Source organism: Carassius auratus, unplaced genomic scaffold (assembly GCF_003368295.1).
Source record: "Carassius auratus strain Wakin unplaced genomic scaffold, ASM336829v1 scaf_tig00012264, whole genome shotgun sequence".
In the NCBI taxonomy this organism is placed as follows: domain Eukaryota; kingdom Metazoa; phylum Chordata; class Actinopteri; order Cypriniformes; family Cyprinidae; genus Carassius; species Carassius auratus.
The window spans coordinates 1-143777 of NW_020524277.1; the positions used below are offsets into that span (position 1 = coordinate 1).

General features: G+C 37.3%; 8 protein-coding genes and 1 long non-coding RNA gene across 13 annotated transcripts; 6 read left to right on the forward strand and 3 right to left on the reverse strand.

Annotated features, from left to right (window-relative positions):
- Window positions 1-469: 469 nt before the first annotated feature.
- LOC113073479 (uncharacterized) lies at window positions 470-2015 on the reverse strand. Its single transcript, XR_003280502.1, has 3 exons — window positions 1934-2015; window positions 789-829; window positions 470-697 (listed from the first exon to the last, which is right to left on the reverse strand). It is a non-coding gene; the product is annotated as an uncharacterized LOC113073479 (long non-coding RNA).
- A 6376-nt stretch (window positions 2016-8391) lies between these two features.
- Window positions 8392-12432, reverse strand: LOC113073481 (serine/threonine-protein kinase Nek1). The gene is made up of 4 exons (XM_026246376.1): window positions 11805-12432; window positions 10450-11667; window positions 10062-10265; window positions 8392-9731 (listed from the first exon to the last, which is right to left on the reverse strand). The coding sequence occupies exons 2-4, from the start codon at window positions 11549-11551 to the stop codon at window positions 9574-9576; spliced, it is 1464 nt and encodes a 487-aa protein (XP_026102161.1). The 5' UTR covers window positions 11552-11667; window positions 11805-12432; the 3' UTR covers window positions 8392-9573.
- A 75-nt stretch (window positions 12433-12507) lies between these two features.
- On the forward strand, window positions 12508-17882 carry LOC113073482 (peptidyl-prolyl cis-trans isomerase NIMA-interacting 4). The gene is made up of 4 exons (XM_026246377.1): window positions 12508-12663; window positions 13070-13140; window positions 13731-13850; window positions 17601-17882. Exons 1-4 carry the CDS (start codon window positions 12627-12629, stop codon window positions 17757-17759), a joined length of 387 nt encoding a protein of 128 aa, XP_026102162.1. The 5' UTR covers window positions 12508-12626; the 3' UTR covers window positions 17760-17882.
- A 368-nt stretch (window positions 17883-18250) lies between these two features.
- On the forward strand, window positions 18251-29809 carry LOC113073480 (long-chain-fatty-acid--CoA ligase 4-like). The gene is made up of 15 exons (XM_026246375.1): window positions 18251-18392; window positions 21138-21632; window positions 22360-22537; window positions 22724-22833; window positions 23443-23581; window positions 23762-23912; window positions 24558-24681; window positions 24800-24871; window positions 24948-25087; window positions 25181-25350; window positions 25484-25558; window positions 26633-26824; window positions 26923-27037; window positions 27158-27315; window positions 28518-29809. Exons 2-15 carry the CDS (start codon window positions 21294-21296, stop codon window positions 28673-28675), a joined length of 2121 nt encoding a protein of 706 aa, XP_026102160.1. The 5' UTR covers window positions 18251-18392; window positions 21138-21293; the 3' UTR covers window positions 28676-29809.
- Window positions 29810-35790: 5981 nt separating this feature from the next.
- LOC113073484 (26S proteasome non-ATPase regulatory subunit 10-like) lies at window positions 35791-40848 on the forward strand. Of its 2 annotated transcripts, XM_026246378.1 has the most exons (7): window positions 35791-35961; window positions 36095-36193; window positions 36455-36601; window positions 38507-38673; window positions 38780-39931; window positions 40041-40207; window positions 40314-40848. In XM_026246378.1, the coding sequence occupies exons 1-5, from the start codon at window positions 35848-35850 to the stop codon at window positions 38931-38933; spliced, it is 681 nt and encodes a 226-aa protein (XP_026102163.1). In that variant the 5' UTR covers window positions 35791-35847; the 3' UTR covers window positions 38934-39931; window positions 40041-40207; window positions 40314-40848. The 2 variants fall into 2 exon arrangements, with proteins under 2 accessions (XP_026102163.1, XP_026102164.1); XM_026246379.1 differs by lacking the exons at window positions 38507-38673; window positions 38780-39931 and having other exon boundaries at window positions 35792-35961.
- A 2889-nt stretch (window positions 40849-43737) lies between these two features.
- Window positions 43738-51968, forward strand: LOC113073486 (baculoviral IAP repeat-containing protein 8-like). Of its 2 annotated transcripts, XM_026246383.1 has the most exons (7): window positions 43738-43888; window positions 46781-47551; window positions 48298-48397; window positions 49426-49504; window positions 50296-50332; window positions 50468-50653; window positions 51074-51968. In XM_026246383.1, the coding sequence occupies exons 2-7, from the start codon at window positions 46786-46788 to the stop codon at window positions 51262-51264; spliced, it is 1359 nt and encodes a 452-aa protein (XP_026102168.1). In that variant the 5' UTR covers window positions 43738-43888; window positions 46781-46785; the 3' UTR covers window positions 51265-51968. The 2 variants fall into 2 exon arrangements, with proteins under 2 accessions (XP_026102168.1, XP_026102169.1); XM_026246384.1 differs by lacking the exon at window positions 50468-50653.
- A 540-nt stretch (window positions 51969-52508) lies between these two features.
- Window positions 52509-85565, forward strand: LOC113073485 (cohesin subunit SA-2). Of its 2 annotated transcripts, XM_026246381.1 has the most exons (34): window positions 52509-52711; window positions 69748-69880; window positions 69984-70062; window positions 71022-71165; window positions 71358-71454; window positions 72661-72737; window positions 72854-73058; window positions 73135-73286; window positions 74248-74321; window positions 74440-74563; window positions 74678-74776; window positions 74949-75028; window positions 75499-75606; window positions 75813-75924; window positions 76337-76454; window positions 76565-76668; window positions 76775-76867; window positions 76963-77052; window positions 77163-77366; window positions 77972-78042; window positions 78708-78795; window positions 79272-79352; window positions 79445-79537; window positions 79616-79790; window positions 80160-80299; window positions 80391-80492; window positions 80581-80729; window positions 80817-80945; window positions 81062-81267; window positions 81846-82077; window positions 82536-82649; window positions 82736-82862; window positions 84315-84392; window positions 84664-85565. In XM_026246381.1, the coding sequence occupies exons 2-34, from the start codon at window positions 69837-69839 to the stop codon at window positions 84685-84687; spliced, it is 3813 nt and encodes a 1270-aa protein (XP_026102166.1). In that variant the 5' UTR covers window positions 52509-52711; window positions 69748-69836; the 3' UTR covers window positions 84688-85565. The 2 variants fall into 2 exon arrangements, with proteins under 2 accessions (XP_026102166.1, XP_026102165.1); XM_026246380.1 differs by having other exon boundaries at window positions 84315-85565.
- A 1412-nt stretch (window positions 85566-86977) lies between these two features.
- On the forward strand, window positions 86978-96128 carry LOC113073487 (hyaluronan mediated motility receptor-like). 2 transcript variants are annotated; one of them, XM_026246385.1, is made up of 20 exons: window positions 86979-87176; window positions 87521-87619; window positions 87710-87786; window positions 88481-88558; window positions 88676-88864; window positions 88946-89032; window positions 89116-89227; window positions 90001-90066; window positions 90153-90226; window positions 90361-90431; window positions 90515-90882; window positions 90981-91129; window positions 91793-92007; window positions 92091-92207; window positions 92981-93139; window positions 93958-94344; window positions 94486-94558; window positions 95336-95512; window positions 95592-95742; window positions 95824-96128. In XM_026246385.1, exons 1-20 carry the CDS (start codon window positions 87131-87133, stop codon window positions 95835-95837), a joined length of 2709 nt encoding a protein of 902 aa, XP_026102170.1. In that variant the 5' UTR covers window positions 86979-87130; the 3' UTR covers window positions 95838-96128. The 2 variants fall into 2 exon arrangements, with proteins under 2 accessions (XP_026102171.1, XP_026102170.1); XM_026246386.1 differs by lacking the exon at window positions 95824-96128 and having other exon boundaries at window positions 86978-87176; window positions 95592-95750.
- A 428-nt stretch (window positions 96129-96556) lies between these two features.
- Window positions 96557-97964, reverse strand: LOC113073488 (insulin-like). Its single transcript, XM_026246387.1, has 2 exons — window positions 97163-97964; window positions 96557-97132 (listed from the first exon to the last, which is right to left on the reverse strand). Exons 1-2 carry the CDS (start codon window positions 97391-97393, stop codon window positions 96929-96931), a joined length of 435 nt encoding a protein of 144 aa, XP_026102172.1. The 5' UTR covers window positions 97394-97964; the 3' UTR covers window positions 96557-96928.
- Window positions 97965-143777: the final 45813 nt, after the last annotated feature.

The following is a 143777-nucleotide window of genomic DNA, read 5'->3' on the forward strand; positions in this document are numbered from 1 at the left end:
TGTAACTGTGTGTGTGATGATGCGTGTGAGAGTGCGTGTATGAGTGAGGAAACGTTTCTGAGAGTGTGTGTATCTGAGAGTATGTAAGTGTGAGGATGAGTTTGAGAGAGTGAGTGTGTGTGTGTGTGTGTGTGTGTGTGTGTGTGTGTGTGAGGATGCATGTGTGCAAATGTGGACGTGAGTGTGCGAGTGTGAAGATGCATTTGTGAGTGTGTGTATGTGAGAGTGTGTGAGTTTGAGGATGTGTGTGTGACAGTGTGTATATGTGAGAGTGTGAGGATGCATATGTGACATTGAGTGTGTGTGTGAGAATGCATGTGAGAGAATGTGTATGTGAGTGTGAGGATGTGTGTGTGACTGCGTGTATGTGAGTGTCTGTGTGTGTGAGAGTGTGTGAGTAGGCAAGTGTGACTGTGTGTGGGTGCGTGTGTGACTATGTGTGTGAGAGTGTGTGTGTGTTAGAGTGAGTGTATGTAAGGATGTGTTCAGTGTGTGTTGAAAAAGTGTGAGTGTGTGTGAGAACACACGTGTGAGTGTGATACGTGTGAGAGTGAGTGTATGAGTGTGTGCTTTTACCTTTGCACAATCTCTTGCGTTTCTCCTTGGTTTCCTGGGTATGAAATGTTCAAGCAGTAGTATGAAGCAAACATCAGCTTCAGAGCGTCGCAGAAGATGGTGATGTGGTCATTAACTATGACTTGGTCAACAGAAAACATAAAGTTCATAAACATAAACACCACAACTATTACAAGTGTAATATGTGAACATCTTTGCATTGTGCAACTCACCCTTTCATGTTGACCATGGTTTTAGCACTCACTGAACTTATCTGTAAGGAGAAAAAAAACATGTAAATGTGAAATTTTAAGGAAATCTACAGAAATACAAAGAAATATATTAATAAATGTATTATATCTATAGTTCTGAACCTTATCTGCGCCACCTGTTCATCCCTATCAGTGAGTCTATCAATAATCCCTATAAGCTATAACAGTCTTTAATTATAGAAGGTTGATTAAAACTGTCATGAAACATAGGTTGTGAAACTTTTTTCCCTAGGCGTAGATTACAAGGTTATATGAATTCTCAGATGACACACTGCAGACATTGTTTTTTCATTCACAATTTTAACTGGTCAATGGTTTTAGTCACCAGCTTTTTGAAACACTTTTAATATTTTAAATATTTGCTTAACCGATAGACAGATATAAAGAGTAACCAACATAAATAATTTATTAAAAAGTGATTAAATACTGACTGTAACGATATTTCAGACCCTCAATAAGACTATATCTGGAAGTAAAAGAGTAAAACATGCAGACAAATTAAAGTAGTTAAGTGAATTTCATTATACAAGCGTAATAACCAGTGCTTGAAGAGGGAGAAATGCAGACGAACATAACGTTTCAAATCGCGCGTCACTTTAAGCGCTGGTCCTAATGAGTCTGCTTCTAAATTCAGAGTTTCTAAATTCAGAATTTTCATCCAATCTCGCCTCGAAAAATATTATTTTTTTTTAGCTTTTAGACTACGCCTACGATTATGTATATCAAAACTGATTAAAAACACTGCATTATGCGTCGAAGTTCGGTAAAGTTGGCAACATATCTACATATTCGAACTTAACGTTAACTGAGCTAACTGTTAAATTCATGAGTTCTTAAACCACAAATGATAATAATATTTAATAACAGTATCGTAGACAACCAGCTAACGACTTTCCTTAAAGTAAGCCTGTTTTTCCCTCAGGGACAAAATAACATTAGAAGTTAACGTTAAGTTACCCACACTTAACGACTAACGGCACTGGTCAGCGCCGAAGTTTGAAATACTGGTTTAACGATTCAAAAAGGTAAACATTCTAAATTTTAGATCTCATATATAGTATAAATAGCATTTAGTAATGACCAAAATTAGAAAACATGAACTTTACCTGCTTATTTTCGCCTCAGATTGAAGATTGACCGTGAAACTGAAGGTCGAGTGATTCCTTCTGCGCGCGCAGCCGCTCCACTGCGTGCTTGGAGGAGAATGTGTCCTTGCGCTAGGGCGGGAATTCCTTCAGTTCGAATATTAAAATTTTTATTTTTTGTAATTTAAATATCAGCATATTATTCTGATACTGTTATCAAATTATGAAACGGTACTATGAGAATAAATCCGTAATAAAACACCAAACTGAGCAGAACTATTTTGACAAGCGGAAGAAGATGTGGTCAGTTGACAGTACCTTGGAAATACGATTCTTTCGGGAAGGATTTTTCAACAAACCTGTTCAAAAACGGATTAACCTGCTCTTTTATGCAAACACGCAATGTAGGCTACATATACAACATATTATATCAATAGTAATAATAATAATAATAATAATAATAATAATAATAATAATGAACGTTAACTTTTGTACAGTTGTTATTTATATTTTTAATCTATTAAAAAATACGGCATTATATTATTAATGCCTTATATTTTTAATCTATTAAAAAATATGGCATTATATTATTAATGCCACACACACACACACACACACACACACACACACACACATACACACACACACATACTGCACATACTACATATAAACATACATATAGCGCATTATGTGAAATAAATCTTCAAAAATATTTTTGGGACGTTATGCACATGTTTTTCATGTGATTTTACATAGGATATGTAAATTTACAGTCTCTTTCTGTAATTTTACAATTTTAAACTGTATTTCAAAATTACGTGGAAAAAACTGTAAAATAAAACAGTAAAATTCTGTAAAATTACAGTTTTTTTTTTACAGTGTATTTTCACTCTCAATATTGCATCTCCTTTAGATGTTCATACCAAGCCATCATTCTTCCTTAACCCCATTTGAAATCTCCTTATCCACTGTGATTCATCTCCTTCCTGTGGCAATGGAAAGATAAAAGACTATTTGAAGGAGAAAGAGTGGTGGAAACGAGGCTGACGTGACCTCGAGCCCTGGAGGTGACTTGTTTTTTTTACCAAACGAGGGCAGCTTATTTCCCAGCCTCCTGCTGTCGGCCTCCGCTCTCCTGAAAAGGACAAGAACCCTTCACGCATTCACAATTAGCCGAAGCAAACAACTCTCCAACTGACAAGCTTCCACCATAAGGAGCAAGACATGCAGACTTGGGTCTGAGTAGTCAAGATATTTGACTAATTAGATCATTTGCACCACAGATCGCATCACACTATTGCAGGCTGGGTAAATCACAGACAGTCATACTGAGAGAGCATCTGAAGCATATTTTGCTTCAACTGAAATGGCTTTTAAAGGAGTTTAGATTAAGGATGTTGAGATTAAAAAGTATAAAGATGCTTGCATGGGTGACAGGTAATTTGTTAAAAGTGTCTATCTGCCTTCCCCTTGGGCATAATTATGAAAAAAGGGCTGAAAAGATTATGAGCATTCACTCTCTGGCACACTGAAGATGTTTGCCATCATTACTCTTTTATTTTTGATAATGGCAAATTAAACTGGAAGTAATGAATTTTATTTAGCTTTTTTCTGTAATGTTATGTACTATAAATCCCAGCTAACATGTGACATTCTCAGAACTTTGGCTAACGTTCTAGTAAGGCTCTTCATAATGTTCAACTCGTAACAATTTTTTTAGTATTATAAGCTATAGCTTAAAGTTATGTGGTCTTATCTGGTTATTGGGTCTTGGTTCAATCTTGTTTGATATCTATTCATGGGACAATTTTCTGAAACATCTTTGGGTACATTTACACAACAGTGATGTACTAAACAGAAAAGTTTGTCCTTTGCATTTTTTTAAAGTTCCATGTAGAGACGACAATGGTGTCAAAATGCATGCCAGGCCAGTAGATGGCGATGTCACTTTGTAAAGAAACAATACACGCTACACCTATAGACTGAGCACGTAATGTGCATGCAGACGTTTTCACTGTTTTTCACAATTTTGCGGTTTTGTAGTTTACACAATTATAATAATGGTATAATTTTCAAAAGTTTGTGTTTCCAGGCCCTCAAAATGCCACGGTTGTGTAAATGGCCAGAATGCATAAAAAGTTTTCCTTTTTTAGTTGAAAACAGTGTTGTGTAAATACAGTTTGATGTGTTTTTTAAACATTACCACTTTCAGTTGGTTCTGAGAAAGGTTATAAGTAATGTTCCCATAATATTAGCAAATTTTATGCAATTCAATATTTGCAAAATGTTCACAAACCAAATAAATAAATACATTTTTGAACAATCTGAGGAGATTCAAACACAACATTATCATAACTTAGTGGGAACGTTAGCAAAACATCCTTAGAACATAGTTTAGTTAGCTGGAAGCATATTCTTACAAATGTTCATGAAAAAAAGTATTCATGTATTGCTGGTTTCTGCTCATGTTCCAGTCGTTGGTGAATGCACAGCACATTCCTAGATAGAAATCTTAGAAAGGAAAGCACAGTTGTTCATCAAGGTCCTTGTACAGATCTTCCATTTAGACAAGACTTATCTTCAATTTCTCTGCTGTCTCCACGCGTCCGGGATTCCCCCAGTGAGAACGCTTCCAAAGACCTCCACCACCCACTGAGAAAAAAAGTGGGTTTTCATACCGCTGTAAAATGAAATGTAAAGTGGCCTGTGGAGAATATGGTTTAGGACTTGAAGAATATGCCACTGGAAGGACAAAATTTGTCTTTAGATCTGCTTGCCTTTGTCCAATATTAAATATAACAAGCACTTTGGCTTAAGCTTCAGCTGAAAACTGGAGATCACATGTTAATAACAACATGGTGTATCCAAATTTTGTTTAATTAATACTATATAGAACATTTAATGGTGTCTAAGTACGTTCTTATAGTACTTAGTAAGTATGCAATTTCAGATGCATCTAGTTTATTTTCTAAATTAATTGATTCAGTGATTGATTATTTCATAAAGGCAATATTTGCATTTGAAATCAATTAGCTGTAAAACAAACTTTGCAGATGTTTAAAGAAGTATGTTCCATATCTATGAATGTGTAGTGTGAATAAAAAAATAAAATAAAAATCGCCACCTACTGGCTTCAAATGTCAGCGAGCTTATGAATTATGAGTGAATCAAAAACAAACACCAAGGAGATCCTAATGTTGACGAGGTGCCTGAGGGATCACAAAACCGCTTTAGGCCTATTACTGTTCCAGCACATCAAACACTCCTCTTTTGAGTGGTCCAAATTGTCTGCACCATTTATTGTAAGATAAGGAAGATTACAGACCAGCAACAACAATAGCAGAATGGGACCAATCCCCTTTAATATCACAATATTGTGCTTAGTGTTACTGGACCTCCAATAAACTGGATTAAAGGATCTGATGGGAAAAATTGATCTTGCTGTCCGTTGCATCCTGTAATTTTAACTAGCCTTTAAAGACTTTCTCTTTGAGATAACTGTCACTCAAGGACAAAATACTATCAGTGAGACCAGAAAATGCCTGTCCATGCATGACTTAAAATAACAAATTTCTGTGATAATATCCACAGAATCCATCATGTGGTAAAGGTGTCACTCTCAGAGCTTTGCACTCTAAATTCAGTTTATAAAGTTGGAAATTATATTCTGCCAGTTTCGGCTAACGTCTGAAGGGCGTAAAGACCCCGTCACCTCTCATCATGGGATAATCCGCTCAGGAGCACACTACAAACTACATAAAGTGCCCTCTGTTGACACTGATCGTTTACAAGAACATCTACAATAGCTCTTCTTAAAGTGCCCCACCGCAACCCTAAGACTGAGCGGAGATCGAACAAAGACTCACACCTCAAGGTCTCCTTTATGTCTGGTAATAAAGTGAAATTATGTTCCTTGACACCTCTTTCTAACATGTAATTGCTTTCGACCTGGTCTCATCATTTGTGTCATACAGGGTGAGGGGAAACGTGAGCACTGTTCTCTAGTCACTTTTTACAGTACTTATTACAGTAAAATTCCCACTTTACATTCTGATAATGTGAAACAAGGTGCATTATTTAAAGAGTCACATTTTGTGGTGCTTTCTATGAAAGCCTGTTTCTGTGTCAGAGAAAAAACCTAAGGTTAGCCTAGATAAAGTATAAGATCAATTAGTTTTAAATTCAAAATTATAAGAAACAAAGTCACAGTTGTGAAATTGCTTTGCAATATTCCAGCCTAATGTCATCTAGAGAAAATGTTAAAGTCATATACTGAGTTATAATGTCCCATTTCTGACATTTAAAAAGATATTGTGGAGATATAAAATCACAACTGGGAGACAGAAAGTCATACTGCAAGTCACTTTGTGAGTTATAAAATCTATGTTATAAGAAAAAATGTCACAATTGCAAGATTTAAAGTTATATTGTGGAGATATGAAGTCATAAATAAAGGCACATTATTAGTTATAAAAACTCAAGTATGAGAAACATTCTAATTTAATTGTTTAAACTTTGAAATGAAATACTTTAATGTCAAATTGTGATATAAGATCACATTTGAGAGATATAAAATTGTAAATTATAAATTATAATTGAAAGATATAAACTCACATAATGAGTTCTAAAATATAAAGTCATATTGTGCCATGCAAAGTCACATTGTGAGTTATAAAGTCACAGTTATGAGAATAAACATAAACAAGTTCAAAATTTAAGGCCACACTGTAAGATAAAATCACACATAGGAAATAAAAAATTCCTTGTGTGAGTTAAGTCGCAATTATATGAAACAAAGTCAGATGTTTGAAATTTAAAATCAAATTGTGGAGAACAAAAATTCATATTTTAACGTCATAACAAGTCTTAAAATAACTGACACAACTGCATATCTTTTTCATTTCTAGAAATCTAAGGCCTAAACTAAACAGGCTTCTGTTGTAATGAGCTGATATTTTCTAAATAACTTACTAACATTTATTTGGAGCATATGGTTATTCAAAGTAGTAACACCTATAAGCTCATATATTTAACAGCTGAACTGTAGTATGAATCTCTGCTGCACAGTTTCATAGTTTCATGGTTTGATTCATGTTGTACAATCCTGACATAAGCCGCTCAGACAGCTGTTGTCCTAGTTATTTTTATCCTAGCGTCAGCTCAAGATGGTGAGATCAGGTAAAGTGCCATCAACCTTTCCTGTACATATGGCTTTTACTCTCCCGCTGGATAAAGCAATTTGCTTTCATACACAGTCGTAGCTGATGAGTTAGATGTCATTTTCAGTGCTGCTTTTAGTCCCTGTGGTCTTTGGTTAGAATAGGGCTGTTTTTCACAGGGAGATGGGGTTTGTGATGCTGTCTCTGGAGATGCATCCGGAGCAGGGTAGAGTGCAGGCTACTGTCACCATCTTCCACCTCACTTCTCTAATACTCACTGGTCTCCAGTGAGGCTGTATCACTGGAAACAATGGCACATCAATATTTTCATGCTCTGCCAAAAATCAGTCATCCTGGAGGTTATTATTGTTTGTAGTATTCTGCTGCTTGGAAGAGGGACAAAACTTTGATGCTGTTAGCTTCACTATCTATCATGCATGTTTCTTTACTTCCTTCCTATGGTCTTGAATGAATCTAGCCAAGTGGGTTTGATTTACAGTACTGGAGGAACAAATGTTTTCCAATTAAAATATTTACTGATAAGAAAATTAGGAATTTATACATCCAGCTTTCAATGGAACTCATCTGTGAGGAGCAGTATGCTAATCTATTCTATCTAGCAGAGAAATCTCACACCGATGTAGGCCAGACATGTGCTGTCTATTAAAGGTCAGGGGAAACATGTTTGCCTGAGTTTCCTCTCATCCTCTCTGGAGCACTTCCTTTCTCTTTGGAATATCATGACTGTTAAAGATGACTTTTCTGAATGTTTGCCAAAGAATGGGGCAGTCCTCCAGACAAAAATCCTTGCCTATAAGAAGAAAGATTACTTGCTTTTTTTCAGCAATAAGAGGCAAACAAAGCCAATTGCATATTAAAACCTGACATTTACATGTATATATATATATATATATATACCATGTAAAGAGATTGCCGCAAATTGTACAGTGTACATATTACAGTAAAATACTGTTTAAATTACAGAAATCTGTTTTATTGTAATTTGAAAAAAATACTATTTTCTATTCCCATTAAATATTTATATATACAATTTATTCTAATAATTTTTTGAACCCTTTAAAACAATAAAAACAATAGTCTATAAATCCTCTCCAAATATTAATTTAGACCACTGCAACCATGGCAGCAACATGTACAAATTTAATTTGAAAATAAACACTACATTTTAATTCAACCAAGTTGTTAAATTCATAATTGAAGTAAAATATAATTAGGACACACCAAGGAAAACATCAAGACAGCAAGTGAATAAAGATCAGCTTATCATTTTTCTAAATTTGTATTTATTTTTACTAATGGTGCATGTCAAAAACTCCGACTCAAACACAAATGAAGTCTCTTAATTAGGACCCTAGCTTCATTTTTGAATAATTTGCAAACAAAAAAGCAAGAATAAAGCACATTTGAGCTGAAGGGTGGAGCACTCACACAGCAATCAATCAGTAATGCATCAAACTATAGTACGAAGCCCTGAAGATACAAGTTAAAAGGTTAAGTTTGTAAGTTGGATCTTACTTCTACATCTGTTCATTCCACTCCAATCTATAAAAACACACTCGTTTTGACATCAGCATGGCCTTGTTTTTTGATGAACAAGGATCTACAGCCAAAACCACATTATATGTGAGGACATCTATGTCATTTTATACTGGCAAAAAAGAAAATTTGATGCAGCTTTCACATGTTAATGCTGGCTTGATAACACACTTTCGTCTAGAGGAAGATCGTGAACATTCTGAAATGATATATAATGCAGGCTCATTCATACAGTTACACATGGCAGTTTATCTGTCTCTAATTCTCTGTTGGAATAATCTGGACAAGTTTAAGGGAAAACGCCTTAAGTGGAAAACAACTGCAGCTGTGGCCCATCAATTTACAAATTCAGCTAATGTCTTCTGTTTTACATTGCAATAGTGGAGTGAAATCACAGCAGGAAATGTTCACATGATGTTCCTCACGGCTTTCACATTTACAAGCATCGTTTAACGGCTGTGTTAAAAGATCATTTCTCAGCTTTAGGCAGAAAAATGGTTTGATTCGCTTGAAAAAGTAGTCGACTGGGTGCCACTGATATAATTAATTTTAATGTTTATAATATAGTACATTTAAAAGGCAGCCGTTTTATACTTCAGTCCTTGTGATGTTACTGTAAGTGTTGATATGGGAGACTGATGTGCTCATTTTCTGGACTGGTATTTTAACACCACACATTTTCTTACTATAGAGTGCCACCTTCTGGTTATACAAGGTAACACTTTCAAAGGAGTTTCAAACGTCCCATTTTCTTGATGTCAAATATATATAAGTCCTCACTATTTCAAAATATTCATTATAATTCATATATGATTACATATATTACAAAATTCTGTATTTAAAATACACAGTATGCTTCATACAATTCCATACTTTTCTGGGGTTCATCATTAAAGAGTGACTCATCATTAGAGAATGACTTTCTCTAAATTGAACAGACATGATTCAGCATGTGGTCTCTTGGTCAAGGTTGAAAATGAGGTAGCAGGTCTCCAGATGGTCTGTCCCGATCATGTGCTGGAATTGTGGCAGCAGGTCTTCTGGCGTGAGGCCATTTAGAAAGTGCCCACTGATTTCCTCATAAACTGTGGCTCCAACATCCTCTATAAACCCAGAAAGCAGAGAAGCATTTACTGAGACACTCAGAGAACCAGATGTGTTGGCAAACGGTGTTTGCAGATGTACTAGATGATTCAATACAAAGTCTATGTATGTGTATGTGTGTGTGTGTGTGTGTGTGTGTATATATATATTTAAAATGCTCTAAAACAGTAATGACAGAAATCATATTCTCCAAATCACCACACCATTGCAACCTTGTAAATTTAACACTAAATTTGAAGCACATTGTTAAATTCATCATATGGGACCAACATATCAAGTGAAAAAAGTAAAATAGTAATAGTAGTAAAATGTTACATTTGCATGTTTACCCATGTATCTCTCTTTTAACATTTTCATTGTGACCGAGAAACCGTCTTCATCCTTGAGCTCCAGTTCCACATCAAACAGGTCATTCTCTGAAACACAGTTCATGGCATCTCTGGCGAAGCTGACCACCTCAGCCAGGTCATCGTCATCATCAGCTTCTTCAAAGTCATCTGGATAGTCAGAGATGTCTTCGTCTTCAAACACAACTGTCAAAAGTCAAGAAAAACACATGTAGAGATTTCTCAAAGACGTTGAAAAAGGCAGGAAACATATGAAATCACTCTTAGATCACCATCAGCCTACGCCCGTTGCCCTGGAGTTACAACTAATAATAATAATAATATTGATAAAACAATGGAAAATGTTATTACGGTTGCATCACACTCTTACCATTAGATTCCTCAAATGCCTCTTCAACCACATTGGCAAGACTGGAGGACACGTCTGCCCTCGAAGCATCCTCTGAGGATGCACAGCTATCATGTTCGTCAAAGTCCTCTGAATAATCAGACTCTGCTCCTTCGAGGGCCACTTCCTCCTCAGCACTGCATGATGTCTCTGCTTGCAGCGTCTTGTCGCTATCTGTTCTGCTTTCCACCGATGCCATTTCTAGATTAAGATCTTCTTTTGTTTGAGGTCTGGATTCAGCAATCACCTTTGTAAGTTCTTTCTCCTGATGCGTGATGAAGTTTCCCAGATGTTCTTGCATATATGTCAGGCTAAGTATGCTGGTCGCACTCGGTCTATTCTCGGGAACCAAGGACAGCATTTTCTCGGTTAATGTATGAATGTCTTCTGAATACCTCTCTGGGATCTTGACATACTCTCCTTTAATGATCTTGTAAAACAGACTCAGGAGATTTTTAGCTTCAAATGCTGGTTTGAGGGCACAGAGCTCATACAGCAGGCAGCCAACAGCCCACATGTCAGATTTGGTGCTGTACGGGACGTCCTGGCAGAGTTCAGGACTCAGATAACTGGGGGTTCCCACACAGGTGGAGGCCATATCGAGCGTGTGGTTCATAATCTTTGATATTCCAAAATCCCCGAGCTTTATCACACCTCTCTTGGTCAACAGCACATTGGAAGGCTTGATATCTCTGTGAAGGATCTTTTCAGAGTGGATATAACTGACGGCCATGACTACTTGCACAAACCAGTCCATAATTTTGCATTCTGCAAAGTATTCCCCGCTCTTCTGCTCTTTAATGTGGTCATCCAGCGTCCCACCATCACAATAATCCATAACAATGTAAATATGCTCATTAGCCGTGTCAAAGAAAGTGTCAATCCATGTTATAATATGAGGATGCTTCAAGCTCTTGAGAATATCTGCCTCTTGCAACACAGCATCTTTGCTCTTTGTTTTTCGGGAACTGTCCACATGGATTCTCTTGACTGCACATAATTTCTTTGTCTCGACATGTTTCATTAACATCACCACACCTGCTCCTCCTCTGCCAAGAGTCAGGACTTTATCATATTTCTCCATGACACTATCAAATCACCAAACATGTTCCCTTGATGCTGGCAGAAATATTTCATTCGTCCCATTAAGAGCTGGATATGATTATGGCCAACTTATCTTCTGGATAAGAAATGGTCTGTCTAAAGGAAACACCATATATGTAAACAAAGAGTTATTATATGAGCCTTCAATAAATCAACTTCTAAACTGTTTGTCATGCAGGTGAAACAAACTTTTTGGAAAGTAACGTTAAACATGTTAAAAAAATATTTGTTACCTGTAGGTCATCATGCCTTATTGACCAAAACGAGTTTAAATAAGGCCTTTTTTAAGATAATGCGTCGTTGCCACTCGATGTGTCACGAGCAGAAGGCGGCGGCTGTGTTGTCTTTATGTTACTATGGTAACAGCTGCTTCTCAGCCAACGGAAATCTGATTCGTTCCGAGCATTAGCTGCTTAAAGACGAATTAATTACTTAATTCAAATGAGTCATGCGTAATTTAAAACAAAAATGCGTAAAACCGACAACTTGAGGAACATTTTAATGATTTTAAATGTGATAAGATCGACGCTCCTTCCACAAAAGCAGGTGGTCATGGGTCTGCGGTGTTGTGTTGTTCACGAGCATCATTGCTGGGCACATTTGCGCAAACATTTATACATTTTTAATTAATTGTAATTAAATTAATTTGTTGTAATTAAATTACATTAACCCATATATTGTCCATCACCATAAATAAATAATTAACAAATCGATTGTTACTCGAGCGAAAACTAAAATTCTTCATGCCTCTTCAATGAATGTACTTAAGAGCGTCCTTTCTTGTCATATATGCGCAAAGTTGTTTCAACAAAGTGTAGTCAAAGACAAAGATAGTTTCTTTGCATTGGTTAAATAGTTGCATTGCGTGCATCCTTTAGCACATAACACAGCCTAAAATAACGTATACTGTAAAACTATAGGCAAAAAAAAAAAAAAAAAAAAAAAACCTGCTGTGTAATTTTCAGTCTAACCGCGTGGAGATCTGTTGCTAACGTTAGCTCTTCTGTGCTAGAAGAAGCTTCAGTGGAAACACGTCCGACACGAGGAGATAGAAAATGCCTCCAAAAGGAAAAGGTGGCAAAGGTGCTAAAGGTAAACAACAAATAAATGACGCTTCATGAACAAAATCTAACAAATGACACCATATCGAAGTTTTATAGCATATCATTTGACAGCTGCATTAATATTTATGCTGACATGCTAGCTAGCTTGTTGGCTAACATATTGTAAACAGTTACATTATGCTGTATTTCTGTTGATTTGGTCTTGTTTTAGTATAAGACAATATAGAGCTAATTAAATATTTAATGATATTATATCTTTACTAAATGTTTTAAAGTATGAAATGAGGGAGTAATGTGGCCAAATGTGTCTTTCGTTTAATATGGTTATTTCAAAAAGCTTAATAGTACAAGTGCACATACAAATGGTTAGGTATTATCTTAGTTGCACAGCTGTACTTTTAAGATAATAATATACATTTGTTTTACTTGGACAGGGGCAGCTGCTTCGGGCAGTGGAGACAGTGATAAGAAGGAGAAGACTCAGAAAGGAGGAACAGCTGTAAAGGTAAACATCTGCATACTGTATATGCTGTATATTTTTTATATACTGTACTGTATATAAAAAAAAACAAATATAACAACAGCAACACTTTATAAAATGACTAAAACTAAAAACATATATATATATATATATATATATATATATATATATATATATATATATATATATATATATATATATATATGAGTAGTTACCAAATGACAGTAAAATGGCATGCAGTTAATTTCAGATGTTTCCAGAAAGACCAATTTTAGTATGTAACATTTTTTGAATGACAGCTGTTTCATTGAATCTAAGTTCCTATTAATATACATTAAAATGATAATATGAATATTAAATTCTTGCATGCATATGTAAATGTACTTCAGAAATGTTAAATTATAAATATTACATAATATTACAAAAAATACACAATATATACATAATATGTATGCATACATATAGGTATTAATGTATGACATTATATGAACTTTTTCACATTTTCCATCTGTTGTGTGTGTTTTTGTTTTTATATGTATAGTGCCATTCAAACAAATGACAGTTCTATTGATTATTTATCTTTTTATAAAAATTTGTTTTCTATTTTCTGATAGGTTCGGCATATTCTGTGTGAAAAGCATGGCAAGTGTATGGAAGCAATGGAGAAACTCAAGTCTGGTATGCGCTTCAGTGAGGTGGCAGCACAATACAGTGAGGACAAAGCCAGACAAGGAGTAAGACATTTTCCATTTATATAAACAGTTGATTTGTAGCAGTAGCCAGCTATGAGGTCACCGATGTCCAGACCTCTGTAAATTTTTCATGTTCGAAAATAAAATTTGTTCTCTGATTGACTAATTTGCTGCTAAACTCCTCATATGAATGTTTGCATGTATAATTCAGAATGTTTAGTGTCCATGTTATGTAACTAACACTAACACTGTAACACTTTAGAAAGTTAATAAAGTAGAATGTTGCGGTTTAGGGTCAGCGGTAACCTAATTATCTAATTTCCAAAATATTTGAAATAATTCTGGTTTATTTAGTTTATTTATAGGTTTCTATTTATTTTAATAGCAACATCTGGCAACATTGCATCGCCGGCATTAGTCTGCCAGTAATCAAAAAAGGCAGCGGCTATTTACACTAAGTGCAAATAGCAGTATTTTTTTTTGTGATATGCTATTTACACTAAGTGCAAATATATATAGATTCTATTTATACTTATGTTAAAATAGCAGCATTTTCTGCTATTTATACTACTTACTGCAAATATTGGCAATTGTTTGCACCTTTGTATTGTAGTACATTATAAAACAGAATGCAATAATAACTCACTGCATCTAATTTAATGGATGCCACCTTATTGGGACAGTAAAGCCCTCCCCACGCCTACCCTTAACTTTTTATTATTTACTTAATCTTAATTGAAAAGAAATGTTTTTCTGATGTGATTTGAAATTTGAAAAGGGAGAAAAATTTTCGCCAAAGGGCGGATTCGAACCAGAGTCGATCACGTCAAAAAAAGTATGACATACGCTTTTTCAGGTGTTGTCTTTTATAATCTTGACTATCCAAAAATAATATATTTCTGATATATATATATATAGGTTATGATTTTAAAAATGAGCATCCCTCCAAAACATCTACATTTCTGTCTCTTTTCAAGTGTTCGAGTTAGGGATGTCAAATTTCGATTATTTCCATGATCGATCGTCGTTTAAATTAACGATCAATTAATCGATTAATCGTTAACCATAATACTGCAAAATGCGTCTATTGCAGGCACGCAGTCAGCGGTATGACAGGATGTGCAAAAGCCACACACACACACAAAACGCTTTCTCACTTGAATTAAAGAGGTTTTAGTCTGAATAAAATGCTAGTAGCAGGATTATAAAATGAATAGATGCGATTATGATCATTTGATAAAATGAAGAGAGCGCGCCATACTTTTGAGGTCATTTTACTTTGTTGACAGTTTCCAATCCCGCACGGAGAACGCTGAACGCGCCTCTTTAAATGGTTTTGTGGTGCTCGTTGTTGTATTTTAAAGCACAATTGCAATGTTTTCAACTGACATTATTGTATAAAATTATCCGAAATGTGGAGCGCGTGTGACTGCGCTGCACATTAAGTGAACTACATCGGCGCTGCTGCACCAAAACACAGTTGCTTACATTAATTTAATCCTGCTGGATTCTGTCCTAGAAAATGTCAGATTTTTAAAAATCCGGCATACAGCGCATTAGATCGTGACAGTGCATGCGTGCAGTCGAGGATGAGCGAGCGCGGCTTTGGCTAGATTTATTTGGAGGTTATTGCTCATGTCTCATTCGGCACAAATCGAAATGTTTCCATATTCGCAATGTATTTGAATGTTAAACTATTATTTATAATGTAAACTAGGCTTGTACTTAACACGCATTCGCATATAGACGGAAAAGATGATCCTCTTCATATGAGCAAAAACGCTCCCACACTTCTGTTTTAAATCCGTTAATCTTAATTAGCCTATTTAAGTCGGATATATTTCGCATAGCCGATTTAAAAAAAAAAAAAAAAAAACATGAAAACAAATTGTTATTTTTATTCTGGCCCTATTACTTAGTAGGCTATACATTTTCCTTAAAGCATCCCATTTTGTCCCAGGGCTTAGAACCTGTGCCCTAGTCAGGTCCATGCAGAAACTTGTGAACGATGCTCGGCGTCACCGTTTAGTGACAGCAGTGAATGCTCCAGGAATGTGTCGGTCACAGCGCCTATTAATCGCTGTTTTGAATCCAGCAATTATTTATTTAGAAATGATAAGATCTGATTATGACAAGTGTGGTATAAAAGCTTTGTTTATTAGAGGAATAATAGGTTAACTGGAAAATGTTACATCGCGACCATGCTTTTGGACCCCATAGTCTTCATTTACGCGGCTTTGTTCTGGTTTGCCGGTTGGTCACGAATTTCCACAAATTCAGTAGGCTATATTTAGGCATTGTTTCTTTTCCTAAATCTTCATAGTCTAACCCTCTAATTTCCCAGGTTTATTTTATTATCTTTCGCTTTTAATAACTGTTTTCGCATCTCTTACTGTGGTAAACATGGGAAGGGAAATTAAAGATTTCATGAATTAAGAATTCGTTCGATTTATTAATTTGTTCCCTTATTTCACTTAAATCATGGGTTATTATAGGGAACAAAAAATTAATGAAACATGGACAATTGCCACATTAATAATTCGTAGGAATGAATTAACAAGTTGTAGGAATGAATAGACTATCTGTCCTGTCACTGTGTCCCGCAGCCCTGCAAAGCGCACGATATAAAACAGTTATCTGATGAAATGATTAGTAACTACATTTCTATTGCATTTAATGTTGAAGAACTTTTATGTTGTTTCTATTTTAATGTACTTTAAAGTTTAAATCACATTAAAAGCTTAATTTGTACATTGTGAATGAATGATGATGCTTTTATATATCGTCACCGTCAGTCACAGCCGCTCGCACGTGTTGAGTGCGCATGAGCCGCACGCAGCCCAACATTGAATCGGTTAACCGACCATCGATAGCCTTAATCGATTGCATCTCTTATCGACAATTAATCGATCATCGATTAATCATTGACATCCCTAGTTCGAGTATATAATAAGTTCTATTTATAGGGGTTATTATAGCACAATTCTGTAATAAGGGGTTATTATAGAAACCCCCTGGAACTCACTAATTTTCAAAGCCTGGCTACGGCCATGCTTGCATACACTTGCATTATGTGGAAAGTGGGAACTACTTGTTTTTTTTACCGGCAGATGGCATTTAATGGACTATCCATGTTTGAAAATTGTTCAAAATCTAATTTGCATAGAATGCTAAACACATTATTCTTATTATTATTAAAACACTAGTGTACAGCCTTTCTGTATCATTCTTCATCAATCTGTTTAAAATAAGTTATATAAAAGAATATGTTGCATAAAACAGCTTTCCCGAATCCCATTAATCAAAGAGCTCAGGCTGAAATTGTGTTTCATTTATTAAAACGAGCTGTTTCCACGGTGATGGACTGAAAATCCTCGAACCGAGATGGCATTTTGAACATCATGTGATCATGCCCAAAATATATGCAAATATATTTGATATATCTAAGAGGCAGGTTTTGAGCCATAGTTTTTATTATCTAATGTTATTAGATAAAGTCCCCCTTTATTAATGTTTTCTGATATTTCTAACTTTATCATAATTATAAAAAGTGTTTATCAGTACTGTATTAACATTTGAACTGTGAATCAAGGTAGAAAACTAATTCATCTGGAAAAAGCTGGTGCTTAGTACCTTTAGAAATTCATATACCTTTATTTTTAAAATTTTAATCAAAGTATGTTTTAGTACTACTCAGTGATTTGTTATTTGAATTATTTTTTTTAAGAGTATCTTGTTGTAAGACAACCTTAACGACGGTTTGTATGGTTTAAATCTTTGATTTGAATACAGGGTGACCTTGGCTGGATGACAAGAGGGTCAATGGTGGGACCATTTCAGGACGCAGCATTTGCTCTAGCCATCAGCACTATGGACAAACCTGTATACACCGATCCTCCCGTGAAAACCAAGTTTGGTTACCATATCATCATGGTGGAAGGCAAAAAGTAAATGGACTGAACAGCTTTTGCATTTGATTAATCTACAACACAGGATTTCACAGTCATGGAAAATTGGATTTTGTTTTTATATATGACCATGTAAATAGCAGCCAATAAAAACTGATCTCAATAAGCAAAGTGTTTTGATTATTATTATTTTTCTTTGTTTTACACAAATCTTGTTGTAACATCATATTTCCAATAAGTCTCACTGATGCTGTACTGCATGAGTGTATATGTAACTACAGAACAAGAATATTATATTAATATCACACCCTGAATTATATCTCCCTGAAATACTTGCTCCTACTTCACAGTCCAGACTCTAAATTTGAAATTTACAATTAGCTTTTTACCGTTATTTGCTTATTATTTATTTGTTTATTAAACTAAAGAACAAAAGACGTGTGTCTTAAGTCTATTATTACTAATATTATCACTAGAACTTTTATTGTCGTGACCTGAAGTGCACTAGCAGTAACCGGAAGTCGCTTTCGCTTCATTGTCCAGAATACTATTGGCTGAAAAAAATGGAGTCAGATGACGCAATGTTTCCGGGTGTGACAGCACGCGCTGGAGGTAACTGTCGGTCATTGCGCTCGGCGGCGAGAGACACGAGCGAGCATCCGATCCGGGAGTCAAGGTAAGACACTAAAAGCCGGCATCGTTTTATATGCCAGCTACTGCTACATTACTGTAATCTCACACCGCAGTGTTGCCTCGCGAGGGGATTGTTTTTTTTTTCTTGTTTGCTGCGACAACTTTATAGATGGCTGAAAAAGATAAAGGGAACGCCAGTTAGCTAACAGCAGTCTGTTTCATCACACGTCATTACTGGGTCTGAATGAAGCTTTACGGGTGTAAATATTGTTTTAATATATGATTATTTAAGGTAATGGAAAATCAGGTCTTGCCTGTCGATGATGATGATGATGACGCGTTAGACGTTTCGCATCCGATACGAAGAGCCCCATCATCATCTTCATCACATTCAAATAATCAGACTAGGCGGAATAAAACAGCTTCAACAGATTCCATTAATCAAAGAGATCTGGGTGAAATCGAGCGTGATTGGTTTAATAAAATGAGCCGTTTCCACGGTGATGCAGTGAACACGTGTAGCTACGTCTGCAGTCATAGAACCGAGAAGGCGTTTTGAACATCACGCGATCATATTTTATACAATGTAGTTTTTATTAAATATCGAAAATTATTAGATAAAGTCCCCTTTATTAATATTTTCCATTATGTTTAACTTTTATCTGACCTTGAAATTGTTTAAAAATACATGTTACAGAAAGTTATATTTTCTAAAGTGGAACTGACCTGACCACATCATCAGTGGGTTATGTTAATATTTGTATAAGAACTGTAATCACAGCCACTCAGTAGTATTGATGTGTACTTTAAAAGTGTACATTAAGGTCAACCTGACACAAGGTGTCCTTCTTGTAAACAGAGGTCGGTTTGTAAAAGATGATAGCAAATGCCTCAAAGATAATAGGATCTGATCCAGGATCCAATCAGTCTGTTCCAGTCCGCAGTGTGTCCACCTGCTGAAGATCTGACCGTGAGTGGGGTGAGCCGGAGGGATGGATATCATTGGCTGTCTTCTCACTGACCACTCTCACCAGGCTTTAGGGTTCACATTGAGTATAAACTTTGTATATGGCAGATTAAAAAAAATTCCACCAGTCAGCATCTGCATTTGTTGCTTCGTAAGTTAATTTGTTATTAATGCAATTATTTTTGGACGAGCAAGGGTAGAGCTATAATTAGTTTGATATTCCTAGAGTAAAGGTATGTTAATGAAAAGTACATGATACTTCATTGTAGATACTTGTTTTTTCCTGTTTTTACATTTTGATTAACTAACTATCATATTAGCGTTAGATGATGGCATGTGGCAATGGTTTTTAATTAGGTTAAATGCAAATTTGAGCAAATACATATTTAGCTTATTAATTTATAGCATTTAAAATTTTAGTTGATTTAAGTTTTTATAAAAAAGAAACAATTTATTGATTATTTACCGTAACATAAAAATTATTATAGGCTTATTGCCTGAGTTTTAATAATGGTAGATCCATAATATAAATTATATATTTGTAACTGCTTTGTCCAGTAAACTTGGTGGTCTTTCTTTCACTTTTTAATAATTTAATAACAGTGTTAAATTGCAAAATGTCAACCCTTATAATCGTGATTTCTACATTCACTTCTAGCATTTAAAAGCTGTTGTTTCTAGTGTTTTTATTCAGACAAAAAAGTTCTGAAATTAAATATTGATCAGTTGTCATTTATCAGGACTGGGGTCTAAAAAAGCAGTAGTCAGCCAGTAGGTTGTCTGTCTTATATTAGTATTACAGACCTTTGTTTTGCCTAATCCATGATCTGCATATCAGGATGTGGAGTGTGTCAACATCACATGCCATTTCGCCAGAGCTGGTCATGACTTGAACTCTGTACTAAACTATTGTCAGCATTAACAAACAAGAGAGAGATTACTAACTGCAATAGTAAGAAGCTTTGGTAATCTGCAGTTGATATCTGAGTCAGTGGACTATGCCTTACTTTAACCATCTGTCTTTAGCTACATACTCTTACAACTGACCCCTGCAGTTGTTCACACTCATCATCACCGTCATTAAGGACTCGTGTTTAGAGGGATCCAGTTTCATAGACAATGCACAGCTTGGCAGCACAGTAACAGGCAATGCAAACATATGTAAATTGTGTACTGGTTATAACAGTAGCGTTAAGGTGATTCTGTTGTATCTATTTATGAGCAAATCATTTCTACTTCCTTAATCTGACACCAGTCATGTGATCGAGATGACCTCGTCTTCATGACTCTTGAAATGACGTTATCTTAAGCCAGAGGCCATTTACGTGACTAATAATGATGGAGATAAAGTGTTTCTGCTAAACTCAATGAAACCGATTTCTGTTCATTATTTTGAGTGTTTCCTTGAAATCTAACCCATAGCCTTGGCATTGCAGCAACAGGAACACTAAATAAAACAAGTGTATCGTGTTTATTCTGTAACATGTAATAGGTGTGTGGTAATATCATGTGATCGTTTTGTTCATCAGTCCACCCTGTCTTTAGGGTAGGGCAGCCCTCACAGGATGTGTGTGACTTCATACTAGTCTTTAAATGAGAACCAGAGAGACACTGTTCACTGGCCTGGAATGTGTCTTTTCTGTAGCTCATGTGACCATCCTTTAATAAGCCTCGTTTGTCTCATTAAAGCAGCTGAATGAATGCAGACTGTTCCACTTGAAACCTCAAACTTGTTTTTCTCATAGAAATGTCTCATAGGTTTGTGTTTTAGATGAGTGCACTTGAATAACATGCATTTCCTTTGATTGTGATGTTCATCAGGTTGCACATATTGGAATCTTTCCTTATCTTTCTGAACTTCGATCCCGGGATCATCAGTTGGGCAGAGGGCAACACTAAACTTGCTCTGTTTCAGGCTAGGCCTGATCCCTTCATCTTTCAGTCCCCTTCAGCTTCTCAGCAGACGTGATTCTGAACATGGACCCGAGTACACTTCTCTTGTTCCCAGTACATGCAGTAGTATGGCTCTACTCACTCTTGAGCTTTCTCCCATGGTACTTCCTGACTGGAGCCCAGGAAAAGAAATCCTTGGCAAAGAGGCTCAAATCCAGGTCAACGACGGGTCAGGCTGAAGGACCGTATCGATCCGTGGATCGCTTCGACTCCCTGGTCACGGAGGACTTTCCTGGGAAAGACACCCTTGATAAGCTGTTTGACTATGCGGTGGAGCGCTTCGGTAAAGCTGACTGCCTGGGAACCAGAGAAGTTCTGAGCGAAGAAAATGAGACTCAGCCGAGTGGGAAGGTCTTCAAAAAGGTACGTCCTCCTCTGATATATTCTGTACAGCTGTGATTCTCGGTGCAAGCCAAAGTGTCTAAATCAAATTTTCTATTTAATCCAATTCATTTAGTGAGGTTGTTCACATGACCTTTTTAATTTGGCTTATATCATTCGCTGGTCCAAACAAGTGACTCTCTAAAAAATGGCCTGTGTGCATAAATTATGATAATAGTTACATCTTAAACCTATTTTATTTGTATATGTGCTCAACTCTTTTAAGATGTGGGGTCGTAAGATTTTATTTATTTTTTTCTTAAAAGAAGTCTCTTATGCTAACCAAGGCAGCATTTATTGAATAAAAAATACAGTAAAACTGATGTGACGCTTCAGAAATCATTCTAATATGCTGATTTGCTGCTCAAGAATGGATTTTCTTTTTTGTTTAAAATGGAAATCTTTTGTAATGTCAAATAATGTAAAAGTCTTTATTGTGATGTTTGATCAATTTAATGCAGTAGTCATTTCTTTCTAAATGAACCTTACGGACCCCAAACTTTTAAAAGCTAGTGTAAATATTCCTTTGAAGAAGATTTTATTTTGAACATTATATTTATAGATATTCATACATTTATAGATGACATTTGGGTCACATTCAAATGCAATGTATGTTGCCAAAATTACCATTAGTTGAGAAGAGAAGAAAGACTGCAGGATGAAGAAGTATTTTTTAATATAAAGGTGTTTAATGGTTTTGTCTTGGCAGTTGATTCTTGGTGATTATAAATGGATATCCTATGAGGAGATGGACGTTCAGATCAGTCAGTTTGGGAGCGGACTGGCAGCACTAGGCCAACAGCCAAAAAGCACCATCGCTATTTTCTGTGAGACAAGGGCAGAGTGGATGATCACGGCTCAGACCTGCTTTAGACACAATTTCCCATGTAAGGATTATTTTTACTCTTATTGACCACACTTTTTTTTTTCCCCTAAGGAAATTTATTTTTCAAATGAGTCATATGTTTTATCCCTTAATGCTTTAGATGCACTGTGCCATCACAAGATTGAATGGATGTTTTCATCTTTATCTTCTTTTTTTTTTTTAAATCTGTTTCATGTGGTTTTTGTAGTGGTCACCTTTTATGCAACTCTGGGAGAAGAGGCAGTGGCTTTCGGATTGAATGAGTGTGGAGTTACACACCTGGTCACCAGTGTCGAACTGCTGGAAACTAAACTGAAGGTAAGCCAAAGACAGCAATGCAATGGTGATGTGTTTCCTGCACTACTAATACTACAGATTCACAGCAAAAGAATATATATTACTATAAATTAGTTTTGACTGGCTACCAAGAATCATTGCCAAATTAGCATGTTCCATTGTTATTTGCTTGCTGCTCTCAAAAATCAGTGTAGTCCAAATCACAAACAATCAAATGACCAATGCTTTTAAACGGTTACAAAACAGGGCTATTATTATTTTGACTCACAGAATAAACCATTACCAAATTAACCTCTGACTCACTCAAACCTTATATTCAGTCATGTTTGACTCAGTTAATAACTTCAGTTAGAAAGGTTATTAAGAAAAGTTTAACAGGAACTTGACATAAAATCTGACGAAAGCTGGTGTTGATATTTAATTGGTTTTAAGGTGTGGTATAAAGTAACCAAAATGAATGCTAACAACATATTAACTTTGGCATAATGATAGCAAACATCTGTCTGATATGAGGTTTTGATGTCCATCCAGTTTTTCATTTTTTAAACCCAAAACTTGCCCAGCCGCTTGAAATATTTCGATTTTTTAATTAAATGTTCTATTTCCATAACAATTTGTTTTTCCATACAGGATGTTCTTTCTCAAATCCCCAATCTGAGGCACATCATCTATGTGGACAGGAAGAGCATCAGCACAGCGGGGTATCCACAGGGCGTCCACATCCACAGCATGCACTCTGTGCAAGAGCTGGGAGCCAAGCCAGAAAACTGTAAGAAAGGGCAACAACTTTACAATTGACATTTTATTTATATGCTAATGAACCTTTTCAGTGAAAGGCTGTAGTTTACCCACAGTTCACCCATACAACATTGATTTGAATGGAGATTTGCACTGTAATAGATGAATCTCCATCACTAGAGGAGAAAACAATGTGCGCTTTGTGTTGCAGTGAGAAGACCCGTAGTGAAGCCCGTCCCATCAGACCTCGCTGTTATCATGTACACCAGCGGCTCCACCGGTAGACCTAAAGGGGTGATGATTGTTCACAGTAACCTGATCGGGGGCATGGCAGGCCAGTGCGAGAGGATACCTGGATTGGGGTGTGTATACATTTCAATAGAAAGCCCCAGTGGCCACCCACTTTTTTCAGCTGCCTTAGTTCCGGAAGTATTTTTCCCCATTTATTTATTTAGTTTTTTCAAATATTGATTTTGAAATCGTCTTTGTTATAGAGTTATAAGCCACGAACAAAACTAACAAAATATGCGGCGAATCACTTTGATTTGAAGCAAAACAGTATTTGAAAACCATCCAAAAAGATAAAGATTAAAGCTGTGTATTTAACAGCTTTACTAAGGGAAAGAACTACAATCCCATAAAGCATTTCCAATCCTATTATATATACTGTGTGTGTGTGTGTTTGGATCACTGTGTTTATTTTTGATTTTCTGATTGGTGGAGCTTCTCTGCAGAATCATGGGTAATGTAGTTTTTCACCAGGAAATTCACATTTCAACACGGTTATTAAAAATGAACTTAAAAATAATGTGCAAAAGCATATTCTATTGATTAACAATCTTGTAGTTCACAGAAGGTCTGTGTTTGATGGTTTTAAAGTTATTGGTAAAAATCTGTTCCCAGGGGATTTTTACTTCTGGAACCTGATTGTTGCACTCCATTAAAACAACAGTGCCTGACTGAAATGCATATTAGTTTTGCTTTAATATGCATGTATGCTTCCACAGCTCAAAGGACACATATATTGCCTATCTGCCTCTTGCTCATGTGCTGGAAATGACGGCTGAGATCTCTTGTGTGACGTACGGCTGCAGAATCGGCTATTCCTCACCACAAACACTGTCTGATCAGGTACAGCAATTCAATTTGTTCCTGGATCAGATAAATGTAGTCATAGATTTGCACAGAGATTTGTGAGCTTTTTAACTACGGTAAATGAATTGATGAATGGTTTGTTTTTGCTTTGCAGTCCACCAAAATTAAGAAAGGAAGTAAAGGTGACTGCACCGTGCTCAAACCTTCTCTAATGGCGGCCGTACCCGTAAGTCAAGACTCCTTGAAACATTTTCATCCTGCCTCATTCACATCAGTCATGTTAACATCTCACACTCTGTCAGGAAATAATGGACCGGATCAATAAGAACGTCATGAGTAAAGTGCAGGAGATGAACTGCGTGCAGAGAACCCTGTTCAAACTGGCCTACGACTACAAGCTCGAGCAGATCAAGAGGGGTTATGATGCACCTCTGTGCAACATGTAAGATGAGATTGAAACAGGCCTTCGGTTAATCACATTTGCTCTTGTTAATGAGTCTGGAGTTTAATCGTCTTTGTTCCCTCATGTGTTCAGTTTGTTTAAGAAAGTCAGATCTCTGCTGGGTGGAAACGTGCGGATGATGCTGTCCGGAGGAGCCCCTCTGTCTCCTGCCACTCAGCGCTTCATGAACATCTGCTTCTGCTGTCCTGTTGGTCAGGGATACGGTCTTACTGAGACCTGCGGAGCGGGAACTATAACCGAGGGTGAGGAATCCTGCTACATCTGAGCATCTTTTCCAGCCCATCTTGCACTATTTTAATATTTCTTGTAGAGTCTGAGCTTTGTCCCAGAGCTTCAAACTGTGAAGTAATGATGACGTCTTCCTGTTTTGTGCAGTTGCTGACTATAGCACAGGACGAGTAGGAGCTCCTCTGATCTGCTGTGAGATCAAACTCAAAGACTGGGCAGAAGGTTTGTCAATAGTACCAGTTTCTTTCTCCATATTCGAAATCTTAAAGGAGTAATCCACTAAACATGGTATTCTGCCATTATAAACTCACTTTCATGTTATTACAAACCATAATACTGTTATTTTGTTTTGTGGATCACAAATTAGACATTTCTGAAGAACTGTTATGCATAAAACAACAGTACATTTTGACCACAATGCCTGTCGTGCTCCAAAAAGTACAAAAATGAACACCGAAGACGTAAGCGATTTACCAAGTTTGCTAAACTTGTGCAAAAGCATGCTTTTAGGAACAGGCTTTCTTCATCTTTACCAATACTTCAGCATTCCTGTAGCTTAAACAATAGTGCATGTGCAAACAACACAAAGGTCATGGGTTCAATTCCCAGAGAATACGTGAACTGATAATGTGTCTTAAATGCATTATAAGATTTTGATAAAAGCATCTCAAAAATGCGTAAATGTAATCCGAAGAAATATAGTAAAAAAAAAAAAAAACATTGACATCGGTGACACCAAAAGCATTGTGTTTGGTGAATGTGAGCTCCGGGGAAGCAGTGTTGGTATTTTAACTAAAACTATAAAAAAAATTTAGAACATAAAATAAAACATTTTAGATGAAAGACTACATTGTAGAAATGTTGCCTTTGACAACTTACTGAAATAAAATGTTTAAGCTGAAGTTATAAGATTACTACAACTGAAACTGAACAACAGCTAAATAGAATATTAAATAATAATAATCAAAATGAAAATATAAAAATAAAAGCTAGTTGAAAATATTAATTAATACTATAATAGCATATAAATAATACTAAAATAACACTGCTGGTAAGATTATTATTGAATAATGGCTTAAATCACAATCTGTTTCTCACACAAAGCTACGAAGGATTGTTGCAATTCGTTTATTACATCTGCTTTTGTCTTCTGTGAAGAAAAAAAAAAAGTGTCCACATACAGATTTGAAATGGTGTGAGGTTGAGTAAGAAGTGTCGTTTTCGGAGGAACTATTCCTTTGACTTGAAAAAAAAACTCAAGCAGTTAAAGCTGTTGTGATTCTCCTTTTCCTTCAGGAGGCTATACGAAGCATGACAAGCCCCATCCGCGTGGTGAGATCCTCATCGGAGGTCCTAACGTGACCATGGGCTACTACAGGAGTGAAGGCTGTATCAACGAGGACTTCTTTGTGGATGAGAACGGCCAGCAGTGGTTCTGCACTGGTGATATCGGAGAAATGCACCCTGACGGCTGTCTTCAGATTGTTGGTATGTTTAGATTCAGCATCATAATGAAGTCTTGTTACTTGTTTTAGTTAAAATCATACTTTTTGGAGATAACTGTCTGTTTTATTATATCTATGTAGATCGCAAGAAGGACCTTGTGAAACTCCAAGCTGGAGACTACGTCTCTTTAGGAAAAGTTGAGTCCGCTCTGAAGAACTGCTCTCTCGTTGACAACATCTGTGCTTACGCAAACAGGTTCGTGTGCTCGGCTTTGTCCGATGCATATGGGATGTTACTGACCCTAACAAAGGGTCCTCTCTGTAGAACAGCAGACGCACTGTATACAGACCTCTTTTCTCTCTCTCTGCCCACCAGTGACCAGAACTACGTTATCAGCTTCATTGTTCCTAATCAGAAGAAGCTGACCGCTCTTGCCAGGCAGAAGGGCATTGAAGGCACGTGGGAAGAGATCTGCAACCACCCGGTTATGGAAAGGGAAGTTCTGAGAGAAATTAAAGAAGTTGCAATTTCAAGTGAGTATAACTTACAGTATTTATAGCAGCAAGGTTTGTTGGTGAAAAAGTGAGGACACTAAATTTGGACACGGTATCAAGAAATTAAATGATCTAATTAAGGCCTGCTTAACAAAACAGTTGAATTTTTGGCAAGAAAAACGTGCTAAATTTTTACTCTCATTCAGAGGCTATTTTTTAATTTGTATATTATTTTAAAAAATAATTCGGAGACCATGATACAAATAAAAAACATGCATTTTTTATTATTATTTGTAGTTTGGTCAATCAGAACATGTACACACTTGACATTGACTTCACTCAACTTCATCAGAAATACTTTTTAGTAAAAAACATGAAATTATCAAAAGTAACAGAAAAGATATATTATATATATATATATATATATATATACTGTTATAAAATTATTATTTTATAATATTTATTAATATTATTTATATTTATGCAATTCCATTTTTCATTTTACTCATGCATCAGTTATTTTAGTTCATTTTTATATTTAGAAATGTTGCCTTGGCAAATAGCTGAAATAAAAAATTCAAAATTCAAAAAAATCTTTTTTTTTGCATCAAAAATATTATGCAGCACAGCTATTTTCAACCTTGTTAAAAATAAATTCTTCCTGAGCAGCAAATCAGCATATTAGAAAGATTTGTGAAGGATCACGACACTGTAGACTGGAGAAATTATACTGGAAATTTAGCTGTGCATAACAGAAATAAGTTACATTTGATATGATATATATCGTATTTGGTCGCATTTATTTAGAACCAAGAACCAAGAGAAAACATTACCGTCTACAGCCGCGAGAGGGCGCTCTATGCTCCTCAGTGGTAGACTAGAGGAGCATTGAGCAGCATCTCTGGCAGCATAGAGCATCCTCTAGCGGCTGTAGATGGTAATGTTTTCTCTTGGTTAATTTCTCTTGGTTCATGTCAAAATAAATTTTGATAAGTCGCACCTGACTATAAGTCGCAGGACCAGCCAGACTATGAAAAAAGTATGGTAAATAGAAGACAGGTCTTTTTACATTGTAATATTTCAAATTATTACAGCGTTACTGAATTTTTCATCAAATACATCCAGCCTTGCTGAACATAAGAGACTTTAAAAACTTTTGAATATTAATGTACATAATATAAAGTTGTATAAAATCTTGTAGACTCAGAACATGTCCTCTTATTGCCTTTCCATCATTCTAGTTAAACTCCAGCGCTTTGAAATACCAGTTATGGTCCACCTGAGTCCGGAGCCTTGGACCCCTGAAACGGGTCTGGTGACGGACGCATTCAAACTCAAGAGGAAGGAGCTCAAGAACCACTATCTCAACGACATCGAAAGAATGTATGGCCACAAGTAGGACCAAAGAAATCTTCATCAGCCCCTCACCGTGAAACATTACTTTTTATCAATAAATGTTAAATACAACTGTTCACCATGACTGCCCATTGCGTAGTGATGCGTACACATTTTCAAAGACGAACAATGTTGATAAGCTATTGATCTGTGTGTTTTTATTCCTGGGCTTTGTGAAGCTCTGTAGTCTCTCTGCTGTGAAATAGTTTACAAGTAAGTCGTAGCTGATTAGCTTGAGAACTGTTGGGTAAAGGACAATATTTATCTTATCCAGCATTAAGTATCCACTAATTTATCATTTTAGCATTCAAAAGGAGTCTCTCCTTTAAAAAAAAAAAAAAAAAAAAAGTTCATCCATACAACAGCGATACACTGCCATCACATTGTGCTATCTGTTTTTAAATGTTTTTAACGTTTCTTTGTTAAATTGTTCACTTAATTGGTTTAATAGAATTTTAAATAACACAAACTGCTAGCTGAGGTGAAGTCATTGCACTGCGGAGCTCCGCCTCCTTGTAGAGGCAAGTCATATATACAGTGATGTTTCTGTGCCTTCTGATTGGTTACTATGTATATGTTGATACCCTATTGGCTGAAAATTAGAATTAGATTCCTGTGCTTCATTCATGTTAGTGACTTTATAATGGTTACAAACCATGTTCTTGAATTTACTTTTTGTTTTGTTTATTGGGGTGCAGTGCTTAAGGAATAAGTGTCTTTTATAATGATTACAAACAATGTTTTTTAATTTACTTGAGATTATTTTATATTTTTTGGTTGTAGAAAGGCGTCACTGAATCACAATGTTTTGAGTACTAATTGACACATATAGATATGTTCATGGATTGACTCAAGACAAGTTGAGATGACTAGCAAGTTGTTTATTGCTCATTTGTGCGGTTCATTACACTTAACTGAAATGAAGGGAACATTTTAGGAAGTTTTTAACCTCTTAAGCAAGAGGTAAAATTTATAGTACATCTGTATTGTATTTTCACGTCTGATTTTTCTCAAACCACTCATTTTACTGTTGTGTCTGATTGTCTCTTGTCTGTCACAAATTCCACTTCTGCAGGCTTTTAGTATATTTGGTAATATGTCATTTAACAGTTTTCAATACTTAATGTAAAAAGCTGAAGAAAAAAAACAGAATATTAATTTCATGGTTGAGGAACCTTGTTATTATTGTATTCTGTATTTTAATTTATTTGGTCAAAACTGTACATTTTATTTTAGCCATTTTATTTTTTTTAAGTGTGATCTGTACAGGCACTGTAATTTATCTCTTGAGTTACCAAATGTCTTTTTGTAGAGTGTGTATTTTATTTATAATTATTTTGTCATTTGCACTAGTCTTTTTGTCTGGGATTTTTAGCCATTGTTAAACAACTCGCCATTAAGCAAACAAAATCAGCAGTTATTTTCCCCATGACCCTCAGGTTTCCGATCACCACAAGCAAGGCCACACAGCAGTCAATGTTTGTATTGAGAAATTGTGAATTTGCTTGTAGAATGTTCTATGATGCTTATTTATTTTTGTGGTTCACTGTATGTAATATTTGCTGAGAACAAGTAAAATTGTTTTCTACTCAAATTGTGTGGTATTCCTTATTAGAAACGGTTCAGTTGTGAATGTTCATATTTACAGATGCACTTAAATTGGAATAAAAAAAATGATACTAAAAAAGCTATACAAAAGATTTGTAGCTACAATTCAGTTGGCCCAGTCTTGAAAATGAAAACAGTCACTTGCAATCTTCCACACCGGCTGGTCACTGTTAGAAGAGGCTTGGGCAGTTAACAAGAAATTCTGGTTGAACAATCTCTGTTTCTATCAAATTTCACTGTAAAATCGTAACACGATTAATAAAAAAAGAAATATTCAACTCAAATAAACACTTGTATGATGCAGTATTAGAATTAGAATTTAATTTGGGGTCCTGAAATACCCTGAACACTGCACAGCGGTTAAGATGACCATTGCTACTAAAAAAAAATTGAAACTCGTCCTATTTTGTTTTAATTTTCCCTTACTAAATTATACAGTCACTGATGCTATGGATTGTGGGATTCCTAACAGGCTATTTACAAAAATCTGTCTCTAAACCTCTTTTCTCTTTATTAAAAGTTGATCTAGACAAGTAATCAAATGTTTTGCAAACTCCGAAGCCCCGATCGATTCGCGAAACGCGCTTCGGAGTCCCGATCTGAATCAAATGTTTTGCGAACTCGCTCCGAAGCCCCGATAAAATGATTCACGAAACGCGCTTCGGAGTCCCGATCAGAATCAAATGTTTTGCAAACTCCGAAGCCCCGATCAAATGATTCACGAAACGCGATTCGGAGTCCCGATCTGAATCAAATGTTTTTCGAACTCGCTCCGAAGCCCCGATAAAATGATTCACGAAACGCGCTTCGGAGTCCCGATCTGAATCAAATGTTTTGCAAACTCCGAAGCCCCGATCAAATGATTCGCGAAACGCGATTCGGAGTCCCGATCTGAATCAAATGTTTTGCAAACTCCGAAGCCTCGATCAAATGATTCACGAAACGCGATTCGGAGTCCCGATCTGAATCAAATGTTTTGCAAACTCCGAAGCCCCGATCAAATGATTGGCGAAACGCGCTTAGGAGTCCCGATCTGAATCAAATGTTTTGCAAACTCCGAAGCCCCGATCAAATATTCGCGAAACGCGCTTCGGAGTCCCGATCTGAATCAAATGTTTTGTGCCTTCCAGGTTTGCTTGGAAAAGTTGCGGAGACGTTAAATCACGCGTCAAAACGGGATGTTTGTGGTGCAGAGCAGTAAATGTCGAGATGGTGACTTATTAAAAACAATAACTTATATTAAAAGCTTATCGGCAACTAGACCTAATCAAATATGTTTTATTTGTATTGTTAGATGTATCATCAAATGTTATACATTAAACATTTAATGTAGCACATGGTAGCAGTTATGCTAACAGTCAAGCAGGTTAGTGAAGCAGTGTTTTAAACCTATTTCTCTTTATTAAAACTTGATCTAGTAGCCTACAGAGATCATCATGACGTATTCCCAGTGTTGAACGCAAAGCATTTTGGGAATCCGCGGCACAAACATTAGGCGCCAGACTTATTTGCATGGAGGGAGGACGCAGTGTTCAAGATCCAGTCTACTTGCTGTGCTATAAACTGCAATAGTCGTTCTCACGATAGAAGTGGCATAAAGCTTAAGAACGGAATATCTTTTTATCGTTTTCCAGCGTGGAAAAGTAATAGTACAAGCCATGTTTCAGAGGTGACAAAAAGGCGACGAATGGCATGGATAGCAGCGGAAAGGAGGCCAAGATTACCTTCGAAAACACTCCACCACACATGATTTTGTGTTCAAAGCATTTTCACAAAGGTAAGTTACAATTACTCTCTGTAAATTTTAACTAGCATGACATGGCAAGATAATGATCTTAAGTTACCAGTGTATTAAAGCGTAACGTTAATCAGTTTTAAATGTACAATCTAGGCTACATTGCAATTTATTTGGTGACTGTGTTTGCAGGCAAACCTGCCTATGAAATGTTGGAGTGTGATCCTGCTTTGATTACAGGAATAAAATAGTTTAAAATATATTAAAATAGAAAAGTCATTTTAAATTGTCATAATATTTCACAATATTACTGTTTTTATTATTTTTATCAAAGAAATGCAGTCTTGGTGAGCAGAAGATGCTTCTTTCAAAAACATTTAAAAAATCTCGCTGACCCCAAACTTTTGAACGGCAATGTATGTTGTGTGTATCCCATATATAGCTAATCTGGATTCCTTAGGAATAGAGGTTGTGATATGACACAATTTCTTTATATTGTTATTGTCAGACACTACACCTGCACCTGAGACGGACGGTCCTGTGAATCCACCCCCATTGCCAGGCACTGTCCACACCGGTCATGAGACTGAGCTGAAGACTTTGCTGGATAAAATTGTGGTTGCGTGCTGTGCTTTGACCAATATGTGATTTTGTAATGTTTCTTCTCACATCTAATTTTTTTTAGCCATGTCTGTAAATAAAATACACAAAGATTGAATGAAATTCTGCCTCCTTTATCTGTAATAAGGAAGAATTGTGCAAAATCAGTGTTCTTTGGTTGCAAACACAATTGCAAAACTTAAATAGTAGTAACAACCAACTTAATTTCAGTTCCTTTACATATTTAACATGTAAATACATTTACATTTATAAAGAGTCCATATAAATGATGAGAAACTGAACATGTATGAGGTAGGTTGTGGGTGATGAGTCACAGACACATGACTTTTCTGGCTGGTGTGCTGCTGAGTCCCACGCAGTCTAAATGAACGGTAGTGTATGTTGTATAGGACAGTTCTGATTATCGCAAGCAAACATGTCATCAAGCTCTTCAGACTGTCTGCAAAAGCACCACAACACAGCCTTTTCACATGCCCTTCTTTTGGGCTGGAGTGTGTTACCTTGACCAGTCGCCAGGGTTTTAACAAACATTATACATATAATCTTTCACATACTTCTCAGTGTGCTTTTTTTGCTGAATTTAATGCTTAGATTTTAGGGGGGAAATTTAAGTCAGATTTTTTTTATAAAAATCTAACGCTTTACTTTTACTTATGATCTGCAGTATCGTTTCAGATTCTGAACACATCAGAAATCACCAACCCCTCCTGACATATCTTTCCAGTTTGGGGTAGGTATGTTGCAACAATATAACATAAATAACAATAAAATATAATTAATTGAAGCATGACTTATTGGGGTAATTGTTTTTTCTTGTAATAGAACACTATAGAACTACATTCACTATAGAACAGGAACATCATTTGTTGGTAAATTTTTCATGCCTATTTTCTTCCTAGCAAAAAATTAATGTATATGCCAAAGTAGAATTCAACAACTTTAGCTGTGATCTCTGTGATCAGCTCATCATCTCTCCATACCCTCTCCACATGGAAGTCCCCTCTTGTACTTGTCACAAGATCACACCAGGTTAACTAAGCCAGTAACCATCAGCTGACCGTGGAATGCCAATGTGTGTTTCTTTCTCAGTTTTGCATGGTCCCCAATAAACTCAATGTGGGATGCCTCTCCCCTTTCTTTCACATCAGGGCACTTAACCTCTACCAGGCCACAGAGAGGTTCTTCATTTGGGTCCACCAGTTTGCCATCTGCACCAAGGTGTGGATCATTAGGGTGGAGGATGAGACCAGATAGAAGAACGTTAACGTCAAAGGTCTCCTCATAGCGGTGAAGAACCTCTGGCTCAAGTTTTAATCCTCTCTAGAGACCCCGACAGATGTTTACTGTTTAATGCAAGATATAAATGCATTTAACCTGCAATTACAAATGCATAATGTTTTGATGTTTTAATCCCAAAATGTTGAATACTGATATTTGCATTGATAAAAGAAAGTGCTTTAAGAGGTGAAATTAAAAACACCAATATCTAGACAATCATGAATTGTAACATCACTTCCTTTAATGTTTTTACTATACAGTTGATATGGAATGTGTATAAATGTTACATTTTTGAAAAAAAAGTATTACATGTTTATATGAAATGCTTATACAAAATAAATATGTAGTTAACTTTAAAGTATATCTACATTTCTTGCTTTCATACATGGTCGTATATTAATTTGCCGTACTTAAGTGGTAGATTTCTGCCATTTACTGGAAAACATTTAAAATTACAATTTTAAACAAAAGAACTATATGAGCATTCTGAGTGATTTTATTACACTAATATACAATCAGACATCCCAATTTCTGTTTTGGTAAAGTCATTAAGTGTCATGTCATTTAGATGAATTAGAATTTAATTTAGGGTCCTGAAATACCCTGAACACTGCACAGAGGTTAAGATGACCATTGCTACATAAATAAAATAAAAATTGAAACTCATACTATTTCGTTTTAATTTTCCCTTAATAAATTATACAGTTAGTGATGCTATGGACTGTGGGATAACTAACAGGCTATGAACAAAAATTTGTCTCTAAACCTCTTTTCCTTTATTAAAACTCTATCTAGTAGCCGACATGATAGAATCAAATGCTTTGCAAATCCGCTCGAAAGACCTGATCTCAAATGATTCGCGAAACGCGATTCGGAGTCCCGATCTGAATCAAATGTTTTGCGAACTCCCGAACTGCTCCGAACTCCCGAACTGACTCAAATGATTCGCGAACCCGCTCCGAACTCTCGAACTGATTCAATTGTTCTGCGAAGCCCCTCCGAACTCCCAAATTGACTCAAATGATTTGCAAACAGCAAACTGACTCAAATGACCTGTTATGTTATGGTATTATTCATATTATACATATAATTTTATGCTATTATAAATCTATTATATCGTATGTTATTGTACCATTGTACTCGCTTTTCATATTATTCACTTTACTTTAAGTTGTACTACATATACTTTTGAATATAAAATATCACTTTACTATATTTCTACTGTGCACTGTATCAGTGCATATTTTCATTTTCACTGGATCCATAGCCTCATCAGTTACATGTTATTATTTGTTGTGGAGTTCATCTGTCTATAGTGCAATCAAAATGAAAAGCAGACTACAAGTGTCACTTTTTGATTTGTATTTACTTGTTTTATTAAATTTTCTAAACGATAGCAAATTAGTGTTTAAAGATGTATTATTTAGATTGTATCCCAGTATTTCAAAGTGAATGAGCTGTGTTTTGACCTGAGACACAAGAAAGAGAGAAACAAAAAGAAAGAAAAATGTTGGGATTGAACACAGAGAAAGCAATAAAACAACTACATATCATGTAATGTACATTCAAATTACATTACATGAATATGTTACAGTTATACTAAATTAACAGATTTGTAAACCGAAAAAAATCAACGAAATCAACAAGTGAGACAATTGTGAGCTTTCAATTAATAATTTTCCAAACCTAACTAAATAACTGGAGCAAAGTTTTTTAACTGCACGTGGATCACAAACCTCTGAAATCGGTTGATGAATGTGAACGTTATCGTGTTTTTATTCAGTAAAAACCGCTTGCCCCCGTTTACTTTCATTTGTTTTAAGGCAGTCTTGCCCTCACTAACATGGCGGACGCGTTGACGTATCGCGGCAACGGCTCAAAGCGGCCAATGAGGCGTCTAGGTATTTCTATGCTTGTGCTCCCCAAAGTCTGAGATGGAGGGAAGAGTCTCAAATGTAGAAATCTGTAATTTAGCTTATACTGGAAAGTTTGAAGAACTTAAAAAATGCGTGTTTTCTGACAGCTCACTAGCGACCAAAACAGACCAGGTAATGTTCAGTGGGAAGTGTCGTTGCGCGCACACAGCGGTTAGCATAATGCTATACTGAAGTCTCCATTGATGCGGAGATAGCGGTCTGTCACGAGTTTAACATGCTCTGAACGAATGCTTCCTTCTTACAGGACAGCAGGACTGCTCTGCATTGGGCTTGTTCAGCTGGACATGTGGCTGTCGTGAAGTTTCTGCTGGATCTTGGAGTAGATGTGGATCTCAAAGATGATGTGAGTCAGCAGTGTGTCCTGCTACAGTACAGAACCTCACACTGCATCACTTAACGCTCTTGTATTTAAATAAAATAAAAAATAAAAATTAAAAAAAAAAACTTTCCTCTCAGCGTTATTGCTGATCTCCAATTGATTTAGATATGGAATTATAACATGACTTTTTTTTTTTTAACATGTCCAGATAGTAGCACTATTGACACTTTGTCATTCACTACAGATCCTCTTGGTGGAGTTCTTTACACTTGTATATCATTTCAGGCATGTTGGACTCCACTTCATATAGCAGCATCTGCTGGGAGAGAAGAAATTGTCAGATCTTTAATATCCAAAGGAGCTCAGCTGAACGCTGTGAACCAGAATGGTTGCACCCCACTGCACTACGCAGCATCCAAAAACCTATATGAGGTAGCTTCAACAAATTATTATTATTTTGGACTAACCTTTGTTTGGGGTAAAATAAGTTTCATTTAAGGGGTGTTGGGAAGGTTACTTTGGAAACATAATAGGTTACAGATTACAAGTTAGCCTATTTAAGATGTTATAAGTAGTATAACTAATTCAATTACTTTGTTAATGTAACTGATTACATTTGATTATGTTTTGATTACTTTTCAATTGTTAATTATTTTCAAATATTTAAACCAGGCAGGGTTAACCTTACTGACAGTTTTTCAAAACCTTTCATCACTTGAAATAAGATTATAATAATTTAATTTTAAATCTACAAAAACTACAAAATCAGAATTCAGCACATCTTTTAAATTGGTTGAGGTTAAATGCAGATTTAAAATCATGAGAAATAGTTTAATAGCCTAAATAAAAGATAAAGTATATACATATACCCAAATAGGAATAAAACAGTTATCGAATAAGCATGTGCAGGTATGGTAAACAACTCAAAATAAGATGTGGCTCAGTATTTGATCGCTGTAGATTTATTATATAGTGATTTGCATTAAACTTTCGGAAGCCCTCACACCACAAATAGAAGAAAATCATATATGGAAATGTAATCTTGTGGCAGCTGGTTGATACCCAGCCACTTTGTATGAATTAAGTTTGATCACTTGCATCGTTGTTCAGCATCTCTAATAGTAAGGAATCTTTATCCAATCCATCCAAAACAAATATGGTGCTGCGTGACAAGGTGTACAGTAAAACGCAGAACTATGTTTTTATAACCTGTCAACCCCCCACAAAACAAGCATTTAAAGACACAAAAGTGGACTGCAATGTACACTGAGAAATACACACTGGCAGGAAACATATTACATATTAATTTATTATTTTTAACCATGTCAAAGGATTATTTCACCACCTTATGTGAACCTGAGAGGAGGAGATATATTGAGAAACTAATTTTAATTGGTCTAAATCCGTGCTCCTTTTCCTTTCCTTTTGTTGGAGAAATTATCCAACTGAATGGGGAAATGTGAAATACCCTGACATCTATAACTATCTGATCGAATCACCAGGTGACCACGTCATTTAATAAGGGTGACTATATTTTAAGTTTCCAAAAAGAGGACAGTGTGGGCGAGAGGCGGGGTTGTGGTGTGGTTGGTCGGTGGTTAAAGTAGTGCCTAAAGTAGCACGCAAAGTAGCACAATGGCCATGTCCCAAATATCACAACTCAACATACATCATTTCCATACCTAAAATACATAGTTTATAGTAACTGTTAATCATAAACACAGCTAAAGAGTTTCCTACCAGTGGCCCTCCTTCACAAAACTTAACAGCACAGTTTTATCAAATGTAGAATGCAAAATGAAATTATGAAACATTTTCAGAGGAAAGGCCAGAGGAGAACTGCCCCCCCCGACTGAGCCTGGTTTCTCCCAAGGGTTTTTCTCCGTTTCTGCCACCAGTGGAGTTTTGGTTCCTTGTCGCAGTCCCCTTTGGCTTTCTTAGTTAGCGCCGCTTGACTGATTGCACAGGGACTATTGAAAGAGAGCTGAACTGGAAGGATATCACTGAATCATTGATTAACTAACTTGAAATACTTTATTTTGCTAGCACTTTTTCCCAAGTTCAGTTAAGGGCACAGTGCTCTCAACCATTTAGATTAAATGTGTTAATATAACAGACACTTCATTGAGAAACTCTGAAGAAATGAGGAACACAGCTGATTGATGGTGATGATCTAACACTTCCATTATCATGAATTCCACTTCGGATTGCCCCTAAGTTTCAACGAAAGTGAATATATTTCTGGAAGCTTTTGTTAATTTAATAATATATTAAATCTTCATCATAATTATATTCAAGTATTTTTTTTTTTTTTAATTTTTGTTGTTGTCGTAACAGATAGCCCAGATTTTGCTGGAAAATGGAGCAGATCCTAATGCAACCGATAAACTGAAATCCACACCTCTACACAGAGCATCTGCCAAGGGCAACTACAGACTCATTCAGCTTCTTTTAAAAGAGAGTGCTTCTACCAACATTCAGGACTCCGAAGGAAACACACCACTGTAAGTAGAACCGCTGTGTAGCAGTGTTATTGTTCTTGTCGGCTCATAATTATGTAGAAATGCTTCCTCAGAGCAGTCCTGCATGAGCTTTTCATTGGTTTTACAGTCATCTTGCATGTGACGAGGAGCGAACAGAGGCTGCAAAACTCCTTGTGGAACATGGTGCCAGCATCTACATTGAGAACAAGGAAACGATGACGCCTCTACAAGTGGCTAAAGGTGGCTTGGGATCGGTGTTGAAACGGATCGTAGAGGGTTGAAACAAGTGTTTAATTGAGCTGCTCTTCAAGTATGATGAATACTTGTTTGTGACTGTATTTGAAAGAAAGAAGCTTTAAAAATGATTGCTGGGGAGAAGAATTATGTTGCGGTCAACGTTCACTTTTTGAAAATTTAAAATCTCGTGACTTGATAAGTTGGACATTTTCAGTGCATTTTATTGTAGACTCATAGATGACATTCTGATTATTATTTGTCTACTTCAGCCATTAATGCTTTATTTCTGTCAAACCTAAAGCAGATTTTGATATTTGTTAGCCACTTAAAATGTAATTTCTAGTTTTGTATCCCTGTGTGAAAATCATGATACCATATGTACCATAATTGAATAAAATTTACTGTTGCAGTCATAAATTATAAGTGTTGTCTTAAAAGGTAAATGTAGACTCAAATGAAAACAGAAATGAGCCCATCATGTACACTGACATCCAAAAGTTTGGAATCACAAAGATTTTCAAAAGAAGTTACTCATTTTAATCTGCAAGGATGCATTAAATGAATCAATTGATATTGAAAGGTAACAGTAAATACATTTATAATGTTCACAAAAGATTTCTATTTCAAATAGATGCTGTTTTTTTTTTTTTATCAAGGAATCTGAACTGAGCCTGGTTTCTCCCAAGGGTTTTTCTCCGTTTCTGCCACCAGTGGAGTTTTGGTTCCTTGTCGCAGTCCCCTTTGGCTTTCTTAGTTAGCGCCGCTGGACTGATTGCACAGGGACTATTGAAAGAGAGCTGAACTGGAAGGACATCACTGAATCATCGATTAACTAACTTGAAATACTTTATTTTGCTAGCACTTTTTCCCAAGTTCAGTTAAGGGCACAGTGCTCTCAACCATTTAGATTAAATGTGTTAATATAACAGACACTTCATTCAGAAACTCTGAAGAAATGAGGAACACAGCTGATTGATGGTGATGATCTAACACTTCCATTATCATGAATTCCACTTCGGATTGCCCCTAAGTTTCAACGAAAGTGAATATATTTCAGGAAGCTTTTGTTAATTTAATAATATATTAAATCTTCATCATAATTATATTCAAGTATTTTTTTTTTTTTACATTTTTTGTTGTTGTCGTAACAGATAGCCCAGATTTTGCTGGAAAATGGAGCAGATCCTAATGCAACAGATAAACTGAAATCCACACCTCTACACAGAGCATCTGCCAAGGGCAACTACAGACTCATTCAGCTTCTTTTAAAAGAGAGTGCTTCTACCAACATTCAGGACTCCGAAGGAAACACACCACTGTAAGTAGAACTGCTGTGTAGCAGTGTTATTGTTCTTGTTGGCTCATAATTATGTAGAAATGCTTCCTCAGAGCAGTCCTGCATGAGCTTTTCATTGGTTTTACAGTCATCTTGCATGTGACGAGGAGCGAACAGAGGCTGCAAAACTCCTTGTGGAACATGGTGCCAGCATCTACATTGAGAACAAGGAAACGATGACGCCTCTACAAGTGGCTAAAGGTGGCTTGGGATCGGTGTTGAAACGGATCGTAGAGGGTTGAAACAAGTGTTTAATTGAGCTGCTCTTCAAGTATGATGAATACTTGTTTGTGACTGTATTTGAAAGAAAGAAGCTTTAAAAATGATTGCTGAGGAGAAGAATTATGTTGCGGTCAACGTTCACTTTTTGACAGTTTAAAATCTCATGACTTGATAAGTTGGACATTTTCAGTGCATTTTATTGTAGACTCATAGATGACATTCTGATTATTATTTGTCTACTTCAGCCATTAATGCTTTATTTCTGTCAAACCTAAAGCAGATTTTGATATTTGTTAGCCACTTAAAATGTAATTTCTAGTTTTGTATCCCTGTGTGAAAATCATGATACCGTAGTACCATATGTACCATAATTGAATAAAATTTACTGTTGCAGTCATAAATTATAAGTGTTGTCTTAAAAGGTAAATGTAGACTCAAATGAAAACAGAAATGAGCCCATCATGTACACTGACATCCAAAAGTTTGGAATCACAAAGATTTTCAAAAGAAGTTACTCATTTTAATCTGCAAGGATGCATTAAATGAATCAATTGATATTGAAAGGTAACAGTAAATACATTTATAATGTTCACAAAAGATTTCTATTTCAAATAGATGCTGTTTTTTTTTTTTATCAAGGAATCTGAAAAATATGTATCATGGCTTCAACAAAATTACTGAGCAGCAGTAGCAAATCAGTATATTAGAAAGATTTCTGAAGCATCATGTGACACTGAAGACTGGATTCATGGCTGGTGACAATACAGCCTTGCTGTCACATTAATAAATTACATTTTTAAATATATTAAAATGCAAAACGATGTAAATTATTAATTAAACATTATTAAATTGTCCATTTTAGTGTGTTTCTGTTTTCACTGTGTTTTTGATCAAATCAATGCAGCCTTGATGAGCATATAGAGGCCTTAAAGTTTTAAAAACTGACCATAACTTTTGAACAGTAGTGTATATTATACAATTATAAGATGCACTTGTATTCTTTTATTCTTTCTCATTCAGCTAGTAGTTATATGTTTTTAATGCTCAATAGGCTACTAGAGCTTCTGGCCATTCGATACAGTATATGTATTTAGGCAGACGTCTTACACCTGCTGTTAAATATTCTAGCTCTAGGTTACTAACGAGGGAAATGCTGACCACACAAAAAAAAAAAAAATCATATGAATGTGTAGTGCCGCTAGCTTGTCAGCAAAAGTTTCACAGTTTAAATAGGGTAGTGGTAAAGATAACTTCCTCAGACACTAAACTACAGTTTGCCACGATTCCCCATGACGGTATCTTATAACACTGAACATGGAAATACCTCATCTCATGCCATTCTTACATTTTGGGAAGTGGTCCGCCTCCGCCAGGTGGTATGCCTCTCTATGTTCAAATCCTGTATCAACCAGTCTCAGGGTGTAGTTATGAGGAACCAGTGTTCTCCACCATTTATTTATTAATATAACAGACACTTCATTAAGAATCTCACAAATGAGGAACACAGGTGATAGATTGTGAGGATCCAACATTTCCATTCTCATGGATTCCACTTGTGACCATCGCTAAGTTTAGATGAAAATGTTTTTTTTCTAGTAGTATTTCTAGAATCTTGCTTGCAGTCACATTTGTTACATATAGCTGATTATATTCAGAACAGGTTCAGTCAGTTTTTAAAAAAATCACATAAAATGTATGCGCCACATATGGATACACGTGTGACCCTTCACATGTGTAACCCAGATATGCAAAACCATTAGTTTACCTGGTTTCAGGTTGCACGAATGCTCAGACTATAATATTGATCAAATAATCAAGATACATGTATAATACAGTTTTTAAATGTGGAAATGTAGCTGGGTGCAAGTTTCTAGTTACATTACATTATACATTTAGCAGACACTTTTGTCCAAAGGGACTTTTTTGCACACAGAGCCTCAAGAACAGTAGTAGTAATACGAAAATGAAACGGGATGTGAACCACAAAAGTTAAATGTGAATGGCTATGACAAAAATATGGGCTTCTGTTATCAGCTTACATGTATTAATTCCGCAAATAGTGCCATTTAAATTTACAATTTACAATTTCATACTAAAGTAATGTTGTCACAGTACCAATATTTCAGTAGTTGGCACCAATAACAGTAAAACTGCTCAGTTCTTGGTACCATAGCAAAAACTATTGAAACTATTTAACTATTTTAGCTATTTGAAATATATATATATATATATATATATATATATATATATATATATATATATATATATATATATATATATATATATTAATGCTAATAATAATACAGTAAATAACACAATAAACAGCATGTAGCTGTCAAATATTTTTCAGTTAGATAAATATTGCTTAAAAAGATTAGTAATAAAATGAAAATAAAGTAAGTAATTATATGAAATATTACAGTCCATGGTCTATTTTGAGATCAGTTTTTTTTTTTGGTGCCATCCTTTGCTGTGGTAATCAATGTGACAGACTGTAGAGCTGTTGAAAAACTGAATCAATCTGATACTCAGTACCTCCAGTCCTACAGAATGGCTGGTATCATTGCATTTTTTACAATTTCAGTACTTACTAACACTACTACAAAGAAGTCTGATTGAAGAAGAGAGAATTTTAATGTTTGTTTTAGTTTATCTTAATCTGAATTTATAAGACACAAGCCCACATTTTTGTTTCTTCAATTATAAAACAAAACTATTTTCATGAATGGAATGAGACTTTATCTGCCAAGCACATGGCAATTATAAAAACATTCATAATTCTACTCTACTGAAAATATAGGATTATGTTTGATATGAATCATGAAATTCATGAAAATACTCTGCTTGTAGGAGAAAATTTATTTTTCTACATTTTATATTTTATAAAACAAAACGGGGTCAACAATATTCTGGAAACAATATTTTGGATTGTCTGTTTTCTTTTATCCACACTTTTCTATGTCTGGAAAATAAGTTCATACTGCGTAGGAACCGTCTTAACATATATGATATTTAGGGTATAATGAAAAATGTTCTGGTTGGCTTTCTTGTAACGATAGAAAAATATATGTAAGCTGGTACACAAAGCGAAATAAAAAAATGTTTTTTTTTTTATTTTATTATTCCAACCCACTTTCCAAATGCCATGAAACTACAAATCTTACTAATGCAAAGGTGGTTAACTCATGTGACATTTGAATTGGGAATTGTACTGGAGAGTCCCATTTAATTAATATTCATGAGATAAACAGCAGCCAATCATCAATCAATTCCTACATCGGGTCCGCCTCCATTGTAAACTGACGTATTTACATTGTATTCCACCCTCTGCTTCGCCTGGAATGCATTAATTTACTTCGACCAAGGGAAGAACTGAGTGAAGATTTACATATTTCAAGTACTGGAGTTGATTCGAGTTAATAACGCGTTTCTTGACCTAAGGTAAGCAGACGATAAGGTTTATGGCATCGCGGAATGCTAGCTCATGCTAACGCTAGTGCGCTGTAGTTAATCTTAGCCTGATTGTCGAGTTAAGGTCAAAGCCCGACCGTGCTCTTCGACGCGGCCTCCTTTTAAATGTTTTCCCTGCCTTGATCGCAAATGAAGGAAAGTGAAAGCTTTTCAGTCCATTCTGTACCACAAGGACTGTCAAACCGAAAACATTTGAACCTGACGCATTACCGTTTTGAGCAATGAGGTCCATAAGCAGATCTCTGTTGTTAGTAAACCTTTTGTAGCATACTTGTTTTCAAGTTTAAGACCATTGTTGTGCTTTGGAACCAGCTGGAACTTGGAATTAGATGGATATGCGCGTGTGTGTGGATGTAGATGCATATAACTTTACATGCATGCAATGCATTTGTTTTCCTTGATTATATTTTTACAGAGTATTAACAGGGCAGGTGAAATTTCTTTATAATTACAAAACGGTATTTGTATTTATTAGTTAAGTAAAACATTAAATTTAAGCATTCTATAATTTGAAATTAGTCGTAATTCAGGATGGAAAGTTATTTCAGTGCTTTTCAAGTGTAATTTTCTTTCATTTCAAATGCTAAGATCTAAAATGAAAGTAGCAGAAAAAAAGTCCTCCAAGTTTCTAGGAATTTTCTGATACTTATGTTTTGGGCAGGACATCTTTTGACTCTTGCAGTGGCATGGTGTGATGTGTAGAAAGGTGTGATAATGTTACTGATTGTCATGACCATGTCAAGATGTGTGGACATAGGGTGCAGTCATTCCACTCGATTACAAAAAGATGTTGCATAAGATATTTGAATTGTAATGTACATGATGTACAACCACATGATGCAAGATCATGATTAAGCTATGTCCATGTAAGTGTAGTCGGGATAGATTAAACAGTCCTTAAATGTTCTTGAGCAATTAGAATCGGGGTGGATGTTATATCACCTTTCACATGCTTGAGACGTGACTGACAACGCCTCTTTATCTTAAAGTGACAGGAACTCAGAAAAACTCTCACGGCTAAAATTTTTTGGATTCTTTTAAATCATTCATGGCTTTGCAATCCTTGTTCAAAGACTAGATATCCATTGAGTGTGTGTCATTGGTGGATGTGAGTCATGCATAAACAATGTAAACCCATTACACACAGGGGGTTTCATGGAAGCTATGGAATGTTCTGATCAGCCCTTCAGGTTCACTATGTTCTGGTGACTCAATTTGATTTCGGACCGTTGTTGTGGAAATGACATATGACCTCCTTCGTAACAGCATTTCTGAACAAGATAAAGGTTTTTAAAACTTTGCAATAATTACACAAAAGCAAGAATCACTATTATTGATCATTCTTGCCTGATTGTATTGATCTGAGCAACCACATATCAGCAACCTAGCAACCAGACTTGACTATTTAAAAACATTGCTTTAGAAAATGTAAAAATATACTAATTCAATTATTTTTGGTATTTTGTTGTTAGCATTGTTTTCTTCAGAACTTATTGAGTAAAAATAATAATAATATATGTATATTTTATTCTTGTGAAAAAAAAGCATTTTTTTTAGCATCCTTCAGTCTTTAGCATCACATGATCCTTCAGAAATCATTCTAATATGCTGCTTAAAAAAAACATTTCTTATCAATATACAATTGTGCTGCTTAATATTTTAATGGAAACCATGATACACTACCATTCAAAAGTTTGAGGTAAGATTTAAAGCTGCAGTAGGTAACTTATATTAAATATATTTTTTTACATATTTGTTAAACCTGTCATTATGTCCTGACAGTAGAATATGAGACAGATAATCTGTGAAAAAATCAAGCTCCTCTGGCTCCTCCCAGTGCTCCTATTGCCATTTGCAGAAAGTCATCCGCTCCCGGTAAAAAACAACCAATCAGAGCTGCGGTCCGTAACTTTGTTTGTGTTCAAAATGTAGAAAAATGTATATAATAAGCGAGTACACCATGAATCTATTTTCCAAACCGGGTTTTTAGCTTGTCCTGAATCACTAGGGTGCACCTATAATAAGTGTTTATATTCGGACTATTTTAGATTGCTTCGGGGGTACCACGGCGGAGTAACCCAGTGCCTTTGTGATTCTTCATAGACATAAACAGAGTGAAGTAGTTCCGGCTACGATGTTCTTCCGCAAGACGCAAGCAGTTCTGTTTAATAACTGCTAGAGCGTCAAAAGTTACCCACCGCAGCTTTAATATTAATAATAATAATAATTTTATTTGGAGAGGATGAATTCATGACAGTAGAAGAAGACATTTATAATGTTACGCAAGATTGCAAATAAATTGTTTTCATTGAACTTGAAGGTATCATGGTTTTCACAAAAATGTTCAGCAGAAATTATTACATTGATGAGAATAATTTATATTTGATTTATATCGTTTGTCGTCATGTTTCGAGGTGTGGAAATGTCGCTACAAAAACAGACAGGTGGGGAAAAACTCTCAGACGTGTTTTAAAGATTCTATGCCTCGAACTTTTAATATTTCACATACTTGTGAAACTCCATTGTTTACTTGATCCTGATAAGTGCTCTTCATCACAGTTGTAAACACTACGGCATTCTTCTTTCATGAGGGGGTTTGGTGCCATGGCATCTTTGTTTCCAGCAGAACGTTAAAGAATGCTACACATGCGTCTCCCGGAAATCCTGTAGAATTAAATGATGACTTTGACATTCCTGAAGTGTTTGCACTTTTGCATGCCATATGCGTCAGATGTTCAGCCAACGGTCCGTGGGTGTGAAGTCAGAGGCTGAAACCACAAACTTATAGTCTTGTTGAGCATAAGTGACTCCTTTCTTAATTTGTATTTAATTGACAGAATGTTCTTTTTTTTTTGGTTACAGCAATAATGGCCCAGTCAAGTCAAGATGGAGAAATTGTTGCTGATGATGGATGGTCATCCATGAATAATCGTGTGAATTCCTTCCAGCGCTTCCCCCATTCTGATGAATTTTCAGCCGAGCGGCTGGCCAGGGCAGGCTTTTATTTTACAGGTCAGGCGGACAGGGTGTGCTGTTTCAGCTGCCATGCGACAGTGGAGGACTGGAACCAAGGGGACACCCCACTGAACAGACATCAGCAAGCATCTCCCAACTGCACGTTCCTCAGCTGTGCTCATGGCTTGAGAGTCTCCAACTTCATTCAAAGCCCTGATTACGATGAAGAGGCCGAAGCCAGGGAGTTCCAGCTCCGCACGGGAGAGGTGCTGGATCAGACCATTTATCCCAGTAAGCCATACATGAAGAGTGAGGAAGCTCGGCTGAATACTTTCGGTAACTGGCCTGCAAGCGCTCCAGTCCAGCCTGAAGACCTGGCAGCAGCAGGAATGTATTACTTGGGCACAGAAGACATTGTGGAGTGCTTCTGTTGTGGGCAGAAGCTGGCAGGATGGGAGCCAGGTGACGATGCCTGGGGTGAACATGCAAAGCACTACCCAAACTGCTTCTTTATCTTGGGCCACGATGTGGGCAATGTTCCGCTGCAAACACCTAGACCCAGGCTGAATGGGCAAAGAACCTCTGTGGAGACTTTTGAGGGGCGTCTTGAAAGCTTCAGAGACAGACAACATCCCATAGACCCTGAGAGACTGGCAAGAGCCGGTTTCTACAGCACAGGTAACTACTGCAATCATTTTCCAAGCTTATTCAGTTATTTATACAAATAGCTTTTAGAGAAATTTGTTTGAGATGTGTATATATGGAGAATAGAGCACAATGATGTATGTATGTAGATTTATACATCATATGCAAGCTGAATAAATAAGCTTTCCATTGATGTATTGTTTATTATGATAGGACAATCTGGAAACTGAGGGTGCAAAAAAAATCTAAAATTTGAGAAAATCGCTTTTTTTTTTTTTTTTTTTTTTTTTTTTTTTTTTAGTTGTCCAAATGAAGTTCTTAGCAATGCACGTTACTAATCAAAAATTAAAGTTTTGATATAATTACGTTAGTAAATTTACTAAATATCTTCATGGAACATGATCTTTACTTAATATCCTAATGATTTTTGGCATAAAAGAAAGATCAAGAATTATGACCCATACCATGTTTTTATGGCTATTGCTAAAAATATACCCCATGGACTTAAGACATGGTTTTGTGGTCCAGGGTTACACATAGGCTTAACTGGAAGTTAGCATCACCCTAGTTCCCAAAACAAAAACCCAATAGGATTATTGCAGAAAAAAAACTGTCACCAACAAAAGTTCCTGATTCTTAAAAGTTTTGTTCATCATGATGGTCTTCACAAATAAACCCAACTTACTAGGTTTCAGGGTTTTGGCCTGTAAAAATGTGTCATCCTTGCAGGACTCTGCTGGAAGCCAGTGAACAAACTGTTGTGATGTTTGATCTTATAGGAGAACAGGACCAGGTGCTCTGCTTTCGATGTGGAGGAGGACTGAAGACCTGGAGGCCTGAAGAAGACCCTTGGGAGGAGCATGCCAGGCACTATCCAGGGTGAATACTTTCTCTTATATTGATGAGACACTGTGGTGCATTTGCATCTTCACCAGAAAATTTGACTTGACATCCAGGCTGTTCTTCTGCATATAGTGAATGTATATGGTAACTGCTGCTGGCAAGCTCTAAAAGCAACAAAAGAAGTAGGAAAGCACCACTATTACAATTCTGGCTGATGCCAAAAATAGTTTTATTAAGGCTAAATAAGTAGAATATAATAATTCTGTAGTATTTTATATTTTAAAAATTATAATAATAATTTGAGAAAAAAACTGTAAAAAAAATGAAATCGGTCATTTAGATGTGAATTTGGGAGTCACAATATTGTAATCTACCATTATTATTTTCATATAATTTATATAGTATTAATAGTTATTGTTAGTGTTTTAAATTATATTTTTATATTTTCTGTTTTCACTTTAACATAAATTATTTAGTGTGTTTTTGTGAATTATTATATATATTTTAAGTTTGTGTGTGTGTGTGTATATGTATATATACGTGTATTTTTATTTTTATTTTAAGTTTCATTTTTGTGTCAAGTAACATTTGTTTTTATTTTTAGTTAATGGTATTATCCATTTTCATACTGTACATTTATAGGGTTATTGGTTTCAAGATTCACTAGATAACATTTTAAGTGTCGATAAGTTATTTGTTTAAATTAACTTTAAGTGTACTGTACATCATACGATGGCTAAATGCATAAATATATCCAATATTAACTGAAACAGCCAAATTATAGTCTCTTATATTATCTGATATATTGTGTATACCTGAAGAAAATGAGTCCTTATGACTCCATATGGACCAAAGTTAACGTCATTCTGTAAAAATCATACTTTACAAATCTTGACTTTTATGTTTGATTGAATTGTTTTTAATAATTTCTAAAACTTGATTCTAAACACACACTTTAAATAGTATTTATCAGTATATTTTAGATGTATATCATATGAGGCAAGCATAAACCATGATGGAAAAAAATGGGGTCTAATTGTGAAATTATTCTAATTGACCCCCAGCTGCAGTTTCCTTCAGGAAGAAAAAGGAGAAGAATATGTCAACAGTGTGCAGCTGAGATATCCAAAAGGAGACCATTCAGTGAGTCATTAACTGTACTTTACACAATCATGTGTACTCCGGGGATTGTGCTGAATGTAGGGCTGTCGCTAATGATTATTTTGACAATAAATCGAGTAATCTGATCATTTTTTTTATGGTATAAAAAAAGACTTTAACAAAACAATTACTTAAAATACCTATGTAATAGCATTGAAGCAATAATAATGGGTTATCAAAAGTGAGTAATCATGGTTTTATTGAACAAAACAGTAAAAATACATAATGTAATAATAATCACAACTTATGTACATTATGTTTTATATCAAATACCGGCAGAGGGTGCCAATGACCTGTGTTTATTTTAAATAGTTTTTACACTTTACAGTGCAAACTAATCCTTGTTTAATATTGACTAAAATATTAGCATTTACTGTGAACGGAGCTTCTTTGAGATGCCCGTAATCTACATGCATATAAATTAAAATTACATTTATGCATTTAGCAGATGCTTTTATCCAAACAGTGCATTCCGGCTATCAATTTTTACCTATAAATTAAGCTCATGTTAAATCCACAGCGCAAATATTGAACTGAAACGCAGCCTTTGTGAATTCACAATAGCACTATGCTCTATGATTTTTAAATGGTTTAAACTTTTTGTGCAGTGTTAGAAAATGGTCTTATAATGCGTCTGTGGAATGTGCCACTTCCAGTATTTTGTCAGTTAATCAAAAATCGATTTCAGAATGAAAACAGTCAATGAACTTTTATTCTGAGATATATAGTGTGCTTTATGAGTAGTCTAACATGCTTGTAATTTTCCCTCACAGAGATCAAGTCAGAATGGCTTTACAAGTGATGAGCATAGTAAGTATTTCTGAGTTTAATTTACTTTCAAATCCAATGAATCAATAAGCATAGTTTTTATAACTGCTGTCTGCAGTATCACTGGAAACATCCTGTCTTCACCAGATATTTATTTGATTTCTACTTTGTGTTCAGTTGCTCAGAAAGTCCCGCAGTCAGAGATTGCAGAAAAAGCTGTAGAAATGGGTTTTGATCGAACCATAGTGGATCTCACAATTCTGCAGAAATTACGTCAGAACACCAATGGTTATACTTCAGTAGAAGCACTTATTGAAGACATCAGTGCACAGGAAAGTGTCTGTACCATGCCTGAGAAATCTGGCAAGTGCTTGTTTTCTTTTTCTTTTCTTTTTTTTCTTTGAAAGTCTGCTTTGTATGCAAGGAACTTTTAAATTAAGTGAATTCCAACTTAGTTTTCCAAAAAATAAGGGCATGCTTTGCTTTAGGTTTTTGCTTAAAAAAAACTAAAGAAAAAGAAAATGAATTTTTTTTTTAAACATCGAAATGCTTCAAGTGTATTGTAGCATAAAATGAAGTTTAATCATATATTTAAAATATAACATACCACACATTGTGCAGATTGACAGCTTTTGAACATCTCGAAATATTAATAATAAAATAAATATAATAAAATAAAAAAGCAGCGAACCACTTGTTGTTGTTCAAATTTATTACGGTGAGTTATTTCATTCTGTTATTGCCGTTTTAACGATGCGTTTGTTTCTTTCATCTTTTCTACAGAGGACCCCATGACGAAACTTGAGAAACTCCAGAGGGAGAAGCTGTGTAAAGTCTGCATGGACAGTGACATTGACATTGTCTTCATTCCCTGTGGACACCTGGTCACCTGTCAGAAGTGTTCAAAATCCCTGAACAAGTGTCCCATCTGTTGTGCCGCCATCACGCAGAAGATAAAGACATACAATGCCTGAAAGACAGCACTCCAAAAGAAACACTGATGTTTATTCAAAGTGGCAGAATGTAATCATTCCTATAGTTGGACATAGATGTGTAAAATTTAAGCTTTGTTTATATACATGTAGATGTGCTAACTTTTATAAAATTACATTGCATTTTATTTTTTGTGAAGAACTCAAAATAATGAGCTGTATGAAGCCAGGGATACACTACATAATTTAACTTGGAATATATTGCAGGGAAAAGCATCTTTATTATATATACTTCTTCATACCTCTCAGATTGATGTAGATTACCCTAGTGCCTTTATGTAGACTACTTTTTATGAACCTTGCCATTGTTGTTAATAATTTGGCAATCATGTTTTACAGTGTACCTTATATTTGATCTTTTATTTATTTCTTATAAAACATTAATTGCTTGACACTTTTAATCATGTTCAAAGTTGATTAAACTACACCAGCCAACCTCATTTGTCTTCTAGTGTTCATGCGGCTCAAGTGGTACAGCATTGCATTAGCAGCGCAAGGTTGTGGGTTTGATTCCCAGGGAACACATGTTAGGTAAAAAATGTTAGCCTGAATGCACTGTAAATCGCTTTGGATAAAAGTGTCTGCTAAATGCATAAATTTAATTCTGATGCCTTTCTGTTGTCATAATTCCTTTAATAATGACTCAATCATCCATCATAATGACAATAAAAGTGGAATTCATGGTGGATCTTTTCTCATCTCTTTGATCTGTAAGTTTTATAATTCATGAACTGGAAAGTGAGGCGAAAAGCCGTTATGTTTAGAATAATATTTAGAATGATTTCCACCTGTTTACCAATTAGTGTAGTTCACTTTATATATGTAATTATATGTATTTAGTAATTGCTTTTCCAAACACTTAGCAGATTTTATATATTTTTAATAATTAAAAAATGTATGTAAGTGTATCAGTGTTAAAATAGTTTGTGCATTTAAATACTTTTGCATTATTTTTATCATTATTATTATTATTATTTACAATCAACAGCTCAAAGTGTTCTGATAAGAAAACAACTTAAATGTATTTAACAAATGTACAGATAGATATAATAACCTTATAAAATGCCCCAGAAATACTAATCTAATGGAAAATATTACCTATTAATAATAAAATGGTTCATTTCTGACTGTCTACTGCACTATGCATTTTCCACGTAAGGGCCTCGACCTCTAAACGTCAGTCTCGAGCTCACTGCAATCCCTCCACTGTCCAGCAGGTGGCGGCTCTATACCGGCGGTTTCTCTGAGTGATCGGAACAACAAACCGAACGGAGCAAGCGGGGTAAGAGCGTGTCCAAAACCGCCTCTGACCGCCACTTTCAAACTACATCCATGAAATAGCAGCGAATGCGCACTTTTAAGCCACTGGAGTCCATCTAGCTCTTCGAGAAGTCCTTATAAACAATCCGGAACCGACCCTGACGATCCGGTAAGTGGTAAAATGGCGGAGAGATTTATAGAAATTAGTGGCTTTAGGGTTATTTGGATGATGTGTTAGCCGCGCTAGCCTGGTAAGCGAGGGACAGGATACGAGACGAGCCGCCGTGCTTCCGTTGCCGTGTTTAAATAATAAAAAACACCTCTCCGTGCTCATTGGGAATTTTAACAAGCATGTTATGGTTTCACGAGCGAATGTAGTTTGTGTGTTTTGTGGCGTTTCATTGGTAAACAGTTAGCTAAGCGGGCTAACCTTACCCTGCACAGTCAGGAACACAAATCGAGAGGCAAGATGGAGGACGAGAACGCGATGTTTTCCCCCCCTTTTCCGATACGGAAAGCCTGATGTCGCACCTATTTTGCTAATTTCGTCATATTGTCAATTTTAAACACACTCGCTGTTAATTTTACTCTTTATATGTAAACATGTGGTCGGTGCGTGTGCGTAATAACTGGAAACGAGCGGAGCCAAAATGGAGAATCCCGAAAACAGCTGTGTTGGATCGACTTCAAGATGGAGATTTTTTTTTTCTCGCCCATTCTGATCGTGTTTTGGTCGTTCTGTCAAATTGTAGCGCGATTTTGCGACTGTAATCTGCATTTGCGCTAGCAGGCTCGTCGTTTAACGGTGATAATTGTGCGTTGGAAGTAAAACACCGCGAGTAATGAAATACTATCGTGGGAAGACGTGCAACGAGGAGGAGTTCGCGAGCGTCTGATCTCAGCACTCAGCTTCACATACTAACATAGCTCCATACATTAACAGATCCCATTATATCTGACTTCTCTGGACCAGTGGGTCGTGACCCGAAAATGGGTCTCGCTTCTGTTTTGACAGGTTGCTAAAACAATTCTTAATGAAACTGTGTAACGTTAATGGAGCTTATGTAGGACAGAAAATGAAATGTGCCGATCAACTTTTAAACGGTGGAAGATACACTTCCCATGTCTTTTGTTGTTGACGTCAGATGATGTGCGTCCAATCAAACTTAACGGTATTTTGGCGCAAATTCATGTTACTTGGTAAACTGTATATTACCGATACACCATTTGTTGTATGTTGTTATTAAGTTTGGGAAAGTATAAATAGGATATGACACTAACATGCTATTCGCAGGATCTGTGCAGTTATTTGCCGTATACAAAAATATGATTTTGTTTACTTGCCTTAGTGTACAAAGTGAAACCCAGTTCTTTCATTATATGATAAGAGGAAGCGGATGTTATAGACTGATTTTTTTATATATATGGAGGCCACGTCCGGTTTACAATTACTATGTGTTTGACAGATTATATACACAACTGATCCGTTCACACGTTGGTAGCGAACATGAACTGGAAAGCACGAGATAAATAATGATGCGGTGTTAGATTTGAGCTAAGCTGTCATTCTCGTGTGTGTGTCTCACAATGGCTGTGGATAGAAGCGCCATTTGCCGCCACTTTTTCTTCGAACGCATTGTCGATGATGATGCCATGGCTTTTAAATAACGTTACCCGCCAACTATATAACACTGCGCTTTAGCGAGTCTGTGCACCGCATTTAAATGCTGCTTATTGTTACTTGCAGGGTATTATATAACTGTTTATATCACGTTCTCCGCACATGCTTTACCGTGCATTTTGTGCAGTGATGAACATCATATTCGTCATCTTTTTTTTTCGAGAATGATAATGTACTCTGTGATTATGCTATTTAAATCATTTCACACACATTGGTGTGCTGAAAGCCGCACCTCTTTATGCAATTAATTCGAAGTGTTGCGGGTAATATAGAGCACTTGTTTTCTTTGGAATATTTTTAACAGTGCATTAATTCAGAATATTAGTATAATATTCATTTAACAAACTAAATGATCCGTTTGAAACAACAGGCAGTGTCTTAATGCGTCATTTTTACAGCGGTGGCCCGGTTCCTTCCTTGCTTTTCTCTCTCTGTTCATGTTTACGTCCACAAATGTCACTGGCGGGCTCTGATTGGATGAGGGGGGAAGGAGGACGGACGTGTTACTTCCTTATATGGGCACAGAGGAAGACCCGAAGCGCAGGTTCTCGGGGATGTTTCCTGGAAACTGTGGAATCTGGATAGCCAATCAGCAAGGACGCCGCGCTATATTAATGACTCAGTGAACCGCGCCCACTTGTTTTCATTCTGAACTGCGGGCACATCTTCAGCGCACGGCCCAGAACAGCCTGCATCACATTCATGGCACTCTTTATCACATTCTGCGTGTCATCAGTGCGACTCCGGTCTTTATGTAAAGGAATTTCCGCCTGCATGATTGTCAATCGACAGACGCCAGTTTTGTGAAGAAAATGCAACTTAGTTGGACTTTGCAATAAGCATCTATAATTAAACTGTTTATTTATACTGATGCACTACCATGTATGTCATGAGATTACTGAATAGCATCTTGCTGCTCAGGAATAATCGGACTTATTTTAAATCTTATTTTTAATGCTTTATTCTCGCTTTATATATATATATGGTGATTAACCTGCTGGTTTTGTGTAATGCTAATTCAATCATTGCACTCAATCACGAAGGATATGACTTAAGATGGTCAGTCTAGTTATTTTTTTATTGAGGATTGTATTGCAAAGTAAATGCATGAAAAATGTGAGAATTATTGTTAAATACAGAAAAACGTTTCCCCAAACCTTTAATTTAATAATCCAAAATGGGTGTAATTAACATTTTAAGATTTGGCAGAAATGCTCTTTTGCGTGATGTGCTTTGTCTTTTCTTGCAGTTCTGTAATAAATAAGGCGGTCAGACTCTGAAGTATTTTGCATACACACACATTAAGCTTGCACGCTCTCCTTTTAAGTCTCAAAATATACATTGGAATGTCATGAAACCATTTTCCTTGGTTTCACAATACTCTGTTAGAATATCAGTGTTAAATGTTATATTAATAATAAAGTAATAAATAATAATAATAATAAGTAATCACAACAATCCCGTGCTGTGGGCACAACGGTTGAGACAGGGGTGCAGATGATGTACATTTACTCTACTATATGAAACTTATGCTTTTCGAATGTGGAAGTGTGATAAAAGCCTATTCTCCGTACTCGTGCTGTTGTTTTGATTTAGTGGTATTTTTAAGAGTTATTTTGCAATGTGTGTTATTTCCACAATGCTGTGAGGTGAGGAAGTGAGTGCCTCTATAATAAAAGCTAAACCTGCTAAATCGTTGATGAAAATGTTTGTGACGGCACAAATGTTATCTGCTCTTTAGTGTTCTGTTGCACTGCCTTGATCTCGTAAGAGGGGAAGTAGTATTTTTCCTTTATAGTTTTAAATTCAGTGAGGGGTAAACTTTATTCATTCAGTCATTTAGGTACTCTGAGCATGGAGTAATAAGAGGAAAAACTTGTACTTCTGTTTTTATATTCGGATTCCTGCTACCACATGTTAATGGAATTGCAGTATTTTTTTGTATTTTATTGTAAACATACACATTTAACAAACATAAAACAAGCAAAAATGCTTATATAACTAGAAAATTTAAATGCAACAAACAAACACCTACTATTACTGTTGGTTTTCACTGACACAGTTTACCCCAGTGCTTCTGAAACACTTTACTTACAACACAATGCCATTTTGGTTGTGAGGGGGGATCTTAATTTTATAATTTATAATAGTATATGCTAGGGATGGGCATGATTAATCGACGATCGATAATTGATCGTTAAGATTTTCCTCGATCATGTTAATTAGTTATCGATTAATCTAAAGCATTTTTTTTTAATCTAATGCAGGTTGCGTTGCGTAGTGTGAGTCTTGAAGCAATTAAATGAATTTCACTGTGTGGCAGCAATTAAATATTTTACCACCAGGGTGCAATATTTGACACCCTACTCGGTTATTTGTGATCTTCCGTTTTGATTTCAAAGAATAATCATGAAGATGTAACGTGTGGCGTGGGACCATTTTGATTTAAAAAGCGAACTAGTTAACTGCAAACATTGTGATGGGGTGTTTAAGTACAACTCGGCCACGACTCAAATGATGTACCTGTGCATCCCAGCAACGTCAGTTCCCTTAGAGTGGGTGTTTTCGGCGGCTGGACTGACGGTCACCATGGTTGCGGTCGCGTCTGACACCAGATCATGTCAACATGCGGTATTTCTCAGCAAAAATTCGTAGACTCGTGCAGAAGTTGTATGCTAGTTATTAAAGTTAGTTATTTTTCATGAGGCTTTAAGGAGCATAATTTGTTACGTTAGCGTAATTGTTAGGAAGGCTAATATCTGGCCTTTTCTTCTGGCTTGGATAGTTTTGAGTTACATTTTAACAAAATCTGTCAGATCTAAGTATTATAATGGTTTTTTTTAATGTTATTGTTTAACATGATTCTTTTATCATTATTATTATTTTGGAACAAATGAGGTCTCTGTTTAAGAACGCCTGCTAGCAGCTGCAGGTTCCGCTGCTTTAGAGCACTGCATATGCACGCGCATATATGTTCGGTTTGCCTGAACGTAGTTTAACTGTCTGCCACAAGTTGATCTTGTAATAAAGGTCTCACCGAGGAAAAACACGCTGTATTTTTGTATTCATTGCATTTTTTTATTATAAAAAATAAATAATTATATTATAAAAATATTAATGATTAATCGATAGTCGATCATTATTTCTCCCGACGATCGACTAAGAAAATTTAATCGAATGCCCATCCCTAGTATATGCAGCAAATAGTGTATCTGTATTAGCTATTTTATTCCTTGTTCCTGACTCCTGACACAGTTTACCCCACATTAGTAAAATAATGTCCAGCCCTCTACATTGCGAGTTAATCACTCGCATATGCGACTAAATCTTCACTCTAATACTAGACAGTGGCTAAAAAATTCTCTGATTTTACTCGCCAGTGTGTGAGTTGGAGGCTAAGTATAAGTTTAGCCCAGATATATGTTCACTCGCCGAACACTCTCTGACTGAGAGTTTCTCTCTCTGTCATGCGATCTATGATACTTCTGTTTAGGGCTGTAGCTATTGAATATTTTAGTAATCGAGTATTCTACCAAAAATTCCATCGAGTAATCGGATAAAATGTGTTTTTGCTTAATTAAAGTGCAATATTAATTATGCAAGAGAAAATAAGACTCCTGGGTCTCTTAAAATGAACAACTAACTTTCCCTTTTTTAGAAATGTATTTATTTATTTTTTAAATGCATAGAATGTAATGCATACATCAAAAATAAACAATTCAATTCAAGTTTATTTGTATAGCTCTTTTTACAATACAACTCATTACAAAGCAACTTTACAGAAAATTATGTTTCTATAATATTTAGTAGTAGCTTATAAGTGGTGACTCAGTTTGTGCACGTATGACAGGATTTTTAGAAAAATTAATGCAAGATGTAGTCAGCCAGACGATGAACATTATTAATATTATTAATAATGAATAATTATTATATGATGCAGTCACACTTGTGGCAATATTTGTTAGTTCTGTTTGTTGATTCAGGGTTAGCATCATCTGGGGCATCATTAGCATAACGTTTAATTAGTATCCATTGTTTCTCTGTCTGTACTTGTAATGTGAACAAGGACAAAGTTGACAGATGAATTAAGTGCATTTAAGTGCCATTCAGTTGGGGTTTTAAATAAAGCATTTACTGAGATGCACCTTAAACATTAAACACATAAAACATTAATTTAATTTATCTTTTAATTATTGAAAATTAAGCAAACTTAACTTTTTGGTAAACAAAGGGGATTTACTATAAAAAAAAAGCATGACAGAAATGTTGTGTGATTTAAACCTTAAAAAAAAATAATGTTTTTTTTTTTTTTTTTTTGTAGTAGGCTATGTACATTCTGCTGACTAATAGTAATACACATCTGGCAAATACACTAAACCGGACTTTTATTTTGACGGTTTGACGTACCTTTACAGTTCTGTGTATGTGATGTGAGGCTAGTTTTACTCAAATCAAACGGTAAAATGCTCATGAAGTGACTGTCAGAGCAGTCCTGGAGATGTTGTTCATGTGTTCACGTCTTTATTTATTGAGACAGAAGACGCTGAAATCACAGCGAGTTAGGGCTGCACGATATTGGGGAAAAATTACATTGCGATATTTTATTTTCTGCGATATATATTGCGATATGAAATCTAATCTAATTTTTTCTTACAAACAAAAATGGCGTGAGCACACTTACATTTCTCATTTTAAATGATTTAAACATCAGAGTATTATTTAAATTAGAGTAAATTATTTGTTTGTAACTTTAGGATATAGTTTGAATTGTTAACATAAACTAACATGAACTTACTATAGTCTAAATGTTGAAATTAACAATGTTGTAGAAGTTCAGTTTAGTAATAGTCAATGTTAAATAATGTAGTTCAATAGTTTAATAAATAGAACATTATTGTAAAGCGTTACAGATTTTTTTAAATACACCAATTCAAGACGTCTCATGAGTTCAGTGTTTGACAGGTCAGTTGTTTAAGCCATTCATTAAATTGAATTGGTTCAAAGGAATCATTAGTTCGCGAATCAGACGTGTACAGCATCCGTTGTGTAATTGTCTCTGCAGTTTAGGATATCGCACAAGATTTGACAACACAGAAAACATGTCATCACAGAATTATAATTTTTTTTCGACACCATCGTGTCAATTGATTTTGATTAATATGCACGAGGGAGAGAGCAAGACAGCGCTTGTGTTGTTTGAAGATGGTGAAGTTGAGCGTGTGCGCGCAGCTGGGGCTCTCTCTATCTCTCTCTCTCTCACGCTCTCTCGCTCTTGCGCACGCTCTCTCTCGTGCTCCACTGCTCTCTCTCTCTCTCTGCTCGTTCTTATATGCCCTCTGTTGAACTGACAGGACTTAAACTGTTCAATTAATCCGCAAATCATATTCGTCAAGGGCCGGGGAGCAGCTGCCCGTACAGTTAATGAATAACGGATCAACTACGACAGCCTACATCGCACATCCCGCGATGTGGCAATCGCGAATTCGTACATCGCGATATCGATGCTTAAACGACACATTGTGCAGCCCTACCGCGAGTGTCACGTGTGCTGTGTGCGTGATAAAGGAAGACGCGCTTCTGCTCCATTAACAGAGACTCGCAGAACATGCAGGATTCATATTTAAATAGACTTTTCCGGCTTAATATTTACAGATATTAGTCCTAGAGCTGTAATTGGGCCTTAAAAGTTAGGCCCGACAGGACCCAAGCCCGACAGGTTTCGGCCCTAGCCCGACAAGTACATTTTGATTGACAGCTTTTTTAAAGCCCGAACCCGTTTACAGCCCGACATTATTCAAATGTGCGCACGCACACAGCTCTTTTGCCTTTCGTCAACAATGAGTAATTTATTCATGTTTTAACATAATTTACTTATAACTAACGTAGACTAGACCACTTGGAAGTTGGAATAAAGAAATAAAATAAGTCCTCTGTGACATCGTAACATCTCAGCATAGATTTAGACTTAGGCTTATTTAACCTATAAATAGATCAACGCACCAATAAAAATGAGTCATTTAAAAAAAAAAAATTAAGATAAATTTTAAATTAAGATGGGTATTTGGCAAAAACAAAACTAAGATAAAGGCTCTGCCAGATTTGCTTTATTTAATAAAAGAATAATGCCAAAATTAGCGTAAATACTCTGTCAACATTATGCATTTAAGACTCAATGAATATTTAGTTATCATTTGAAAAACCTTTACTCACAGAGATTAGGCTAGGTCTACATGTTTTTGTGGAGGAAAATGATTGAATCCACTGTAGATGTCTTCAGCGTGTTCCTGCGCTCACTGATGGTGCGTCATTATTCACTCATTATTCTCATTATAAGCATGGTCAAAACTTTTCCACACCTCAGACTTTCCTTTAGTTGCTGGTGCAACCAAAACGTAATCACCAGAGGCAAGCCTCCATTACTCCTGCTCAGCGTTACACTTTCTCGCGCTAATCGAAACACATCACATGACCGCTCGTTTACCTCGCAAACCGGAGCGCAAGCCCGAGCCCGCGTAAGATGATAGAAATTAAGCCCGAACCCGACGGGTCCCATCGGGTTCGGGCGAAGATCTTCAGCTCTAATTAGTCCATATCGTGATTTGAAGTAAGTGCAATGACCTATTTTTGATTAATTCATTCAAAATTTGGCGAATTCCGTGCCATTCCGCGTTAAACTGTAAATTCCGTTTTTATGACTGGATTCCGCGATTCCCTCCGCGTTTTCTGCATGGCGGAAATCATAGGGCCCTATTTGTGTTATGCCAGCTCTATCTTGCAATGGACACATGCCATAACGTTCTCTTTAGGTTTGCCCGCGCCCCCAAATCAAAACACTGCTGACTCCTTGCAGTATGCGATTTCGGACACAGCGATTGTGTCTCCTTTCGCTTTGTGGGTGACGTAAACGCTTTGTGTCACATTAAAAAAATCATTGCGAAAGAACCTGACGTGAGATTTTAGGCTTCAAGGCAGAGGAATTTGCCTCGATCATTTTTTGTAATCGAGTTACTCGAGGAATCGTTTCAGCCCTACTTCTGTTAATCTCAATGGATGCAGAGCGTACCTGTGTTTGACATACCGTAAACTCTACTGTAAAGGCGCACCACTCGGCGTCGCTTCGGTGAGAGCGAGAGACTCTTTCATACATGCAGAATTGATGCGCTACATGTAAACGATATACTTTGTTGTATTTTCCTATCAAAATAATTGAGTTCCTATTATGTTGTTTTTTGTAACATTGTAAAAACTGTCAGGTTTTTGGGTAGTCGGCGAAGCTAATGTGCAACGACAATCTCATTGGCTGGTGCTCAACTATTATCGTTCCCATATTGATTTCAGCAAATCATTTCGAGTGAACACACACAACCTGATTAATATTCATGAATCCAGTAGCTCGCTAATCCTTAGTGTGTTTTATGTGTTTAGAAATGGTATTATTATTTTTATCATCTTATAAGTATTATTGTAAGGCCCCCCCCCCTTTTTTTTTTTACAGAATCACTGAATGACCAACAAAGCTCCACCACCAGTCCAGTTCAAATTAGGGCTGGGCGATATGGCCTTTTGTAAATACCGCAATATTTTTAGGCCATGTCACGATACGCGATATATATCTCGATATTTTGCCTTAGCCTTGAATTAAAACTTTGATGCATACAATCACACCAGTATGATGATTTTATAGGTCTACATTAAAACATTCTTGTTCATACTGCATTAATATATGCTAATTTTAAACTTTCATGCAAAAAAGGGGATATCACAACTAAGTCAAAGTTAACATAATTGTATTTATTAAGCAGTGAGTGGCACAAACATAAAATTGTCAACAGAAAGTAGGGCTGGGCGATATATATAAAAAAAATTATATCTCGATATTGTCAACATTTTTACGATATTCGATATATATCTCGATATGTTTGCATTTGCATTTAAATAATAAAAAAACATGATTTTCTTTTGCCCATTAAAAAAAAAAAGCACATAGCTATTTCTTATATATAAATAAATATAAATGAATACCAAATACTTTTGCATTCTCTCTGTCTATATTATGGAAACATATCAGTGAAATTCCCCAATAGTAATTCCAAATGGCCATAGCCTATGTTTCTCTATTCAAACATCAGCGGTCGAGTAAGTGCATTTATTTTGCGATCACAAATGCAAACAATACAGTTGAGATCTCACGACAGAACACAGACCGGCTGAACGACGCTTTCATTAGATCGCTCAATTCCAGTTTGTTAGTGTTTTCAGATTATCGTCGGCGGCTTTTCCGCAATGAGGAGTGAGCACGTGTGCATGGTTGCCAGATTGCTTAAAATAAGCAAACACCGGGCATAAAATGTATCCTTGTAACAGTGGAGCTCTGATTCAGAGATTTAAACTCTTGTTATCTGGCAACCGCTATCATTAAGCTCTCGTAGTAGAGGGGCGCAGAGCAGTCAGCAGTTACAGGTTCCTTTTTTGGACATTCGGCGCGTTCTTTTGGGAAAGTATGCTTGATTCGATATTCCCGATATATTCAAATTTTACATCGTCGTCAAAATTATACCGATACTATCGCTAATATTCGATATATCGCCCAGCCCTAGTTCAAATGTTCATTTAAAATATCTATGCATTCGTACGTTATCCAAGTTTTAATTCTAATTAATAAAGTTATTTCATTAAATAATACTTGATTATCATATAATGCTTCACTGACCGATGTTAAGAGTGTACTTTCAGATATTTAAAAAGCAGTGCAGGTTTTTTTTTTTTTTTTTTTAAGCAGTGCGTAAAAGTGCGTAAAGTGCAGTGACTCTGAAACATCTCAGCCAAAGGTGTGGGACTGTGTGTTTGTCTGAGCGGTGGCAGATTAACAGGACTGTACAGTGAACATGAGCTCATTCTGTGCTTATGCTTTAAGCTGTTTTTGTTCACCGATTTGATCTTTGAAATGTTAATTTTCCATTTCTCTAATACCGCATGTGTATGTCACTGATGTAAATACCCAACAGCATTTAGTTCACAAGTATGCTATTTGATATGTGCTGGCCCAGTGTCCTCTTTCAGTGTGAATCATGGTAGTGTTATATGATATTATTTATTACAGTGTGTTGTTGTCATGAACAGGCGGTTTTGACATCAGGTATATTTCACTGCAGAGCTATGGTCCACTCATGGACTGATATCACATTGCTGTAATATCTTCCTCCTCGGCTGTACGTGTTAAAGAGATGGTGTAAAAAACAGTTGTAGTTCACAGAGAAATGATCATTTCTGTCCTTTTAGGCCATCCTTAAAAATATTCTTGTTTGCCGTAACCCGACCGACCCTGTCAATTTAGGACCGACTCAATTATTATTATTATTTTTTTTATTTTAGTCCGAACGACTTGCCGATTGTAAATCTGCGTTAAGACAGACCAATTTTTTTGTTTTTACTCTTCAAACTACTAATACAAAAGCGATAAAATAATATTAATTATATTTAAGTAAGTATTGTAAATATATACATTTTCTAGGCCTACATACAAACGAAGGCTATCTTCCTTAATTAAAAAAAACCTGTGACGTCTATAACGGATGTCACACTATTCCTGCGTTTCATCTCATATTCTCATTTAGGGCTGGGCGATATATAAAAAAAAATGAAATCTCGATATTGTCAACATTTTTACGATATTCGATATGTCTCTATATATGTTTGCATTTGCATTTAAATAATAAAAAAAAACATGATTTTCTTTTGCCCATTTAAAAAAAAATAAAAAATAAAAAAAATAAAAAACTATTTAGATTAAACAGCTAATTTAAGCAGTTTAAAAAAATCTACACCAAGAGATCACTTACTGCTTTTTATTAAATGAATACATGTAGGCCTATATGTAACTGAAGCAGTGCAAATTAAGTACAGTCTCTGTTCTCTCTGTCTATGCAGGGCTCCAGACTGCGACCAAATGGTCGCATTTTGCGACCAAATTTTGAGAGTGTGCGACTGAATTTTACATCCAGTCGCACATGTGCGACCAGTAGATTTGCACACGCACTCAAACACACACACACTTGCACACATACGTGCAATCATCTCATTGAGTGATGATTGCACACATCATCACTCAATGAGACGCATACAACGCGTCTCATTGAGTGATGCCTGTCTGTGAGGCGGCAAATGCGTGTAAGAAGAATAGGGAATGGCCACTGTAAGTGGCTAAAATGTGTGGAGGGGGAGGGGCCTAGAGATAATTGAGCGCGCGTAAACATCTGTGGGAAGGAAACCGTGACAAATATCATCACAACCTGATATGTGCGTGCGTCTGAGCTATGAGCAAGCGAACTATTGATTCGTTCTTCCGACCTGCGGCTAGTGTACCAGTGCCAGAGTCTAGTGTCACCGTCAGATGATGATTCAGAGTCAGAGGTTGGTGTGGCGAAAAAAGTCCGCACCAGGGCCGGCCCGCTGTATAGGCAAATGCTAAGGGCGCCACTCATCCATAGGGGCACCAGAATGAGTGAACGAGTGAATATTTTTTTTTTTTTTGCATATTTTTTTTTATAATAGGCTACTATTTAAAAACCATTAATTCGAAACACTTCCAAATAAAGCAAAAAAAAAAAAAAAAAGTCTGGCTCTTCGATCTTCCCCCGCCCATCGAGTGCTTGAAGTGCGTCAGAAACAGAGCGCGCGCACGATCAGTTGTTGGTAATCTGTTGTGTAGCATGCCCGACGCCGCATCCAATGTAGACAGCACTGCTTTTGTTAACACACAGCTCGTATAAACGGGCCTGGCAGCTCACGCCAGTTCTAGACACGGTGAAAGTTTCCTGATTGTGACGGAAGGCCGAATTTACATGACACATTATAAATGAGCACAGTCTGCGATAGATACAGTGCCAAAAAGAGGAGAACAGGATAAAGACAGAGGTAAAGAGATGTAGTGAAAGAACAATTTATTGCATAGGAGTAAGATACTATAATTTCATGGCAGTTATTTTTACCTTAAACTTAATGTTAGCAGTTGTTCTGAGTTCTGAGTCCCCAGACTGTGATTTTGTACAATCATGTCAGTTTTAAGACGCATTTTTTTTTATCACTTTTTTTATTAATGTTTTACTCTACAGTTGTGCAGTTTTGGGGGATACAGTACAGGCCAAAAGTTTGGAAACATTACTATTTTTTATGTTTTTGAAAGAAGTTTCTTCTGCTCATCAAGCCTGCCTTTATTTGATCAAAAAATACAGAAAAAATTTAATATTGTGATATATTATTACAATTTAAAATAATTTGTTTTCAATTTATTATACTTTAAATTATCATTTATTTCTGTGATGCAAAGCTGAATTTTCAGCATCATTACTCCATTCTTCAGTGTCACATGTGACATCCAGTCTATCACATGATCCTTTAGAAATCATTCTAATATGATGATTTATAATGAGTGTTGGAAACAGTTCTGCTGTAATGTGTGTGTGTGTGTGTGTGTGTGTATGTATATATATATATATATGCGCTAAAGCATGAACACAATGACAGGGTGAAATGGGCTGTGATGCATGGGGCGCCAGGTAAAATCTTGCCTAGGGCAGCAAATTGGTCAGGGCCGGCCCTGGTCCACACTCACCATTTCGAGAAGACTGGCTGTAAGAATTCAGATGGCTGAGGTACTATAAGCATTAGAACTACCTTTCACCAAATACAAAAGCCAGCTCAACCTTCAAAGGAAGAACGGCTTAAAACTTAACGAAACATACAACAACGATACAGCATGCACACAAACTTTTTTACTATGCACATTTTTTATTCTGAGTGTATGGAATTTTGTTTACTATTTGTACTGTCATGACAGCGATGGTGCTGTCAGTTTACCTTGTTGTTGCATCTTCAAAAGTGCAGAATAAAATGTGACACTGAATTTGAAACAGCACATTGTAATTTCTGCATCTATTAAAGTATTTATTAGCAATACAGTGGAAATTAGTAGATTTGGTTAGCATGTTGATTTATGGTGTGCACCCCTAAATTTTCTGGTTGTGCCCCTAAAATTTCAGTTGGGGGCCACTGTGCTCCTAGTGAAAAAAGTTAGTCTGGAGCCCTGCTATATTATGGAAACTGGTAAACATATCAGTGAAATTCCCCAATAGTAATTCCAAATGGCCAAAAAAAAAAAAGCACATAGCTATTTCTTATATATAAATAAATATAAATGAATACCAAATACTTTTGCATTCTCTCTGTCTATATTATGGAAACATATCAGTGAAATTCCCCAATAGTAATTCCAAATGGCCATAGCCTATGTTTCTCTATTCAAACATCAGCGGTCGAGTAAGTGCATTTATTTTGCGATCACAAATGCAAACAGTACAGTTGAGATCTCACAACAGAACACAGACTGGCTGAACGACGCTTTCATTAGATCGCTCAATTCCAGCTTGTTAGTGTTTTCAGATTATCGTCGGCGGCTTTTCCGCAATGAGGAGTGAGCACGTGTGCATGGTTGCCAGATTGCTTAAAATAAGCAAACACCGGGCATAAAATGTATCCTTGTAACAGTGGAGCTCTGATTCGGAGATTTAAACTCTTGTTATCTGGCAACCGCTATCATTAAGCTCTCGTAGTAGAGGGGCGCAGAGCAGTCAGCAGTTACAGGTTCCTTTTTTGGACATTGGGCGCGTTCTTTTGGGAAAGTATGCTTGAATTTGAAATATTCGATATATCGCCCAGCCCTATTCTCATTCTCATTCAAGTCAATGGTTCGCGCTTGGTAATGATGGCTGCAACTGAAGTAAACAAAATGTTCGCGGTCACTGTTCTAAGTCATACGGGTTTGGGCACCATAATACATCTAAAAATGCATTAAAAAAGCTTGACACCGCTTTAACTTGGCACGAAGTTCTGGAAAAAGATCTGCCCAGATCTTTTCCCATCCCTTCTCCCATCTAGTCTAAAACCATGTCCGTGTCGACTGTCACTATGTTCAAAAATCTATTGCATGAATCGATTGGACCAACCAACACAAGTTTTGAAAATTAAAATAGGAAATTGTTTTTAACGACCTTCTCTCGGAGCGCGTCCAGGTTTTTTTTTTTTTTTTTTTACACGCGTCACATAGCAACTGCAGCTTCGGACACACGCATAACAGCAAATAATACTTCTGCACACTTTCTCTCTTTTTACAACAGAAATGTGAATTTATTCAGACAGTCTCATGCATACAGGTACAGATTCGGGCTAGAATCGCCTAGGGCTGTCAAAATAGCTGAAAAACTAAATTCGAATCGAATCGATTTTTTTTTACTTAAATATTATCAAAATTCGAATTGTATTCGAATTTAAAAAGCAAAGCTTTTAGCTTCTTTTCTGAGGCCTTAAGATAGCGCATCGAGCAAAATATTACTGCACGTTTATTCAAAGCATTAGAATACATGACTGAAAAAAACAACATAATATTTAAAATAATTTTTATGAACAATTATTATTAATTAAGTTGCTTAAAGAACTATAAAAAACAGCGTCATGTATACATGCATTGTTAAATAAATAAAAAGGGTGGAAAACCAGTCACACAGAATAATTTATTTTCATTTAAAAACATGAGATGCAGTGGGATGAGGAACAAAATCCCAACATAAAGTCTCAATATTTTTAGAAAATGTAATTAAATACATCAATTTTACATGTCTTTCTAAACATGCGGCTCTCTTGTGCGAGACGTGAGTCCAACGGCTTCTCTTTAGAAAATTGATTTTACAATCGATTCAAAGAACACTTGTCACTCAAATCAAACAGGATTTTTTTTCACAAAAGTAACAACCCAAGAAAGCAATGTAAACGGTCTCTCATTTGTAGGTTGCATTGACACCTAGCGTTGGATGCAAGTAAAACAGGATAACAGTACCTCATTTTTTTCTTCTCCCCGGAAATTCATGCAATAAATAAATTTGTTTGTGGTCTATATAGCCTGCATCAAAATGAGGTTTGCAATTATGCGCCCAAAGGCACGAGTTGAAAATAGGGGTGCTCCGATCACGATCGGCCGATCGTTATGCGCATCTCGTCAGTAAAGCCGGTTTTCTAATCAGCGGTTAATTCTATCAGGTGCGTGATTTCACATAGAGCAGCTGTTACTACACAGAGCCATTGTTAATAGAGAAGATGCGCAAATCACGTTAATTTTCACCATCTTCTCAGTTAACAATGGCTCTGTGTAGTAACAGCTGCTCTATGTGAAATCACGCACCTGATGGAATTAACCGCCGATTAGAAAACCGGCTTTACTGACGAGATGCGCATAACGATCGGCCGATCGTGATCGGAGCACCCCTAGTTGAAAACCCAGTCAGTGACGTCACGATATGCTAATTTGTTTAAATTCATACCCACATTATCACCATCACCAAAATTTTCCTTTTTTTTTTTACATTAAAACTTGAAAAAAAAAATATAGACCGACCTACCGACCCTTTTTTTAAATTACTGTTCTGCAAACCAAAATATTTTTAAGGATGGCCTTATTTATAAGCAAATTTAAAGAGATACTTACAAATAAAACATACTCAGCTATTGACTTAAAACACATACTTTTAATAACATAATTGTATGTTCCACAAAACGAAAAAGAAATAAATCCGTACAGGTTTAAAATGAAACAATGGAGATCAAATGATTATTATTATTATTATTATTATTTTTTATTTTTTATTTTGGGTGAACTGTCCTTTTAACAGAATTGTCAGAATGCTGTGTTCTGGTCTGAACCCCTCTGTTGGAAGGTAGTCTTTTGTGTAAAATATGGTCTATAACTTTTAGTGTAAGTAGGCTTTTAAATATTCTTAAGAAATGAAGAAATAATTCTGAAAATGATGTCCCATTAAATATCATTGTTGTTTTAAATGGTGCTATTACTAGAAATAAGATGTGCACCTGCAGCTTTCACTGGAGTTCCTTCAGTCTGACTGAAAGAGTCTCTGTCTGAGTGATCAGCTCAGGAGCGGGGAAATAGAGACATACTGCCCCACTGTGGCTACAGTTTAACTGCCTTTATTCACCTATCCATAATGACAGACTGATCGAAGTTGTAGACATAAAACAACCAAACTGTTTGTTTTGGAGGCATTTTAATTTGAATAGCCCACATATACTGCTGCATTTTTTGTATAAGAAGCATAAATGTGAGAACACATTAATAACATGGCTTGACCATTAGAATTCAGTAACAAGTATACACAAGTGTGTCAGAAAGGTTTTTAATTTTGTGACTGGTTACTATTTAACTTTTGATGAGACCTTGCAAACTGTGTTTGTGTCAACACTGTACACCGTGACATTCAGACTGTATTAAGATGCACCTCTCGTCGCTTGAGAACATGAAAAACTGACAGCTGATGCATATGAATATAAGCCAGCAATTAAAAGCCAGGGTTGATTTATAATATTAAGCTGGCTTCATAGGCTTCTGATGTACGTGTGCTTGATTTTAACCTCTTAACACATAAGGATAATGTTTTTGCCCATTTTGTGTTTGAATGTTTTAGGTTTATGAGACAAAAGTACCTGCTGTTGCCCTGTGTGTATGAAGACAACGCCCTTGATTAGTTGAAGTGGACCAGAAGATGTTAAAGAAATGATAGCTGCATCGGAATTACAAACAGAGTATCATTTCGCTCAGTGAGTGCACAGACACACAGGAGTAATGAATACAGATTGTGTGCATGCATGCGTTCACACATTCTCCTGCACTCTGATAATATTGATCTATTTGTGTGAACAGGGACACTGACACCCGATTCTCATCAGACACTGATTTCGATGATCCTGATGGGAGGAATGCCGTCATCGGGAAAGGGAAGGTATGAGTGGACTCTGACATTTTTGATTATCAGAAAGACTTTACAAGATTTCACAAGGTTCCTATAAATGGCCTTTTACTCCTCTTCCATGGAAATGGTTCTGGAGCTAATTATTGACCTTTCATGACTTAAGATTGTGACTTAAAAGGAATAGTTCACTTAAAAATGAAAGTTAACTCACCCTCAAGCCTTCTGAGATGTAAAGTTTGTTTCTTCATCTGAAAAGATTTGGAGAAAGGCAGCATTGCATGGATCCTCCAAATGATCCTCTGCAGTGAATGGGTGCCGTCAGAGAGAGAGTCCAAGCAGCTAATGAAACCATCACAGTAATCCACGCGACAGTTTGTAATGCATACAACTTCAAAATATTGCTTATATTTGTCCTCTACCCATAATATCGCTTTCTTCAGTGAAAAAGTCATAATTTAGGAGAGAAATATGCACAGATGAAGCACGGTTTAAAAGAGAAAACAGTAAAAAAAAAAAAAATATCTGACAAATTTCTGTGATATTAAATTTTTTTCACTGAAGGAAGTGATATTTTGAATAATTGACTCTCATTCAGTGGACACTCATTCAGTACAGAGGATTCATTGGTGAGTAAGTGAAGTAATGGTAATTTTCTCCAAATCTGTTCCTATGAAGAAACTAATCCATCCATATCTTGAATGACCTGAGCGTGAGTTTATTTTCAGCAAACTTATTACGATACGAATAACGAATGTTAAGGCAACCATGTTTCTGTATAACCTGCCAACAAGCAAATTAGTTTATAGAACATTTTTTTACCTAAATTAATTTAAATCAATACCTTTGTACAAAACTCTTTGCAACCAATTTGCACATGATATTTGGGAACTTATTTGGTGTGGCCGTTATACCGTTATACCAATTGCTGATTTTATCACTTTTTCACTTGTGGAGGGATTGATTCATTTCATTATTTCATTATGCTTCAGGCGAAGAAAGGAAAGAAGGGCCCTGGAGAGAAGGGGAAAGGAGCGGGGAAAGGAGCTGGACGCATGAACGGTCACCACCAGGAGAACGGCATGGAAAATGTCATGCTTTTTGAAGTGGTCAGGCTGGGAAAGAGTGCCATGCAGGTCAGTAAGCATATGACCGGCTTTTACACTGCCTTCTGTCTCGCTCTGGCATTCACATCTTAAATTCCCTCGTGTGGGTTTGTGGCTTCTGGAGGGATTTGAGTGTTGGCAGGAGAATATGCAGACAGATGTACCGCTGTGAAGTCGAGCAGATTTTGACCTTTGCAAGATTTCTGCTATCCTCTTTTGCAGTCAGTCGTTGATGACTGGATTGAGTCCTACAAACATGACAGAGACGTGGCACTTCTCGACTTGATCAATTTCTTCATCCAGTGCTCTGGCTGCAAAGGTTTGAATGTCATTCTTCAAGTGATCTGGTTTGAGCTTGTAGATAATAAATGCTACATGACAGACATGATAGTTCTCCCAAAATTAAAATTCTTTCTTTTTTTATTTAGAATTATTTAATTCCAGTCTGCATTATTTTTTGTGAAACAAAAAAATAACATATTTTGAAGAATGTTTGCACTGCTGCCTTAAATACAATGAATGGGGACTGGGGTTATTGAGCTCCTAAAAGGACATTAAACCATGATAAAAGTGGTTCTCGTATTATATTCAAAACTATCTTAATCCATGTGTGAGCTTTGTGTGTGGAACAGACTAAAATCATGGACTAAGCCCGAATCATTACTTGTTCAAAAACAATTTGATATTTTTTGGTGTTGATTCTAGTATAGTTAGCTTAGATATCATCAGTTGTCAGAATAGTTATAATTCTCCTTGTGAAGTTTCATTATATGGAAAAAAATAATTTAGCTTTCTGCTAAATATTTCTGTTCCATGAATAAAGTAAATAATCACAGAATTTTCATTTCTGGATGAATGTTTCTTTTTACATTTTTCTTTTTCGTTTATTTAAAAAAAAAACTTGGTACACCTTTAAAGCTGCAGTAGGTAACTTTTGTAAAAATATATTTTTTACATATTTGTTAAACCTGTCATTATGTCCTGACAGTAGAATATGAGACAGATAATCTGTGAAAAAATCAAGCTCCTCTGGCTCCTCCCAGTGGTCCTATTGCCATTTGCAGAAATTCATCCGCTCCCGGTAAGAAACAACCAATCAGAGCTGCGGTCCGTAACTTTGTTTGTGTTTAAAATGAAGAAAAACGTATATAATACGCGAGTACACCATGAATCCATTTTCCAAACCGTGTTTTCAGCTTGTCCTGAATCACTAGGGTGCACCTATAATAAGTGTTTATATTCGGACTATTTTAGATTGCTTCGGGTGTACCGCGGCGGAGTAACCCAGTACCTTTGTGATTCTTCATAGACATAAACATAGAGAAGTAGATCCGGCTACAATGTTCTTCTGCAAGACGCAAGCAGTTCTGTTTATTAACCGCTAGAGCGTCAAAAGTTCCCTATACCGCAGCTTTAAGTCTTGAGCTAAACATAAACTTATTCTATCATCTGTTTTGTTTCTTAAAGTTATTAATTTTTCAAACGTACCAAACTTTCAGTCTTATTTTAAGTGTTATCTTTACAGGTGTTGTCACAGGTGAGATGTTCCGCAACATGCAAAACTCTGAGATCATCAGGAAGATGACAGAAGAGTTTGACGAGGTAAACTTCACGCTTCAGCCCTGAAAAATGGCTTTCCTGAAGAACGTGTTTCATCACCACTAGTGTGTATTCTATGTATAATTTGTGCTAACCAGTGAGAGTTGATATTATTGCAGGACAGCGGTGATTACCCGCTCACCATGGCCGGGCCGCAGTGGAAGAAGTTCAAGTCTAGTTTCTGTGAGTTTATTGGCGTGTTGGTACGGCAGTGTCAGTACAGCATCATCTATGACGAGTACATGATGGACACGGTCATCTCACTGCTCACCGGTCTCTCTGACTCTCAAGTCCGAGCCTTCAGACACACCAGCACACTGGCAGGTCAGTATCTCTGCTGCTTTGTAAATCTGAACTTTGTTTTGATTAGTCCAAACAAGATGCATTTTTTTCCCCATAGCTATGAAGTTGATGACGGCCCTCGTGAATGTAGCTCTGAACCTCAGCATCAACATGGACAACACTCAGCGGCAGTACGAAGCAGAGAGGAACAAGATGATTGGCAAGAGGGCCAATGACAGACTAGAGCTTCTACTTCAAAAACGCAAGGAGGTGAGTGCTGTCTGAGACAGAGATGGTGAATATGTCTGAATAAACTCTGCATGCTGACGTTGTCTTTGAGCAACCGTGAAAGCTGAAAAGGGAAGAGTGGATAAGTGAAGCTTTCAGAGGAACGGGTTTCATTGCGCTTTTCCCTGTGGAGACTTACTTCCCTTTGCGTGAGGCTGCCAGGCCACTGCAGCGTTTGCTGCTTTCCTTCCAAACACCTACGCCTCTGTTGGCCAACAGCCACAAAAGCACACGACCACCCAAACACTCAGCACATTTCATCTGTACACTTTCCCCCTCATTTAAAGCTGAGTAAACATGGTTAAAGTAAATTAAAAAAAGAATCTATTCTAATGAGAAAGTGTTACTGTGAGGTCTCTCGGGTCAACCACAGAGCTCGTTCTGTCAGCATCCATGAGGCTAGAGCTTGCCTGAGTACGAAAGCTGTTTACTGGCGCTGTAAATGAACTGGGTTATGTAATAACAGGCCCTGCTGTTGCTGTGTGTGTGAGTGAGAGGTTTTATTGATGTCTTGATAGTATTGCATTAAACCACGTGGACACACAGAGAGGTTTAGTTGTATAGAGGATTATGACAGCATCTGTAGAATGCTCTCGATTGATATATGTACAGAAAAACACTTACAGGTCAAGTCAGCGGAGCAAGCATACAGCACTCGCACCATAGATTGTTTTATTGCTTTATTTTATACAAACTGAATTGTTTTCTGTATAGTAGCAGATTGTATGTTTTATCAAATATAACTTATTTGACTATTGACTATTAGAATAGTAGGTTTCCTCAGTATAATGGCTGTAATGAGGTTTTTTTTTTTTTTTACATTTTTAGTTTAATAGCAATAAGATATACTTTAGATTTTTAGATGCAAACTTTTGATTAGTAATGCAGGTTGCCATTTACTGCCTACAGCAATGATTATAGTGCATTGTTATTTTCTTTACAGTTGCAAGAAAATCAAGATGAGATTGAGAACATGATGAATGCCATTTTCAAGGGTGTCTTTGTTCACCGATATCGGTACGCACTCTCATAAATGTTGATTTTCTACCAGCACAAGCTTAAATCACCAATTAATACTTCAGTAAATACTCTGTGATACTCTGTGGGCTTAAGTACTTCTGTTATTCCTCCTCAGTGATGCGATAGCAGAGATCCGGGCGATCTGCATCGAGGAGATTGGCGTGTGGATGAAAATGTACAGTGATGCATTTCTTAACGACAGCTATCTGAAGTACGTGGGCTGGACGATGCACGACAAGGTGAGGATTCAATCTTTTTTCTTTAATCCCTAAATATAGAGTCAGATGGAGTTAGTCACGACACAATCCTGGAGTTGGAACGAAACCATTACACTCTTCCTTTCTCCCTCTCAGCAAGGTGAGGTGCGTCTGAAGTGTCTCACGGCTCTGCAGGGGCTGTACCATAACCGCGAGCTCAATGCCAGGCTGGAGCTCTTCACCAGCCGCTTCAAGGTGAGAGAACCATCTGGAGATGCTTCTCATCCAAAATAGAGCAAACACAGAAATTAGTCATGAGAATACTCCTTTGTGAAATTATTAAGAGATTAATTTAATGACTTTGTCAGTTTTTATGGATCTTTTCAATATTTTAACATAAAATGGGTTGTCTGTTTGTCTCCATCAGGACCGCATTGTGTCCATGACGTTGGACAAGGAGTATGACGTTGCAGTGCAAGCAATAAAACTGCTCACATTGGTGTTACAGTACGTGTAAAACATACTTCTATAGCAGTTTCTTGCATCTATATTTTGCATTTATATTTTATTTGACTTAGAAGTTGGTTATGAGTTAGAAAGAACACAAAACAATTGTCAAGACAACACATCGTTCATTTTTTTGTTGTTTAAAGAGTTTTTTTTTCACCAATGAAGCAATTACTGATTAAAAGTGGTAGAAAGATTTTTAACATGATATTTAACATATGTATTCATCAAAAATGTATAAAAAATGCATCACTATCGAATATTAAGCAGCACAACAGTTTTTTCGCATTGATGATAATATGAAATGTTGCAGCAAATCAGCTAAATCTTTCAGAGTGGTTATAACATCAAAATAAACCACTGTTCACTAAGTGAAAAAAAGTGAAATGTGCAGGCAACACTGTAGACACAACCAGCTTTGATAATCAGCATGACAGGATGCTCATGTGCTGTTGTTGTTTGGTTTACAGTAGCAGTGATGAGGTTCTGACTGCAGAAGACTGTGAGAGTGTGTACCATCTTGTGTATTCAGCCCACCGGCCCGTCGCTGTGGCAGCAGGAGAGTTCCTCTTTAAGAAGTGAGTTTCACTCATCCTCACTCACTCATTCATGTCCCATGAAGCTGTACAGGAATCATCACATTTCTGCTTTTCTATAAACCCAGTCTCCGACCTACTCAAATTCATTAAAAGAATTGTGGAGATGTGTATGAACAGACATGGTGATGAGACAACACTAGCTTAAGGTAAATTAAATAGCTTTACATTTTCATCTTTGTTCGCAGACTGTTCAGTCATCGAGACCCTGAAGATGACAGCATGCCCAAGAGACGAGGCAGACAGAGTGTGAATGCCAACCTCATCAAAACCGCTGTCTTTTTCTTCTTGGAGAGTGAGGTGAGATAACATCAACAGCATCATTGTGAATCAAGTGTCAGTCAATCAAGTCCGTGCTGTTCATATGATGAAGTTGAAGGGTGCAATTTTAGTTCAACCAGTGCTGTTAAACAGAATGGCAAAAATTATGATTTTTAAATGGTTTTCACAGAAAGCCTCCTGCATACAATGTTAGCTGTGGTGTTTCAGTTTTCTTCCATTGTAGACAGTTTAAGGGAAATACAATTCAATATTGAAGCATTGGAAGTCCTGAAAGTCTCTATTTTAAAACCCAAAATGGCAGATCTGTATAATTATTTTCTAATTTAAATCATTCCACACTGTATTTAAACAAACTTATTTTGACATGAAAATAGCTCCAGCTACTGGCATGTCATAAAAAAATTTACTACCTACCTATATATATCCTCAGCTTCACGAGCATGCAGCCTACCTAGTGGACAGTATGTGGGACTGTGCAGCAGAGATCCTGAAGGACTGGGAGTGCATGATCAGCTTACTACTGGATGAGCCACTGCCTGGAGAGGAAGGTACGACCCAGTGACACACCACCAGAACACACAGGGTTGACTTTTACCTGCTCTAAAGGAAGTGGGAGATTAATTACCTTTGTGTGTGTGTGTGTGTGTGTGTGTTCCAGCTCTGACGGACAGACAGGAGACGGCTCTGATAGAGATCATGCTGTGCACCATCCGTCAGGCTGCAGAATGCCATCCTCCTGTGGGCAGAGGCACAGGCAAGAGGGTAAGACCTGATGCCACGCGCATCGGCCAGCCCTTGAAGACAGATCCCTGCTTTCACACATTAACTGTTACATGCTGTTCTCAATACTCACTTGATCTTGTTTCAGGTTCTGACAGCGAAGGAGAAGAAGACTCAGCTTGATGACCGGACGAGAATGACGGAGATCTTTGCTATAGCATTGCCAGCATTACTTGCAAAGGTTAAAGCCTGTTGAAATCTAAAGCAACATCAACTGGTATTTACAGACCATTGAAACTGATAGATGTTTTTTTTTCTGTCTCTCCTTTCTTACAGTACTCTGTGGATGCAGAGAAAGTGACAAATCTGCTGCAGCTGCCCCAGTTTTTTGATCTGGAGATCTATACCACAGGGCGTTTGGAAAAGGTCTGAATTGCATATCGTTCAAACAGAATAAATGCGCTGAATGAACAGATTATTTACAATAGGCTGATTGTGCAGCATACAAATGAAAGCAATTTTTTTTTCTTACACAGCACCTGGATTCATTGTTAAGACAAATCAGAGAGATTGTGGAGAAGCACACAGACACAGATGTACTCGAGGCTTGCTCTAAAACCTACCATGCCCTGTGCAACGAGGAGTTCACTATCTTTAACCGGGTGGATATCGCCCGTAGCCAGCTCTTGGATGAGCAAGTGGACAAGTTCAACAGGCTACTGGAGGACTTCCTGCAGGAGGTGAGGACAGCGGGTGGCTCAGGGTGGAGCGTCAGGAGCACTTTGATGTTTGGCAAGAGTATATTTATATATTGTATAGATGAGCCTGATTAGTTCTCCATCTCTAACTTAACTACTTAATTTAGTAAAAAAAAATATTATTGTGTTGTGTTCTAACATAAATCCAAGTGAAATCTAACAATTTGTTAGACAATGGCAGTCAGTAAGTAATTAAAAAAATAACAGTAGCATCTGTGTGCGTGCGTGCGTGTGTGTGTGTGTGTGTGTATGTGTGTGTGCGTGTGTTTGTTTATATTTGTATAGGAAATGTTCAAATATTTCAGATTCCGTTAAAAAAAATCACAAACACAAGACTGCATATTTTGTGAACAACCCTAAAAGAATGCATATGATTACGTTCTTATGTACTTGACCCTAATATAGCCTTTATTATTCAGAGCATTTTTTAAGACAGGCCAGTAGACTTATCTTACTAGTCAGTCAGTAGTAAATTTAACTTCCCTTGTACTCAATTCAAACTACTTATTTCTTAATGTTGCCACAATCCAACAGAAGCTGAGAAAGTTGCAGATGTCTTTATATATAACTTGTTTTTTTTCCCACAGGGTGAAGACCCAGATGAAGATGATGCTTATCAAGTTCTGTCCACACTGAAGAGGATCACAGCTTTCCACAAGTAAGGCTTCCCTGTCTCACCTCCCTGAGTATTAAGCCCCTTTCACACTGCGATTCTGGCAAATACACGGGTAATGTGTCCCTGCAATTGTTCCCGGGTCGCTAGAGTTTGCACTTTCACACTGCCAGTGATTACCTGGAATATGTGAGTGCTTTCACACAGAACCCGTTAAGGTCCCGTAACCACAAGTGACATCAGTGTGTGACGTGGAATGCACGAGTCGAAAACATTAGACACATTATACTTTCACTGAAGCTAGCGAACGATCTCAGCTTCAGCACGGAAAGTGAGGAACTAACTGATCTCTGCTTCATTACAGTTTGCTCATATTTTTTTGTCACAAACTATGATCTTCCTTCAAAACACCTGGTAAAAGAGTCGGGCAATAATGTGCGTCATCAATTCAACACGGCATTAGATCTGGCTTTTGTTCACACAGGGATCGTCCCGGGACTGAACCCGGCAATGTTACTAGGTCCCCAACTCGGAATCAATCCCGGGACGTGTTTGCTTTCACACAGAATGCGACCCGGCAATGTTCCGGCAATTTGCCGGGTCTGGCATGCAGTGTGAAAGGGGCTTTAGCAATTGTTTACCTTTCACTTTAGGTGAAGGCTGTAATTTACTTTTCTAACACCCATTCCAATCCTTTTTTTTGTGTTTAGTGCTCATGACCTTTCCAAATGGGACCTCTTCACCAGCAATTACAAGTTACTGAACACTGGTATTGAAAACGGAGACATGCCTGAGCAGGTATTGATGTGCATATGAAGAATTATTGAGGTAGTGCCTGACTGGGCCAGACTTAATGACACTTTTCACAATTGTTACTTTATATGAATTGTCTTTCTCATTTAATAGTAAATTCATGTGTCACAATTGAGGCTTCTGCTTTCACGATTGTGATTATTTCTCATAATTGCAACTTAAGATTCATCGTTCTCATAATTGTGATCAATTTATATATAATTGACTAATTTATGTGATTGTGCCTTTTTTAGAACTCTATTTCTCAGAATTGCATCTTGAAGCCTCACAATTGATTTTGTTCACACAGTGATTTTGTTTCGTATTTTTTTTACTTTATCTCACAATTACCTGTTTTTCTGTATTTTGTTTTTACTCCGAGACAACCAAGCATATGTAGAAATAACAGCTCGAAATCAGCTGAAACTTTGCTTTTGCGTCATGATTGTTGGGTAACATCACTGTCTCTCTGGACGTTTCAGATTGTCATTCACGCACTGCAGTGCACACATTACGTCATTCTTTGGAGTTTAGCCAAGGTCTCTGAGGGCACTTCTAAAAAGGTAGCTCCCATTCATATGATTCGTATGCATTCATCCTTTCGCCTTATTTGCTGTGGTTTGTTGGATGTCAACAAAGCATTTGGTCTCTGTAGGAGGACATGTTGACTCTGAGGAAGCAGATGAGGGCATTTTGTCTAATGTGCCAGCGTTACCTAACCAGCGTTAACACCGCCGTCAAAGAGCAGGTCTGTATCAGTGGTCACAACACGTCACTATCCCTCATTCCTCAAACAGCCTGTACCTGAGTGTATGTTCTCCCTCAGGCCTTCACCATCCTCTGTGACCTGCTGCTGATCTTCAGCCATCAGATCGTCTCAGGTGGGAGGGAAGCTCTCGAGCCCTTAGTATACAACCCCGAGGCATCCCTGCAGTCCGATCTTCTCAATTTCATCCTGGACCACGTCTTCATTGACCAGGATGAAGACAGCAACAGCACAGGTCTATCACTGCTAATGGCATAATGACTTTCAGTTAGAACCAACAGGCTTTGCTGAATGGATTTAGTTCCCCTGGCTGTTGAACGCGAACACTAAGACAACACAAAGGAAATTGGCTTTAGAAGCGTTTAATTGATTTAGAGATTAGAGACTCTAGCAACACTTAATCCTGTTGTGCACATAGCTTTAGCTGAAGTAGACAGACTAGTTTAAAAGGAGAGTTGTTGGACAAATATCAATTTGTCATGCTTCATTTGTTGTCAGGTAGCAGCGTTTAAAAGGTGGCCACTAGAGGGCAGCAGTTTTCCTTCTAGTACAAGCTGTTTCATGAGCAGTATTTGAAGGTCTTTTTCCCTTTGTTTTCGAACAGATGGGCAGCAAGATGATGAAGCCAGTAAAATCGAAGCTTTGCACAAGAGGCGAAACCTGCTGGCCGCATACTGCAAACTCATTATTTACAATGTTGTTGAGATGAACACTGGTGCAGATATTTTCAAGCAATACATGAGGGTAAGTCTGCTTATTCTTTGAATATGCATTGTCAGATCATTGCTACACTTTATTATTCACTTAAATGCAAGTTTCTCCGTTTCCTGTCCAGTATTACAATGACTACGGTGACATAATCAAGGAAACTATGAGCAAGACGAGACAGATCGACAAAATCCAGTGTGCAAAGACACTCATTCTGAGCTTACAGCAGGTCAGTGACTATAAGGTTTGATATCTGCCATCAAAACGGGTTTTACTCGCAGGTCCTTGACATGTCTTTCTCCCTGTGCTGAGAGCAGCTATTCAATGAGATGCTGTCAGATCTAGGACCCAGCTTTGACCGTTCATCCTCAGCTTTCTGTGGCATTAAAGAGCTCGCTCGACGCTTCTCTCTGACATTTGGTCTGGATCAGGTCAAAACCAGAGAGGCCATCGCTATGTTACACAAGTAAGCTTCCATTCATTTCCTCTTGGCAGAAAAACCAGTTGTGTGTCGAGTTGCATGTTTACACCCCATCTTTCTTTCTCTTTAAAGGGACGGTATTGAGTTTGCCTTCAAAGAGCCCAATCCTCAAGGGGAGGGACATCCTCCCCTCAACTTGGCTTTTCTTGACATTCTCAGTGAGTTCTCATCCAAACTCATGCGTCAGGACAAGCGGACTGTGTAAGAAACCATTTATTGATCTCAGCAGGGGTGTTTATAGTTGTGTAAGGGCACTTTGTGGATCATTCATTAGCAGTTGAATCTAATGTTGGTCCTCTCTCTCTCTTTTCCCAAAGGCACATGTATTTGGAGCGCTTCATGACATTTCAGATGGCCCTGCAGAGAGAAGACTGCTGGCTGCCGCTCATCTCTTACAGGAACTCACTGCAGGCAGGCGGTGATGATGACACGATGTCTGTGGTCAGTGGCATCAGTAGCCGAGGCTCCTCCGTCAGGAGTAAAAAAGCTAAACCTGCCACTGGCAAGAGGAAATTACCAGAAGGTAAAAGTTTGAATACAAGAAATCAGACAAGGAATATTTTTAATGTGATTGAATAACATACATTGATTGATGGTGCACTATAACACTATAGACATTTTTATTAAGGAAGTAAATCATGCTAGTTTTCATTCATGGTATCGGCAAGTCAGCATGTAAGGAAAAGTCATCTATTTTATAAATGCATGCTATCGATCTTATCTTATAATTCGTGTTTGTTTGTGTGTATGTATATTAGAAATGTTTGCAGGACCTCTCCAATCATTTAGTCCTCTTAAAGGATAGTTCATCCAAAAAATTAAAATGCTGTCATTTACTCACTCTCAAGTCGTTCCTGTTGTCTGACTGACTTTCTTCTGCCGAACACAAAAGAAGATATTTTAAAGACTGTTGGTAACCGAACAGTTACTGGTTCCCATGGACTTCAATAGTATAGACAAAAATACCAGAAAAATAGGGACCAGATACTTTAAATGACAGCATTTTCATTTTGGGGGGAATCCCACCCCTTGCAAACTCAATTCATTTTGTTGTCAGTTTATGGTGAGTAATGCTTGTCCTGCTGTCTGTTGCGTGTCCAGAGGAGAGCAGCAGCAGCAGCAGTGAAGTATGGATGAGCCGTGAGCAGAGCATGCAGACGCCCATCATGATGCCTTCACCCCACCTCACCTCCACCATCATGAGAGAGCCCAAACGCCTGCGTCCTGAGGAGAGCTACATGGGGGTGTACAGCATGACCCCCGATCAGCAACAGCAGCACGCACACCCTCAGACCCCTCAGCCACAACACCACCAAACACCCATGGACTACAAGTAAGAGCAATGATACTCAAGCTTAAAGGGCTGGTTGATCAGCATTTTTCGAAGGCTTGATTGTTTATAGGGTGACCTGCAGTCGGGGTGCAAATAAGGACCTTTCGACAGCATGTCAACAACAATCTACTTCAACAACTCTTCCTCCTCTCTAAAGCAGTCCAACATGGCCTCACCCCTTTGTTGTGTGTTCTTGGGGGCAGGGTTTATGTATATTTTCGAGTTTGTGGTGCCACAAAACCAGGAAGAAGCTCATTGTAGTCCTTAAACAGCAGTTTCTTTAAAAGAAGATATCTCAAACTAAAGTTAAAACACACAAACTAAAGTGAAATCATAATCATGCACCCCTTTACTGAGTTTCTCATGCTTGTGGATATTCAGATGTTCAAGCATGTGTGCTGCTGGGTGTAGTTTGGGACTGAAGAAATCTAGTGATGTGTGGTGTTATTGTTTAACAGCACACAAGTCACCTGGATGTTAGCACAGAGACAGCAGCAAGAGGAGGTGGCCAGACAGCAGCAGGAGAGAGCTATGAACTACGCCAAATTAAGAAGCAACCTTCAGCATGCCATGTAAGGGAACTTTACATGTTCAGTGGGTAGATGCAGTTTGAATGCACACAAAAACATGTTTGACTTTGGTCTTTCAATGCTTGCAGTCGTCGAGGAACAGGTCTTATGGAGGATGATGAGGAACCCATTGTGGAAGATGTGATGATGTCATCAGAAGGCCGAATTGAGGATCTCAATGAAGGCATGGACTTTGACACCATGGATATCGATCTGGTAATAAGCTTATGCTGATACCATTTGTCTTCATGATTTTGGTCTCTAGTAGTACACTTTTATGTTAATAACAATTTATATTACTGTTCAAAAGTTTGGGGTATGCACGATTTGTTTTTAAAATGTTTTTGAAAGAAGTCAGTTATGGCCACCACGGCTGCATTGGTTTTATCAAAAATACAGTAAAATCAGTAATATTTTGAAATATTATTGCAATTTAAAATATCTGTTTTCTATTTTGATATTTTTCAAAATGTAATTTATTTCTGTGATTCAAAGCATCATTATTCCAGTCTTTAGTGTCACATTATCTTTCAGGTACCAGAGTAATATGTTGATTTGCTGCTCAAGAAACATTTATTTTTATTATCTTATGTTAAAAGTTAGGCTGCTAAATATTTTTTGGTGAGCAAAATTTTCAGGATTCTTTTCAGCATTGTCTATGAAATTAAAAAACAAAACAAAACAAAAACAAGAAGCCATCTTTACTGTCACTTGTGATCAATTTATAGCATCATTCCTGAATAAAGTTTAATAAGTATTTTCTTTCAAAACTAAATTCTTTCTTACCCCTGCTTTTGAACAGTTCTTTGTATGTATTAGTGTTGTAGTCAAGACCAGACCACCACTACTCAAGTTTGTCTGAAAGATCTACAATTACGGTCCGAGACATGCATTTTTTAATAAAATTAGAATAGTTAGACACTATATAGAGCTGTTACCAATCAAATTACATCACTCACAACAAAATTAATCTTCGCCTCTGCAGTGGTGGCACAGAAACTGCATCTGAATTGGTACATTTGCAATTCCATAAATAGTGTTGAGAATTGCGACAGTATATTGAATTCTGTGGGTATTTTGTATTCATTTGGGTGACATTTGACACAGCCCCTCATTAATCTCTGACCCAGAGTTACAGTATAAATCAGTGGTTCTCAGCCAGGGGCCTTCTAAGGGAACCTCAAGATGTCTTTAAAATAAACTAAAATATTCCTTAGTATTTGGTTATATTTTTAATGAACATGCATCTTTTTAGTCATGCTAAGCTCTTAAATCTTTTGAGTGAGTGTTACAATAGGGGATCTTGAAGTCAAAAATGTTGAGATCCACTTGCATAAATCAAACTATTTATTATCATTGTTTAGTTATTTAATAAGTTATTGATTGCTTTTAAAGTGGGACATTTTACATCCAGCCACATTAATGATGTTAACAAATAAATCCGGCAATGCACTGGCAATTTAGTGTTATTCTCGCAGTTGTGGTCTTGATACATAATCCCAAAGACGACACCAAGACGAGACCGAGACAAGACCAAGACCTTCAAAAAATGGTCTTAAGTCCAGTCTTAAGTACTCTAACACTAGTGTGTATATTTACGTTATGCAATTTAATGTCACTTCTTTTAGCACATCTCATCTTTACTGTCTGCGCTTTCCTATCTTCTAGCCCCCTTCGAAGAATCGACGAGAGAGATCGGAACTGAAGCCCGACTTTTTCGACCCTGCCTCCATCATGGATGAGTCTGTAAGAAGCACTCATTTCCTGGGTTATGATGCTTTTCAGCGGTAATGGGGGACTCGTTCACTCCGACACTGAGGACGTGAAAGAGAGATCACCACTAGATGGCACTAGCAGGAGTGATTTCAGATAGTTTGAATTGCCCTTGTGCAAAAAGACAGAGAGGGGGAGAGCATCTCACTATAATAAATACTAATCAGACCCATCTGGACTGATGATTGAATAAAAGGTTTGTTTGGTAACTCTAAACACTGAATTTGAACATTTTCTCTTGTAGGTCCTGGGAGTGCCCATGTTTTAAGATTATAATTGGAGGCGTGTGAAGAGAAGAGACATTTTGCGTGTATTCACATTGATTCTCTAAAGAGAATTAAATTCAATGGAGTGATTGGCATCCAAATCAGCTCGTACCATTGACGCTTACTAAAACGCAGAAAGGATAAAGGAGCAATTCAAAGTCTTTGCAATCGTTGTGTGGGCTTTCCCTGATCGTGCAAAACAGTGAGAGTAGATACTGAACGCCATGGAATCTCTGACTGTCCTAGCCATACATGAGTTTATGATTAAAAAACAATATATATATATATAAATATATATATAAATATTTCACAGTTGAACGTCATCATGTTTGAAGAAACATATGTGAGATCTCTTAGAGTTGTGGTATTTCTTGAAACTGGGGGTGAATGCATCTTTTTTTAACTTAAAAGACAACTTTGTTATGTATAGCCCTTTTGTAATAGTGAGTAATCTGGTGTAAAGTAGTAATTTATAAGCAGGTTTTTGCTCATCATAGTGAGTATTGATATATTTTATTCTTCTTATCTAATATGTGAAATGGAGGAAAAACCTCCAGGTCTTTATATCTAGTATTTAGTTTCCTTTTATTCCACCCTTAAAAATCATGACATGCATCACAAATTCTAAATCAAAACACTGAGCAAACCGATTTATTTCTGCCTTTGGTGCATTTTTGAGGTTTGGGGGCAACTTCAGTTACACGATCAATGATTGGTGTATGTGAAATACCTCGACCATTCAGTGGGCCTGTTGCTGTCTTTGCACCAACAGAACTGTTTTTATGTGCCAGCTGCTGTAGTAAATCAGGAACTTCGAATCCCAGTCGGTCCGTGAACATGCACAGAAATGACTATAATTCCGCTGAGTCATGTGGCTTATCCAAAGATCAGATCTGCTCGCTTGTCCCGCTAAAATCTAAGATCAAGCAAAGAAGAGGAAATCTCTCCAGTAGTGCCATTGTGTGGTCTCTAATAAAACAAAACTTAGTGTAGTATGTCTGGTGGAGATTTTCTTCTCCCTGATTAGAGCTATGTAGACCTCTACATTTAAATGAAATTATATATAAATATATAAATTGGTGCTGATTTTATAATTGTGCTTTAGTTTTTTTGTTTTTTTACTCCAATTTAGAAGTTTTGAAATGTATAAGAACATGTCTAAACATGAAAGTGTGTAGGCATGCAGCAAGTAAAGTGAGATATTTTATATATTTTTTCCTTCTTTTTTTGTGCGTGTATTGTTTGGATCCTTTTTTTTTTTTGGTCAGTCTTAAGAGGTTTTTAGGTTTCACCGTTTTCTTGATTGTAAATTAGTTTGTTTGCAAATCATGGACAGAACTGTTTAGTTCAGATCTAAGTTTGTTTTTTGTTTTTTTCCAAAAATGAAATGTTCAAAGTGTAACAATGACATCCTATGAGATAATTTAATGTTACAGCATTGCATTCGGCAGCTCTATGAAGCTTGACTAATACATTAACTTATATTGCAGACGTGTGCATTTTGTCTGGGGTATACTTTTTAATCATTCCATGACTTGGCCTTAAAAAGTCCTTGTTTTAAAAAGGAAAAGAAGGTGGTTTTCAAACATAAATCTTCCATGTTGAAACTTTTATGTGAGGTACATTGGATTCCTTTCACATCAGAAAAGGAGCAGTGCATTTCTAATATGACATGAGTGTAATTATTTAAAAGAAGGTGTGCAGACAGATTTTGAATTTATGAAAGTAAATGCCCTTCCGCTTGAACTGTCTTCTGTTTCTCACCACTACATTAAATAAACTGCTGAATAGATTGTGTAAATATACATGCATTTAAACGTAAAGCTTAATTTTCTAGTGCTTTTTTCTGTTAACTTTTAAAAAAAATATTATCACTTTTCCCTGTTCAGAGATATAAACTCATTCATAGATATAAACTCATTCCCTGTCCTCTGTTATCCATTGTAATGTTTCTGATTTGTATCTGTCTGGAGACAGAAAGGTTTTTTTTTTTTTTTTTTGAATAAAAGTAAACAAATCTTTAATGTGTGTCGTGTGATTTTTACATGATTAACAGAGTCATACATGTGGAGTCAAAACAAGCAAATATACTGTTTGTAATTTACTGTTTTAAAATAAAACTTTAAATCTGAATTTATCTGACGCATTGCATGCAGTTTGAATTTTTGGACAACGGCTCCCTAAACCAGATGTGACGTACAGCTTGATTTCGTTTCTGATTGGTTTACATTTATGTTCGTCACACATTCTTCAATATCATTGGCTAAAGCCGTTGCGTCTGTGCTTTTGGGCGGGCTTACGATTTAAAAATTTCAGCGGGGTTTCCACAGGCTTTAACGCTCGAGCAAATTGAAGTCTTTAACGCTTAACTGTAATAATTTAAACTCTTTAATAGTTTTTTTTTTTTTTTTACAGTCTTTGAGGTATCGACCTCTTTTGTCGGTCATGTCTTTCTCAAGAGCTCCATTAAAGAGATTTAACGAGCATGTCGGTAAGTTTCACTCGTTTGTTCACTGTTTCTGTTCTGCGATGTGAATGAATCCGAGAGCAACGGTTATGTGCTTTAAACAGTTGAATTATTAAAGTTAAATTAATGAAGGTATCTGCTTAGTTACCACTGTCAAAACCTATTTCATATTCATCTTCGTAATTTCAGAGTTATCTCGCAGCTATTAAAACATATGAACTACACAGCCGTACGTCACACTATGACGATTGAAATACATAAACATTCATGATGCTGAGCAGAAATGCTAAGACATGTCCGCTGTCTCCCTGCTAATGAGAGGTTCATATTCATAGTCTTTGATTTTTGATCTTTATTTCTATCTTTAGGCTGTGCTCCTCCACCTGGTACATATGAGGTGAAGTCTGGTGAGCTGAAAGGAGCTGTATCATTTCATAAAGCAGAGCGCTTCAGAACAGCTTCAAAAAGTGAGAGCAGAATTTGTTTAACTGCCATTTGAGTCGACATTTTCATCTGTAGGTTATTAATGAGAATATGTACTTCCTTGTGGTAACCAGCCGAGGTACCCTTGCCGTCCCCCTCAAAAGAAGTACCAGTGTCTCCAGTTCGGAGGACCATGTCTGTTGATGGTTTGGTGAGAGCTGTATAATCATTTAATTAAGAGATGTACACACACATTAGAAAATTACAGAAACAACAGGCATCCTCTTGCCAGGAAATATTAAGACCTATCTCAAAATATCTTTTGACTTCCACAAAAGAAAGCAGGTTTGAAACGACATGAGGTTGAATAAATTAAAGCAGATTTAAAAAAAAAAAAAAACAAAAAAAAAACATTTTTTGCTGAAGTATCCCTTTTTAAATGTATAGAATATTTTTTTTTTTTCAAACATTATCTTATTGCTAGACTTCTTGGAATTCTTAAGATGTATAATTCTTTAGATATATATGGGTAATATAATTGTTATATTATGTTAGTATTATAGGTTCTTGTATGATCAGTTGGTTATTTTTGCTGGACAAACCCTTACATTATGCCGTATCCATTTTAAACAAACGATTTATTTAATAGGCATGTTCTTAAAACCTTTCAAATATCTGATGAAATGTTCAATGTTGTTTTGGGTGAGCCGTTTCTAAAAAATTATATTATTTGTTGACTATTTGTCAGTATTAGATTAGATTCAACTTTATTGTCATTGCACATGTAAGGTACAGGGCAACGAAATACAGTGTTATTATTTGTCTGTTCAGTATATTGGCCAATCATTAGTGTTTGCTATGCTGTTTCACAATTTTCTTTTGTTGCTCTTTTTTTCCATATATAGGCTGATGTATTTAGTTCCAAAAAGGACAAAAATAGTTTCACACTTGAGATGAAACATCAGAGACTACTAGAGAAAGAGGTAGATTTCAAAATGTCTTGAACATTTCCTTGACGGCCATTTGTTTCGTTGAGGCCTTATCAGTTTCTGTGGTCTCTTCTCCTAACCTTGACTGTCACTGATGATGCTGGAGTATAGATCCGTTCTTTGGTGCAGCAGAGAGGAGAGCAGGACCGCAGGCTGCTGACCCTGGAAGAAGAGCTGAAAAAGTTGGAGTCTAAATTGCTTGTGGCTGTCAGAGAGAAGACCGGCCTCGCTGCCAATGTGGCTTCTCTCGAGAGGCAGCTCGCGGAGTTAAAGAAAGCTAATGAGTTCCTGAAGACCAAGGTGACTACTCTTTTTGTTTCTTCAGTAGACCGCTTCACATGAAGTTTATTGAGGAATGTCTTTGAACTTTGAATTTCACAGGTCTCTGCAGACATCACCAAGAAGAAGATCAATGCTCTTTCCATGGAGCTCATTGAGGCCAAAAATAAACTGGATGCCAAAGACAAGGCAAGTTACCTCAGTCACTTTAGACAGGGAGCGGAGTCTGTGTAGCTTCAAGTTGCTAGGTGTAATTGTGATCTTGTGAACAGGAGCTGAGCTTCCTTCAGATCAGCTCAGAGGGGAAAGTAAAGGTGTTGGAAACCGATCTGGAGACTGCTAGAACAACTTTTAGAGTTCTTCAGGAAAGGAACAAAGATCTTGGTGAGTTAACTTCAAGCCAGAACATGTTCACAACAAAATATACTGTTTGCTGAAAAATCTTTTATCAGTTCAAGGCTGGGAAAGAGTAGAAAGAAGGTGAAGTTACATTGTTCAAAACTGTTTATTTATCTAAATCTATTCAGAAAAGACACATTTAATCAAAAGTGACAGCGAAGACATGTTACAAAAGAGATTTCAGATCAATGCTGTTCTTTTGAGCTTTCTATCAAATCAGAATCATTTTGATTCTGAAATTGATTATGCTTTCCACAAAAATATGAAGAATCACAACTGTATCAACATTAATGATAAGAAATGTTTCTTGAGCAGCAAATCAACACATTATACTGATTTCTGAAGGATCATGTGACACTGAAGACTGGCGTAATGATGCTTGAAATTAAGCTTTGCCATCACAGGAATAAAATTCCATTTGAATATATATTGAGGTAGAAAACGGTTATTTTAAATTGTAAAAAAATTTTTTTTTTTTTTGTCAAATAAATGTATACCTGGTAAGAGTTTTCAACGGAAAAAAAAGAACTTACTGATCCAGAACTTCTGCACAAAAGTATTTATTTTTTTGATTGTTTGTTTAGAAGTAAAATTGTAAAGGCATGTTGAAACCAAAGTGACACTTGACAGTTCAAACTCTAGTGGTTTAGAAACAGTTTAAGTATTTGTTTGAATGACTCATTAAGAATTCACTCACAAATCCGATATCATTAGTGACTGATTTTTTTTTAATTTTATTACTAAATGTTGTTTTTCAGAGGACCTTCATCAGGAGACAAGAGTCCAAAATGAGCAGCTTGAGAATGAAATGGATAAATTGCAAAGTAAGCTTGCGTGCTAAGATCTGTGTTTGTTTCTACGGTGTCTTTTGGGTTGGCTACATCTCGCTTTTTTCTGTCTTCAAATGAAGGCACAATCCAGGAGCTGAGAGAGGAAATCAAAGCCCTGCAGAGTTACTTGGACTCCGCAAATGAAGAGATTCAGGTATTGGTTTTGGTCAACAGAATTTGACTCTCCTAAGCCAGATGATATTTACTCACCGCTTGGATTGAATCATCAGACTTTAAAGTGCTGCTTGGTTTGAGATAAGCTGTCTGTCTCACTTTCCAATGTCAAAGGATTTGCGGATTAAGCTCCAGGACAAATCCACCATGGAGCGCCGGTTCTCTGATGCTCAAGAGAACCTCAGGTTAGAACTGTGTGCATTTTCATATTGTTGTTGTTATTGTGTCAGTCCTCGCATCCTCATCCAGCTCTATACGACTTGTGCAGTGATGTGGAGAAAAAGCTGGAGAAATGTACCAGTGAGCTGCAGGACTGTCAGGGGGTGCTGAGAATAAAGGAAGAGGAGCTGCAGAGGTCTCAGCAGGAGCTGCAGGGCTCCCAGAAGGCTCTAGAAGAGAAGGAGAGGGAGATGGAGCGGCATGTGCAGGACCTCCAGGCATCGCAGGCCTCACTGAAAGAGCTTGAGCAGCAGATACAGCAGGGAGCTCAGGATCTTGAGGAGTCCCGGAGCATGGTACGGCTGCAGGAGCAGGAGCTGGCCCGCGTGAAGGAGGTCTTGAGGAGAACAGAGGAAGAGCTGGATCAGCGTGTGGCACTTATGGGCGAGCGGTGCTTGGTGCTGGAAGACGAAAGAGGTGAATGAGATTTGGCTTTAGAATGCTACATGAATGCAAATTATGAATAAGCACATTGTTAGTTTTATTTTGATTTGATTGTGAGTGATTGTGTGCAGCCAGGACACAGGAGGAGGGTCTTAGACGGGTACAAGAGTTGAAGGCAGAAATCAGCTCATTGGAGGAGAGTAGGAAGACTGAGAAAGAAACGTATGAAAAGCTGGAGGAGGAATACAATGCACTGACCAAACAGCTGCAAGAGGAAAAGGTAATCTTGTTAATCTTATTCATTTTCACAGCAAATAATTGCAAGTAAAATAGGCATGTTATATTAGGCTTACGATATAAGTGCCACGTACAAAACAGGATTGCAGGAAATTAAAGGGATTGTTTAACCAAACATAAAAACGATCATTTACTCACCCTCACATAGTTCCAAGCTCTTTAATTTTTTCTTTTAAAAAATCAGCGCAGAATACAGCATTGTTTAATAACAGCACTATGTTCATCATTATATTATATTAGAAATCATTATATTATTGGGATTTCTTTACTTTTTTTTTCCCACCAATTCATTGTTGCACATTTATTGTTCAGCCCTTTCCAATGAAGGGCATTTAGAACCTTTTTTTTTCTTTCTTGTATTTCATTAGCTTGAGTATCTGTATCATGGGACACGACTAGGAAAAGAGTTTACTAACATGCCATTTTGTGATTAGTTGTGGTACTTTTAGAGGAGAAATCAATAGTGAATAAAGTTGTGATGTGATTTATATCTGCACAAGTGGGACAATTAAGTGAAGAGTGCATCTTAATAGACTTTAAGCAGGTTGTACTCTGTCATCTCTCAGTCAGGAAGTCAAAGTCTCCCTGATCGACTTTGTGGATTAGGTTAAAGTCTCTTTAGCTCCTCTAATGTGTGTTGCTGCAGACTCACAGTGGCTCCCTGGCTAGCATGCTTGAGCGCCTGAGAGATGAGACTGAAGTGGAGAGGAGACAGCTTGGCGAAGAGCTGGAGGACGCGCTTGAGGAGCTGTCAGAGCTGGAGAAGCAGGAGAAATGCAGTGAGGAGGCCATCCAGCACCTCACGCAGAAGAACCACACACTGGAAAAAGAGCTGAAGAACACTTGCGCAGAGTTAGAAAAGTGAGAACTTTGACTTCAATTTGAATTGAGATGGATCACATCTCTTTGTAAAAACTGACCAGTGTTTGTTTCTCCTTTGGCAGGAAGTGTGCTGAGATGCAGGCTTCAGAAGAGTCTCATGTGATGAAAATCCAAAAACTAGAAGAGGATCACAACAGCTGTCTTGCTAAGCTGGGAGACATGACTACTGACTTTGAGAGGTGATACTTTAAACATCTTTTTCATTATTATTATTATTAAAATGTTGCCCATAGACGAAGGGAACATTGGATGCCCATTTTCCACAAGTTTTGTATGATTCTTTAGGGGTCTTCATGAAATGTCTGCAACATACTTTGGTTAAAATTCCTCAATGGTTGTTTAAAACAACACCCTTTTTATCTAGTCAAAAACGGCTCTGTTCACAGCGACCTGTTTCAGTGCATGTCTCTTTTAAGGGAACATTTGAAGATCCTGTTACCATCAGCTTGAACTGATGGTAAAACTAAACGCATTATTAACTGTCTTTACATTTATTTTGAAAGATGATGCTCGCGATTATGGAAAGGGGCATTATATTACTAATGAGTGCTTGCGGTGTCTGATGTTCACTTTTACATTCATCTTCAAAACACCTGCATTGCTTATGAGACATCGTCGATAGATTTGTTTGAGCGCAGAGGAAGTGGTGGTCAGCAAACAACTGGCTGGGGGTGGAAATATGCTAATACAGGACAGTCCGTCAGCAAGCATGGGAGGCGTCTGACCAGTACGGGGATTAAAAAAAGAGTGAATGTATTTTTATCAATGTAAGGTGCTTGTGTCCACACACTGCTAATACATGTATATGCAAACCATGTAAAAGTGAATTTTGCATCTGATGTCCCCTTTAAAATTCTCTAGAATTTCTTTATAATCATTCCTAATCGATAATCTTCCCGCCCAACCATCCTTAAGTGTGTGCAACAAATATTTTCTTATTAAATTCCCAAAGCACAAGACGGTCTCTGGATGAGCAGAAGGAGCAGGCAGAGGCCCAAGCCCATCAGCTGCAGGAAGAGATGGGCCAACTGAAGCAACAGCTGCAGCAGGACCAGCAGAAACTCACAAGCTACCAGGAAATGAAGGATAAACAGCAAAAGGAGCATGCTAGGTCAGTGTCCTGCCTGAGGGATTTACACTATTTATCTGCTATGCTTCCCATATATGTGCAGCTCCCATATGGTTCCTAATGTGGTCCAAGGTTAAGTAGGGAATCATTTTCAGTCAGTTATTACCACAAAATAAACAAGGTGTTCAGGATATTGTATATTATATTAATAAATCGGTAACTGACAAATAAATATTTCTGTTTATATCTTCAAATGTATTTTAAATAATAATTTAATATAATTAAATTTAACATGATTTAATGATTTTACTTCAGTATAGCACCCAAATAACCAAACCACTTAATTAACCATAACTATCAATTCAAAGGTAAGGGTTTTTAAACGTATACTTAACTTCTATATATACTATATGTATGTATGTATGTATGTATGTATGTGTATGTATATATGTGGTAGCCGATCAACTGTAGCACCCCTACATTTTCTATTTGATTCTATTATTCCTTTTATGATGCTGACTGTTTAAATCCTGCCATGTCAAACTTTTAACAAGCCTCTCCATCTAACCATAGAGAGTTTGATATTAACATTTATGTGTAAACTGCATGAAGACAGTATTTAAAAAATGATATTAAATAACTGCATTTATTGGTTTCAAAGGTAAATGGCAAATATAAATCTTAATAACTTAACACATTTTTCCCCCATCCCTAGTAATGATATAGGTATAGCCTAGGTAAACACTTTCACGGCAGGTCATACTTTAGATGTCTTAACATTTCAGAATATACATGTTTTTTTTTAATGCTTTTCAATGTCTAAGTGACTGATAACTGCTGGTGGTTTTGCTGTGCTACAGGATTCTTTTAGAAGTTCAGACTAAGCTGGCTCAGAGAGAGGAAGAGTTGAAGCAAGCAGCAGAGACTCAGAGTGAGGAGCTGAGACGCCTGCAGGCGGAGGTGGAGCGGGAGAGAGGAGAGCGAGAGCGGGCTCAGACCCGGCTGGAAAGGGAACAGAAGAGGAGGCAGTCAGTGGAGGGCCGTTCTGCAGAAGCCAGCATGCTGCGGGGCCACGTGCAAGAACTGGAAGAGAAGGTTTCTGAACTGAACAGGCAGGTGCAGGAGGAAAGAGATGCCGCTCATCGCCACGTTGTGGAGTGGCAGCAGGAGAGACGACAGCTATGCAGACAGATGGAAGAGGAAAGACAAGACTACCACAAACAACTAGCAGAGGCTCAGCTGCAGAGGTGAGAAAGTTAGGACCCACTCAGAGGGATCTGTAGTCCATCATAGGGTCCTCATGCTCGAAGACATCCAATGCTCAGTCTCTGTGTGCGTTGCATTTATTTTTCTTGTTTAATTCCATATTGCCATTCATTCACCCCCAGCACGTCTGAGGCTGAGACTCAACACTGGAGGAACTTGTATGAAGAGCTTTATGCTAAAGTAAAACCATTTCAGGTAAGCAAAGGTTAGATTTAACGTGGGGTTTTTTTTTTTTTTATTTTTTTTTTTTACCTTTTATAAAACAAAAATGTTTACATCCATTTTTTTTTTTTTTGTATCACAAACCCATTTCCCCCAGGTAATTTTTAGATAGTGTTTTTTTTTTTTCTCTCTCTTCTCTCTAATTAGATTATATTCCAAATCTGGTACATTTGTTTAATCATTTTCTGCTGACCATACTCTTTGACTTAACATATCTTTTCAACAAGCTTCAGAATGAAAATAAGTAACAGGACATTGCAATAATCACAAATGTGCTGGTAAGGTACAGTGTTTCCCACAGCCACACTCTATTGCATATCTATATATGCAAATTAATTTTCTGCCAGCAGGAGGCGCTTTAAGAGCGGGAGAGGTAGAGGTTTCTCTGGTAACGTTTGCAAAGCAGCACTGAGCTCACAAACACTGCCTTTTCAAGCATTACACGCAAGATGAAATTAAAATGAAATTGAACTTTCAACTTTCTGAGTTTCATTTTGAAATGTGCAGTGCTCATGTTTATTCAGTGAAGTCCGACCACAAATAAATTAATGTGGGAAACCCTGAGGTAACACTGAAAAGATTAGTTAGCCAATTTTTCCAGAGATTGTGAAGGATGTGCAGAGTGGAAGGTGCTATACACAGCTTGGTTTTATATTTCAAAAACAGTAACGAAGTCTCACAGATAAGAGGTTGGGCTGTAAATATACACTAGATGATCCCTTTCATTTGTCTGCTTATTCTGATCTTTAGGAACAGCTGGACTGCTTTGCGGCGGAGAGGAACGCTTTGTTGAATGAGAAAGGAGCCACGCAGGCAGAGTTGAACAAGTTAGCCGATGCCTACGCCAACCTGATGGGTCATCAAAACCAGAAACAGAAGATCAAACACATGGTCAAACTAAAAGAGGAGAACTTGGAACTCAAACAGGTAAGGTGTTCGTCATAATGCAGTAGGTGTTTGAGTGATGTTTGTGATATGTAGCTGAGCGTGTTCATGTGCTCTGCAGGAAGTGTCCAAGCTAAAGGCACAGGTTGGGAAACAGAAACAAGAGCTGGATCGGCTCAAATCCAGTCAGGTGCCGCGGAGATTCGACCCCAGCAAGGCTTTCAAACACGACCTCAAAGAAAATCAGCAGCCCACATCAGCTCTTACACAAGGTAACTAAAAAGAACTGCACACTGTGGACTTTTTATGATTATAAATTTTAAATCTAATTATGCTTTTTCTTTGTTTCCAAGGCAACAGAAATTAGCATTAAACTATGATTCATGGACTACTTTTCTGTAATGGCCTATGGACAACCTGAACACTGTGACAGGATATTTCAGCACTCAAATGTCCTGGCTTCCTCTGTGACAACGTTTGTTTTATTTTGTGTGTGAATTTGTCATTCAATATCAATATATAATTGACAACCCACTTTTTTAGATGATGGTTTTGATTGACTACAGTGGTGTGAAAGTATGCTTGTATGGGCTTGGATTCTGTTATTTTGTTTTGTTCAGCATCTGGCGTGTGATTATTCTAAACTCTTTAAAAAGTTCAAAGTTAGCCCACTCTTTGTTTAAAAGTACCCAGCAAGCCTTAAGATGAACGGTTTTGTTTATTTGTTCCTCTTTGGTATGGAAGTTTAGGTTTTGCAATTTTTTTTAAAAAATAATTTTAATAATTGTCTGTGACTTGTCTTATAGGGAATGTCCACCAAAAAATGAAATTGTAATAATTTCCTCACCTTGATGAGGTTCCAAACCTGTACGCATGTCATTCCTCTGTGGAACATAACAGATGTTGAGGAATGTTGAAGACCAAATTCCCCATTGACTTTTTTTTTTTGTGGGGGGGTTGTCCATACAATGGAAGTCAATGGGAACCAAAACCTTATAGTTACCAACATTCTTTAAAATATCTTTTGTGTTCCTCAGAAGCAAGTTACACAAGTTTGGAACGACATGAGGGTGAGTAATGATGAAACCACTTTCATTTTTGGGTGAACAATTCCTTTTTTTATTATTTTAAGAGTAGAAAGTGAGTGAATTTTTTTTTTTTAATAAAATACTTGCTTTTCTCTACCTTTTTTTTTTTTTTAAACCATAATTAACACATAGTGTTACTCTGACATGAATTTCTCTTCAGTTTGAGAGTCTAATACCATGCTTGTTCCAGCGGAGGGTGCTAGAACACAAGGAAAACCAGAACTATCATTTAATAAATTTTCAGAGAAACCTTCCTCATAATACAAACTTCCATTGAAAAATGACTAAAAAAACAATCAAGCACCCTGTTCTTGTGTATAATGATCATTTATTCAAATCTTTGACCTTTTTATGTAGCATTTCTACTTGTTCAGATGCAGTAGTCCTCCAGGTGGTAGATGATGCAGGGCCTGTGGCAGCCTCGTTCCACAATGCCTCTCTTCATCTTCATCATCACCTTCTGTTTTAATGGATCAGTCTGGGCTACCTCATAATCTGCTAATTTTGAGAGCAAGGCTGGAAGGGCAAGAGAACACTTTAAAAAGAACAAAGTTTCATTAAAACAGTTTTGTTCCTCTATTTAAAAGCTGTATATGTACATTTACATAAACTCCTCACTCAGCAAAGTCTCCAGGTCCCTCCTGCTTCTGCTGGAGTAAAAGAAGCCTCTAGGCCCACACACAAGGTAAAGTGCGTCCACCAGGCTGGAGCCGCACAGATGCTGTGATGGGGTAGAGCGTGATCCAGACAGGGAGGCCAGCAGCAGGATTATTGCTGCTGCCTGGAGCAACAGGACCATGATGGGCTGAAGCTGTGAACATGTACTGCCTGGCATAGAAGAATAAATATAGGAATGAAGAGCACATTTTTGAAAGTGGTTTTCTATGTTTTAATTGCTAAATTGATGAAAACACCTAAAGATTTGGTTCTTTCCACCTTTTTGCAATCTGTAATGACGTGATTCCTTATGCATGTCATCTGGCTAAGAAGTATTAGGAACACATCAGATAACTGTAACGGGCTTTATCACGATAAGCTTAAACTGTACAGGTCAGGAGAGTATTCCAGTTGTATTTCGCTGAATTGTTTATTGAACTATTGAGAGCAGGAAGTAGATCTCAGACGTGTTAGATGTGTGAGGAACTATAATGAAAGTGGGACTTTTGAAAGCATTTGGAGTTTGGGCCCAGAGGTGTCCAAAGCTGCACAGGGCCTGCTGAAAAAAAGAGACTCCCGAGGGAAAAGTGTGAAGTTGCAGTTGAAGAGCGTCATCATCTTCACCTCTTAAGTTTCTTCAAACGTTAACACCAGGGGAGACACAGATGACCGGTCTAATGGGACCCCCTGAGGTAACACAACACTGTCTTTCATTTCTCTTCATCTGTGTGTTATGAGGCCGTTATCATGGAGCTGTGAATAGAGCTTTAATCAGACTTTTAATGAATTGCCATATTAACACAAAGCAAGCAGGTCACCTTGAAATGAAATTCTATACATCATTTTGTATTCCTGCAAAAGAAAGGCAGTCATTGTTTTATATATATATATATATATATATATATATATATATATATATATATATATATATATATATATATATTAAATAAGGCCAACAATGCAATCCCCTCCAGTATTGCTATAAAGGTAAGGCAATCTATATTATATTAAATAATGTTTCCACAGAGGCGGATCTAGAAAAATATTGATGGGGTGGCGAGAAGGGGGCAGGAATTTTTGATGGTTAGCAACATGTGGCATATATACTGAATTTAGTCACAGTTATCACAGATTGATGATAAATATATGTGCACACTACAAAAGGACACAGGCTATCATTTACAAACTTAATCTCATGCAATCAATGTCTTGCATTTGAAACAGTTCATATAAAGAATAAGTGACCATACATCATATGCACCACCACACTCACTAATGCATACACTATGCATCGACATGTAATTAAGAGCATTATAAAAGGTTCAGTGTTATCAATATGTCAATTTATTACAAGAGAAACAAGATTTTAATAGCCAATGACATTTACAGCTGTGGAGACTCATCTGACTTTCTACTGTTTAGTGTTAATCATCATCTAACTCAACCAGTCAAGAGCTACATTTAACCTTAGATGTTTTATGAATATGATCCCTGAACCATAGGTTTTATTAGCTGACAATAATAATAAATAAATAAGCATCATATGCCGCGTTTCCACCGAAATTACCCGGAACATTTGCACCGGCGGCGCCAGGGGGGGTCTTGGGGGGTCTCAAGACCCTGCCAAAAAATGCCTTGACCCCCCATTTGACCCCCCAGCCTCTTCCTGATTAAAAAATATATATATTCGGGATAAAGATCCAAAAATGTTTCTCTTCAAACTACGCAGAACAATAATAAATAATAATTATTTCGACATTTATTCATACACTGAACCGAGAACCGTTTCTGTCGGGATTCGAGAACCGATGAGCTGATGATAACTGCGCATGCGTGATTCAGCGTGAAGCAGACTGACACAGAGCGCATCTGAACCGAACTGATTCTTTTGGTGATTGATTCTGAACTGATTCTGTGCTAATGTTATAAGCGCGGGTAAACCAAAGGCTTGAATGAAGGGCAATCATCGCCAATGACGGCATTACATCGAGCGCAAAAGAACCGGTGAACCATTTTTTTTCAACTGGTTTATTTGATCGAATTGTCCGAAAGAACCGGTTCACTTGAGCACCTGCTCCTTTGCCCCTTAAGTGCCCTTTTGTCAAAGCAAAATTTCCTCAAATTTTTTTTGTAATAACATAAACTTTTGTGAATGCCTGCCCACGCCCAATCATAATATTAGTACAATTTATTAATAATAATTTAGCCGTAAATAAAATGACCAACATGATGACCGTTCACCTGACTACGACCTCAATCCAACCGGGAAGATTCCTCACGCTGCACGCGCATTTTTTAATTGCTAGAGGATATGTTCAACATCGTGGCAGCTGGTAAGTGGTGTTTCATTCTCAGCGAAGTGATTTTGGTGTTTATTTACTTATTATTATTTTACAATAACGATGTGATGTGAGAATATGCAGATACGTTGTTTATATTGCTGTGTGTAGCCTGTAGTGTAGAAGTAACACTAGCGTGCTGTTTGAGGGAGAAAAGTTTCACAGGCATCGAGGGGTCTGGTCTTTTTTATGTTATTTGAATAAACTTTTATTATATTACAGTACTTATTTATTTTTAACACGTAAAAATAATTATCACAACACTGGTAAGGCTTATACAGATTTTCTCATTCTCTGAATTATCATTATAAAAATAAAAACAATTCAGAAATGAATTAAAATATAATTATATTTTAAATGTGATGCAAATATTTTTTCTACAAAAGCAACTGTGTTTACAACAGCAAGACCACTTTAGCCTGTAAACTCAATAATATCTATCTGGAAATAAATGTAAAAATATCAATGTCAATAAAAATGCATAATATACCTGACATGAAAGTGCAGTGTGAAGGATATGAATAACAAATATAGCCTGTCATTTGTTTACATTGCAAAGGTGTTTTTGTTGTTTAGTAGCAGAAATATGCGGTTATTAGCCATGTCCACTGTATTTTTTGTTGGTTTTCATGAGACCCCCCTTGAAAAGACCAGGACCCCCCCATTGCCCCCCCAATCAAAATTGTCTGGAGCCGCCACTGAACATTTGTACCAGGAACTTTTTTTCCCAGGAACTTTTTTCCCCCCAGACCTGTTGCTTTCTGCGTTTTCTTTTACTGTCTATGTTTCCACCGCGGTGTAAAGTACCGGGTAGATTAGGCAAATAGACTGGTGACGTAGGTCTGCGCGCGTTTCTCAATACAAAGTACCGCTGATAAAAATTTTTTTTTTTAAAAGTACGCTGATTTTGGACGTGCATCCTCGGTAGTTGATTCAGACTTTGTGCATTCCTCTCAGGAGTGTGATATCTGCGACGACGCAAGTCCGGTAAATCTATAAACAGCAGCGTACTTGATAACTTCAGTCTGCTCGTCATGGCTACTGCAATTTTCCTTACTGTATATTTACAATAAAACGAAATATGATATCAAATACCACTGCCTCCTTTCGTTTTCATTTAAGCATAATAACAGCTGCAGAAATGTACTTAGTTCAGGGAAATGTGTATATGCAGCCATTACAATGAAACGAAATATTATATAAATTTGCCTTTTTTATTTTCATTTTAACATATAGATAAATTGAATACAGACCAAAGAAAACCTGTTAGATTTACCCCGCAGCTGAATTATATGTTATGTTTTACCACTAAAGACACATCAGAGCCAGCGGCACATATCAGAAGGTCTATCCCAGGAGAGGCTGCTCTCTGCGGATACATGAGGACTGAGCTCCCGCTGAATGAGTGGAGCTCACCGTCTACGAGATCGGCGAAACACATTTTTAAATAGGCATGATCTTTATAAATAAACCATAGATTTGAGTTTTAAACAACTACTTCTCGCCTGAAATACTTTTAAAATTACATTTCATGACACAATAACAGTAATATTTGAAAATTATCCGAATAAATGGTGGTTGAATTCAACCAATGCTGCGTGAACTCAGATGGCTTTGGCTAAAGTAATTTTCCCCTCAGTATATTTACAATAAAACGAAATAGGATATAAAATACCACTGCCTCCTTTCATTTTCATTTAAACATAATAACAGCTGTAGAAATGTACTTAGTTCAGGGATTATTGTAACGTTATATACAGCCATTACAATGAAAGAAATATTATATAGACTTGCCTTTTTATTTTCATTTTAACATATAGATAAATTGAATACAGACCAAAGAAAACCTGTTAGATTTACCCTGCAGCTGAATTATATTTTATGTTTAACCACTAAAGACACATCAGAGCCAGCGGCACATATCAGAAAGTCTATCCCAGGAGAGGCTGCTCTCTGCGGATACATGAGGACTGAGCTCCCGCTGATCGAGTGGAGCTCACCGTCTACGAGATCGGCGAAACACATTTTTAAATAGGCGCTGTCTTTATAAATAAACAACAGATTTGAGTTTCAAACAACTACATTCTCGCCTGAAATACTTTTAAAATTACATTTCATGACACAATAACAGTAATATTTTGAAAATGTTGATCCGAATAAATGGTGGTTGAACTCAACCAATGCTGCGTGAACTCAACCAATCAGAATGTTTAGCGCCAAAGTCCCGCCCCCGAAAGTTCCTGAACTTTAAAAAAGTACCACCTCGCCAGCAGGGACTTTCTGGGGGGCATTTTTTTACCCGGAACTTTTATTTAGTTCCTGGTTCCTGCGGTGGAAACACACCAAGTACCGGACCAAGTCCCTAGTTCCTGGGTAAAGTTCCTGCGGTGGAAACGCGGCTATAGGCCCAAATACAAATGTACTTTTACAAATTGTTTTTTGAAAAATATGGTGTTATTGTTTTGGAAAGCTTAAATTAAAACTTCTATGAAAACTTGTGTGATATTCCTTTAAAATAATGTTTTAGTATAACTTTTTTTAAGTTTATTTTACTAAGCACTTTTTCCATAATTTCTTTGAGTTAGACCCAACTTTTATTTTGGTGGGTTGTAACCAGAGTTTCTGTGTTTTTTAATTAACCATTATTATTAGCTAATAGGCCTACTTGAAGTATAGTGTACTCTACTGTGCAATAGTACTACTATATTTCAGTTTGAATTTCTTCAAGCTATACCGAAATTTTATTTTGACAGGTTGTCGTAAAGACATAGCCGTTTCTGTCAGTCTGTGTATACGATACAAATGAATGACGATAGTTTTATCAAATGAAATGGTGAAATCCTCTCAGCGCACTGATGTGCACATGTGTAGCCTACATCATGCATCAATATAGTGAAGAGCTGAAAACACCAGCCGTGCTTCAGTGTGTGTGTGTGTGTGTGTGTGTGTAGTAGAGCACACATTCCCAGAGACGTGTATAACAACACCTTCAGGGCCGCTGCTGGCCAAATGTGTGCCCATAAGCAGGATTGTATTGCTGTGCCCCCCTTCCTCAATTATGATGATGGGAAAAAAAAACGAATATAGGGTGGAAAAAATAACTTTAATCAAATTAAAAACTAAATGAAGAAATTGTATTATTTATAAATCACAATTGTAGCTCTCGACCTTTACCTGTGGCTATAACTTTATTATGACCCTAATTTATTTTATAGTCTCAAGCATTCAGAAATCATGCAAAAGGAAACTATGCAGTTTTACGATGATAAAACCATGGTTTATTTTTGTAAGGGTTGTGATATGCACGTTTTTTGTTGAAGAAATTGTAAAGCCTGTGTCATTTATAGCAAAAAGGTGTCCAAAAATGAAAGATTAAGTGAATATTTGAATGAAATGTTTGGTCAGTAGCCTAAACAAGGATTTGATTGTCCTGTAAGTGTAACTGCAGCAATTACAAGGCATCTGTAATAAAATGTACATGAATTGTTTATTTTGTATTTGCCTACATTATGTATTTTAACAGTGTCATTATTATATAATGCATTTTAAATCATTTTGAAGGCTATTGATGGCTTAGGTATGTTTTATAGCAACAACAACAACAAATATGACGGTATATTAATACTTTGTCAATTATTATTTGAAGTAACAAATCCATGGTTAATTTGCAGTTGCCATGGCTACAAGAACGATGATTTGTGGTGTTATTGTTAAAACCATGGGTAATTTTCGTAAGGGATCCTGAAAAAAAAAAAAAAAGACTTTCACAGGAATGTGCCTGAAAGTGACAAACGGGCCTCGTTTTTACCTAAATGATTTATACTTTACTTGAATATATATTAAAAATGTATAAGGTGTGCATTGTAGCTGACACCTAAATGAACACATTACAATTGTTTTATGACTTGCAAGTCTTTCTAAATTTGGTCCCTAAATTTGAGACTCGTCCAACATCAAGCCAATTTCATGTCGGTTTTTTTTTTTTTTTTTTTACTTTTAGTTTTCTTTTTTCTTCGCTGGATTGCTGATGTACTCTACCCAGGCATAGGCATGTTCATTCATCAATTATGAACATTCAGCAGCAAACATTAGGTGCGAGCGGTCGCGAGCATAGACATATAAATACCTAGACGCCTCATTGGCCGCTTTGAGCCGTTGCCGCGATACGTCAACGCGTCCGCCATGTTAGTGAGGGCAAGACTGCCTTAAAACAAATGAAAGTAAACGGGGGAGCTGCGGTTTTTACTGAATAAAAACACCATAACGTTCTCACTTACAGTAAAAACAAAAAAAACAGTAAAAAAAAAAAAAAAAACTTTGCCTCCAGTTCTTTAGTAAGGTTTGGAAAATTATTAATTGAAAGCTCACATTTGTCTCACTTGACGATTGATTTTTTCGGTTTACAAATCTGCTAATTTAGTATAACTGTGACATATTCATGTTGAATGTACATTACATGATATGTAGTTGTTTTATTGCTTTCTCTGTGTTCAATCGCAACATTTTTCTTTCTTTTTTTTTCTCTCTTTCTTGTGTCTCAGGTCAGAACACAGCCCATTCCCTTTGAAGTACTGGGATAAAACCTAAATAATACATCTTTAAACACTAATAATTTACTATCGTTGAGAAAATGTAATAAAACAAGTAAATACAAATCACACACTTGAATTCTGCTTTTCATTTTGATAGCACTTTAGCCTACAGAAGAATACAACAAATAATAACACATGTAACTGATGAGGCTATGGATCCAGTGAAAATGAAAATATCCACTGATACAGTGCACAGTAAAAATATAGTAAAAGTGATATGTTATATTAAAAAGTATATGTAGTACAACTTAAAGTAAAGTTAATAATATGAAAAGCGAGTACAACGGTACAATAACATACGAGATATAATAGATTTATTAAATTCTATGTATAATATGAATAATACCATAATAAATAACTGAACAACAATAGGTTAACTAGATAGTAAAGTTTGTTTTCAAACTTTAAGTTGGCTTGAAAAAGCCTGGCCAGAAAGTTAGAAAAATGTAAAAAGTTTGAAAAGCTTAAAAAGTTTTAAAAATTTAAAAGTTTGAAAAGTTAAGAAGTTTAAAAAAGAAAGTGATTAACATATTATTAACATTATAAGCAAGTGACTACCATGTCGTTAGCATGATTAGCAAAGTTGTTAACATGTTTCTAGAATGTTGAGAGCATGATTTTAGCATGATTAGCATTTTGCTAGCATGTGACTAGCATGTTTCTAGCATGATTAGCATGTTGCTAGCATGTCGCTAACATTTTGCTAGCATAATTAGCATGTTGCTAGCATGTTTGTAGCATGATTAGCATGTTGCTAACATGTTTCTAGCATGATTAGCATTTGGCTAGCATGTCTCTAGCATGTTGTTAGCATGTTTCGAGCATGATTAGCATGTTGCTAGTATGTCGCTAACATTTTGCTAGCATGATTAGCATGTTGCTAGCATGTTTGTAGCATGATTAGCATGTTGTTAACATTTTAGTAGCATGATTAGCATGTGGCTAGCATGTCTCTAGCATGATTTTCATGTTGCTAGCATTTTATTAACATGATTAGCAAGTGACTAGCATGTCGTTAGCATGTTTGTAGCATGATTAGCATTTTGCTAGCATGATTAGCATGTTGCTAGCATTCCACTAGCATGTTTGTAGAATGATTAGCATGTTGTTAACATTTCGCTAGCATTTTGTAAGCATGATTAGCATTTTGCTAATATGTTTGTAGCATGATTAGCATGTTGCTAGCATGTCGCTAGCATGTTTGTAGCATTATTAGGATTTTGCTAACATGTTTCTAGTATGATTAGCATGTTGCTAGCATGTTGCTAACATTTTTGTAGCATGATTAGCATGTTGTTAGCATGTAACTAACATTTTGCTAGCATGATTAGCATGTTGCTAGCATGTTTCTAGCATGATTAGCATGTTGCTAGCATGTTTCTAGCATGATTAGCATGTGGCTAGCATGTCTCTAGCATGTTGTTAGCATGTTTCTAGCATGATTAGCATGTTGCTAGCATGTCGCTAACATTTTGCTAGCATGTTTAGCATGTTGCTAGCATGTTTGTAGCATGATTAGCATGTTGCTAACACGTTTCTAGCATGATTAGCATGTGGCTAGCATGTCTCTAGCATGTTGTTAGCATTTTTTCTAGCATGATTAGCATGTTGATAGCATGTCGCTAACATTTTGCTAGCATGATTAGCATGTTGCTAGCATGTTTGTAGCATGATTAACATGTTTCTAACATGTTTCTAGCATGATTAGCATGTGGCTAGCATGTCTCTAGCATGTTGCTAGCATGTCGCTAACATTTTGCTAGCATGATTAGCATGTTGCTAGCATGTTTGTAGCATGATTAGCATGTTTCTAGCATGATTAGCATGTGGCTAGCATGTCTCTAGCATGTCGCTAACATTTTGCTAGCATGATTAGCATGTTGCTAGCATGTTTTGTAGCATGATTAGCATGTTGCTAGCATTTTATTAACATGATTAGCAAGTGACTAGCATGTCATTAGCATGTTTGTAGCATGATTAACATGTTGCTAGTATGTCTCTAGCATGTTTTTAGAATGATTAGTATACAACTAGCATGTTGCTAGCATGATTAACATGTGACTAGCATGTGGCTAGCATGGCTAGCAAGTGACTAACATGTTTCTATGCTAATCCAGGTAAAACCAGTTGATTCAGTTAGAAACCAGCTAAGACCAGCGTGACAGTGGCCAAAACTACTTTAAAACCATGTTAAAAGCATGTTCTTGACATGATTATCAAGTTACTAACATGTTGTTAACATGTTTCTATGATAATCGAGCTAAAACCAGTTGATTCAGTTAGAAACCAGCTAAGACCAGCTTGACAGTGGCCAAAACCACTTTAAACCATGTTAGAAGTATGTTTCTAGTCTGATTAGCAAGTTACTAGCATGTTATTAACATGTTTCTATGATAATCTAGTTAAAACCAGTTGATTCAGTAAAGAAAACCACCTAAAACCAGCTAAGACCAGCTAAAGCCAGCTTGACAGTGGCCAAAACCACTTTAAACCATGTTAGAAGTATGTTTCTAGTCTGATTAGCAAGTAACTAGGATGTTGTTTTCATTTTTCTATACTAAACCACCTAAAACCAGCTAAGACCAGCTAAGGCCAGCATGACAGTGGCCGAAACCACTTTAAAACCATGTTATAGGCATGTTTCTAGTCTGATAAGTGAGTAACTAGCATGTTGTTAGCATGTTTCTATGCGAATCTGGCAAAAACCAGCTAAAAACAGTGGATTCAGTAAAAACCAGCTAAAACCCAGCTAAGACCAGCGTGAGAGTGGTCAAAACCACTTAAAAACCAGTTTGGGAGACTAGCCAAAACAACTGATCAGCTTAGGCTGGTTTTAGCTGTATTCTCAGTAGAGAGTTTTTAAGGTTTGCTATGGTAGTAGACAGCTTAAATATATTATAAGCCTTATTTTTCAAAAGTTTGTACCCCCTCAATGAAAGTCTATGGGATTTAAGGTGGTTTTGGTAGTCTGGTTTACGAAAACCATAAGCTGGATCAGTTAGAAAAGATATAGCAACCCGAGTCAGACCAGTCTGAAGGTCTGACCCGAGTTTGGTGGTTCTAGCTTGAAAGCTCTAGGAGGAGATAGTGTTTAAAATTTGGCTCAGAAGAATAATAATAACTAGATAGTAAAGTTTGTTTTCAAACTTTAAGTTGGCTTGAAAAAGCCTGGCCAGAAAGTTAGAAAAATGTAGAAAGTTTGAAAAGCTTAAAAAGTTTTAAAAATGTAAAAGTTTGAAAAGTTAAGAAGTTTAAAAAAGAAAGTGATTAACATATTACTAGCATTATAAGCAAGTGACTACCATGTCGTTAGCATGATTAGCAAAGTTTTTAACATGTTTCTAGCATGTTGAGAGCATGATTTTAGCATGATTAGCATTTTGCTGGTATGTTTCTAGCATGTGACTAGCATGTTTCTAGCATGATTAGCATGTTGCTAGCATTCCACTAGCATGTTTGTAGAATGATTAGCACGTTGTTAACATTTCGGTAGCATTTTGTTAGCATGATTAGCATGTTACTAATATGTTTGTAGCATGATTAGCATGTTGCTAGCATGTTGCTAGCATGTTTGTAGCATTATTAGCATTTTGCTAACATGTTACTAGTATGATTAGCATGTTGCTAGCATGTTGCTAGCATTTTTGTAGCATGATTAACATGTTGTTAGCATGTAACTAACATTTTGTTAGCATGATTAGCATGTTGCTAGCATGTTGCTATCATTTTTGTAGCATGATTAGCATGTTGTTAGCATGTAACTAACATTTTGCTCGCATGATTAGCATGTTGCTAGCATGTTTCTAGCATGATTAGCATGTGGCTAGCATGTCTCTAGCATGTTGTTAGCATGTTTCTAGCATGATTAGCATGTTGCTAGCATGTCGCTAACATTTTGCTAGCATGATTAGCATGTTGCTAGCATGTTTGTAGCATGATTAGCATGTTGCTAGCATGTTTCTAGCATGATTAGCATGTTGTTAGCATGTTTCTAGCATGATTAGCATGTGGCTAGCATGTCTCTAGCATGTTTCTAGCATGATTAGCATGTTGCTAGCATGTCGCTAACATTTTGCTAGCATGATTAGCATGTTGCTAGCATGTTGCTAGCATGATTAGCATGTTGCTAACATGTTTCTAGCATGATTAGCATGTGGCTAGCATGTCTCTAGCATGTTGTTAGCATTTTTCTAGCATGATTAGCATGTTGCTAGCATGTTGTTAGCATGTTTCTAGCATGATTAGCATGTTGCTAGCATGTCGCTAACATTTTGCTAGCATAATTAGCTTGTTGCTAGCATGTTTGTAGCATGATTAGCATGTTTCTAACATGTTTCTAGTATGATTAGCATGTGGCTAGCATGTCTCTAGCATGTTGTTAGCATGTTTCTAGCATGATTAGCATGTTGCTAGCATGTCGCTAACATTTTGCTAGCATGATTAGCATGTTGCTAGCATGTTTGTAGCATGATTAGCATGCTGCTAACATGTTTCTAGCATGATTAGCATGTGGCTAGCATGTCTCTAGCATGTTGTTAGCATGTTTGTAGCATGATTAGCATGTTGCTAGCATGTCGCTAACATTTTGCTAGCATGATTAGCATGTTTGTAGCATGTTTGTAGCATGATTAGCATGTTGTTAACATTTTAGTAGCATGATTAGCATGTGGCTAGCATGTCTCTAGCATGATTTTCATGTTGCTAGCATTTTATTAACATGATTAGCAAGTGACTAGCATGTCGTTAGCATGTTTGTAGCATGATTAGTATACAACTAGCATGTTGCTAGCATGATTAACATGTGACTAGCATGTGGCTAGCATGGCTAGCAAGTGACTAACATGTTTCTATGCTAATCCAAGTAAAACCAGTTGATTCAGTTAGAAACCAGCTAAGACCAGCGTGACAGTGGCCAAAACTACTTTAAAACCATGTTAAAAGCATGTTTTTGACATGATTATCAAGTTACTAACATGTTGTTAACATGTTTCTATGATAATCGAGCTAAAACCAGTTGATTCAGTTAGAAACCAGCTAAGACCAGCTTGACAGTGGCCAAAACCACTTTAAACCATGTTAGAAGTATGTTTCTAGTCTGATTAGCAAGTTACTTGCATGTTATTAACATGTTTCTATGATAATCTAGTTAAAACCAGTTGATTCAGTAAAGAAAACCACCTAAAACCAGCTAAGACCAGCTAAAGCCAGCTTGACAGTGGCCAAAACCACTTTAAACCATGTTAGAAGTATGTTTCTAGTCTGATTATCAAGTTACTAACATGTTGTTAACATGTTTCTATGATAATCTAGCTAAAACCAGTTGATTCAGTAAAGAAAACCACCTAAAACCAGCTAAGACCAGCTAAAGCCAGCTTGACAGTGGCCAAAACCACTTTAAACCATGTTAGAAGTATGTTTCTAGACTGATTAGCAAATTACTAACATGTTGTTAATATGTTTTTATGATAATCTAGCTAAAACCAGTTGATTCATTAAAGAAAACCACCTTAAACCAGCTAAGACCAGCTAAAGCCAGCTTGACAGTGGCCAAAACCACTTTAAACCATGTTAGAAGTATGTTTCTAGTCTGATTAGCAAGTTACTAACATGGTATTAACATGTTTATATGATAATCTAGCTAAAACCAGTTGATTCAGTAAAGAAAACCACCTAAAACCAGCTAAGACCAGCTAAGGCCAGCGTGACAGTGGCCAAAACCACTTTAAAACTTGTTAGAAGTATGTTTCTAGTCTGATTAGTGAGTAACTAGCATGTTGTTAGCATGTTTCTATGCGAATCTGGCAAAAACCAGCTAAAAACAGTGGATTCAGTAAAAACCAGCTAAAACCCAGCTAAGACCAGCGTGAGAGTGGTCAAAACCACTTAAAAACCAGTTTGGGAGACTAGCCAAAACAACTGATCAGCTTAGGCTGGTTTTAGCTGTATTCTCAGTAGAGAGTTTTTAAGGTTTGCCCTGGTAGTAGACAGCTTAAATATATTATAAGCCTTATTTTTCAAAAGTTTGTACCCCCGTAATGAAAGTCTATGGGATTTAAGGTGGTTTTGGTAGTCTGGTTTACGAAAACCATAAGCCGAATCAGTTAGAAAAGATATAGCAACCCGAGTCAGACCAGTCTGAAGGTCTGACCCGAGTTTGGTGGTTCTAGCTTGAAAGCTCTAGGAGGAGATAGTGTTTAAAATTTGGCTCAGAAGAATAATAATAACTAGATAGTAAAGTTTGTTTTCAAACTTTAAGTTGGCTTGAAAAAGCCTGGCCAGAAAGTTAGAAAAATGTAGAAAGTTTGAAAAGCTTAAAAAGTTTTAAAAATGTAAAAGTTTGAAAAGTTAAGAAGTTTAAAAAAGAAAGTGATTAACATATTACTAGCATTATAAGCAAGTGACTACCATGTCGTTAGCATGATTAGCAAAGTTGTTAACATGTTTCTAGCATGTTGAGAGCATGATTTTAGCATGATTAGCATTTTGCTAGCATGTTTCTAGCATGTGACTAGCATGTTTCTAGCATGATTAGCATGTTGCTAGCATTTCGCTAACATTTTGCTAGCATGATTAGCATGTTGCTAGCATGTTTGTAGCATGATTAGCATGTTGCTAACATGTTTCTAGCATGATTAGCATGTGGCTAGCATGTTGTTAGCATTTTTCGAGCATGATTAGCATGTTGCTAGTATGTCGCTAACATTTTGCTAGCATGATTAGCATGTTGCTAGCATGTTTGTAGCATGATTAGCATGTTGTTAACATTTTAGTAGCATGATTAGCATGTGGCTAACATGTCTCTAGCATGATTTTCATGTTGCTAACATTTTATTAACATGATTAGCAAGTGACTAGCATGTCGTTAGCATTTTTGTAGCATGATTAGCATTTTGCTAGCATTTTGCTAGCATGATTAGCATGTTGCTAGCATTCCACTAGCATGTTTGTAGAATGATTAGCATGTTGTTAACATTTCGCTAGCATTTTGTTAGCATGAATAGCATGTTGCTAATATGTTTGTAGCATGATTAGCATGTTGCTAGCATGTCGCTAGCATGTTTGTAGCATTATTAGCATTTTGCTAACATGTTTCTAGTATGATTAGCATGTTGCTAGCATGTTGCTAGCATTTTTGTAGCATGATTAGCATGTTGTTAGCATGTAACTAACATTTTGCTAGCATGATTAGCATGTTGCTAGCATGTTTCTAGCATGATTAGCATGTTGCTAGCATGTTTCTAGCATGATTAGCATGTGGCTAGCATGTTGTTAGCATGTTTCTAGCATGATTAGCATGTTGCTAGCATGTCGCTAACATTTTGCTAGCATGATTAGCATGTTGCTAGCATGTTTGTAGCATGATTAGCATGTTGCTAACATGTTTCTAGCATGATTAGCATGTGGCTAGCATGTCTCTAGCATGTCTCTAGCATGTTGTTAGCATGATTAGCATGTTGCTAGCATGTCGCTAACATTTTGCTAGCATGATTAGCATGTTGCTAGCATGTTTGTAGCATGATTAGCATGTTGTTAACATTTTAGTAGCATGATTAGCATGTGGCTAGCATGTCTCTAGCATGTTGTTAGCATGTTTCTAGCATGATTAGCATGTTGCTAGCATGTCGCTAACATTTTGCTAGCATGATTAGCATGTTGCTAGCATGTTTGTAGCATGATTAGCATGTTGCTAACATGTTTCTAGCATGATTAGCATGTGGCTAGCATGTCTCTAGCATGTTGTTAGCATGTTTCTAGCATGATTAGCATGTTGCTAGCATGTCGCTAACATTTTGCTAGCATGATTAGCATGTTGCTAGCATGTTTGTAGCATGATTAGCATGTTGTTAACATTTTAGTAGCATGATAAGCATGTGGCTAGCATGTCTCTAGCATGATTTTCATGTTGCTAGCATTTTATTAACATGATTAGCAAGTGACTAGCATTTCGTTAGCATGTTTGTAGCATGATTAGCATGTTGCTAGTATGTCTCTAGCATGTTTTTAGAATGATTAGTATACAACTAGCATGTTGCTAGCATGATTAAAATGTGACTAGCATGTGGCTAGCATGGCTAGCAAGTGACTAACATGTTTCTATGATAATCGAGCTAAAACCAGTTGATTCAGTTAGAAACCAGCTAAGACCAGCTTGACAGTGGCCAAAACCACTTTAAACCATGTTAGAAGTATGTTTCTAGTCTGATTAGCAAGTTACTAGCATGTTATTAACATGTTTCTATGATAATCTAGTTAAAACCAGTTGATTCAGTAAAGAAAACCACCTAAAACCAGCTAAGACCAGCTAAAGCCAGCTTCACAGTGGCCAAAACCACTTTAAACCATGTTAGAAGTATGTTTCTAGTCTGATTATCAAGTTACTAACATGTTGTTAACATGTTTCTATGATAATCTAGCTAAAACCAGTTGATTCAGTAAAGAAAACCACCTAAAACCAGCTAAGACCAGCTAAAGCCAGCTTGACAGTGGCCAAAACCACTTTAAACCATGTTAGAAGTATGTTTCTAGACTGATTAGCAAATTACTAACATGTTGTTAATATGTTTTTATGATAATCTAGCTAAAACCAGTTGATTCATTAAAGAAAACCACCTTAAACCAGCTAAGACCAGCTAAAGCCAGCTTGACAGTGGCCAAAACCACTTTAAACCATGTTAGAAGTATGTTTCTAGTCTGATTAGCAAGTTACTAACATGGTATTAACATGTTTCTATGATAATCTAGCTAAAACCAGTTGATTCAGTAAAGAAAACCACCTAAGACCAGCTAAGACCAGCTAAGGCCAGCGTGACAGTGGCCAAAACCACTTTAAAACTTGTTAGAAGTATGTTTCTAGTCTGATTAGTGAGTAACTAGCATGTTGTTAGCATGTTTCTATGCGAATCTGGCAAAAACCAGCTAAAAACAGTGGATTCAGTAAAAACCAGCTAAAACCCAGCTAAGACCAGCGTGAGAGTGGTCAAAACCACTTAAAAACCAGTTTGGGAGACTAGCCAAAACAACTGATCAGCTTAGGCTGGTTTTAGCTGTATTCTCAGTAGAGAGTTTTTAAGGTTTGCCCTGGTAGTAGACAGCTTAAATATATTATAAGCCTTATTTTTCAAAAGTTTGTACCCCCGCAATGAAAGTCTATGGGATTTAAGGTGGTTTTGGTAGTCTGGTTTACGAAAACCATAAGCAGAATCAGTTAGAAAAGATATAGCAACCCGAGTCAGACCAGTCTGAAGGTCTGACCCGAGTTTGGTGGTTCTAGCTTGAAAGCTCTAGGAGGAGATAGTGTTTAAAATTTGGCTCAGAAGAATAATAATAATAACTAGATAAAAAAGTTCGTCAAGACAAACTTTAAGTTGGCTTGAGAAAGCCTGGCCAGTTTAAAGAGTTTAAAATTAAATTTTAAGTTAAGTTAAAAAGTTTGATAATTGCTATGCAGTTGCTAGGGTACCCGGAGTGGTTGCTAAGGTGTTGCTATGTGGTTGCTAGGGTACCCGGAGGGTTGCTAGGGTGTTGCTATGCGGTTGCTAGGGTACCTGGGATGGTTGCTAGGGTGTTGCTATGCGGTTGCTAGGGTACCCTGAGTGGTTGCTAAGGTGTTGCTATGCGGTTGCTAGGTTACCTGGGATGGTTGCTAGGGTGTTGCTATGTGGTTGCTAGGTTACCTGGGATGGTTGCTAGGGTGTTGCTATGCGGTTGCTAGGGTACCCCGAGTGGTTGCTAAGGTGTTGCTATGCGGTTGCTAGGGTATCTGGGATGGTTGCTAGGGTGTTGCTATGCGGTTGCTAGGGTACCCCGAGTGGTTGCTAAGGTGTTACTATGCGGTTGCTAGGGTATCTGGGATGGTTGCTAGGGTGTTGCTATGCGGTTGCTAGGGTACCCCGAGTGGTTGCTAAGGTGTTACTATGCGGTTGCTAGGGTATCTGGGATGGTTGCTAGGGTGTTGCTATGCGGTTGCTAGGGTACCCCGAGTGGTTGCTAAGGTGTTGCTATGCGGTTGCTAGGGTATCTGGGATGGTTGCTAGGGTGTTGCTATGCGGTTGCTAGGGTACCCCGAGTGGTTGCTAAGGTGTTGCTATGCGGTTGCTAGGGTATCTGGGATGGTTGCTAGGGTGTTGCTATGCGGTTGCTAGGGTACCCTGAGTGGTTGCTAAGGTGTTGCTATGTGGTTGCTAGGATACCCTGGGTGGTTTCTAGGTTGGTTTGGATAGTTGCTAGAGTGTTGCTATGAAGATAGATAGATAGATAGATAGATAGATAGATAGATAGATAGATAGATAGATAGATAGATAGATAGATAGATAGATAGATAGATAGATAGATAGATAGATAGATTAGAAACAGACAGATTATAGATAGATAGATAGATAGATAGTTTAGAAACAGACATATTATAGGTAGATAGATAGATAGATAGATAGATTAGAAACAGACAGATTATAGATAGATAGATAGATAGATATATAGATTAGAAACAGACAGATTATAGATAGATAGATAGATAGATAGATAGTTTAGAAACAGACAGATTATAGATAGATAGATAGATTAGAAAAATACAGATTATAGATAGATAGATAGATAGATAGATAGATTAGATAGATAGATAGATAGATAGATAGATAGATAGATAGATAGATAGATAGATAGATAGATAGATAGATAGATAGATAGATTAGAAACAGTCAGATTATAGATAGATAGATAGATAGATAGATAGATAGATTAGAAACAGACAGATTATAGATAGATAGATAGATAGATAGATAGATAGATAGATTAGAAACAGACAGATTATAGATAGATAGATTGATAGATAGATAGATAGATTAGAAACAGACAGATTATAGATAGATAGATAGATAGATTAGAAACGATAGATAGATAGATTAGAAACAGACAGATTATAGATAGATATATAGTTTAGAAACAGACAGATTATAGATAGATAGATAGATTAGAAACAGACAGATTATAGATAGATAGATAGATAGATAGATAGATAGATAGATAGATAGATAGATAGATAGATAGATAGATAGATAGATAGATAGATAGATATGATGAGTTTGAATGAGTTTGAATGGGTTAGTAATAGTACATACAATATGTACATAGTACATAGACTATGAGTTTAATGGGCTTCAGTGTGTTTAGATTTGAATTTTTGACAGTTGGAGTTTGACGGAATGTTCAGTTGAGCAGAGGCTTTTCAATGCAAGTCTATGGGAGTTTTTATGATTTTTAATCTTCAGTTTTATGAAAAGTATAAGTCCGATCAGTCTAAAAAGATATAGCAACTAACTTCAGATCAGTTTGAAGATCTGGGCTGAGTTTGGAGTCTGTAGAGTTAAAGCTCTAGGAGGAGTAGCAGTTGAAAATTTTAGTCTCAGAAGAATAATAATAATAATAACTAGATAAAAAAGTTCGTCAAGACAAACTTTAAGTTGGCTTGAGAAAGCCTGGCCAGTTTAAAGAGTTTAAAATTAAATTTTAAGTTAAGTTAAAAAGTTTGATAATTGCTATGCAGTTGCTAGGGTACCCGGAGTGGTTGCTAAGGTGTTGCTATGCAGTTGCTAGGGTACCCGGAGTGGTTGCTAGGGTGTTGCTATGCGGTTGCTAGGGTACCTGGGATGGTTGCTAGGGTGTTGCTATGCGGTTGCTAGGGTACCCTGAGTGGTTGCTAAGGTGTTGCTATGCGGTTGCTAGGGTACCTGGGATGGTTGCTAGGGTGTTGCTATGCGGTTGCTAGGGTACCCTGAGTGGTTGCTAAGGTGTTGCTATGCGGTTGCTAGGGTATCTGGGATGGTTGCTAGGGTGTTGCTATGCGGTTGCTAGGGTACCCTGAGTTGTTGCTAAGGTGTTGCTATGCGGTTGCTAGGGTATCTGGGATGGTTGCTAGGGTGTTGCTATGCGGTTGCTAGGGTACCCTGAGTTGTTGCTAAGGTGTTGCTATGTGGTTGCTAGGGTATCTGGGATGGTTGCTAGGGTGTTGCTATGCAGTTGCTAGGGTACCCTGAGTTGTTGCTAAGGTGTTGCTATGCGGTTGCTAGGGTATCTGGGATGGTTGCTAGGGTGTTGCTATGCAGTTGCTAGGGTACCCTGAGTGGTTGCTAAGGTGTTGCTATGCGGTTGCTAGGGTATCTGGGATGGTTGCTAGGGTGTTGCTATGCGGTTGCTAGGGTACCCTGAGTGGTTGCTAAGGTGTTGCTATGTGGTTGCTAGGATACCCTGGGTGGTTTCTAGGTTGGTTTGGATAGTTGCTAGAGTGTTGCTATGAAGATAGATAGATAGATAGATAGATGATAGATAGATAGATAGATAGATTAGAAACAGTCAGATTATAGATAGATAGATAAATAGATAGATAGATAGATTAGAAACAGACAGATTATAGATAGATAGATAGTTTAGAAACAGACAGATTATAGATAGATAGATAGATAGATAGATAGATAGATAGATAGATAGATAGATAGATAGATAGATAGATTAGAAACAGACAGATTATAGATAGATAGATAAATAGATAGATAGATAGATTAGAAACAGACAGATTATAGATAGATAGATAGTTTAGAAACAGACAGATTATAGATAGATAGATAGATAGATAGATAGATAGATAGATAGTTTAGAAACAGACAGATTATAGATAGATAGATAGATAGATTAGAAACAGACAGATTATAAATAGATAGATAGATAGATAGATAGATAGATAGATAGTTTAGAAACAGACAGATTATAGATAGATAGATAGATTAGAAACAGACAGATTATAAATAGATAGATAGATAGATTAGAAACAGACAGATTATAGATAGATAGATAGATAGATAGATAGATAGATAGATAGATAGATTAGTTTTAATATAGATAGATAGATGAGTTTGAATATAGATAGATAGATAGATGAGTTTGATTATAGATAGATGAGTTTGATTATAGATAGATAGATAGATTAGTTTTAATATAGATAGATGAGTTTGATAGATAGATAGATAGATAGATAGATAGATAGATAGATAGATAGATAGATAGATAGAGTTTGAATATAGATAGATAGATGAGTTTGAATGAGTTTGAATGGGTTAGTAATAGTACATAGGTTAGTCTGATTGAGTCTAATGGGCTTCAGTGTGTTTAGATTTGAATTTTTGACAGTTGGAGTTCACGGAATGTTCAGATGAGCAGAGGCTTTTCAATGCAAGTCTATGGGATTTTTATGATTTTTAATCTTCAGTTTTATGAAAAGTATAAGTCCGATCAGTTAGAAAAGATATAGCACACCCGGCGACATTAGTCTGAAGAGCTGGTCCGAGTTTGGAGTCTGTAGAGTTAAAGCTCTAGGAGGAGTTAGAGTTGATAATTTAGTCTAAGAAGAATAATAATAATAATAATAATAATAATAATAACTAGATAAAAAAGTTCGTCAAGACAAACTTTAAGTTGGCTTGAGAAAGCCTGGCCAGAAAGTCGGAAAAAGTTAGAAAAGTTAGAAAAGTTAGAAAAGTTTGAAAAGTTTGAAAAGTTTAAGAAGTTTAAAAAGTTTTAAGTTTGATGGTATTCAGTCTGAGATAGATAAAATAGATAGATAGATAGATATATAGATATATAGATATATAGATATATAAATAGATAGATAGATAGATAGATAGATAGACACAGTCAGAAGATAGATAGATAGATCTAGGGTACCCAGGAGTGGTTGCTAAGGTGTTGCTATGTGGTTGCTAGGGTACCCTGAGTGGTTGCTAAGGTGTTGCTATGGTATCTGGGATGGTTGCTAGGGTGTTGCTATGCGGTTGCTAGGGTACCCTGAGTGGTTGCTAAGGTGTTGCTATGCGGTTGCTAGAGTAACTGGGATGGTTGCTAGGGTGTTGCTATGCGGTTGCTAGGGTACCCTGAGTGGTTGCTAAGGTGTTGCTGTGCGGTTGCTATGGTATCTGGGATGGTTGCTAGGGTGTTGCTATGTGGTTGCTAGGGTACCCTGAATGGTTGCTAAGGTGTTGCTATGTGGTTGCTAGGGTACCCAGGGTGGTTGCTAAGATTTTGGTATGAGGTTGCTAGGATACCCTGGGTGGTTTCTAGGTTGGTTAGGATAGTTGCTAGAGTGTTGCTATGAAGATAGATAGATAGATAGATAGATAGATAGATAGATAGATAGATAGATAGATAGATAGATAGATAGATGAGAATAGATAGATAGAATAGAGTCAGAAGATGGATAGATAGATAGATAGATAGATAGATAGATAGATAGATAGATAGATATAGTTTGAATATGGATAGATAGATAGATAGATAGATAGATAGATAGATAGATAGATAGATAGATAGATAGATTGATTGATTGATAGATAGATAGATAGATTAGAAACAGACAGATTATAGATAGATAGATAGATAGATAGATAGATAGATAGATAGATAGATGAGTTTGATTATAGATAGACAGATGAGTTTGTTTATAGATAGATAGATAGATAGATAGATAGATAGATAGATAGATAGATAGAAACAGTCAGATAGATAGATAGATAGATAGATAGATAGATAGATAGATAGATAGAAACAGTTAGTAGATAGAAACAGTTAGTAGATAGATAGATAGATAGATAGATAGATAGATAGATAGATAGATAGATAGATAGATAGATAGATAGATAGATAGCGTGAGATTATAGATAGATAGATAGATAGATAGATAGATAGATAGATAGATAGATAGATAGATAGATAGATAGATAGATAGATATAGTTTGAATATGGATAGATAGATAGATAGATAGATAGATAGATAGATGAGTTTGATTATAGATAGACAGATGAGTTTGTTTATAGAGAGATAGATAGATAGATAGATAGATAGATAGATAGATAGATAGATAGATAGATAGATAGAAACAGTCAGATAGATAGATAGATAGAAACAGTTAGTAGATAGATAGATAGATAGATAGATAGATAGATAGATAGATAGATAGATAGATAGATAGATAGATAGATGAGTTTAAATGAGTTTGAATGGGTTAGTAATAGTACATAGGTTAGTCTGATTGAGTCTAATGGGCTTCAGTGTGTTTAGATTTGAATTTTTGACAGTTGGAGTTTGACGGAATGTTCAGTTGAGCAGAGGCTTTTCAATGCAAGTCTATGGGAGTTTTTATGATTTTTAATCTTCAGTTTAATGAAAAGTATAAGTCCGATCAGTCTAAAAAGATATAGCAACTAACTTCAGATCAGTCTGAAGAGCTGGGCTGAGTTTGGAGTTTGTAGAGTTAAAGCTCTAGGAGGAGTAGCAGTTGAAAATTTTAGTCTCAGAAGAATAATAATAATATTAAGTTTAAATAGAATATCAGTAAGTTGGCTTTCTCAAGCCAACTTAATAATAAGTTTAAATAGAATATCAGTAAGTTGGCTCTCTCAAGCCAACTTAATAATAAGTTTAAATAGAATATCAGTAAGTTGGCTCTCTCAAGCCAACTTAATAATAAGATTAAATAGTAGATCAGTAAGTTGGCTTTTTCAAGCCAACTTAATAATAATAATAACTAGATAGTAAAGTTTGTTTTCAAACTTTAAGTTGGCTTGAAAAAGCCTGGCCAGAAAGTTAGAAAAATGTAAAAAGTTTGAAAAGCTTAAAAAGTTTTAAAAATTTAAAAGTTTGAAAAGTTAAGAAGTTTAAAAAAGAAAGTGATTAACATATTATTAACATTATAAGCAAGTGACTACCATGTCGTTAGCATGATTAGCAAAGTTGTTAACATGTTTCTAGAATGTTGAGAGCATGATTTTAGCATGATTAGCATTTTGCTAGCATGTGACTAGCATGTTTCTAGCATGATTAGCATGTTGCTAGCATGTCGCTAACATTTTGCTAGCATAATTAGCATGTTGCTAGCATGTTTGTAGCATGATTAGCATGTTGTTAACATTTTAGTAGCATGATTAGCATGTGGCTAGCATGTCTCTAGCATGATTTTCATGTTGCTAACATTTTATTAACATGATTAGCAAGTGACTAGCATGTCGTTAGCATGTTTGTAGCATGATTAGCATTTTGCTAGCATGATTAGCATGTTGCTAGCATTCCACTAGCATGTTTGTAGAATGATTAGCATGTTGTTAACATTTCGCTAGCATTTTGTTAGCATGATTAGCATTTTGCTAATATGTTTGTAGCATGATTAGCATGTTGCTAGCATGTCGCTAGCATGTTTGTAGCATTATTAGCATTTTGCTAACATGTTTCTAGTATGATTAGCATGTTGCTAGCATGTTGCTAACATTTTTGTAGCATGATTAGCATGTTGTTAGCATGTAACTAACATTTTGCTAGCATGATTAGCATGTTGCTAGCATGTTTCTAGCATGATTAGCATGTTGCTAGCATGTTTCTAGCATGATTAGCATGTGGCTAGCATGTCTCTAGCATGTTGTTAGCATGTTTCTAGCATGATTAGCATGTTGCTAGCATGTCGCTAACATTTTGCTAACATGATTAGCATGTTGCTAGCATGTTTGTAGCATGATTAGCATGTTGCTTACACGTTTCTAGCATGATTAGCATGTGGCTAGCATGTCTCTAGCATGTTGTTAGCATTTTTCTAGCATGATTAGCATGTTGATAGCATGTCGCTAACATTTTGCTAGCATGATTAGCATGTTGCTAGCATGTTTGTAGCATGATTAACATGTTTCTAACATGTTTCTAGCATGATTAGCATGTGGCTAGCATGTCTCTAGCATGTTGCTAGCATGTCGCTAACATTTTGCTAGCATGATTAGCATGTTGCTAGCATGTTTGTAGCATGATTAGCATGTTTCTAGCATGATTAGCATGTGGTTAGCATGTCTCTAGCATGTCGCTAACATTTTGCTAGCATGATTAGCATGTTGCTAGCATGTTTGTAGCATGATTAGCATGTTGCTAGCATTTTATTAACATGATTAGCAAGTGACTAGCATGTCATTAGCATGTTTGTAGCATGATTAACATGTTGCTAGTATGTCTCTAGCATGTTTTTAGAATGATTAGTATACAACTAGCATGTTGCTAGCATGATTAACATGTGACTAGCATGTGGCTAGCATGGCTAGCAAGTGACTAACATGTTTCTATGCTAATCCAGGTAAAACCAGTTGATTCAGTTAGAAACCAGCTAAGACCAGCGTGACAGTGGCCAAAACTACTTTAAAACCATGTTAAAAGCATGTTCTTGACATGATTATCAAGTTACTAACATGTTGTTAACATGTTTCTATGATAATCGAGCTAAAACCAGTTGATTCAGTTAGAAACCAGCTAAGACCAGCTTGACAGTGGCCAAAACCACTTTAAACCATGTTAGAAGTATGTTTCTAGTCTGATTAGCAAGTTACTAGCATGTTATTAACATGTTTCTATGATAATCTAGTTAAAACCAGTTGATTCAGTAAAGAAAACCACCTAAAACCAGCTAAGACCAGCTAAAGCCAGCTTGACAGTGGCCAAAACCACTTTAAACCATGTTAGAAGTATGTTTCTAGTCTGATTATCAAGTTACTAACATGTTGTTAACATGTTTCTATGATAATCTAGCTAAAACCAGTTGATTCAGTAAAGAAAACCAGCTAAAACCAGCTAAGACCAGCTAAAGCCAGCTTGACAGTGGCTAATACCACTTTAAACCATGTTAGAAGTATGTTTCTAGACTGATTAGCAAATTACTAACATGTTGTTAATATGTTTTTATGATAATCTAGCTAAAACCAGTTGATTCATTAAAGAAAACCACCTAAAACCAGCTAAGACCAGCTAAAGCCAGCTTGACAGTGGCCAAAACCACTTTAAACCATGTTAGAAGTATGTTTCTAGTCTGATTAGCAAGTAACTAGGATGTTGTTTTCATTTTTCTATACTAAACCACCTAAAACCAGCTAAGACCAGCTAAGGCCAGCATGACAGTGGCCGAAACCACTTTAAAACCATGTTATAGGCATGTTTCTAGTCTGATAAGTGAGTAACTAGCATGTTGTTAGCATGTTTCTATGCGAATCTGGCAAAAACCAGCTAAAAACAGTGGATTCAGTAAAAACCAGCTAAAACCCAGCTAAGACCAGCGTGAGAGTGGTCAAAACCACTTAAAAACCAGTTTGGGAGACTAGCCAAAACAACTGATCAGCTTAGGCTGGTTTTAGCTGTATTCTCAGTAGAGAGTTTTTAAGGTTTGCTATGGTAGTAGACAGCTTAAATATATTATAAGCCTTATTTTTCAAAAGTTTGTACCCCCTCAATGAAAGTCTATGGGATTTAAGGTGGTTTTGGTAGTCTGGTTTACGAAAACCATAAGCTGGATCAGTTAGAAAAGATATAGCAACCCGAGTCAGACCAGTCTGAAGGTCTGACCCGAGTTTGGTGGTTCTAGCTTGAAAGCTCTAGGAGGAGATAGTGTTTAAAATTTGGCTCAGAAGAATAATAATAATAAGATTAAATAGTAGATCAGTAAGTTGGCTTTTTCAAGCCAACTTAATAAGATTAAATAGTAGATCAGTAAGTTGGCTTTTTCAAGCCAACTTAATAAGCTTAAATAGTAGATCAGTAAGTTGGCTTTTTCAAGCCAACTTAATAATAGCAAGAAGAATATGTAATATAAAGGGTGGAATAATACAGAACAGATAAAAATGAAGAATAAATTAATAGTAAAATAAAGAGTAAAATAAAAAAATTGAAATGTAATTTTAAAATACTAATTATTAATCAAATTAAGACACAACTAATGACACAACACAAAAAAAATTGTGGACATGAATTCCAAATTGTGTTTAATTAATGAGCTCCTTAAGTATAATATATACATGTACTCACACACACACACACACACACACACACACACACACACACACACACACACACACACACACACACACACACACACACACACACACACACATATATATATATAATAGAAAATCCTCTGAATCAATCTCAGCTCAAGAAACACATTTTATTGAAGTTTTCAGTTCCCGCCTTTCTATGGGAATAGAGTGGTTTATTTGTGAAGACAAAACCTGACTAATAAACATTAATAATAATGCACATTAAAAACACTCATGCAGAAAACACACATTTTGAAACAGTGGTTTGTTTGTCCATGTATGGCGGCACAGAGCCTGTTCGCGACTCGGTTGATTCAGATCGGCACTTCGGAGCCTGTTCGCGACTCGGTTGCTTCAGATCGGCACTTCGGAGCCTGTTCGCGACTCGGTTGATTCAGATCGGGACTTCGGAGCCTGTTCGCGATTCGGTTGATTCAGATCGGCACTTTCGAGCCTGATCGCGACTCTGTTGATTCAGATCGGCACTTCGGAGCCTGTTCGCGACTCTGTTGATTCAGATCGGCACTTTCGATCCTGATCGCGACTCTGTTGATTCAGATCGGCACTTCGGAGCCTGTTCGCGACTCGGTTGATTCAGATCGGCACTTCGGAGTCTGTTCGCGACTCGGTTGATTCAGATCAGCACTTCGGAGTCTGTTTTTATTATCGTGTGACGGTTTGTAGGTGTCCAATCTGTCGATGAGTCAGGTATGTTTTCTTCTGTTCTGATGTGAGAGTTATGAGAGGCGGCGACGTTGAGGTGCGGTCGAGCGGCCAATGAGGCGTCTAGGTATTTATATGTCTATGGTCGCGAGCGCGGATGGGAGAATGGTGGAAGTTTTATTTTTTATTTTTTTGGAGCAACTGGGATGGTATACCCCCTCTGTGAGTTGGTGCCCAAGGCAGATTGCGTGTATATTGCAGACACTAGTCCATATCGAGATTTGATTAAATGCTCTACTTTTGATTTATTCATTCAAAAATGGCCGAGTTCCGTGACGTCCAGCAAGTTCCATTTCCGCGATTCAATCCCTGTTGCTTTTCAAACACAAACGGGGTGAATTTATGAATGAAAGTGTGAAAGTTCTGACACAAAACTAAGTTGTTACGTATCCTCACGCTTTTTAAAAGTGGGTAACGTATCACGTAGTAGACTACACCACTGTAACGTCAGTTATATATCATCTGAGTCTGAACATTTGAGTCAGTTCGGGAGTTCATAGCGGGTTCGTGAATCATTTGAGTCAGTTTGGGGATTGCAAATCATTTGAATCAGTTCGGGAGTTCGGAGCGGGAACACGAATCACGAAAGATTTGCGCTTGTAAATTTTAAAATTGGCCATAACCTTTAATTCGTTGCTGCCAACTGGGGTGGTCCGCTGTTCTGTTAATTTGTCCTACGCTGTCAGATTTTCCTACCTCCCACTAAAGTACAATTGGGTAACGTTAGTACAATTCCACAACGAAAAATGCTACTGTAAAGTTATGGTTTATTAACGTCTACACCGACCACAGCCCTAATCAGGAAACCAACAATACATATTATTTTCTACCAATTAGATTGCGTTTTTATTAAAGTCTACACCTACCCCAACCCTAAACCTACCCTTACAGTAATGCAGATACATTAAATATCGTTGTTTAGCATGAGACAAAGGACGCGATATTGATGTGCGCGTGACGTCCGCAGTAAATCCGGGTAGGAAAATCTGACAGGGTAGGATAAAATGTCAGGACACCGCCCCTGTATATCCAAAATGAAAACTTCCCAGTATTTCTGCGAATTAAAGCCACCACTTTTCCATATAAACAGTATTATTATTAATGATAATTAATTAATTTGGAACAGTTTGTGACTTTCATTTGCAGCAAATATTTTAAATTATAATTTTTTTTTAAATTTATATATATATATATATTTTTTTTCATTTTCTTATTTCATAATATTACTTTTATTAAGTATTAAATTATTAGATAATAACAACAATAATATTAATAATTTACAAAATTATCAAAATGTAATAATTGTTTGTTATTGCCGATAACCAGTATCAAGGCCAATGTTATTTTTTTTTCTACTTTCTTTTTTATATATATATATATTTAATATGCTTCATCAGTCCATTTTAGTCAACTATTTTGAACTTCACATTTAAATGATATACTGTTTAATAAATGAGTTAAATTGTGAGAAACAGTAAATGCTGATATGATGGCCTGATGCTAGAGATCTAATAGTCTGAATATGCTCTGACTGAGTTTGGTATCTATAGCAAGTGCAATTTATTTAAAGCTGTCTTGTGTCCTTATGCTCTGACAGGAGGAAAGCTAAAGTCAAATACTGTTTTATAGAAAGAGCGCTTGGCCGTCCGGTCTGACTGTGGCTTGTTCTTGGTCTGGACGCTGGCTCTGTCAGCCTGAAGCAATGACAGGGTCCCTGGCGTCTTCGCTCCCTGTCCAAGCAGTGACAGTCTGTAATTCAGCACTAACCTCTGGTGTGACCTACCCCTTGCCCTGCCATTCCTCTCCCAATCTAAAACGCGCAAGACGGGCGTTTGAACTTTCACTGTCCTTTTTTGCAGATTTACGCCGGAATACTAAATTCGGTGAGGTGAGAGATCCGCACCAAAACAGCCCATCAAACTGAGTGTTGTTCCCGGCGTGCACACACATACTGTCCTGCTGATCTCGGGATTTGATGAATGTTGCCACAGAATGATGGAGCTGAATGAGAGGATGAGTTGACAGTAGAGAAAATGGCTAAATATCTCAAATATGACAAATCCCCACAGAATAAAACAACAAGCCCGGGATACGCCTCTTTATCTCTTTGCAAAGAAAGAGGCATTTCTGAAGTGCCAGGTAATTGCCCTTTTAGTCCTCAGCTGCATGGGAGAAAAATGGAATATGAACTGTTGGAATTGAGTTTTGTCTCATTTTCTTACTGCTGTGTCATCTTCAGTGTGATCGATGCCGGTGTTAGTGGGCATATTTTCTCCCTGGAGATTGCTTTCAACATTCCTCCTTTCAGCGATTCAACTTTGATTCTTTTCTGCCATTAAGAAATATTTTCAGGAGCATTCCCTGCCAAACACTCCCAGCAGTGAGCTTTATTCTGAGCATGATAACCTATTTGCAGTCTCTTCACCGCTGGCCCTCTGTGAACCTTTAGCAGGAGACGTGTTTGCGCTGTGAAACTCTATGCGGGTCCGCATTGAGAAGTTTTGTCAGGCCTCTGCAGAATGAAGATGTGCTGGAGTCTGCGCGGTGAGATATGTGGTGTATCGATCAACCTGTTCTGCAAAGATGGGGTAATTTTCTTGGCTCAGAGTTGTGGAGTGGGGCACAGAGCAAGATTTTGGTATTATCGCAGTGCAAATGGAGAGCAGAAGGAAAGAGTGTGTTGCGTTTGGCAGTGCTGGGAAGCAGACTATAAAATGTCCACAGAGGTTAATCGTAAAGCGGGTTAATCGATACACGTGGATCGGCCTCCGGGGGTCTGTCGTGTGGTCCTCGTGCTCTAAGAGATTAAACCTGCTCGCAACTGCTTATTAACAGTTTAACAGGACAGCAAGTTCATACAAACATGCAAAAAATATATAATAAAATATAATAATAATAAAAATAAATAATAAATATATTTTTAAGCAATAAAAATGAATATTAAAATGTAAAATAATTATTAAAAAAAAAATAGAGTGAGACTTCAATTGTTCTCAAAATGTACCACTTTTACCACTTTGTTTCTAATATTTAGAACTACATAAGATTATTATTTTATTATTATATATTACATTGACAACACATAATCTCAACATCATATACATTATACAAAATGTATTCCTAAATTTTGTTTCTTTATTGTAGTTAATTGTAAAAATGTAACAATTTTATTTGTAGAGGTAGTAGTGGTAGAGCATTAAATATATTGAACAAAAAGGAATATATGTATATGTATATTTTATTGTTTCTTTTTCTGTTTTACTATATGCAGTTTCACTTAACTAAATTACCTGAAGTAAGATTTGTGTTTTTGCTTTCCTTCTGGCCACAGTAGTACAAAACCAGGATGACCGAACAGATAAAAATGAAAGAGATTCTGCAGTATCCCCCAAAAACCTTCCTTCCCCTTTTCTGCAGGTGTATCCTACTGTTTACTACTGTGAGGGTCAGGTGTGCAGCTGTAGCATACTGTTGCACTCACTACAAATAAAACATAAGGCTCTTGAATCCTTCTGGCACCTGCTACCAGTCTCATTAAAAGGAAGAATCTGTGGCTCGATTTATTTCTCAGTCATTTTAATAGACACTTGGAGGAGTCGATTTGACCAGTGTAGGAACTGAGACTCTATAATGCTAACCTGACATTCTTATTTTACATGCACAGGCTACAGCGAAAGTATTGACACGGGTGCAAAGAGCCAAGACAGCACATGCCTGAAACATCACAGCAGATTGTTCTGCACGGAGCAGTCCGAGAAACTCAAACGTAAGTGAGGTTCAACCATCATGTTATACATTAGTTTTCTGCATGGCAACATAACAGTTTATTATTCTTTGAGGTTTTATAGAGTGAAATAGATGTATTCTTTGGATTAGTTGGCAATAAGGTCTGAGATTCTGCCTAACTGCCAGATTTCTATTAGAACATTAAGTGTTTTATGAATTATTGGGTTGAGGCTTGAGGCAAGGTTTAATGTGTTTGGCCGTCTAGCTGTGGCCTTTAGCTGGTGATCATTTGTATGGGTCCGTGTTGTGTAGCAGAAGTTTAGGCGCAATTTCAGTCGAATGTTAATGCAGTAAGGAGTCTTTGATGTGCTGATGAGGGTTGATCCTTGTGTGAAATAAGATTCAGATTTCTTTTGCAAAGGCACATGGTGTTGTCCTTCCATTCGAAACCCCTCCACAGGAGGCCAAATAGAACGCAGAACCAAATCTCATTGTAGGCATAGTGCAGGACAGAATTATCCTTTCAATCGTCATGCTGACTTTATTCAACATCTATGTTTTAAATTGGCAAGGGAGAGATTCAGTCTGTGCTGTGGGGCTTCTGTGTCCTGCTGTTTTGTAATTTCTTAAATTAAATCCTTTTGTAACTCATCTTGCGCCTCGGCTGAAGGAATGTCAAGGGTAAAGGAGGGATGGAATGTCTTTTCATTTTAATGTCATTTGCTTTTTATGTTAATTATTTTAACAGGCTTAATCTGTCTCCCCCTCATCAGCAGTGACCACATGCCTCAAAGATATTAAAAGTCCATGGCAAATTGTGACGCCTAGTCAAATTGAGCCCCTGGTGTTAATCATATATGTAACATCAAAAAACAGTTGCACTCATTAAGAAGGACTTTTAATCCTGACCTGAGAGGACGATCAAAGTCAGGGCGTCTTTTCTTCGGATAACTCTTGGTGACCCAACCGAGTACCAAAATTGTGTGTCATAGAAAAAAAAAAGTATATATATATATATTAAAAACTGTTTTAATTTATTTATTTATTTCTCAGTAGGATAGTGATAGGCATACTGAAAGCATTTAATAACTATTTATATAGCACTTTTGGCTTTACAGATAGGAATGCCAGAAGCACGTAAAAATTATTTATTCATTTATTTGACACTTTTCTTGTATTAATAGGATAGTCATATGAATGATTTGCCATACAGAAACAATTATATAAAAAATGAATTAACTAATTAACTAATTAATCACTTGTGTCAAATTATTGATATGATAATGATAGGAACAAGATCAACACTTACAATTATATATTTTTTTAATTATCAATATATTTTTATTATTATAAAAAATGATAAACGTATTAATTAATAAGACTGATTTTTGTATTTGGCACTTTTGCCTTTTATCAGTAGTATAGAGATAGAAATGGTGGAAAGTCAAAAATAAAAATCATTTTAACTTAGTTTTTTTTTTTTTTTAAGTTAAAGCAAAAGGTCATGTCTAGAATCTTGTTTCATGTTTGTGTCTTTTAGCTCACTTTCACCAAGTCATATAAATATTTGTCAAAATAGCATTGTACATTTTGATTGGTCTCTCAGCCTTTAACATCAATCGACGTGGGAAATGGTTTCCTTTTGGTTGATAAACTCAATCCTTTTAAAGATTATATGCTTAGTAGCATTTTTGTTTGCATTTGCATTTTTGTTTCTGTCAGTGCCCCTTTTAGAAGAGGGCACACTGCCACCAGTTGAGGAGCTCTGCTCTGATCCACTGTCTCTTAGAGGCTTGTGTTAGCAGGTGCGCTCTGCCTCTTGTCCATCATGGCCAGGTAATGAGATCTCGAGCAATACTCCTGACGCCGAATAGGCTTTGATATTAAAATCAACACCAGCTAACGTGTCTGGAACTGGATGCAATGCATAGTGATTTAATTCCTCTGATCCCCTGTCAAATTTTAAAAGGTACTCACTCCTCTTTGAATATAGATAGATATTAGAGTGGGTGGTAGTACAGTGTGAATACGCATGATATTGCAATTGATTTCTGTGATAGATGTCTGGTTAATTTATGAGAGCCCAATTTAGTTGGCCCACATTTATGGGGTCTAATTTGGGTAGATTTAGAAATTAGTGAATATGCTTTTTGCAGTGTGTATGGAGCATACAAGCATGGTGTAAGGATCTTTTAAAAGTTTTTAAAGAAGTTTTTATGTGTATACTTTCATGTGGTTATTGCCATATTTGTCTAAAATGTATTTTTTCTTATTTTAAAAAAAAGAAGATTCACAAAAAGAATCACATATATAATGTGACATTGCAGAAGTTTATCAAAATGATGCCATGGTGAATACGGTACGTGCCATAATCAAAGCTAAAGGAAGTCCAACGAAATATTCGAGTCCGTGTTTTTTTTTTTTTTGGGATGGGCAGTACACACACACACACACACACACACACACACACACACACACACACACACACACACTTATATATACATTTGTACATGGGATCAGTTTACATATGCACAATCAGTTTCAAACATTTAAAACTAAGCCATTAGATAAAAATATTTTTTCATAATAATAAACATTTCAGTCAAGTGTCTCCAGACTCTTTGCAGTGGATGTGTTTGTGTCCGACAAGACATGCATCTCTTTATAAAACATAAAAACATTCAAGTGAAAATGTCAAGTGAAAAGACTTCTTTGAATCTTCAAAGCAATCCTTTCATTTAAAATAAATTATATATCCTCTGATTTAATCTTTGTGTGCAAATGCATAAAACCCTCTTAACATTAAATAAATAAGGTAACCAGCTGCCTTTTATGTGCAGCCATTTCCTTGAAAAGTGCTCTCTGATTTATTAGAAGATCCCGTACAATAGGAGCTTTAATGCGTTTTATTAATATGTTTTATTTTATGAAATTGGATGAAAGGGGTCATGGTAGTCATTAAGCAGATTAATGGTGTATGTTGGGTAAAGAAGATGCAATAAAGCTAAAAGTTAATGCTGTCATGTCGGCAGAAAGAGGCTGATGGCAAGGCAAGCTGTGAAGCAACTAATAGACATAATTCAGTAAGGTAATGTCTGATAACCTCAGACAAGATAGATATTGCTTGGCAATATTATGGAGTATGTCGAAGGGTGCAGGCACATTTATGCACATTATTTATACCCAGTAATGAACATCATAATGAAAAGTGGACACAACTATAAATATGAAGCAGGGGAAGATCTTGCCTGATAATCATTGGCGCAATTAATGTGTCTCACCAAATTGTCTTATCCCATGAGTTTGCTTTTTACCCCACAGCGTAAATATCAAGTGAAAACTTCAGTTTTAATCCAAGATGTATGTCTTTGTGGAAAACGCTCGCAGGAGGCAAGATACAGCCTTTTAATTGCACTCTATGAGGTTGTCTGAAGTACTTTATGCACCTCTAATGAGCGAGGCATGTTGAGAGGTCTTTTTTCGATAGCTGCCAGGTCTGTAACAATTGTGTTTCTTTTAATGATAATGCCCGATTCACGCACACAGTTAAAATGATATATAGTATAATATATAGTATATATAATATATATATAGTGTTTGATTACCAATTTTGTGAACGGTCCCATCATTAGGCTGTGTGATGACAAAGCTTAAACCACTTACTTTTAAAATACCTCTGCAGTGATGTATTATAGCCTCATTGTGAAAACACTAAACATCAGACATAAAGATCTGTAGCAATATCATTACCAACTTGTCAGGATTCCACCACCATCATCATCACTCCCTCCACCCACTCGCTCGTCATCCCCTGAATATTAATTGTCATCACCTGCATCTCTTCATCCTCATCACCATCACCTGCTATCCTTCATCACTGCTCACCCTTATATACCCACTCTCAACCTTCAGTCTCCGTCTGATCTCGTCATTACATGGCTAACAGACTCTATCTCAACACTCGCCTGAGAATCCGCGAATCTTCTGAGAACCCTCAAAGATCGGCCAATCTTCTTCTGCCTTCAGTCCTCCTTCGGTGATTCCACTTTCTGTGATCAGAGATCGTTCCGTTGTATTGATATTGGTCCATACTCGCTCTCACTCTGATATTCCCGTCTGGTTCGGAGCATTCTGCTAATAAAACTCACATACGGTCCATCCTGTCTGCCTCCTGTCTCGTTTGTGACAGAAGATCAGACCAAAGATGCAGAATCCTACGGAGCCTGGGGGAAATCCATCTCAAGACCCGTTTGCCGAACTAGTGCGAGCAGTGCGCCAGTCAATCTTCTCTTCTTTACCGGACAACCCTTCCGCCATCCCTGAAGCAATCCTTCACTCTGCACGCCAACATCAACTTCCGCAAACACCCGCTACTTCGCCGGCTGCCTCTGCGAGTCCCATGGCCCGACCAGCGCCGTTCAGTGGTGAGGAGGAGGATTGCAGCGGTTTTTTGCTTCAGGTTTCACTATATTTCCAAATGCAAGCGCATCAGTTTACCGATGATTCCGCCCGGGTGGCCTTTATTATTTCTCTACTCTCTGGCAGAGCTCTCCAGTGGGCACAATCTCTTTGGAATTCAGACTCCCCAGTGTTAAAGTCCCTGTCAGGTTTCATGTCTCATTTTAAGGAAGTCTTTGGCCAGGCTGTTTCAGATCTCTCAGTTCACGATCAGCTTTACAATCTCCGTCAAGGAAACTCCTCTGTCAGTACGTATGCCCTCCAGTTTCGCACCCTGGCGGCATCCTGTGGCTGGAACGAGTCGGCCCTGATTACCGCTTTCCGCCACGGCCTGAATCCGAACATCCGTCAGCTATTGGTTGTTTATGATGACTCCATGGGAATTGAGAACCTCATTCAGAAGACCATTCGAGTTTCACAACGCTTATCTGCCTGTGACAATCCGTCTACCGCTGTCAGTCCTCCGTCCTCGATTCCCATTGCTTCTCCTCCAGCACCTGAGCCCATGCAAGTGGACTCCACCCATCTCACTCCTTCTGAGCGCCAGCGTCGTATCCAGCTTCACCTCTGTCTGTACTGCGGGAGCGACAATCACCTCATCTGCTCCTGTCCTGTTCGACCTCAACGTTCTGCGGTAAGCTCCATTCAGATCCCTCCTAAAGTGGAATCTTTAAATCGTACCATGGTTCATCTACTAACCCCGCATATCTGTGTCTCAGCGCAAGCCCTTCTCGACTCCGGTTCAGCGGGGAACTTCATTTCAACCCAGCTCCTCCAAAAACTGAACGTCCGCAAGCACCGCAGCCTTCAAGAGCTCAGAGTTCAAACCATCCAAGGAAAGCCGCTGGGTCGAGGTCGAATCAGTCATGTCTCTCCCACATTAACGCTCCGCATTGGCTGTTTACACACAGAAGAGATCTCATTCTTGGTGCTGGAGGAGTCTACTGCTGAGCTCATCCTGGGACGCCCCTGGTTGATCCAACATCAGCCCACCATTGACTGGAAATCCGGGGAGGTTCTTCGTTGGGGAGAAAACTGTACACATACCTGTCTAGCTCCAGTCAAGAAGAAAGCCCTATCTTTTCCCTCTTCTTCGTCCTCCGTGCTCAAACCCAAACTCCCAGTCTGTTCGACTTCAGTTGAGAGTCCAGAAGTCCAGCATCAAGTGGAGATTCCTGCTGAGTACAGGGGGTTCCAGGATGTGTTCAGCAAGCAGTTGGCGACCAAGTTACCACCCCATCGGCCATGGGACTGCGCCATCGACCTGCTACCTGGAGCCACTCTACCTAAAGGCCGTATCTACCCTCTCTCCATCCCGGAACAGAAGGCCATGGAGGAGTATGTGAAAGAAGCCCATCAGCAGCAGTTCATCCGACCATCGGTTTCACCTGCCGCTTCCAGCTTCTTTTTCGTGGCTAAGAAGGATGGAGGCTTGCGACCGTGTATTGATTACCGCCATCTCAACTCCCAAACGGTCAAATTTCGCTACCCCCTTCCTCTGGTCCCAGCAGCCCTGGAACAACTACGTGGGGCCCGTATATTCTCCAAGTTGGATCTGCGCAGTGCATACAACTTAATCCGTATCCGTCGGGGTGACGAGTGGAAGACTGCTTTCGTCACCCCTTCCGGCCACTATGAGTACAGGGTAATGCCGTTCAGCCTATCCAACGCCCCTGCAGTCTTTCAGAATTATATGAATGAAGTGTTCCGAGAGTACCTCAATAGATTTGTTGTAGTCTACTTGGATGATATCCTCATCTATTCATCATCACTTCCTGAACACAGACGCCATGTCACTCTGGTCCTGCAGAAATTGAGAGCCCATCACTTATTCCTGAAATTGGAGAAATGTGAATTTCACACCACGTCGGTACAGTTTTTGGGCTATATCATAAATCAGCATGGTGTGCAAATGGACCAGAGGAAGGTGGATACCATCCGGAACTGGCCGCAGCCCACTACAGTGAAAGAGCTTCAAAGATTCCTCGGATTTGCCAACTTTTACAGGAGATTCATCCATAACTACAGCATTATCAGTGCTCCTCTGACCTCCTCTTTGAAGGGCCAGACCAAGTCTCTATCCTTCTCCCCCGAAGCCATCCAAGCCTTCCAACAATTAAAAGACGCCTTTTCAACCGCTCCCGTCCTCGCCCATCCTGATCCAGATCTGCCATTTGTCGTCGAGGTTGATGCGTCTTCTACTGGAGTAGGAGCAGTCCTCTCCCAGCGGCAGGGTGAACCTTCCAGACTCCATCCATGTGCCTTCTTCTCCAAGAAGCTGTCCCCGGCGGAGCGAAACTATGACATCGGAAATCGGGAACTGCTTGCAATCAAGCTTGCCTTGGAAGAGTGGAGGCATTGGCTGGAGGGAGCCAATCACCAATTTCAAGTAATCACCGATCATCGTAATCTGGAATACCTCAAAGAAGCCAAGCGGCTCAATCCTCGTCAGGCCCGCTGGGCTCTCTTCTTCACCCGTTTTGATTTCGTTGTTACCTACCGACCCGGCTGTAAGAATGGAAAAGCTGACGCTCTCTCTCGCCTCCATCATTCCTCGTCTGAGGAGTACCGCCCTGAACCCATTCTCCCTCCAGCCGTGTTCGCCTGTCCAATCCTCTGGGACATAGACGATCAGATATCCCAGGAAAACCGTCTCCATCCCGCTCCGCCGGGAGGTCCAGAGGGGCTCACCTTTGTACCTCAACAATTCCGCACCGCCCTTCTGGACTCTGCTCATACAGCTCCGGGCTCTGGTCATCCAGGTAGCAGGCGTACCCTCTCGCTCCTCAGTCAACGGTACTGGTGGCCATCTATCTCCCAAGATGTCTCCCGGTTTGTCCAAGGGTGCTCAGTCTGCGCCATCTCTAATACTCCCAGAAAACTCCCGGAGGGTAAACTCGTACCTCTTCCTATACCCCGTCGTCCATGGTCTCATCTAGGTGTAGACTTCATGACTGACCTTCCTAAATCTAACAACTTCACCTGTATTCTAGTAGCAGTGGATCGGTTCTCGAAGGCTTGCAAGCTGATCCCCTTACCTGGACTCCCTACCGCCTTTGAGACCGCGGAGGCTTTGTTCCACCATGTTTTCAGAAATTTTGGAATTCCCGAAGATATAGTATCGGATAGAGGTCCGCAGTTCATATCTCGGGTATGGCAAGCCTTCTTCCGACTACTTGGGGTAACTGTTAGTCTATCCTCAGGATACCACCCTCAGACGAACGGCCAGACTGAGCGGAAGATCCAGGAGATAGGACGGTACCTCAGGTCATATTGCCACCAGTACCAGGACAGCTGGAGCCGCTACCTCCCCTGGGCTGAATACGCCCAGAATTCTCTCAGGCAATCCACCACCGGGCTCACTCCTTTTCAATGTATCCTGGGTTTTCAACCTCCTCTATTCCCTTGGTCTGGGGAGCCCTCGGAGGTTCCAGCCGTTGACTATTGGTTCCATCAGAGCGAGAGGGTATGGGACTCAGCTCACGTTCACCTCCAACAGGCAGTGCGAAGGCACAAGACCCAAGCCGATCGTCGACGGACCAACCGGGTCAGAAGGTGTGGCTTTCAACCCGAGACATCCGCCTTCGCCTGCCCTGCCGTAAGCTGAGTCCCCGATACATCGGACCATTTACCGTGCAGAGGCAGCTGAATGTAAGTAAGTCACTTACAGGCTCAACCTCCCACCTCATTACAAGTTTTCACCCTCATTTCACGTCTCCTTGTTAAAACCCTTCATTGATCCTGTCACTTCTCCTCCCTCAGATCCAGGACCTAGGGACTTACCTCCTCCTCCCGTTCCAGTAGAAGAGGAGCCTATCTACCGTGTCCGCAACATCATGGATTCGCGGCGACGAGGCCCCCGGCTGGAATATCTAGTCGACTGGGAGGATTATGGCCCCGAGGAACGCTCATGGGTACCCCGCGAAGACATTCTGGACCCAACCCTCCTCACCCAGTTTCATGCAGACCATCCTGATCGTCCTGCCCCCAGAGGTCGTGGTAGGCCTCGCCGTCGCCAATGCCCCTCTTCTCAAGCGTCAAGAGCCGCCTCGGGAGGAGGGGGTACTGTCAGGATTCCACCACCATCATCATCACTCCCTCCACCCACTCGCTCGTCATCCCCTGAATATTAATTGTCATCACCTGCATCTCTTCATCCTCATCACCATCACCTGCTATCCTTCATCACTGCTCACCCTTATATACCCACTCTCAACCTTCAGTCTCCGTCTGATCTCTTCATTACATGGCTAACAGACTCTATCTCAACACTCGCCTGAGAATCCGCGAATCTTCTGAGAACCCTCAAAGATCGGCCAATCTTCTTCTGCCTTCAGTCCTCCTTCGGTGATTCCACTTCCACTTTCTGTGATCAGAGATCGTTCCGTTGTATTGATATTGGTCCATACTCGCTCTCACTCTGATATTCCCGTCTGGTTCGGAGCATTCTGCTAATAAAACTCACATACGGTCCATCCTGTCTGCCTCCTGTCTCGTTTGTGACACAACTATTATTGCCCTACATCTCTGGCAAGGCTTTAATACGGTGTGTAGCGCATTCAGGTGTCAGCGATCTCCGCATGCCTTTGTAAGGTTGACTGCTACTTGGTGTTTATTTGGCCGTGCAGCTTGAGGTGTTGCAAAATTGTTTTATTTAAGGACATAGGCGTGTGTGAGAGCTGTTCGGTCAGCCATGCATCCTCTCAGTGAGAGATTTGTCATTTACTGGGAATCATGTCAGTCTGAAGTGCTGGATCAGAGCCGGATCATGCCTCTGTAGCCAGCATTCACAATTCTGGTTTTGACTCCCCCTTGTGCCATATAAAAAGCACAATAATTGCAGTTGTCTAAATAATTGTGATTAGATGGATATTTAATTATCGCGACAGGCCTATTCAAGAGTTTGATGCCAAAGGGGGAAGAATGCACTGAACGTTGCGCTTTATATATATATATATATATATATATATATATATATATTTTATTTTTTTTGTGTGTGTGAATTAATATACCTTTTTTTTATCGAAATGGACTGGATATTGAAGGTAAAACAGTCAAATGTCCAGCATACAGTAATTAAAGTACTTCCACTTTCATGAAATTTATATTTGTGTGTGTATGTGAGCAGGGGCGGATCTAAACAAGTATAGGTCTCTGCAGGAAAGTAATGGGAGTTACTAGATCAAGGTGTTTTTACACCATGATACCTGATTGGTTGATGTAATAGTGACGTTAGGTTTATGGGTGGGGTTGGGTAAGGGGGATCATTTAGATTGCATGATTCAGAATAGGGATGTCAAATTTCGATTATTTCCATGATCGATCGTCGTTTAAATTAACGATCAATTAATCGATTAATCGTTAACCATAATACTGCAAAATGCGTCTATTGCAGGCACACAGTCAGCGGTATGACAGGATGTGCAAAAGCCACACACACACACAAAATGCTTTCTCACTTGAATTAAAGAGGTTTTAGTCTGAATAAAATGCTAGTAGCAGGATTATAAAATGAATAGATGCGATTATGATCATTTGATAAAATGAAGAGAGCGCGCCATACTTTTGAGGTCATTTTACTTTGTTGACAGTTTCCAATCCTGCACGGAGAACGCTGAACGCGCCTCTTTAAATGGTTTTGTGGTGCTCGTTGTTGTATTTTAAAGCACAATTGCGATGTTTTCAACTGACATTATTGTATAAAATTATCCGAAATGTGGAGCGCGTGTGACTGCGCTGCACATTAAGTGAACTACATCGGCGCTGCTGCACCAAAACACACTGTTGCTCACATTAATTTGATCCTGCTGGATTCTGTCCTAGAAAATGTCAGATTTTTTAAAATCCGGCATACAGCGCATTAGATCGTGACAGTGCATGCGTGCAGTCGAGGATGAGCGAGCGCGGATTTGGCTAGATTTATTTGGAGGTTATTGCTCATGTCTCATTCGGCACAAATCGAAATGTTTCCATATTCGCAATTTATTTGAATGTTAAACTATTATTTATAATGTAAACTAGGCTTGTACTTAACACGCATTCGCATATAGACGGAAAAGATGATCCTCTTCATATGAGCAAAAACGTCCTTGGCATAACAGCAGAGTGGACCGGTATACTACGGTCTATTTAAACTGAATGCTCCAGGAATGTGTCGGTCACAGCGCCTATGAATCGCTGTTTTGAATCCAGCAATTATTTATTTAGAAATGATAAGATCTGATTATGACAAGTGTGGTATAAAAGCTTTGTTTATTAGAGGAATAATAGGTTAACTGGAAAATGTTACATCGCGACCATGCTTTTGGACCCCATAGTCTTCATTTACGCGGCTTTGTTCTGGTTTGCCGGTTGGTCACGAATTTCCACAAATTCAGTATATTTAGGCATTGTTTCTTTTCCTAAATCTTCATAGTCTAGCCCTCTAATTTCCCAGGTTTATTTTATTATCTTTCGCTTTTAATAACTGTTTTCGCATCTCTTACAGTGGTAAAAATGGGAAGGGAAATTAAAGATTTCATGAATTAAGAATTCGTTCGATTTATTAATTTGTTCCCTTATTTCACTTAAATCATGGGTTATTTAGGGAACAAAATTAATGAAACATGGACAATTGCCACATTAATAATTCGTAGGAATGAATTAACAAGTTGTAGGAATGAATAGACTACCTGTCCTGTCACTGTGTCCCGCAGCCCTGCAAAGCGCACGATATAAAACAGTTATCTGATGAAATGATTAGTAACTACATTTCTATTGCATTTAATGTTGAAGAACTTTTATGTTGTTTCTATTTTAATGTACTTTAAAGTTTAAATCACATTAAAAGCTTAATTTGTACATTGTGAATGAATGATGATGCTTTTATATATCGTCACCGTCACTCACAGCCGCTCGCACGTGTTGAGTGCGCATGAGCCGCACGCAGCCCAACATTGAATCGGTTAACCGACCATCGATAGCCTTAATCGATTGCATCTCTTATCGACAATTAATCGATCATCGATTAATCGTTGACATCCCTAATTCAGAAACACCCAGCAGTTTGAAAACACCCACATGGTGATAAACGCCCACTTTTGCTCTGCAGAGACCTAAGTCTCAACCTAAAAGAAAGCCTTGCCACCCCTGCTGCCACCCCAGTTGGCAGCAACGATTTAAAGGTTATGGCCAATTTGAAAATTAACAAGCGCGATTTGATCCCGCTCCGACCTCACGAACTGATTCAAATGATTTGCGATCCCCAAACTGACTCAAATGATTCGCGAACCTGCTACGAACTCCCGAACTGATTCAAATGATTCGCGATCCCGCTCCGAACTCCCAAACTGACTCAAATGATTTGCGATCCCCATAACTGACTCAAATGATTCGCGATCTCGCTCCGAACGCCCAAACTGACTCAAATGATTCTCGATCCCGCTACGAACTCCCGAACTGATTCAAATGATTCGCGATCCCGCTCCGAACTCCCAAACTGACTCAAATGATTCGCGATCCCCATAACTGACTCAAATGATTCGCGATCCCGCTCCGAACTCCCAAACTGGCTCAAATGATTCGCGATCCCACTACGAACTCTCGAATTGATTCAAATGACTCGTGATCTCGCTCCGAACTGTCAAACTGACTCAAATGATTCGCTATCCCCATAACTGACTCAAATGATTCGCGATCCCTCTACGAACTCCCGAACTGGAGTAGACAGCAGAACTGTTTCCAACACTCATAATAAATCAGAATATTAGAATGATTACTAAATGATCATGTGATAGACTGGATGAGGCTGGAGTAATGATGCTGAAAATTCAGCTGTGCATCACAGGAATATTTTTTTTTAAAAGTATATTAAAATAGAAAACTATTATTTTGAGTTGTAATAATATTTCACAATATTACTGTTTTTTCTGTATTTTTGATCAAATAAATGCAGGCTTGATGAGCAGAAGAAACTTCTTTCAAAAACATTAAAAATAGTAATGTTTCCAAACTTTTGGCTCGGTCTGTACTGTGTGTGTATATATATATATATATATATATATATATATATATATATATATATATATATATCATTTTATTTTTAGTTGATGAAATGACTGTGATAATTGAGGCAAAATAGTCAACAAGTGTGCCACACATATGGGTGGCTTTTTAAACTATACTGTAGTAGTTTCCTATATCATGAAGTTGATTCAGGAAGTTCAATTAAATGAGTTCACTATCTTTTGAAAATGTAATGACTAATGAGTTAATTATATCCAAGCTTTTGAGTGCAATTGTGCATAGACCCTTCAGTCTGTTCTCTGCTTCTGGTCACATGGGGTCAGATATTTATTAGTCCAGAGGTTATAACTCCACCAGGGAAGATCCTGGGAGATATCAATCAGACTGTGGCATTTTTAGTGTCAAAACCTCTATAAGAAGAAGACAGCAATTTAGACAGGTCTGGAGATAATATAGCACTATGGCCTTGAAATAAAATGATTTTATTTGAAAAACCATCAACTTTGTCAAAGTCTGGGCTATGAAAGCAATTGCGCAAATGAAACCAACTTGTCACTGGTAATAGAATTTCCTTTTACAGCAGCCAAAATGACTCTGGTGGTCGGGGGATGGCGAGCGCTGAATCGATTTGCTATCCCTGATCCTCCTCTACCCCCGAATTTAAGTGCGAGTCACTAGCGCACTGCTTTTGGTCACTCCTTGTCATTTCTGTGGGTGTCACAGGCTGTTTTATGTGAATATGAATTCCCCATGTCCCGCTTTACACCTCTGAATGCCCATAAACAGTCTAGCAGCCCACTGTCTGATTCATTATCTATGAGAATAGAGCAGGACTGACTGTCTCACTGCTCCCATACTCAATCTCAACCCCAAATAAACACTTTCACCTCATCCTTCGGCAAAAGGCCCAATCACCGCTTACCATACAGCGCATGATGGTGCAGTTTTAAATTGGTAATAGTCCACCTTCCTATTATATCCAAAGTGGTAAAATTAAAATTTATGAGTGACTATGTCTAGAATACCACCACAAACAAATTCCGAACTGGAAAATCACAGTAAGATGCTTGTGTTGCACTGGTTAATGATTCGCTAGTCAGACTTCTTATTACTTAAAGGGATAGTTCAACCAAAAATTGCAATTCTGTGTCATTTACAGTCAAGTTCCAAACATGAATGAGTTAGTTTCTTCTTTTGAAGACAAAGGAAAATATTTAGAAAAATGTCGGTAACCTAACAGTTGTTGGTCCCCACTGACTGAAAAAATACTTTGGAAATCAGTGAATACCAGCAACTTTTTGAGTAAGGTGTGTAAGTGTTGATTTGGGTGAACTTTCGCATTAAGGCCTAGCATTGGATCTAATGAGTAATTTTAGAAAGAAAATACATTAAGATTAGCTTTATTACCCCTAAAAGTATCAATAAGCACACTTTAAGTATACTGTTTATGTGATAAGAAAAGGAGGTCCATAATGATCTTCTAAAAGCCTTTTGAATGAAGCCAAAAGATGATCACCCCAACGTATCTTTAAATAATTATGTCTAATTGAATAGCTTAACCTCATCAGCACATCCTCCTTTTCATTTAATTAACTTAAACACTCTATCATCACTTGGGAGGCAAAGCAACTACGCTTTGATCTCGAGTGGTGATGAGACACGGTCAGTGTTTTCAGCAGTAGATGGCAGTAGGACACTGCAGCAGGAGCTGGTTCCCATCACTGGCTTAAACAGAGCCCTGATGTATTTGTTTATATGTTGAATGGACTTTAGTGCATTGGCTGCAGTCTGGCCAGCCTTGCAAATAGTCCCACACAAATAGATATATGGACCTCTGGCAACTATACCAATGAGAGATAGCGAGAAGATCAATATTTATACTGCTGCATTGGTCTCTGAATTGAGATTGGGATTTCTCTTTCAATATGCAATGCGATGCCTGTTAACGAAGGCTTTAGGGAGCCATGTCAGTGCTGTCTTTTTTTGGGCCAGTACCAAGTGGCTGATTACATTTTGCTGTGTCGTTGCTTGTGTACATGATGATATGGATTCTGATTAGATCAGGCAGATATACAAAAAGATTGATAGACTGATCTGTCAACAAATGTAAAGCGTCTCTTGCCACGCTCAGCCTTTTTCAACCACTCAAGCCAGCTGTAACTATTGTGTACTTTTAAATAGATTGTTTTTTGTTTTTTTGAAAGAGAATTTATTCTTCACTCAATTAAATGTTGTAAGGTTAGTGAACTCTTAGCGTTAGGGAGCTAGTCCAGCTTGATAAATAGCTCTTGATTGTCTCTTTCAGGAAGACCCTTTTTATAGGCAACCAGCAGAAAAGAAAATTATTGAGCACCTTTGGGGAAAAGATAAGAGGCAATGTCCCATTTTAATGATCCAATTGTGTTGTAGAAATAAATTAATTATGTTTCTAAATATTGCATATATTGCAGCTGCCAGAAATATTAAGAGGCCTAGTCAGGTGGAGACAATAAGTTGTGTCACTGGTCATTTGAACAGATTTTCCAAAGGAAAACGGCATTATTCAAGCACTATGACGTAAGACAAGTTAATTGGCTATATTTGAACTAATGATAAAAGTGTTAAAGTCTCAAGTTAAGGAAAGATGTTTGTGTCTTACAGTCCATATAGCAGTGTGTCTCCTTTGATGAGCATTTTGGAACTTACTTTAGTGTTCCCATTGTGTTGTTCATAGCTGTTAAACCCCTCATTAAAGTCAGTTATTTTATTATGGTTGTGCTTAAGATGGTATAGTTGTGGTATTTACTCTACTGTTCAAAAGTTCGGTGTAGGTAAGATTTCTCTATTTTTGAAAGTCTCTTATGCTGAAACACAGTGAAAAACGACAGTGAAAACAGTAATACTGTGAAACATTATTACAGTTTAAAAGAATTGTTTTATATTGCAGTATCAGTGTACAATCAAAATGTGGGAATGTTTTAAATATTGTTTCGGAGGATTTTGTCAAGTTATGTTATCTCTGGATGTTGAATGGATATGCCAGGCAATATGTCCTAATATTATTCCATTATGGTATTATTCTGATGTTTTGGAGGTGCACAGATACATGTCTGTAGAGTGATGTTTTTTTGTTCATTTACTATTTGCATTGTAATTTTTTTTGGGTTGTATTGAGATAACTGTCAAAACTGGGTTTATAAAGAAAGTAATCAGTTATTTAATTAATGTACACTTGACAAAAGAGAGTAGAGGTGAATAAAGAAGAAAGAAGGCATGTTTAGCTATGCAGGGCAGACGTTGGGAGACTCTTCTATGTTTTTCGTCTGACATCCCATCTAACTGTCTCCTCAGCAGTTCTTCCTGAACATTTAATGGGAATAGTTCTGCAATCATGTGGAGTGAATTAGTGAGCTTGTCACCAGCGGACTATTGAAGACACATTATACAGTAAAGCTCGTGCTGGGCCCTGGAACGGGACCAAACTCATTACGGAGAGGAGAGGACAGTCTTAGCTCCAGAATGAAGAGGGGAGCAGTCTGGACACTGTCTGGCATGTGTCTGGAGCCAGTTCATTAATGTGAGCTGTAGAGGATTTGGATGCATAAAAACACAAAGTTTGTTAGCTGGTATGATTTGAATGGTTGCACTTTTGTCAGCTTTTGTAAGTAGTCTCTTCCTCTACCCTGACATGTCTATTCTGTGCTATGGTACGAGAGAGAAGAGGAGAATTGATGGCATGATTTTGTTTGGAGGGTGTGTATTGTCTTACAGCTGTTCCTGGTGTCCAAGGGGACTCAGTTTCTCAATGCCATCACCCCAGCACCCCCAACAGCTGTTTACACTCCGCTTATCATTCCAAATCATTAGG

Bases quoted from the DNA above. Each gene is read 5' to 3' on its own strand.
- LOC113073481 (XM_026246376.1), bottom strand. From the start codon at position 11,551: ATGGAGAAATATGATAAAGTCCTGACTCTTGGCAGAGGAGGAGCAGGT. The intron at 10,266-10,449 runs GTAAGAGTGTGA...GACTTTTGACAG, and splicing joins GGCATTTGAGGAATCTAATG to TTGTGTTTGAAGACGAAGAC. The intron at 9,732-10,061 runs GTAAACATGCAA...CTGGGTTTATAG, and splicing joins GTTAAAAGAGAGATACATGG to AGGATGTTGGAGCCACAGTT.
- LOC113073482 (XM_026246377.1), top strand. From the start codon at position 12,627: ATGCCTCCAAAAGGAAAAGGTGGCAAAGGTGCTAAAG. The intron at 12,664-13,069 runs GTAAACAACAAA...TTACTTGGACAG, and splicing joins AGGTGGCAAAGGTGCTAAAG to GGGCAGCTGCTTCGGGCAGT. The intron at 13,141-13,730 runs GTAAACATCTGC...ATTTTCTGATAG, and splicing joins AAGGAGGAACAGCTGTAAAG to GTTCGGCATATTCTGTGTGA.
- LOC113073480 (XM_026246375.1), top strand. From the start codon at position 21,294: ATGGACCCGAGTACACTTCTCTTGTTCCCAGTACATGCAGTAGTATGG. The intron at 24,682-24,799 runs GTACAGCAATTC...TTTGCTTTGCAG, and splicing joins CACAAACACTGTCTGATCAG to TCCACCAAAATTAAGAAAGG. The intron at 24,872-24,947 runs GTAAGTCAAGAC...ACACTCTGTCAG, and splicing joins CTCTAATGGCGGCCGTACCC to GAAATAATGGACCGGATCAA.
- LOC113073484 (XM_026246378.1), top strand. From the start codon at position 35,848: ATGGAGGGAAGAGTCTCAAATGTAGAAATCTGTAATTTAGCTTATACT. The intron at 36,194-36,454 runs GTGAGTCAGCAG...ATATCATTTCAG, and splicing joins ATGTGGATCTCAAAGATGAT to GCATGTTGGACTCCACTTCA. The intron at 36,602-38,506 runs GTAGCTTCAACA...TTGTCGTAACAG, and splicing joins CATCCAAAAACCTATATGAG to ATAGCCCAGATTTTGCTGGA.
- LOC113073486 (XM_026246383.1), top strand. From the start codon at position 46,786: ATGGCCCAGTCAAGTCAAGATGGAGAAATTGTTGCTGATGATGGATGG. The intron at 47,552-48,297 runs GTAACTACTGCA...TTGATCTTATAG, and splicing joins AGCCGGTTTCTACAGCACAG to GAGAACAGGACCAGGTGCTC. The intron at 50,654-51,073 runs GCAAGTGCTTGT...TCTTTTCTACAG, and splicing joins TACCATGCCTGAGAAATCTG to AGGACCCCATGACGAAACTT.
- LOC113073485 (XM_026246380.1), top strand. From the start codon at position 69,837: ATGATAGCTGCATCGGAATTACAAACAGAGTATCATTTCGCTCA. The intron at 75,607-75,812 runs GTGAGTTTCACT...CTTTGTTCGCAG, and splicing joins GGAGAGTTCCTCTTTAAGAA to ACTGTTCAGTCATCGAGACC. The intron at 78,043-78,707 runs GTAAGGCTTCCC...TTTTGTGTTTAG, and splicing joins AGGATCACAGCTTTCCACAA to TGCTCATGACCTTTCCAAAT.
- LOC113073487 (XM_026246385.1), top strand. From the start codon at position 87,131: ATGTCTTTCTCAAGAGCTCCATTAAAGAGATTTAACGAGCATGTCG. The intron at 93,140-93,957 runs GTCAGTGTCCTG...GCTGTGCTACAG, and splicing joins CAGCAAAAGGAGCATGCTAG to GATTCTTTTAGAAGTTCAGA. The intron at 94,345-94,485 runs GTGAGAAAGTTA...ATTCACCCCCAG, and splicing joins GCAGAGGCTCAGCTGCAGAG to CACGTCTGAGGCTGAGACTC.
- LOC113073488 (XM_026246387.1), bottom strand. From the start codon at position 97,393: ATGCCAGGCAGTACATGTTCACAGCTTCAGCCCATCATGGTCCTGTTG. The intron at 97,133-97,162 runs TAAATGTACATA...TTTTAAATAGAG, and splicing joins TGCTGAGTGAGGAGTTTATG to GAACAAAACTGTTTTAATGA.